Here is a 143725-nt window from a genome sequence, read left to right as displayed (position 1 = left end):
AAGTGTGTGTGGAGGTCAGAGTGCAATGGGCAGGAGTAGGCTTTCTTTCTCCACCATGAGGATCTGGGGTCGGGGGCGGGGGGAGTCAAACTCAGGTCTTCAGACTACTTGAGGAGCCTCCTTGTCTGCTGCGCCATTTCATTGGCCAGATTTGGGTGACCTTTGACACTATCTTTAAGGCATCACTAAGGAATTTTAATAAGATCACAGGGTTGTTTCCCGGAGGCTTTGGAAAGGATCGCAGCTGCTGAGGTAAAAGCCTGGATCAAAAGAGTTGCTTGGGAAGTTCAAATGTTTTCACTGCAACATTGTCTGGTTTGTGAGCGGTCCAGAAAATATTTGGGAGAGAAAGGGTCATTTTCGCAGCTCACACAGGCTCACAGTCTACAGGCAGTTCATTGCTATTTCAACGATTTCATTTGAAAATACTTTTAGATACAAGAAATAGTACACTTAGATTTCAACGGAAAGGTGAATGGCGACTGGAATGACTGGAATTCTTGGTTCTCAGCTGGTGAGAAATTTCAACAAACTTCCATAGTAAGGGTTATTTTCTTCCCATGTCCCTATAATTTCCCATTTTTCTATCATTACTCAACTATAGGTTTAATTGGCATTTATTTTATTATGAACATAACTGAGCACCATTTTAAAAATATTTATTTTTATTATTTTTACTTATGTGCATATATGAGCGTGTGCACAGGTTACCCTTGGAGGCCAGAAGAGGGCGTTGCACTCTTTGTTATATAATTGTGGAATTACAGGCAAGTAATGTGGGTGCTCAGAAACCAACTTGGATCCTCTGGAAGAACAGCCAGTGTTCTTAACCACTGAGCCATATAGAGATATGGGTCCATATAGAGATATGAAACTCCATATATACATATATATGAGCTTATTTTTATCTTTCATTTTTTTCTTTTTCTCCCTTCTTTCCTTCATTTCATTCTTTGTAGTTGAATATTACTTTGAACCTCCCCTATTTATTATTATTATTATTATTATTATTATTATTATTATTTACATGGGTCTTTTGCCTGAAGATAAGTCTGTGGACCTTGTGCATACACTGCCAAGTTGCCCAGAAGAGAGCTCTAGGTCATTCTGAGATTGGAGTTAGATGTTTTAAGCCACCATGTGGGTGCTGAGAACTGAGCCTGGGTCCTCCTTCTCTGGAAAAGCAGCCAGTGCTTTTAACCACAGAGTTTATCTCTTCCAGTTGTAACCCTTGAACTTTTGACCCCCTTTATTTCTGTGTGCCACCATGCCCAGTTTTCATGTGGCACTAGGGATTGAACCCAGGGCTTCATGCGCAGTAGGCAAGCCCTCTGACAACTGACCTACCCCCCACCCCCAAGAAATCATTCTTCCTTCCTTCCTTCCTTCCTTCCTTCCTTCCTTCCTTCCTTCCTTCATTCCTTCCTTCCTGATTGTTGGCTTGTCTTCTTCTTCCCCTTCTCCTCCTCCTCTTCCTTTTCTTCCGTTGGATTGTAGATGGTGGCTTGTCTCTCTGGTCTGCTTCCCACAGCTGTGCTCCATTTTCTTTTCTCCCAGGTTTTAAAGCCCTGCTTAGAGCCAGCAGCAGCAGTGTGTTGGACCCGGCCTGCCAGAGCACGAGGGCCACTTTTACAGTTTCAGAGACTTTGCTCCAGCTCCTGCAGCACCGGTAGAGTTGGTGTTGAGTCACAGTTGCCTGTGGTGGGACTGTTTACTCTATGGCGGTTGGAAAAAACGATAACACCCCCTACCAGGACCACACCCCTGGATGTTTAACCCCTTTTCTATAACATACATTGGAATTTTTTTCCTCCAGATTTTCCTGTCTTTTGATTTTACTTATGATGTGTTTTGCTATTAAAAAAATTATATTGTTCTGTTGGGTTTTATACTTCAAATTTCGACCATTTCCCCCATCCCTAGAAATTTTATTTCATTAGCTTTTCTTATTTATGTAATTTCATATCTTAAAAAAAAATTAAGGGGCCTCTGGAGATAGCTCAGTTAGCAAACACTATGTAAGCATGAGGAGCTGAGTTCGAATCCTAGTCCCCCCACTAGAAACCTGGGCATACCTACATGCCAGCTGTGATCCTAGGGCTGCGGCCGGTGTAGACATGAGGATTGCTAGAGCTTGCTGGGAGCCAGCCTAGCTCCAAGTACAGAATGTGACCCTTTCTCAAAGGGCTATGTATAGAGCATGACACCTAATGCCTTCTTCCTCACATGTTCCTTTGTGTGCACAAGCACCTGCACACATATTACACACACACATACACACACATATACACACACACACTGGTTTGAATATGCTTGACCCATAGGGAGTGGTAGCGTTAGGAGGTGTGGCCTTGTTGGAGGAAGTGTGTCACTGTGGGGGTGGGCTTTGGAGGTCTCCTCCTATGCGCAGGCTACACCCATTATGGAAGAGAGCTTCCTCCTAGATGCCAGAGGATGCCAGTCTTCTCCTGGCTGCCTTCCATTCAAGATGCAGAACTCTCAGCTCCTCCAGCACCGCCTCTGCCTGGACTTGCCTGGATGCTGCCATGCTCCCTTCCGTGATAATGGAGTGAACTTCTAAACCTGTAAGCCGGCCCTGACTAAATGTTGCCCAGTTTTGAGAGTTGCCTTGGTCATGGTGTTTCTTAACAGCAATGGAAACCCTAAGTAAGACAGACACACATATATACACATACTCCTACATATACACACACAGACATGCACATGCACACACATACACACACTACACCTATACATATTACCAATGCATGCACACACACACACACACACACACACACACACTACACCTATACATATTACCAATGCATGCACACACACACACACACACACACACACACACACACCAACTAAGAGAATTCTGGTGTGGAATGCTTGCCAAGTACGTGAACAACATTGGATTCAATCCCCAGCACAGCCAACAAATGAACAACACACACACACACACACACACACACACACACACATGGTCTTTGATTCACTGGAATTCATTTTATAATGGAGAATGATATAAGACTACTTCTTTATCTGGGTAGTGGCACACGCCTTTAGACCCAGCACCCAGGAGGCAGAAACAGGCAGATCTCGGAGTTCAAGGGCACCCTGGTCTACAGAGTCCAGGACTATTCAGAGAAACCCTTTCTCGAAAAACAAAACAAAACAAACTCCCCCCCTCAAAAAAAAACCCTGCTTCTTTCTGTTATTTGCCCCTTCACTTGAGGTTTATTAAGGCCTCCTCACCTCACTGGTATATTACTGCCATTATCACATATTAAATTTCTAAATTTAATTAAGTTTAACTTTTGAATTTCCTATGCCTTTATTCTTGTGTGTTGACTGTTTGTCCCGGGGGGGGGGGGGGGAACCATGACAACTTTTTTTTTTTTCAAACAGGATCTCTCTGCATAGTCCTGGCTTCCTAAAGGTGTGCGCCACCATTTAATTTTATTTTGAGACAGGCTCTTGCCATGTAGCACAAGCTGGATGCAGATTGTCCTCCATCAGCCTCTCTGTGCTAAGATTACAGGCTTTTTGGGAAGGCGATGCCAAAGCTGCTGAGCCATAGAAGCTCCGCTCTCCGGATACACTTGCTGCCTTTATGAGGGCTTCCGAACCAGTGCTCCCCATGGCCTCTTTGCTACCACCTTGCCCTTGCACCATCTGTCCTGTGCACTTTGATCTTGGATTCCCCTGCCTCCAGAGCTGTGGGCCACCCCATTATTTGAGTCACAGCAGCCCAGTTTCAGATTCTGTATGATGGAGGCACAAAATGGATGGACTAAGGTGACCAGAGGTACCACGGAGCAGACACGCACCGAGTGGAACTGGATGGTGGAGGCTGGGTTGTTTCGGTGAACACTAGGAAAAGCCTGTCCTGCTGTAATGGTTGTGATGAGACCTGAGTAGAAGAGGAGGGTGTCGGGGACTTCTACTCTTCTTGGAGATTCCTTAAATGGTTGTGACCACAGATTAAGTGGAAATACGGACAGGAGACACTGCTTGGACAAGGCGCCACACACTGAGGTATACTGTAAACTGAAGGATGTGCCAATTTTTTATCGAGTGGCAAAGAACTTAGCTGAATTGCACCTCTGTCCCAGGATCGGCCAAAAGAGTCATGTGTCATTTGGGGAGCTGTGCAACTTCTTTTAACTTCATAAGGTGAAACAGAGGAAAATAAAAGGAATTTAAATACGGAATTTATTGCTTGCTTGCTTGATTTTCAAGACAGGGTTTCTCTGCATAGCCTTAGCTGGTCCTGGAACTTACTTTCTAGATCAGGTTGACCTTAGACTCAGAGATCCCTCTGCTTCTTCCTCTTGAGTGCTGGGATTAAAGGTGTGGTCCCTGTCTCAATACAAACAAACAAACAAATAAAAATTAAAAAGGTGTGGGCTACCATCGCTGGGGGAAATTTATCTTTTAATAAGAGACAAGCCAGCCGTGGCCTGACTGTAGGATCTGTTCTAGGTGGACTGCCTTGTCTGGTCTCAGTGGGAGAGGATGCGCCTAGCCAGCCCCACAGTGACTTGATGTGCCAGGGGGAGAGGATGGGACGGGGGGAGTCCATCCTTTCAGAAGAGAAGGAGAGGAGGGAGAGGGGGAAGGATCATGTGTATGTGTGTGTGGGGGGCAGTGAGCAGAATATAAAGTGAATAAATAAAAATAATTTTAAAAAAACAGAAAAAAAAAGGAAAGAAAAGAAAAGAAAAGAAAAGAAAAGAAAAGAAAAAGAGGCAGGCCATAGAGATGTGGCAAACTACCAGCCTAGTCGAGTGAGGAATGGAAAAGTAAGCTTAAAAAAAAAAAGTGGGTCTGGGGTGAGCAAGAGCTGTGCCAGGGTTAGAAGGAAGGCAATTGCTAAGCCTCCCTGCATTGGGAGAATGACCAGTGTTCCTCCACCCCGCAACACACACAGTCGCACAGAGGTGACCAGTGCCCTGCCCGTCACAGCTTCACCAGAGCAAGCTCCTGTGGGCAGAATGGTTGGTTCCCTGCCCAAGGCAGTGCCATGACTCTGAGCTGAGTCTCCTGGATCAGCTGGGGCACAAGTAGTCCTAGCCACAACTGCAGAAATGCACATGGCAAACCTCTGTGGCCACTTGGTGCCAATCCTGCAGGCTCACAGGTTGCAAATGCTGTCAAGGCAGAGCTTCCTCACCAACATTTCAAAGGTCAGAGGACAAATTCTAAGACTCGCTTCTCTCCTTCCACCATGTGGGTCTCAGGGATTGAACCCAAGTGTTTCAATATGAGTCAGCACGAAACAGAGTCGGATTTATTAAGGCAATGGCAGTATGCACTTTAAATTTAAGTAGGAGCATTTAGAGTGAAGCATCTTAAGTATTGTATGTATATCTGGATATATGCATATGATCATCTTAAGTATGTGTTTGTGTGTATCTGAGCATATGTATATGATCTTGTGGCTTTGGAAGTGACATTGCTCAAAGGATGTAATTTACAACCAGCTTATAACCAGGTTCAAAGATTAAGAGGTATTAAAACTTAGTAAAGTTTTAAAATTAAGGTAGGAAATGAACTGGCTTCTATCCTCCTTTTATCATAAAGAATTTCCTAATTTAAATGCAATCCCGAGGAGGTTTATGGGGTGGATCTTCAGGTTTGAGGACCAGAGGGGACGCTGATAAAGTTAAACTCAAAGGTCACAGGATATTTTTGGCCGTAAGCAGCGGTGGTGCATTTATTTGTTTTTCTGAACTTTCTCATTGGAGGTCTCTCTGAGCAGAAAGCATGGCTGCCTCGGAGGCAATCCTCCTGACTTGGTCAGCCGTGTTGTGGTTCTTGACTCTTAGCCAGTGAGAAATGTAGACCAGATTTTGGAGCCAGGAGCTTTGGGCCCTTCTCATGTTCTCTGAATTCCGTCTGTCTTTCCAGCTTGCCTCAGCATCTCAGACTAGAGCCTCTGCTAGGAGAACTCATAGTGGAATTGTGAAATCAGACCTGCTCTGAGACCCCAGAACTACAGACCCACTGATAGAAAATGACTACCTAGAGAAGCCACAGTCCTGACTCCAGCCCAAGAGAGGTGTGCGGACTGTACCCAAAAGAGCCGTCCAGAGTCTCGATGTGCTGCTGTCCCATGGTGGGACAGTGAGACCTAGAGCCAAAGATTAGTTTTAGGCCTTGAGATCTCATGTGACTTGCTCTTTGGGGTTTTGGGTTTACTTGGAACCTGTTGACCCTGTCTTGTTTTCTGTGTTTCCCTTTTTGAGATGAGAATAACTCATCTCATCCCTGCCTCAGTACTGAGCTTTGAAAGCTTGTAACTTGTCTGATTTCACAGGCTCAGAGCTGGAGGGAAAGCTGAAATTGAAATGAATTGAGGCTTTTGAAGCTACTTAGGTGGGAATGAATGCGTTTTGGACCTGAGCTTTCAGAAGGGCTCAGAACACGCAGACTGCGTGCCATGGTTTGAAGGGCTCTGCCCACAGAACTCACGTTGAGATTTAATTGCCACTGTGATGGTTCGGCTGCGGGACCCCATTCTCTAGGTGAATTAAAAGTCTTAATAAAGAGTAACTGCTGTGTGGACTGCCAGTCGTTCTACCAGAGCAAGATCTAAAAGGCAGGCCCAGGCCAGATGCTGGCATCCTGCTTTTGACGCTCCCAATCTCCAGATTTGTGAGACAACAAATTTCTTTTCATTATAAATTCTCTAGTTTCAAGCAGTATGTTATAGTCACACAAAATAGGGTCAGGTGTGCCGACACTACCTTATCTTACAGAATTCCTAATGTTTTCATAACCTCTTTTCATTTTTGTATATTTTAGTAATTGCCTATATATTTTTACTTATTTATCCTTTCAGGTAAATATTAAGATAAAATTCTCTAATTTCTTGGGTTCCCCTTCTGTTGTGTTTGGGGTTTGCCTCTTCTGTTCTGCTCCCCTGCTTTGATGTATACAGTCTCTGCCCCTCCCATCCCTGGAATTCTGATTCTACATTGTATCAATTCCATCTTTAGAGAAGCCTGTCCCCAAAGAGAGCATTTTCCAATTTTCCACCTTTCATTTTAAGTGTGTGCATGTGTGTGTGTGTGTGTGTGTGTGTGTGTGTGTGTGTGTTCATGGACATGTCTGTGCAGGAACGTGATGGAAGCAGAGGACAACCTCAGGTGACTACCTTATTTTTGAGACTGGGAGCTCAGCAAGTAGCAAGTAGGCTGACTGCCCAGCAATATCCAGGGATAAACCTGCCTCCAGGACAGCCAGGGCTACGCAGAGAAACTATCTCAAAAAGGGGGGTGGGGCGGGGAGAAGATTTTAAATCTGTGCTTTGATGATGTTATAGATGTTTTACAATGAATCTCGAATGTATCTTAGAACAACTAACTCCCCTTTCCCACCTCTCCGGGCTCCTACCACTAACATGTCCCCTTCCTACTTTCATGACCCCTACAGACTCCAATTAGTACTGCCCGAAAATGCCTGGGTGTTAGGCCATTCACCAGAGGTATGGACAACAGCCTACTAGAAAGTCCCCGCCCACCTTCCACCCCATCACATGCACTCCCCCCCCCCCCATTAACTGTTAATAGTTTCTTAGCTGGGGTTGAGGCTTATGGCCCCTCCCCCAGCTCACTGTGACTGGCTTAATCTTGAGCAGGTCTTACGCAGATAAGCACAGCTGCTGTGCGTTTTGTGAGTGCAACGGTCACTTTGTGTCCAGAGGGCAGCGTTTCATAGCACTCCTCCCCGCCCTCCAGCTCTGCGACGTGCTTTCTCTCCTGTCATAATTAGAGGTGAGCACCCAACACACCTATCCTCAGCACTTTTAAGGAGTTACGCGTGTTGGCGTGGACTGCTGCTTACTGCACAAAGAAACTTCTTTGACCAATGGTGAGAGCATCACTAATCTATGAGTACAAGCGCACTTAGAAGGCAGTTTGATCGCATGTCCATTTACCAAATGAGCATCAGTAGCTTCCCCTAAGTAGGGCCTATAACCTCCTCGGCCATGGGCTTTTGACCAGATTTATAGAAGCAGGCATGAATCCCCTCCTGTAGAGTTAGTCTCAAAATCAAACATTAAATAGTTGGTTCCTCCCATAACAATTATTCCATTATTGTCTCAGGAGCACATTTTGTCTGGCACGATCCCACCATGTAGTCCTGGCTGGCCCCGAACTCACAGAGATCTGCCTGCCTCTGTTTTCCCAGGTGCTGGGATTAAAGGTGGGTAATGTCACATCTGGCTACCCAGTTCTCACGACCTGTGTGGCTGCACTCTTGCTCACATTAATACTTAAAACCATCTCGATCATTTCCTTTTATCTCGGGTCGTTTGGGAAGGGTTCATTCAGCTGGGTGGCTTTAACTAGAGGTGGCTTGTGTATTACTCTCGTTATGCGGCTGCTCCACGTGGGCTAGGCTTTCTTACATTGCTGTGTCCCAGGGTAGTCAGATGGTCTTACGCAGCTACTGCAGGTTTCCAAATTGAGTGTTGCAGCCAACAGTCAGAAAACCAGAGCTGCTTCATTCTTCAGGGCCTATCCTTACTCAGCTCGTTAGAACAGTCACAAGAGCCTACCCAGTTCAGAGGTTGAGGGAACACAACACAGACTGGCTTCTTCAGTGGGGAAGTGACGGGAACAGAACTCGGAAACAGCACTCGGGAAGATCACGGAGTCTCTAACTTGGGTGTGAGCCGCTGCCATCTTTAGACAATCCCACTTGGCCACAGCAGCTGATAAGACCCTGTGGGACATGGATGATCTCGACCTCCCATGCTCTCCGGTTATCTCCTCCCCTGTTTGCTCCAGACCCTCGACTTTCAGACCGCTTTCTCGGCATTCCTCCCCTCAGCACCTTTTCTTCGGATCTTTCCATTCTCTCTCCAGAACATTCTTCCTCCGGTTATCTGGATGGCTTGTTCTCAGCCTCAAAATGTTGACCTGTGTGACAATACCTCCTATTCTCATTTCATAACAGCAACAGCTTTATCCTAACCCCACCTCTCCTCTCCTATATTTTTTTCTGTGGCACCTCTGAACATCCGCCATTCTATGCATTTTTATGTTTGTGTCTATCTTCTTTCCCCAGCGGAATGTCAGCTCAAGCAATGCATCTCCTTTGTTTAGGTTTGTGTGCTTGTCTGTTGTGCTGCTGGGAGTCAAATCCAGGCCCTCGTCCTCACCAGATAAAGATTCTATCACCGAGCTACATCCGCAGTTCCCGTTTTAGGTTTGAAACAGCACGCTTTGGCCATCAATCACCAAGGACCTGAGACTGACGAACAGCAACATCAGGGGGCTTGGAGGTAAATCCTCTCTGGGTTGAGGTTGGAGAAGATAGTAGTTCCATCCAATACCTTTGCGGTAGCATTTTCTAAGACGGTGAGCCACAGGCACCTAGCTGAGCTGTGCTTGTGTCTGCATTCCTGATGGATGCTAACTATGGGATAATAGCTATTATTGTTTTAAGTTGCTAAGTTTTGGGATAATTGGCTAAGTTGTAATTGGTAACTAATAAAGAATCTCTAAGCTAGATTATTTTACTACTGGTTTCTTATGAAGTGTCTACACACACACACACACACACACACACTCTAGGTCATGGGACTTGCTTGGCCAATGAGGTGTCACAAAAGTCAGGAAAGAAGAGATGTAAGAAGGATTTACAAAACACACTCCCCTCCAGGAACCCAGGCGCCATAGATCTGCAGATCAGGAGACTGAAGAGCAGTTGGACAAACACCCACTTTTCCAGTCTGTTCTAACCATCCAGCCCAGTGAGTAAGTCATGGGGAACCAGTGTGAGAAGCTAAATCACGCTGTGTGTACTAAGCCAACAAAGGCTTGGGCCACTTCTACTGCAATAGGTACCAGACACGCCCTCCTCTTCCGGGTTCTTTTGTCTTTTCCCAACGCCAGTGCTAGTCAGGGCTTCCCAGACACTGACTCCAGGTAGCCTTCCTTCTCACTCCCTAGCTCATGCTGAGACAATGCGCACACACACAGATTTCTGGAACAGTATATTCATTTCCCAGGCCTTGCCATAACAAACAGCCTGGAATGTCGAGCTTAAAGGGAAGGGATGGTTTCTCTTATAGTTTGGGAAACTTTGAGCCAAATGCAAGGAATGAGCAGGGTCGGGAGTTCTCATCAGGTCTCTAAGAGAGAACAGTGCCTTGTCTTTCTCTAGGCATCTGGTGTTGTCACTGCTCTTTGGCATTCCTTGGCTTGCAGCCTTTTAGCTCCAGTCTCTGGCCTGTTACCACACACTATTGGTGTCTTCATATCACATCTGGTAAAGACGATGACTGATCACCCCAACATGATCTCCCTAACTATTCCTGGAACAGCTCTAAATAAGGTCACACACTGAGACCTAGTGCCAGCCACACCCCCACATTTTTAGGGAGACAGTTTAACCTATGCCACATACCTATAATCCCTGATCCACTCTGTCCATTCTAAGGACTTAAAATATTCTGGAGTTTAATGTGACAAAACAGTACTCCTTAGTGTCTCCTCAACAGGCATTTACTGACTGCCTACTACACACAGGGCACTCCTCTGAGCTTTCTTCAATACAAATGGACCTGTATAAACATTTGGCCATGGGTAGTTCAGGCACCCTTGCGAGATTAAAATTCAAATTAACTTTGTGTTCCACTATTATCAATAGTGTAACTTAAACAGGAAAACAAAACCTCACACAAATAAATACCTGTGTGTGTCGAAATGACTGCCCTGGGCCCAGTTGCCAAGAGACGTCCCAGTTTGGCAGCCTCTTACTCCTCTACAATCAACAGCTTTGAGCTCCCGTGGGCCTGTTAAAGTGACCACACACCCTGCTGCCTCCCACCCTAAGTCTCTAAGCACCTCAGTCTTACATACTCATGTTTGCTTCTGTCTTCTCTCCCCAGTAGAACGAACGCTAACTCCAAGAGAACAAGCAATGGATCTCTCTGTTCGGGTTTGTGTGTTTGCTTGTTGTAGTGTTGGGAGCGGGATTCTTAGCTGCTCCAAAATTGTTTGAACACCCCACCCCCATAATCGAAATTTTCAAGGCTGAAACCACAAATGTTCCCAACTGCGGAGATTGGAAATGCTTTTCTCCACCACCAGGTTTTCTGATTCTAGTGTTGCGTAACCTGCTCTTGCCCAGACCTTTCCATTCTTGCCTTCCTCCCTCCCTTCCTTCCTTTACCTCGGGGTACCCTCATGCTCTCCTCCTAATTCCACACACAGGCACGGACTGTGTAATTTACTTATTTACTAACTCCTTCTTGTGCAGCAATAACAACGGGAGAGCCACTCATTTGCTTTTTTAAGTACAGGGATGTCTGCCTCACCTTGCCACGGAGACCACGTCTTCTCTCTGAGCAAGCAAACCTACCTTGCTACCCTCTCCATCACCCCCGAAATAATTACTTGGAAACAGCAAGTAGTTCTGAACCAGTCATTTGGCAGCCTTTGAGGGGGCACACATGGTGTTTCCTTTAGAGACACTTTTCTGTTTTCCCGGTGCCCGGCACAAGGAAACCGTATCAGGCGGACAGTGGGCAACGTTTACGGAGCACTTTGTAGTTGGTCTTGTACAGGCAATCCACACACCGTTCTACTCCACACCAATCTCCTGCGTCCATTTTACAGATAAAATAAGACTCAATCGCTTCTCTTCTGCATCCGTTCGTACCTCACTCTCCCTCTCTGTACTTCAGTTTTCAGAGCCCACGCCAGGGCATCACTGCTCCCTCCCACACCTTCTGGTTAGTTGTTGTTTGGTTTTTCAAGACAGGGTTTCTCTGTGTAGCCCATGCTGTCCTGGAACTCGCTCTGTAGATCAGGCTGGCCAGGAATCCTGAGATCTGCCTGCCTCTACCTGGGTGCGGGGTTTAAAGACGTCTATCACTGCTGCCTGCTGGTTTGTTATTGTTTTTATTCACAGTACTGTTTCAAAAAGCCTTACTTCCACCCCTGGACAAACAAGCAAGAAAACAAACGGACAGCAGTAGAAACTCGGGTTTGTTCAGCATAGCATTCTCGGAGGCCTCTAAGTACAGTGGCACACAGTAGGCACTGGGTAGCTCTTCCTGAAATGAATGCATTTCTGAAGGAGCTAGTATGTTTGACCTCTGCGGAAGTTAACGGTGACAGCTACTTTTGGTTCTGAAAGTGGATTCAGGGAGATGAGACACATACTTCACTTGATGAAAGCTTCTGTGAGGAGGGTTCCAGGTCACCCCTGGAGGAGAAGGAAATGGGGTGAAAAGGCAGAGGGAAGAAGGTCAAGGGAGGATTGGTGTGAAAAGGTGGGGAACACCTGGTGAACCAGAGGGGCCGAGGGGACACAACACGGGGGCATGCTGCTTCCTGTTGGGTCTGAGCAGGACAGAACTTGGCTCTTAGAAAAGACTAAGGGTGAAAAAGGTGAACACAGAGGGGGGAAAAAAATGAAATCCAGGCACTCAGAGGTGCCAGCGGGAGACTAGAAGTAGAACGGGGTGCTCAGAGGTTGTCCACTGGGGAGAATGCAGACGGGCGCAGCCTGCAGGCTGGGACCAGGCAGCACAGGGCACGAGGGTCTGGGGATGCCAAGAGGCGCCGGGTGGAGCTCAAGGGAGTGGGGTGCAGGGGCGCGGAGGGGCGGTGCAGCAGCCGGCGGGGCGGCCCCGGTGGCCGTCGCTCACTTCCGGGAGAGCCGGGCGTCCTGGCCACCGCCCGCTTGCAGCTGCCAGCCCTCCAGGGCCGCGGAGCCTGTGAGCGCGCAGGCCAGGCCACAGACCAGCGTCTGCGCAGCTCGGACCACCGCCAGCCACCATGGGGGCGTCGGGGCGGCTGCTGCGCGCCGTGATCATGGGGGCCCCGGGCTCCGGCAAGGGCACCGTGTCGTCACGCATCACCAAACACTTCGAGCTGAAGCACCTCTCCAGCGGGGACCTGCTCCGCCAGAACATGCTGCAGGGCACAGGTGGGAGCTGAGACCGAGGGCTGGCGGCGTGCGATCGTCCCGGCGGGGCTTTGCGGGCCGGGGTCGAGGGTCCTGCGACGCGGGTGCAGCGCTCCCCGACCTCGCCTGGGGAAAGAGCCGTTGCGCCCCGAATCCTCTGGCCTCCGTGGGCAGCTTCGGGTAGATGGGGGAGGGGGAAGGAAAGGACTAGGAAGTTCAAAGACTGAAGGAAAGCCCTTGGCTTTGTTTTTAGAAGCTCATTCGACACAGCTGGCAGCTGCGGTGGGGGTCCAGCCGGGGGGAGCTGTGCCTGTCTCTCCACGTGTCCTTGTATGCAGAAGGCAGGCTTTGGCTCTGCCAGGGCTAGCTTCTTTTTTTTTTTTTTCCCTACACCCCCCCCTCCCGCCCATGGTAAGCTCCGTGGGATCTTGTAATTCTGACCTTTCTCTCTGCAAGGTCAAGTATTACTTATTTTCATTGCAGTCACAAAGTTGGCTTAGATTTTGATGCCCCCAGACATTTCTTAGTCACTAAAGTTGTCCTTGTAACAGTTACATAAACGATTGCTGTGTTTCTCCTTCCAAAGTCTTCTAACTCAGCACAAAAAATCTAGCCAACACTTTACAAAGGGTGGGTTTGTGGTAAGTTCTATTTTAAGAAAAGCATTTTTAAATTTATTTTTTGGGACAGTGTCATTCGATGTATTCAAGGATAACTTTAACTTAAGTTTGACATCCTCCTGTCTCAGCCTCCCTAGTGAGTGCTGGGATTCCAGGCGCCAGCCAACTAACAGCTGTAAACTATTTTTTAAAAGCTTGCACTAGATGTGTTTCTCCACAATAGTGTTGACCTTCAATTTCAAACTAGTGCCTATTTTGAAAATTCATTTGAAGCTTATTTACACAGAAATAATACCTGTTCAAGGTTTTAAAAAAAAGAAAGTAAAGGCCAGGGAGAGGAGGGAAGACAGAAATGTATAAAGTAAAAAGCAAAGTTTTCTCTTAGTCCCTACCTCAGCCCAGAACCTCGGAGAGAAACAGTCTATCTCCTTCTGGAAATGTCTTTGTGTAAAGCTCCTTCTTACAACCTCAGTGTATCAAGTTACCATCTACTTACTCCACATCAGTGTTTTCGCACACTGCATTCAGCCTGCCATCCCATATGGAGACGTTGTCCGGTTCCGCACTGCACTGCTTACCCTGTGTCTGCTGAATCTACCGCGATTTATTTACCTCTCCACTCCCTCCTGGCGGGTGTATAGCTAGTTTCTAGGAAAGGGTGTTTTTTGTTTGTTTAAAAGACACTGATATTCAAGTGTGTGCGTGGGGGTGGGGGTGTGTGAAAACCCACAGTTTTCAGTTTCTTTGGCTCGATCCTCTGCACCCCTCAAGCATGTTTTCGTTTTCTTCTAATGTCGACCTTAAGAAATAATAAAGGCTGCAGTTAATTAAAGTTTATCGAAAGGTTATTTGACTCTTGCTAAATGTTCTTAGTGCAACAGATTGCAATGCGAGTTACTGCAAACAGTCCCAAGTCCTGAAGACTTTGCTGCTATCCAAAGTACAGTAGAAGTCTTTAGGGGTGACCTGCATACCGACTCAGAGCTGGCCTGACTGTGGGTGGCAAAGAATGCTCATGGGTAGGAAAACACAGAACATTTGAAAAGAGTAAATGAAAGGGTATTTAAATACATTTCTGAAAAATGAAGAAACAATGTTTCTTGCTACACGTTAACCCCTGTTAAGCCTCAGGGTGCCCAGGACTGCATCTCTGAAACATGGACAGAGACTACAGAGACCAAGGAGCTGAACACACAAAGTTGTTCAGCCACCCACTCGGCAGTTTTAATGCTCAGTTCATTTTTATGACACAGAAAGACAAATACTTTCTTAATACAAACTTTGAAGATTCATTATTGGAAGTAGGTTTTTTGTTTTGTTTTGTTTTAACAGGGTCTCAGACAGTTGCTCTGGCTAGTCTTGAATTTGGAGTAATCCTCCTGACTCAGTTTCATCAGGGTTGGAATTGCGGATGCTCTGGCTCTGCTAGGAGAACTAAATAAAGTTCGTGAGAGAAGTCTTTGCAGTTCAGAGTTCAAGGTCCACACAGGCAGCTAGGTCTTTGTTCAGCTGGGAAAAGTTACAGATCTCAGAGGGAAGCCCCAGCCAGGTCCCTTGGGATGCTCACTCAGCTAGTTGATACTTGAAATCCTGCAGGTCCTGGGATGTCGGGGTCACTTGTTCTTCAAAGAAATAACAACAATCCCTTAGTAAGGGCAGAACACAAAGCTTGGGAGGCATCGTGAGATTGTTCCCACAGATGTTAATGGTTTATCAGGTAGAGTAGTCTTTACTAAGTGATGTCTGGCCGGTCCTGTGTAGGACTTTTGCAAATTTATATTGAGAATATAGCCTATATTCTCTCTATATATTGAGAATATATCCTCAATAAATATTTGTGAATGGATTAGATATTTCCCACAGAATCAAGCAAATGAGATGTAATCGTAAGCAAACCAAAACAAACCCGAAAACAAATTCTGAAAAAGTGCTTCATGTTTTCTGATACTAAATCGTAAGGAAGGAAGAAAGGAACAAAGTAACGAACGAATGAAGGAGAGAAGGGAGGAGGGATAGAGGGAAGAATACAGGAGAACTGACATCCTGCATAGACTGGCCTCACCTGGAGATCGTGGATTAACCCTTTGGTGTTCTCTTTCCCCTTTCTGTTAGTGCTTTGTATCCTCATGAGTTGTGAGCATGCTTATATATCATCTCAGATTTAATTTCACCAAGACTGAACAAGACATTTATATTTTGCCCGATATCGACTAATCCATTTTTTTCCAGTGCCAGAAACGGAATCTCAAGCTCTGTGCATGCGAATCAAGCACCGTACCTTGGATCCCTATTAGCTGGGGATTTATGTTCTTAACTGTTCTTTGCTATAATAAACAGTTCTGTGAATCCAAAGAGCTGGCAGCAACTTCGCTTATTTTCCTTTGAGTAAATTCCAGGGGTGGAATTTCTGGAAACTACCCATCATTTCGTAAGTGTTCTTTATAACCCTGACCATACCGTTTAGCATGTGTTCGGTGGCCATGGTGATAGCATCCATTCCTTCCAGCAGTAATCACGTCACTGTTTCCTACTTGGGTTTAAAATGCAAGATGTGAAACGGTGTTTGTTAAGATAAAAAGTCTATGTGAGAAACCAGTCATCTCAGAGGAGATGACAATGACTGGAAACACCAGTTGCCCTGGTGACAGCAGCTGACCCCGAGACTTTAGACCAATCAGGACGGAGCAGTCAGCCGGCTACAATCTGAGACTTAATCCTCTCATTCCTTTCATGAGAAAACTGAGTTCCACAGAGGTTGAAGAATTCCCGTAGTGATAAACAGCCTTTCTGTATTCACCTGACCCGGGCAGCACATATCCTGGAGTGGATGATACAGAGCCATTACTATGGGCCTAGACAAGGGTGCCCAAGGATTCAAATCCCTCTCATATACATAAAAACCAAAATGGAAATAAATTGCATTTTCTGAGGTACCAGGGTGGAAACCCAGGCCCCAAGAGTTAATTATGCATTTTCCCCCACAGATCAGGACTTCCAAAATTGAGGTTTATGATAGAATCTTAGGTAGTTTTTTAAAAAAAATTTATTTCAAAGTGCATTTGCAAAAAAAAAAAACCCTTATTATTTTATGAACATTTTAGCTTACTTATTTAAAAGGCGTGTTGCTTAAGGGAAACAGTAATAGAATACTTCATCTATGGCAGCCATAGTAGCCTCAGCGTGTGAGCGCAGAATCTAGTCTAGCTCCTTGGTGGGTGCTTCATCTGTAACGCCAGACTAGAGAGCCAACCCTTTAGATCTCCTTTGCTATCATCTGTATGGAGGGAGAGTCTAACTCAGTAGCTCATTGTGGGCCCCTGTGCCCAGATGGCCAAGTATTATTGTGTAGACCAGAAGTGTAAGTGTGGAGAACTAGCTCAGACTGAGGGTAAAACAGGTGATTTTTATAAAGGTAATTTGTAATAGTCAACACATTTACGTGGCTTGAATTAAAAAAAGAAAAGAAAAGAAAAGAAAAAATCTAAATGAATATTTAGCCATGAGAGCCTTGTACAATGTTTCATGCACAGGCCTGGTGGTGGCGGCGCATGCCTTTAATTCTAGCACTTGGGAGACATCGGCAGGTAGATCTCAGTAACTCTGAGGTCAGCCTGGTCTACAGAGCAAGTCCACTACAACCAAGCTGACACAGAGAGACCTCATCTTAAAATAAATAAATAAATTAATTAATTAAAAAATCATTTCATGCACACATGACTTGGTTCTAATCTGTCTTCCCTTAGTGGGATGGCTCTCAACTTATGGGTGACAAATCCAGGACAACCAAGATTACAAGAGACCTCATCTTTAAAAACCTAACTAAACAAACAAACAAACAAACAAACATTTATGCACACATGACTTGATGCTAATCTGTCTTCCTTTTAGTATGGTGGCTCTCAACCTGTGTGGGTCAAGACCCCTTGGGGGAGGTTGAGTGACCCTTTCACTGGGGGTCACTTAAGACCATCGAGAAACACAGATATTTACATTACAGTTCCTAACAGTAGCAAAATTCCAGTAATGAAGAAGCAACAAAAAGAATTGTATGGTTGGGGTCACCAGGAGGACACGAGGAACTGTATTCAGGGGTCACAGCGCTAGGAAGGCTGAGAACCACTGCCCTTGTGTTTTCTGTAAGTGGCTGCACAGGTCCGTAATGTTCAGAACCCTTGGCAGCGTGCCTTCCAGGAGTTCGCTTCATCTCACCCCAGCACTGCCTAGTTGAGATGATTCATGCAACGTTCACATTGAAAGCGTATGTAAAATCCAGCGCATAAGTATGCCGCAGAGTTGGGTAACTGTTACCACAACAGATTTTAGGACATTTTTATTACCCACAAAAGAGACCTCATACCTAAGAGACACTCCCATCTCTACCCACCCCACCCAAGCCTCTGGCAACACTGCTGTATGTTTCAATGCCCACATTCTGGATATGTTGCAGAAATGAAATGACGGTCTGAGGGTTTTCCTCCCAGGCTTTTTATCACTTAGCATAGTCATATTTACTTCTAGCATGTTCTTAGGGCTATCTGGGGAATGCTGAGGAGGGGAGTTTTGAGGCATGGCCTCTTACCTCCCTCCAAGTGTGTGTGTGTGTGTGTGTGTGTGTGTGTGTGTGTGCATACACGTGCCACACTGTATGTGGAGGTCAGAGGACAACTTGCGGGTGGGTGGATTGTCTCTTTCTACCACGTGGGTCCAGTCAGGTTGTAATGCTCAGTCATAAGAGTCTTTGACCCTAAGCTGTATCTGCTGTTTCCAGAGTGTCTCACCGTGTAACCCAGGCAGATAGGGAGTCCTGGGCTCAGGTGACCCTCCTACCTCGGCCTCCTGGGTAGCTGAAGCTTGGGGTGAACGGCACTGTTCCCAGCTTAGGCTTTTAAGGATTCTGTCATATGATAGCACTAGGACTTCATTACTTTTTATTGCATTATGTGGATATGTTAAAATGTTCAGTTGATGTCTGAATTAGCTTCTCTTTTTCCATTATTTTGTATGTAAATAATTCAGAGCGATCTTTAAAAAAAAAAAAGATTGGCTTATGATTGCTACTACAAAAAGTAAGCTTCTGCTAAATTGTTAGGGTTTTTTTTTTTTCATTTTTAGTACAGAAAACAATGTGTTTCCTTTGGTGTTTTTATGCATATGTCACTGTTCTTTGTTCTCCTTCACCCCCCCCCCACAACACATGCCTCCCCCCTTCATAGATCATTAAAAAAAAAAACACAGCACAGCTAGAACTCAGGAGAATCCTGACCCCTGTCTGTCTGTCTGTCTGTCTGATCACATATCCATCCACCCACCCAGTGATCTGTGGGTCCATTAGGTGTGCACACAGAGTGTGAGATGCCACTGAAGGTGCTCACGGTGTGGGTGGGAGTATGGGGTCAGGCAGGCATCTGGATATATTAGTCACAGTGGCTGTCAGAACAGCACATCGAACTGGAAGGCTGGAATAGCATTGGTTTTGGAGCCTGGAAGTCCAGGATCAAGGCTCTGGAAGAGCTGGTTCCTGTCGAGGCTTGCCTGTCAGGCAGGTCACCAGCCACCTTCTGACTTTCTCCTCGGGCAGCCTTTCTTCTGTCAGGCACTCCCACTGTCTCCTCGGAGTTTACAGTTCCTGTCAGATTGAGGCCCCACCTTATGACCCCATTCAACCTTAATTACTTTCTTCTTGAGGTAAATACAGTCTATGAATATAGTGAAACATTAGGCGTTAGGTTAGTGTTTCAGTATATGGATCTGGGACTGAAATATCTCAGAATATTTCAGAATGTAGACATGATGGCTTCAGAAGATGGAGAGAGGGGAGACAGAGAGAGGAGCTTGTGGCATATGGAAGCCTAAAGAACTTTTGGTTCCCTAGGAAGCTGAGGATGTCTTACCATAAGAGTCAGTGGTGGTTTGAATATGCTTGCCCCAGGGAGTAGCATTATTAGGAGGTGTTTCGTTACTAGGTGGAGGAAGTGTGTCACTGTGGGGGCGGGCTTTGAGAACATCCTTCTACCCACATGGGAGACAGTCTTTTCCTGTTGGCTTTCAGAACAAGATGTAGAACTCTCAGCTCCTCTAGCACCATGCCTATCTGGGCACTGCCATGCTTCCTGCCATGATGATAATGGACTGATCCTCTGAACCTGTGAGCCAGCCCCAATTAAATGTTGTCCTTTATAAGAGTTACCTGGGTCATAGTGTCTCTTTACAGCAATGGAAACACTAAGACAAAGTCCTTTAAAATAATGTCTGTTTTCATTGGTGTAATCAAAGACTAGACACTGAATAATTCATATATATAAAAAATGAAGGGCTGGTGAGATGGCTCAGTGGGTTAGAGCACCTGACTGCTCTTCCGAAGGTCCAGAGTTCAAATCCCAGCAACCACATGGTGGCTCACAACCATCCGTAACGAGATCTGACTCCCTCTTCTGGAGTGTCTGAAGACAGCTACAGTGTACTTACATATAATAAATAAATAAATCTTTTTAAAAAATGAAGTTTATGTAGTGCACAATCTCAGGACTGTACCTGGGTTTGTGCTGTGTTCTACCTTGCAGGCAAGTGGGTGCATGAAGAAGAGAGAAACCACAATAAGCAGTCATCTAGAAATCATCCAACATCCGTAATCTCTGTATGAGGATGGACTTAGGACCCAAACCTCTCAAAGGTTTCAACATTGTTTCTCTGGGCATCAGATTTTATGAGCTTTGGCTCATGAACGTCTGGCCACCCAACACATATCCGTGTCTTTTGATTTGTTTATTCTGGGCATGCCACATGGTTATGAATCGGATTATCTATCAAAAGAAAGAGCAAGGGAATTAATTGTGGAGAGGTTAGGAGGGTCAGATTGTGTTAGTCTCCTGGAAAGGGATATGCCTGGAGGGAAGGGGGTGGGGGCCAGGGAAGAGGTAAGATGAAGACAGAACATGTGTGTGCAAGGCAAGCATCATGCCACTGCCAGGCCTGTGGAACTGGGAGAAATTCTGTCCTGAAGCACAGAGAGGAGGAAGCAGGAGACAGATAGGTCTGGAAGAAGCCTTCCAAGCTGTGTCATCTTTGAGGGGAGAGGGCGTATAGTAGCTGGAGGGGGGAACCATGGCCCAGGGAGATTTTTGTGTTCATTATTTTTTTAATGTAATTCTCATGAAATACTCAACCCCTGGAAGTACTATAATAATTATGTAGGGTTAGGGTGAGATTTAAAGGAACATTCACGGGCCTGGAGAGATGGCTCTGTGAGTAAGAGAACTGCTGCTCTGCCAGAGGACCAGGTTTGATTCCCAGCTCCACATGGCAGCCATTGGTGACTTCAGTTCCAGGGGATCTGAGGCCCTCTTTAAAAAAAGTACTCAAAAGAGACAAATGAGGTCTACATATATTATGTACATGGACTTTTCTAAAGTCTATTTTATTTAGTTACTCTAATATTTTATTTTTATTTTTATTTTTATTTTTATTTTTATTTTTATGTGTGTGTGTGTGTGTGTGTATACATACATGTGAATGCAATTCCCTTAGAGCCCAGAAGAGGGCACTGAATCCCTGGGAGCTGGAGTTACAAGTGTTTGGGGTTTTGTTTTGTTTTTTCCACTCAGTGTGGGTGCTGTGAACTGAGTGCTCTGAATAGCAGATCCACAATTTCAGGCACCCCCCCCCCACCAGAAAAAGAGTTACTTTAATGAGTTTGGAAAACACTCTCAGACACCAGGTGCTTTCCTGGCCATTGTTTTATAAACTTGATGGTCTGCTTGTCAAATGGCAGCTGGTATTGCAATGATAAATTCTGGGTTAAAATTCATACTGTAGGCATCAGCCACCTTTTTCTTTGGGGTGGGGCCTCTCCCTGGCCTGGGGTGAGATCTCCTGCCAGGTGAGGCAGGCTCTCTGGCTAGCAACCCCGGCATCCACCTGCTCTTGCTGGCTCCCTTCTGTATCACGTGCCCAAACCACCACAGCAGCTTCCGTTTTGTGTGGATTCTGGGGACTGAACCCTCATGCCTTCCAGGCAAGCGCTCACCAACAGAGCCACCACCCTCGTTAGCCCTTCTGTAATCTTTGCCTCCCAAAAGTTTTTAGAAGCTGTAGGAAAACGAAATAATAGTTGTAGACACTATATGATGAGGAATAGCCTTGCTAGGCAGTGGTGGCGCACGTCTTTAATCCCAGCACTCGGGAGGCAGAGGCAGACGGATTTCTGAATTTGAGGCCAGCCTGGTATACAGAGTGAGTTCCAGGACAGCCAGGGCTATACAGAGAAACCCTGTCTCGGAAAATGAAAGAAAGAAAAGAAAAGCCTTTTGTAAAATAAATAAATAAATAAATAAATCTTTTTGAGCCGGGGTCCCTTGTTGCCTGAGTAGGTCCTGAGCTCTGTGGCTGAGGGTGATCTTGAACTTCTGACCCTCCTCTTTCCACTACCCTGATGCTGGGGTTACAGGCTTGTTCACCTACCACGGTCAGTCTTAAGCTGGAGAGCTACTCCAAGGCTTCGCTCATGCTAAGCTAACACTTTTAAAACTCAGCTAAATCTACACCCTTACCTCTTCCTGCTTCTTAGGGTTTTTGTTGTTATTGTTGTTGTTGTTTGTTTGTTTATGTTTATGTATTTTTGAGACATGGTCTTTCTATCTCTGACTGTCTAGAACTCACCGTGTATTTGAAGTTGGCCTCAAACTTGCAGAAATCCTCCTGCCTTGGCCTTCTGCCTGTACCACTTCCATTTTGGTTTTGTTGTAGAGCTCTGAATAGCCTGGGCCTTGAAGCACATGGGTGTTGAATGTGGGGTAATCCCACTCACTGTCTTTGGTTCTCTTTGGTTTGCTTGTTTTAAGACAGGGTCTTCTGTAGCACAAACTGGCCTCAAACGCATTTATATGCCCAGGGCTGGCTTTGAATTCATCCTCCCCCCACCCCCACCTGCTGGTACCACATGTCCATCATAGCCTCTGCTTGCAGCAAAAAAGCCACTGATTGCACACTTTCCCGTGGACCCGGGGTCCAGAAGCATCCTGTAGACATCTAATTCCTGAGACCTGAAATGGGATACAGTAAACACACTCACTGGCTTTTCCCTCTGTTGTAGAAATCGGTGTGTTGGCCAAGACTTTCATTGACCAAGGAAAGCTGATCCCAGATGACGTCATGACTCGGCTGGCCCTTCACGAGCTCAAAACCCTTACCCAGTGTAGCTGGCTGTTGGATGGTAAGTGCAGTGCTCTGAGCATCTCTGCAGCTGATGTAATGAGTGCTGGCAGGAGAACGAGCAGCTGGGACGACGGACAGCCAGTCACCTATGAGCCTGTCTTTAAAATTTAACTAGTTAACCGAACAACTTATTTTATTTTTGAGACAAGGTATGACGTATCCCATTCTGGCCTCCAATTTGCCGTGGAGCTAATGATGAACTACAACTTTTGATCCTCTGGTCTCTGCCTCCCATGTGCTGGCATCACAGGAAGGGGTGGCCAAGCTTGCTTATGTGGTGTTGTGATTCCTCGGGGCTGCCTGCATGCTAGGCAGGCATATTACCAACTGAGCTCTACCCAAACCTGTGTTTGAGCAGGAAGCTGCTTGCTTCCTTTTCTGATAGAAACTATGGATGCATAGGTCAACATTTTATTCTCGGGTTTAATGAAGCCTTGCTTCTCTGTGAGATACTGGGATTTAGAAGCGTTCCTGGCGATAGGCAGCCTATGTGGGATAGGCAGCCTATGTGGGATAGGCAGCCTGTTTAGCTGAAGGAATGCGGTGCTTGAAGGTTGAGAATAGACGCTGCCCAGCACAGGGAAGTGGCAAACTTTCCAAGAGACCAACCCATGGCCACCAAGGGAGTATATCTGGGGACTGGGCCAAAGACAGGGCACCAGGGGAAGGGCCTGGAATGTGGAATCTTTGTTTTTTATTTCTTCATTGTTGTACTGGAACAATGCCTTTTCCTTTAGAAAAACTGAAGCGGATGGAAATGTATAAGAGAAGCAGCCTGGGAGTCCTCAGTGATCACACCCTTCCCTGGCACTGCTTTGTATTGCTTCTTATTAATTCAAACAGGCATTCTCTGCAGTGATAAACACACACATGTAATATATATAAACTTCCATTCACTATTAGATATGTTTTGCTCTCCCTATGAAGTAATATCTAACATTGTTTTTCTTTATATAGTATGTTAGTTAGGTTGTTAGGTTTTTGTTGTTGTTGTTGTTGTTTTTTCTGGTGTGACAAATACTTCAGAGTGACAACTGGAAATGATTTATTTGGGCTCCTGGCTCAGAGTTTTCAGTCCATGTGGCACGCAGCCCATTGTCTCTGGGCCTTGTTGAGAGTGTGACTGAGTCAAGCCTGCTCTCTTCGTGGTGTCCAGGAAGCTCTGATGAAACAAGAAGTAGCTAGGGACAGTACAACCTTCAAAGGCACAACCCCAGTGACACCAAGCAGGTCCTACCTCTCACATTGACTGCACCTATAGATTATGTCATGAATGAAATCACAGCCATCTCTCAATGATTGGATCTGCCAACTGGGGACCAAGACTTCAACACATAAGCTTTTGGGAAGTAAAACTTATTTAAATTATAGCATACATAGAGAAAGAGAGAGAGTGACAAACTGTGATGGCTATTCTTGCATGTCAACTTGACTATATCTGGAATTAACCAAAACCCACGCAGCTGGGTTGGGCCTACAACTATATAGCTAGGCCTATAACCAGACTTAAGGCTAAGCAGACTCCTGGAGGTACAACGAAGTGTAGTCTGTGAGGAGGTACACCACACTACTGAGCAGCTTAATGAACTTGTTAGTTCATTCAAGCAGAAGGCTGGGGAATATGTATGGGAATGGATTTGAAGGATGTGGGATAATGGTGGAAAGAGCATAAACTGGATCAGGCTGAGCCTATTGGCATGGCCCTCAGAGTGAGAGATCCTAGGTTAAATATGGGAGCTTGCACAGTAGAAAAGGGTGTCAACGTTTATTTGAATGGCTGGCTGCAGCGTTTCTCAAAAGACAGCTTATTAAAAAGAAGTTAGAGGTGCCTTTGGCCTAGTGTCAATGAGTAGATTTTAAGTCTCAGGGAAATTAGACTGCTAGAGTGGGTACACTGTATAAAACCTAATCCTCCACAATGGGGAGGCCCGGAAGACAAGCCCTTCACCAATCCTGTAAGATGCAAAATGGTGAGAGGGGTGCCAGCATATCTGAAGAGGTTTGTTGTTGCCCTTTTCCTTGTGCCAGACCTTAGGGCTGGAGATGCTGTTGCTAAGTTGTATGAATTAAATGCTGTGGATTTAACTGGGACCCAAAGTAAGAGGAGTCAGGTGACAGCACTGAGTGGCCAATAGCAAGGTGGTCATAGTTATTGTGATCGGCAGCATAGGCAAAGCAATGCCCATAATGGCTGACCTATTAGGACCAGCACAGACAAAGTGACTTATGGAGGCATGACTCAGATGGATCTTTGGTGCTGGCAAATCAATCACGGGGTTTACAGGTATGAAATAGATAAGAAACCTACTGCATTTTCATTTGATCTGTATAACTGGAAAAATTCTCAAACCAATAAGAAAGGCTACACTGGATGATGGCAAAAGAGACTCTTGGACCATGAACCAGTTTTCAGACTTGAGACAGCTTGCAGACCCAGAGCCTCTTGCTCTTACCTGTAGACTGAGGAATACTATGGCTGCAAAGGGTAAATGGTAGAGTTGCCTTTCCCAGGGAAAACAGTGAATCAAAAGCAGCAACACACCCCTGGAGGAACAACAGAAACTGGTGCCACCATCAAAGGCTAGGAAGGGGCAGGGGTGGTGGCCCCATCACATTCCCGTGCCACCATCAAAGGCTAGGAAGGGGCAGGGGTGGTGGCCCCATCACATTCCCGTGCCACCATCAAAGGCTAGGAAGGGGCAGCGGTGGTGGCCCCATCACATTCCCGTGCTACCATCAAAGGCTAGGAAGGGGCAGCGGTGGTGGCCCCATCACACTCCCGTAAACTCTCCTATCTGGCCAGTGCAGAAGACAGACGGATTATGGAGAATGACTGCTATCAAAAACTAAATGAAGTAGTGACTCCATTGCAGCTGTTGTACCAGATGTGGTGTCCTTACTTAGGCAGACTGTCTTAGGATTTCTATTGCTTCCAGGAAACACCATGACCACGGAAAGGGTTTATTCAACTTACACTTCCATATCAATGTTCATCACCAAAGGCAGGTCAGGTCAGGTCAGGAACTCAAGCAGGGCAGGAACCTTGAGGCCAGAGCTGATGTGGAGGCCATGGAGGGGTGCTGCTTACCAGCCTGCTTCCCTTGCCTTGCCCAGCCTTTCTTATAGAACCAGGACCACCTGCCAGGGATGGCACCACCCACTATAGGCTGGGCCCTCCACCACTGATCACTCATTAAGAAAATGCCCTTACAGCTGGATCTCAAGAAGGCATTTCCTCATCTGTGGCTCCTTCTCTGATGAATCTTGCTTGTGTAAGGTGACACAAAACCATCCAGTACAGAATAAGACATTTCTTGGTACATGGTATGCAGCTCTTGATCTAGCAGATGTGTTTTTTTTTCTTTGCTCCCATTTGTAAGGGTCACCAGAAGAAATCTATTCTCATTTGCAAGGCTAGCCATTTATCTTTATAGTTTTACCTCAAGGATAGATGAACTCTCCAGCCATGTGTCATAACTTAGTTTGAAGGGATCCTGATTGTATGTCTCGTCCATAAAATATGACTATTGGTTCAAAACAGTTTGGTGATTAGACCAAGAGAATAGGAGGTAGCAACCACTGTAAAAATCATTCTTTTAAAAGATTTATTTATTTTATTCGCATATACTGTAGCTGTCTTCAGACATACCAGAAGAGGGCATCAGATCTCATTACAGATGGCTATGAGCCACCATGTGGTTGCTGGGAATGGAACGCAGAACCTCTGCTCTTAACCACTGAGCCATCTCTCCAGCCCATAAAAATAACTTTTATGTGCCTGATAATTGTCATCTCTAAAGGCTTACTGCCTCTGTCTGCTAACCTAGTCCTAGTTCTGGTAGTGTCTAGCCTCTGTACAATCTAATCTAGGCCTAGAATGTTTTCAGCCTCTGAGTCTTCATGCTGAATAAGCTCACCCCTTTCTTGTTCTTTTCTGATCTCTGGCTGGCTGGTTCAACTCTGGCTTCTCTGGGCTTCTTCTGAATTGCTCTGCTTGGCCTAATACTAACTTTGGCAATATGTTCTAACCTTCTGGCTCATTCTGTCTTCACCCTGTTTCTGTAAAACTCTTTGGGTAAGACTGCCTCCTCCTCTTCTTTTTTCTCTCTCTGCAATGCTCTCTTAAGCAGCTTCTCTTTCCACATTAACCCCCCCCCACCCCCCATTCCCCTCTCATTGGGCATATCCTATCTTTGACTCATTCTGTTAAATCTTTCTCTGATTCGTCACTTTTTCTGCCACTCAATTAGACATCACTTTCAAACAAGGGTGCTTCCTTCTACAAACTAATTTACCTTCATTGTTTGAGATTAGCGTATACCAAGGGTGTGTCTGTATTCCAGCCAGAAGGACTAAAGGTGTGTGCTAAGGGCTAAGCCACACTACAACTAGAAAGTTGGTTTTTTGTTTGTTTGTTTTTTGTTTTTCAGTAAATAACCATCTGAGTGTTCAGTGTGATCAAATACCCTGCAATAAACCACTTTGGACTTGTTGGTAACATATATACATATCAGAGGATGGGAAATAAATCCAACCAGTGAAACCCTTAGGAGTCCAGTGGGGTGGGCATGCAGACATATTCCTTCTAAGGTGGAAGGTAAATTATTATACCTGGCCCTTCCTACCATCAAGAAAGAAGTGCAACGTTTAGTGGGCCTATTTGGATTTTGGAGACAGTACATTCCTCTCTTGGGTGTGTTACTCTGGCCCATTTACCAAGTGACTCAGAAAATTGCTAACTTTGAATGGGACCTAGAACAGGTGAAGGCTCTTCAACAGGTCCAGGCTGCTGTGTAGGCTGCTCTACCACTTGGACTTGATGGTATTTGAGGTGTTGGTGGCAGATATGGATGCTGTTTGGAGCTTTGGCAGGCCCACTAGGTGAATCACAGAAGAGATTTTGGATTTTAGAGCAAGGCTCTACCATCATCTCAGACAACAATTCCCCCTTTGAGAAAGAGAGAGAGAGCTTTTGTGCCTTAGTGGAAACTGAACATTTGCCAGTAGGCCACCAAGTTACCATGTGACCTGAGCTGCCCATCATGAGCTGGGTGTTATCTGACTCACCAGGTCATAAAGTAGGACATGCACAGCAGCAATCCATTATCAAATGGAAGTGGTTTATATGTCATCTGGCCCAAGCAGGTCCTGAAGGCACAATCAAGTTAAATGAAGAAGTTGCCCAAATGCCTATGGTTTCTACTTCCATAACAATGTTGCCTGCTGCTAAGCATGCACCTGTTGATTCATGGGGTATGACATATGTTGGTTGACTAAGGAAGAAAAGAGTAGGGCCTAGTTTACCAATGGTTTTGCACATTATAGGGGCAGAACTGGACACATTATACACCCACAAATGGACAGCTGCAGCATTACAGCTCTTTTCTGGGACAACCCTAAAAGAAACCGGTGAAGGGAAATCTTCACGGTGGGCAGAACTTAGGGCAGTACACATGGTCATACATTTTGTTTGGAAGGTGTAGCTAAATGTGTGATTGTTTACTGATTTATGGGCTGTAGTCAACAGATTGGCTGGATGGTCATGGACTTGGAAAAAGGCATGATTGGTGAGAAAGACATCTGGGGAAGATGTGGATAGATCTCTGCAAATGGATGAAGGATGTGATGATACTGTGTCCCTTGTAAATGTTCATCAAAAGAGAGATTCAATAATCAAATGGATAAGATGACCCGTTCTGTGGGCAGTCAGCCTCTTTCCCCAGCTACCCCTGTCACTGTCCAATGGGCACATGACCAAAATGGCCGTGTTGGCAAAGATGGGGGTTATGCTTGGTTTCAACAACATGGACTTCCATTCACCAAAGCTGACCTGGCTACAGCTGCTGCTGAATGCCGGATCTGCAAACAGCAAAGACCAACACTGATCCTCAGATATGGCACCATTCCCAGGGGTGACTAGACAGCTACCTGTGGCAGACTGACTACACTGGATCACTTCCTCTGTGGAAAGGACATTTTGTTCTTATAGGAATATACTTATTCTGGTTATGGGTTTGCTTTTCCTGCATGTAATGCTTCTACCAAAACTACTATCCAAAGGCTGATAGAATCCCTTACCCACCACAATGGTATTCCAAACCGATAGCTTCTGACTAGGAGCTCACTTCACAGGCAGAGAAGTGCACTAGTGGGCTCACAATCATGGAATCCATGTTTCCCACCATCCTGAAGCAACTAGGAGGATAGAAAGATGGAATGGCCTTTTGAAGACACAACAATGTCAGTTACGTGGCAGCAGCCTAGGTGGCTGGGCTGGGTTCTCCAGAAGTCAGTATATGCTTTGAATCAGTGTCCAATATGTGGTATGGTTTCTCCCATAGCCAGGTGACCTGGTCCACGGGTCAGTCAACAGGGTCTGCAAGAGAGAGTGGGGACTGAGGGGCAAGAGACTGGAAGAATGGAGACAACACAGGCTATCTGCTCAAGTCTTGTTTATTGAAAGGCAATTATGGATATATATGCACTTGCTGGGGAGTGCAGCTGGAGACACTTAGCCACAGGTCCAGGATGTATAGGAGAAAAACAAGATGTGTTCAGCTGTGGTGGGCTTCTTGCAAAACATCATGCTAGGAAAACAAGTCTCTCATCAGGATGGAAAAGTAGCACCTGTAAGTAAATAGCCCAAGATGGCTGCAGAGATGATAGCTGCTTTCTGCTAGGAGTCTGCTCCCAATAGCCAGGATCCACAGGCTCAGGAATCAAGGGGTGGAAAAGGGGATAGTTCCACTATCACCCCAAGTGACCCACTAGGAAAATGTTTGCTTCCTGTTCCTATGATCTTAAGTTCTCCTGGCCTAGAAGATTTGGTTCCAGAAGGGGGAGTGATCCTTCCAGGCGACAAAACAAGCCTTCCATTGAACTGGAAGCTCAGACTTCCCCCTGGCCACTTTGGGTTTCTGATGTCCTTAAATCAACAGGCTAAAGAACTGTGTTAGGAGGGGTGATTGATCCAGATTACCATGGGGAAATTGTATTGCTTCTCCACAATAGAGGTAAGAAAAATGTCTGGAATGCTGGAGATCCTTCTTAGGGCTCTCTCGGTGCCATCATGTCCTGTATTTAAAGCCAAGGGGAAACTCCAACAATTTAATCCAGGCAGGATGACAAAGGGCACAACAGACCCATCAGGAATGGAGGTCCTACTGAGGTACTTACTGAGGGAGGAGATAGAATGGGTGGCAGAGGGAGGTGGTAATAAATATCTGCTAAAGCCACATGACCAGTTACAGACGTGAGGATTATAACTGACATGAGTGCTTCCATAAAATTTTACTAAGAATGTGTTTGTACAGATATTTGTTTTCTTTCCTCCATTTTATCATATAACATCAATTAAGAGATTATCACTGGTAATCACATTTAAGTTTTGAGATACTAAAATGTCCCTTAAGGGACATCTGCCACCTGTTCTAAATTTAGAATGTATTTGCAGTTGTGTAAGGAATAGTTATATTGTGTTAATTATGACCTGGTTAAATATATAGTGTGTTTGTGATTGTTTGTGAGATAGTTATGTTTAGGCATTATGACCTGGTTATTGTTTTCATTTGGAAATTAAACATGACACAAAGTTGAGAAAGGGTAGACATGCCTATTCTGGTTGTCAACTTGATGATATCTGGAATTAACTAAAACCCAAGTGGCTGGGTATACCTGCAAAGGATTTTATTTTTTTCTTTCTTGCTTCATTTGAAGTGTGAAGACCCTCTTCTAATCCAGATCTTCTGAGGTGGGCAGATCCACCTTTAATCTGGGCCATACCTTCTGCTGACAACCTATATAAAAGACAAGGGAGGAGGAAGCTTCCTCTCTCTTGCCTGCTTGCCCTGGCTCTCCCACTGGCAAGTCCTTCACTAGCATTAGAGCCTAGTTGGCATATACTGAAGAGTGAGACATCTAGCCTCATGAACTGAACAACTATTGGATTATCGGGCTTTCCTTTGGTTGACAGCCATTGTTTGACTAGCTGGAGCATAGCCTAAAAGCCCTTGTAATACGAGTGGTGTGTGTGTATTTATATTTTCCATATCTCTGTTATTGCCCGATGGGCACATGAACAAAGTGGCCATGGTGGCAGAGATTGAGTTTATGCATAGGCTCAATAACATGTACTTGAGCTCTCCAAGGCTGACCTGGCTACTGCTGGGGTGCAGCTGGGTTCTCAGTGTTTGGAATGATGATATAAAGGAATGGTTCTTCTACTGTAAAAGGGTATTTTGATTCAGGTCTTTTATCCCAATGGGTGTTTTGTTCTGAGTTATTGAAGATAAACATGAAAAAAATGTGTAGAGCACTTTGCCTGAACCTGTGTATGTATATCATGTGTGGGATGCTCTTAGAGGTTAGAAAGGGTGTCTGAGCTCCTGAAGTGGAGTTACAGGTAGTTGTGGGTGCTATGTGGGTGATGGGAACCAAGCCTGGGTCCTCTGCAAGAGCAGCAGTATGGGCATTGTAGTAAGAACTGGGTCAATAGGGAGCTATTTGTTAGGCCTTTTTCAGTGTAAGCTCCTTGGTTCCAAGTGTTTAGGCATTAGGCTAGGCAGCCAGTGTTCACATGTCACTGCCACTGCTGAAGAGCTTTAGGAGCTAAAGCCAGGCGTTTGCTGCTGCTCTGTCTCCTTCTCCTCATTTGTAAATTTGGATAGTAACAGCACCTGTCTAATGGTTATTAGGGCAGTTGAAAGAAATGCTCCCTGTAAAATATGGATTGGCATATGAGAGCATTCTGTGGATTGATAGTGTTATTCTCGTAAACCATATTAATTTTTCTCTCAGATGACTGATTTCATTACAAAACTTACAGTAGGTACTTGTTTTTTTCCCTCAACTTGGGGCTATAAAAAGTTACGGTTTGAACATCTTTTCTTTTGGAGGCAATTTTCTCTCCACCCAGGTTTCTTAATTGTTATTTTATCACCTTATAAGGCCTAAGTTGTGAACAAAGTTTCCCTGTTTACTTGTTAGCAAGATGTTTTTAGCTCCAATCAATCATTGCAAATGCATTTTAACCTTTATCACTTTTGAAAAAAATGTATTATTTCTGTCAGTGTTAGCTTTTCCATGTGTTCTGGACACAATGTCCCGAGTCATAACATTACAAAGTAAAATATTTGGGATAAGAATATTATTTCAAATTCCCCAACGTACTTGGGGATTCAGCAATCAGTTCTAGTTGCTTTTCTCTCTATTTTTGAACCACATTGTTTAAACTATTTTAGCTGCACTGGCCAATATCCTATTTCTCAAATGCCTCAGAGCACACGTTTCCTATCAGAGTTTTCATACTTTGTTTGGGCTGTGTAGACTTTACCGGCTGAACATTTCTGAACACCCTAAATCGCAAATCAGACATTTTTGTGATATCATCGAATCTAGATTTCTGGGTTAGGGATGTTCACACTGCAAGAACTGTTTTACAGGTTGCCATGTTGCCCTGTACTTTGCTGTCATATTCTGAACACAGCCTCCTGAGGTTTTGAGTGGAACTGACAGTGTCCTCCTGATTCATCCTTTTTTGTTCTTGTTGTTTTTTTAAAGCTAGGGTCTCATTGTGCAGCTCTAGTTAGCTTGGAACTCACAATGTAGACCAGGCTGGCCTCAAACTCAGAAATCAGTCTGCATCTCTACCTCCTGAGAGCTGAGATTAAAGGAGTCAGTCACCATTCCTGCCCTATTTTGTGTGTGTGTGTGTGTTTGTGCCGGCTGTTGGAGGCTAGAAGGTGTCAGATCCCTTGGACCTGGAGTTACGGGTGGTTGTGAGTCACAGGATGAGGGTACTCTGTGTTTGGCTGTTGTTTTAGAGAACCAAGCGTAGAACTCTGGCTTCCCCTGAGATGAGTCTTAACCTGAGATGCGTTTTTTGAATGTTGTGCTTGCACGTTATGCTTGTGTACCATGTGCGTTCCTGGTGCCCTCGGAGGCCAGAAGGTAAAGTCAGAACTCTCCAACTAGAGTTATGATGGCTTTGAGCTGCCATATGGGGCCAGGGGCTGAACCTGAGTCCTATGTAAGATCCGCAAGTGCCTTAAATCACTGAGCCATCTCTCTGGCTCCTTGTGTTTATTTTTGAGTCTCCTGTAGTTCAGACTGGCCCTTAACTAACCCCACTAATGTGTAGCCAAGGCTTTGACCTCTGGGACCTCTTGCCTGCACTTCCTATGTGCTGGGATTACAGGCATGCCATCAACCCAGACTGGAGTTCAGTTTGGTTGGAGATTCTAGTAAGATGGCAGGCAGACCGTCTTCCCTTACTTCTCTACTCAGGCTTGAGTAGAGAACCCTGGGAGGGCAATGTGCTGTCTATACAGAAATACTGTCACATGCACTCAGAATGTTTGCCCAAATACCTGAGTACTCTACAGCCCAGTCAAGTAGACAATAAATTTGATTTCAGTTATATTACGGCTCTGGTCAACATGCCTGGTGTCATTCCTTGGGCTCAATTTGCCTAACACTTTTTCTTTCTTGCCTGCCTGTCCCCTCTCTCCTCCTCCCCTCATATAAAGGATTTCCAAGGACACTTCCACAGGCAGAAGCCCTGGATAAAGTTTATCAGATAGACACAGTGATAAATCTCAACGTGCCCTTTGAGGTCATTAAACAGCGCCTTACTGCTCGCTGGATACATCCTGCCAGTGGTCGAGTATACAACATTGAATTCAACCCTCCCAAGACTGTGGTAAGTGACTGTAGCGAGCTGAGCTGACATCCACTCTAACAGGCATAGCTGTGAACTTCTCATCCTATCTGACCAAGACTATTGCACGGGTCCTATCTCCTGCAGCCTGGTGGTAAGAGACGTCCCCGTGCTAATAGGCTTGTTAGTCATTCAGAAGTGCTATGGTTGGAATAGGAAATGGATCCAACAGCTCAGTGTGGTGTCTGCTTAGTCTCCAGATGGTGGCATAATATTTGAGGTCCATCACAACTGGAAAAAGTGTGTCACTGGGACATCTGCAACCTATGAATGATCCTTAGCCCCTTCTCCACTCTGCTTCTTGTGCATCCTGTGATAAAACCCCACCCCACCCCCACCCCCACTCCAACCATGACTAATGAGCCCAAGCAGCCAAGATTTGGACCCTCTGAAACCATGTGCCCAAATAAACAGTTGTTCCCCCCCACCTTGTTGTGTTTCTCAGGTATTAGTTACAGCAATGAGAAACCTAACACAGAAAAAAAGCATGTATTATTATTTTTTTTACTCTGTTCCAGAGTGTGAGTGAAGGGCAGAGGCTGTGAGGATTTGCAATACTGGCTCACAGTTGGGATTTCTTCCAGTATCCCACGTCTGGGGGCCAACCCTTGAGGACTTGGGCCTGGGGGCGGGGAGGGATGGGGGAAGGAAGAGGCTTCCAAATCCAAACCATATAGTGCTATGGAAATGACTCTGGAGTCTCGTGGCAGCTGCACAGCTCTGCCTTTAGTTTGGATCCTGTTTGCTTTGAGCACAGGTTTGTGACTGGTGCTTGAATGGATTCTGTCCTGCCGAGCTGACATTCTTCTGCTTGCTGCTTAGGGCATTGATGACCTGACCGGAGAACCTCTGATTCAGCGCGAGGATGACAAACCAGAGACAGTGATCAAGAGACTAAAGGCCTATGAAGCCCAGACAGAGCCGGTCCTGCAGTATTACCAGTGAGTTCTTGCTCTTCTCAGCTTGCACAAGCAAGGTTTTGACTTTCCATACTGCACAGCTGAAATACTAAGCTACCAGAGGACCTGATCCCAGCTGGTTTAAGCATTAAGGACATTTCTAGGCTTCTGTAAAGAAAAGACGACCAGAAAGTAGGCAGGGCTTCAGTCTCCTGGGTTCGCCTGCTTTTATGTACTGACTTGGTCCTCCTCGTTCCTGCGTGGTTGCTGGTTTTGCCAGAAAGGCCATGCCATCCTCTTTCGTGAAGGGCTGAGTAGACCTTTTATTAAGTAAACAAACTTTTGCTTTGAACATCATTCTTATGAGACAGAACAGCCATGCTCAGGAAACCTCATACTTACTGTTGCAGGGCTGGGCTTCTGCCAGTTCCAACATCAGTCCTGGGGCTTGGGAGGGCCAGTACAGACTAGTCCACATCCAAGGCTTGGAGGCTCCATTTCCACCCACATTCTGTCATGGAGTGGATGGCTGGAAGCAGTGCTGGGGCACCAGTTACAGTAGTGCCCACCAAGTGTGCTGAGAGGACACTGAAGCATAGAATTTCAAATGGCAGCAAGCTTTAGGATCACGTATGTGGTCAAATGTCTTTGAAAGCTCACTCACATTTTTGTCTGCTCTACAAGGACATCTGTATCTTAGAGAATATGAGAACTATTAGAGCTGATACCTGACTCAGGCCAAGAAGCAGTTTGGTCTCCTCCACCCTTCCTTCTTCCAGGAAATGTGCTACTCTTTGCTTTCATTGTATCCCGCACGATTCAGGGGCAAAGCAGTACCTGCTGTTGCAAAACTAGCATTGATACCAGAGTCAGAAGGCCTAGGTTCAAACCCCAGCTTAGTATTTCATTAACATGGCCTTCACTTCTTGCTTAACCTCTGTCTGGTTTCTCTTTCATGAGACGTAGGTGAGGCTGGAGGCTTGAAAGTGAGTTGTCCCGGGTGCACAATACGCACTGGACATATATTAGCTGTTGTTGTGGCCATTACTGCTGCACTGGGATAAGTATGCAGGAAAATTCATAGCCAGCCTCCAAACTGTCCCAATACTTCTAATAGTTTATTTCTGGAGGGTGAAATTACAAGAGTTGCCAATTCACTTTCTACAGCAGCCATCACTTAAGTTTGTATTTGTCTATCAAGTTTGCCTCTGAAGACTGACAGCTCTATGACAAGGCTTTTCATCTCCGTGTCACCGACTCCTTACTTCAGTCAGTCGGTATATAGTATATTGCTTTAGAGAACCAGAAGAGACTTGAAGTGAGAAGCCTGGGAAAGGCTTGAGGAATCCTCGGCTACTGAATCGATGTTGGGTGCTCTGCTGGCGCTGTGCCAGGTCCTTGTCCATGCAGACAATCAGACTCAGTTCCTATGAGCCTCCAAGAATGAGAACTGGGCGAACAAGATTTATCAGCAGTGAGATATAACATGTGCTTATTATCATCAGAAACTGCTCACACTGGCTTAAACAAATGGTGTTGGGGGCGGGGGGTGGGGGGGTAGGCTCCAAATACAGCCAGCTGGCCCTGGGGCTTCAGTCACCAGCGGTTGCAGTGTCTTCTGATTTTAGCTCAGCTCCTGCCAGCTTCAGTTAACTGAACAGTAGGGACAGTCCGCCCCACCTCCCCACGGCCCAGCCAAAGTCATGGGGCTGATGGTGGTTAGCTCCAGCCACGCACTGTTGTGAGGTTTGGGAACAATCTTACTAGAACCTCATGTACCGAGTGTGGTGAGCGTGATTGTTCACAGGACACAGAACAGAGGGTGCTTTGTCTGGGCAGATAAAAAGCACCACTAAGGGACTGTGAAGAGAGGAAGTACCCGTAGGGATTAGTTCTGTCAAAATGTGGCAAGTTGAGAAAAACTATAGAAACCAGCGACTGGGGAGCCCAGGGTTGGGTGGAGGGTGTCTTTCTTTTTGGGCTCTTGCCACTTCTTCCATACAAATTCAAGCTTTTCTGCCTAAGATCCCATGCATTTACCTCTGGGCTTACAGGAAAACAGGAAGAGCCTTAAAAAGAAGCTACATAGTAGCCGGTATTGTTATCTTAAACCGCTTATTTTTAAAAAGCCCTATTCTTTCCAGCCTGGAATGTTCATCTGATCGGAGATGTGATGTTCTTACTCTTTAGAAGACTAGTTTTTTGTAGCTGGTTCCATTCCATTGCAGAGCAATTATAATTGGCAAACGTTCACGTGGTACATCTTAAGGATAGAACAGTCAGGCAACAATGCACTCCTGGCCCCATAGCTCAGGACTAAAGCATCTTGTTCAAAGCTTGCTTTCTCTGAAAGCTCTACCAGCCTGTGACTTTACATGCTAAACGGCTACAACAAATAACCCCCTTTGCATTTCTTCTCAGTAAGCAATGCTAGTTTACTTAGAAAGCAGCGGCTATTATTTAAGTTAACCACACAAATGTTACAAGGTGTCAATAAAGGGACCCCTTTGTCCAAGTGAAAGCCCAGTGAGAAAGGCGCAGAGCCATCACAGCCTGGTTTTGGAAAGTCATAAATCAAGCATTCTTTATCTGGCCCATGGATGACTTGCGAACCAGTGTGCACGCCCAAGAAACGTGTGTGGGTTAGGGGTGTTCAGAACCTTAAGGTGGTTCTGAGAAGCAAATCCCGGGATTCTGAGGGCCACTCTTCATCCGTTTCCCTATTGAGCACTGGAACAAAAATAAATATTCAACCATTGGTCCGTATAGTGATGAGCCAGACAACCCGCAAGAATAAACGGAGAACCCTGACAGAAAAAACAAGTCAGGGAGGTAGAACAGTGGAGAAAAGGGAACTCGGTCAAAGATAGGATAATGAGTGTTAGAGACTTCTGTGGACAAAGCAAGGCTAAGGTGATGTCCTGGAGGCTGATGGCCCCGTTTTGAATCCGCCAACCTGGGGACTGAGGCTGAGTACCTACCCAGAAGACAAGTGTATCTGCCAGGAGGAGGAGCATCTGGACTTTTGGCATGCTGTAAAGTGTTAGTATAGGCTTAACCAACAACAAAGTCTCAGTATGACAGCTGACAGCCTTTTAAAGAGCCCCTTTCTTTATGCCAGAAGACAAAACATGAACTGCAGTCTACAGTTTGCATTGTCCAGTCAAGTTTCTTGCCCCTGGATCAGAGACCTAAATACACATCAGGACTTCTAAACTCACATGAACTTTACAAACTGTTTGGAAAAAGCGCATTAGGACATTCAGATCTGTATAATCTACCTACCTATTTTGTTTTTCATCTTTAGGAAAAAAGGGGTGTTGGAAACATTCTCTGGAACAGAAACCAACAAGATCTGGCCCCACGTATACTCCTTCCTACAGACGAAAGTTCCAGAAACTACCCAAAAGGCCTCTGTTACTCCCTGAAGAGGGCAGCAACTGGCAGGATGAGGCAGGGCCTCCTCTCCTCTTCTTGCCTCTGTATCTCAAAGCTCTTTTCCTAAGACTTCTCTAAAAATTATGATTTATTCCTAATGGCTAAGCCAAATGAGTCAGATACTTAGCCTGATCTGTTAAAATAGCCTCACATGTTTAATCTAGGACCTGGTTGTCTTCTGTGGACGTGCAATTGGAAAACGTCAGAGATGTTGAAACAAACTAACTCGGAGAGCAACTGGTGACCATCTAACCTTCTGTTCAGTTAGTCAAAGTGGTTGATCACATTTTCATGTTTTTCTGGAAAAGTTCAAAAAAAATTTACCATTCAAGGCAGATAAATAATCTCATTCGAGGCTTTTCAATAAGCCAATGCCCACTGCAATTCAGGAAGATGTTTTCTGGCCTGAAGGGATGTGGTATTAGAAGACACTGTCTATAGATTTCAGAAAGCAAGCAACAGGCTTTACAGATGTTAAATGTAAACTCACTGCTACCTTAACAGGAAAAGCCAAGGGAACAGGCCACCATGCTGTGTGTCCTCTACTTATCCAATCTGCTGTGAAAATGCAGCCACTGGCACGTAGGGACGTGTGACTTGGATATGGACCAAGGTGTATGACTTAGGTTCTGACTGAAGTTCTAGGAGCAGCACTGGCACTGACAATGGCATTAAGTCCTAAGTTCTCCCGTGTCACTCAGGGTGAGGACCAAGTTTTAGGACCTACCCGTTTGTTTCCCTCTTTGATCCAAGCGGACTGCCTGCCTTGATGAGCAAGACAGTAAACAGAAAACTAAAGGGTGACACCACACCCATGGGAATTTGCCACTCTGCAAGTAGACGGGACATGCTGGGGACAGCCCCCCAGCAGAAAGACTGACTAATTCCACTACACAACAGGTGTAGTAATAGGATTTTGCATGGTGGGTTCAAAAGCACTGTAAGGGAGTTCCCTTAAGAACATTATACCTGTGTTGAAGTTCTAAATTAAAGATCCTCTTGTCTCGGCCTCTCTCAAGTGCTGGGATCACTGTGTGCTACCACTTCCCACCCTAATTTAAAGGGAAGCAATTCTTCTGGTACCATCTAAGCAGCCTCCTCTTCTACTTACAGCAGTGGGATCCAACCAGCCTGAGTGCTGGGCAGGCATCCTATACTGTGGTTTATCTTCAGCCCCTTCTGTTGCTGATGCTGGTGGTGGTGGCTCAGTTCTGTTGCTCTGACAGGATCTCACTGTAGTTGACTGCCCTGAACTCTGTAGTCAGGCTGGCTTCAAACTCAGAGCCATCACCTGTTTCTGCCTCCCAAGTGCTGAAGTTAAAGGTGCGCACCACCACCACACTCAGGCTGGCTTTGGATTATTATATAGTCCAAACTGGCCTCACATTCAATCCTCTTGGTTTAGTCTCCTGAGTGCTTAAATTACAGGTGTGTACCACTAAACCAACCCTAAGAATCCATTTTAAAATGTCAGTCACTTTAGATTTCTTAGTGGGGCAAGGACCTGCCCTTACATATTGTGGCCTGAAGGGACAAAATATGAGAAGTTCAATGAAAAGATAATTCCCCCTTTCAGGAAAGATGTTCTCTTATTTTACTTGGTGCTAAATCAAAGAATCAAGCCTTTGTTCAAGCCTTTGCAATTTTGGCCTATTTTATTTCAGAGAGCAAATGGTTGTTATATATTTGGGAGTGGGAAGGAATCTTTGATTTTTAAATTTCACTGTTGATCTTTCAAATAGACTAGGCCTTAGGATTACAATGAACAACTTTGTCCTTTGTCAACGTTTCTCTACTGCCTTATTTGGATGTTGATAACCACTTCCTACAACCTGTTGTGAATTACCTAAAGCTAGGACTGATCTGCAGGTGATCTCAGCACTGTGGCTGTTGCCCTTTGCCCCTGGCCCTTCACAAACCCCCATCCTGTCTGCTGCCACAATGTCTCACAGGCTTCTTTCTAATAAATGGTCTTCAAACAGTACCCGGGCTGTCTCCATGTTGATCTCCGGCTTTAGAAAGAGGCAACAGACCTTTCAGACACTGTTACAAGACATGGAGGTTAAAGAGGGTTAGAGAACATGAAGTGACACACTGTTCCCCTGTGACCAGATCAACCAAGATTTTCCATTTGGGAAACTTGTATGGCTTCTATTAAAACAAACAAAAGGAGCTTCTCTTCTGCTGCCGGATAGGCTTATGTCAGACACTGATTAAGATCCTTGTTGGGGCTGGAGAGGTGGGTCAGCAAGAAGAGCATTGGCTTCTCTACCAGAGGACCTGGGTTTGATTCCCAGCATCCACACGGCAGCTCAGAACTATCTGTAGCTCTAGTTCCAGGGAACCCAATGTGTTTGGCCTCTATGGCACCAGGCACAGACACACATGCAGGCAAAACACCCGTGCACACACAACATTTAAAAGAAAAAAAAGGATCATTATTGCATACATTCTGCTAAGCAGCAAAATGCTGTGACGGCCAGTGAGTGTTTTATTTTCATGTCCCATGGAATATGCATGGAGCTGAAGGCCCCAGGCAGAACTGTTACCTTCCCACTGACAAAATCATAACTACAGCTTGGATTCAATTTTATTTTACTTTATTTTAAACAATTAAAATCGTCTAGCTGGGTTTAAAAAGTATTAGTAAAAGCCAGTAAGGTTTTAGCATTCCCCTACAATTTTTTTGAAAAAATATTTTATTATTTATTCGCTTCTGTGCGCATGTATGGATACCTGCAGAAGCTATGGGAGGGTGTTGGAGGGAATGGGAGTTACAGGAGCTTGTCAACCATCAGCCACGGGCGCTGGACATCAAACTCTGGCCTCTGCCAGAGCAGCAAGTGCTCTTAACCAATGAGCCATCTCTCTAGCCCCTGCTGGCTTTTCCTTTTTAATAGTTCTTAAGATTTGTTTATAAATTTTATGTATGAGTGCTCTATCTGCATGTGCACCTGCACTCCAGCAGAGGGCGTCAGATCCCACTGTAGATGGCTGTGAGCCATCATGTGGTAGCTGGGAACTGAACTCAGGACCACTGGAAGAGCAGCCAGAATTTTTTAACCACTTTTAAGCACTGAGCCATCTCTCCACCCATAGCCCCACTTTTTATAGCTCCCTAAACATCATGGGGTTCTCTGTATACAGCACCAATCTATAGTCAAAATTTAATTCTCTTTGTAATTTCCCATTAAATGACACTGTAAGCCAACTAATACCAGACAGACCATTTTTTCTGGACAAGCTATGAAATCGTACAGTAACACCCATTATAGAGGGGAATCAGGATGCTGTAGGATGTAAGGATCTTCTTGCTAAAATGTGGATGCTATGCTGGAAAAAGGGAAGTAAAAACCCACCCCAGTCCAGACAAGTACCACTTCTGCTCCTCACCAACTTAAGAACTGAAATGTGTCTCCCTCTGAGAGCAGTAACTCACTTGACTCTTCTGAGAACACCTCGCTGGCATTTCCACTATAAGGAGACCACTTATTAACAGAGATGTGTGCTCTCGGGGGAAGCATGTTAATTTACTTAATACATTTTTTAAAAGTAAAGATAAAACTCGTGTGTGTGTGTGTGTATGCTCTGCACATGTATGAAGGTTGGATGAAGCGTGAGGAAGCTGGCTTTCTCTTCCCACCATTTAGGTCCCACAGATTGGCAGGCTTGGCAGCAAGCACCTTTACCAAGTGAGCCATCTCAAGCGCTCTTACTCGCTTTTACAATAATATGCATGCTAGTCTAAAAAAGGCCTAATGTTTCTGAAGAGAAATTAAAGGCTATTATAAGTTTCTTAGGCAAAAAATTTTGAAAGAACCATAGATGGTGTAATTAAAAGCGAATCTCAGAGCAATAATTCTAATCAGTATGTTCTCCACTACCATTCGATGGAACAACAGCTCTTAGGACACATGGAGTACAGCTATTTCTTTCTGTCTCTCTTCTTCTAAGACAGAGTTTCATCTAGGCAGAAGGCTGGCTGTGAAATTTGCTATGTAGCTGAGGGAAACTATGCACCTCTAACCCTCCCGTCTTCACATCCCCAGCACTAAGGCCGCAGGTATGTGCCACCGTGCCCAGTTTATGTGGTGGTGAGGATGCAATCAAGGGCTCATTGAATCTTAGGCGAGAGCTCTACCAACTGAACCATTCTAAGCCCTCAGCTATTTCATTAAAATAAAACAACAGTCTTTGGGAGCTGGAGAGATGGCTTAGCAGTCAAGAGACTGACTGCTCTTCCAGAGGTCCTGCGTTCCATTCCCAGCAACCACCTGATGGCTCACAACCATCTGTAATGAGATCCAATGCCCTCTTCTGGTGTGTTTGAAGACAACTACAGTATACTCAGATAAATAAAGTAAATTAAAAATTAAAAGAAAAAACACAATAGTCTTTGTTAAATAACTTTGATGTCAACTATTTTTCATTGATTAAGTGATTAGTTTGAATTTCTCATAGATTAGGGAAAAATTTTTCACTTGAAATATGAGTTATCTATTTGATAAGTAGTATTATTCTTTATTACTTAAGAAAAGAGAGGAGTATTCTTTCTGGAGATAGCTAGCTCAATACTAAGAGGACATTTTCAAATCAAGGAAATCGAAGGACTCCAAAAGACTGTCATTTTGTCTTGAGACAGTCTCTCTATGTAGCTCTGGCTGTCCTTGAACTCGGAAAGATAAACCAGCCTCTGCCTCCCAAGCGCTGGGATTAAAGCCATGCACGACCACACACAGCCTAATAGATCACCTTAATACTGAAGTCCTGCTAATGGTCAAGTTCCCATCCTTAAGTGCAAATTATGACATCCGTTAGTGATTCCTTTGGCAAAAAAGTTCCAGCCGAGTATTAAAAAAGTTTTCTTAATTCTTGTTTTAGATAACAAAACCAAAATAAACTTTAAAATTATATACTCACTTTGCTAATACTTTTGTTGTTGTTGTTGTTGTTGTTTTGGCCATCAAGAGCTTTAAATTATAGAAGACAAAATGAAAGCTACGGCCACTTGGGTGACCATAGACAAGTCATGGGCAGAAGTGAAGTGGAAGGTGGTCAGTCAAGAGCTACTTCTGTGAAATCAGGGATCTACTGTGTTCTATTCTGTCCACTTGGTATCAGAGGGAAACTCAGAGCATGCTCCAGACAAGAAGAAAAAGGAAGAGAGAAAAAAATAAAACAAATAACTTCAATGACTAGGTCACTGATTTAAAAGAAACTTATAAGCCAGTGAGCACTGCCATATAAATTAGTCAGACATTTTATTATAGAGTATATATATATTTATATCAAAAGCACAAAAAGACTTTTATTCTGGGAACTAGGAAGAGTGTGACATTACAGAAGTATGATTCAACAATTCCAGTCCATTTCCACAGGGTTAGGTGCCCCATCGGCTGAAAAGGACAGCTGAGGCGGAGGCCACAGCTCTGAGCCCCCATGGCCCCTTAGCATGATTTCTTAACTCAAACTGAGACCTGCATTTCCAAACCCTGGGTACCCACTTTCCAAATATTTGCTACAAATTGAAGTGGGTACTGAGCCAAAAATCACACTCAAAAATAACCAAAGCTAGCGCTCCTGTATGCTGGAAGATTAATCCTCAAATAATAAGGATATCATAATTGGCACTGTCATCTAATTCTAAATAAAAGAATCATCAAACATCCTGGTGGATCTGCAATGAATTACACAGGAAGCAGTAAAACTCAGAGGCATCCTCTAGTAACTGAGCTAGAAGCGAGTAGCAGATAGTGAGACCCGTCACCGCCTTTGAAGGGGCTGTTAGCAATCCTTAGGCATGGCTGGCAGCTCAGCTCCCACTTCTCAAGGCTTCACCACATGGAACACAGTGGCTGTGATTTAACAAGGACCTTACTCTTCCTGTTTGTTCTTACAGGCCGTTACTATTCTTTTAAAACTTACTCCCTGAGAGGTCCCGGACTATGTCAAGTAGATTAGAGTAAGCTTGCATTTTATCTTCTTGGAAAAACAGAAAACTATCATTTTCTACACTCACTGCCTGCTTAATATTTAAACAGTCATCAGGACAAAGTCAACTTCTGAACAGTTTTGAGACTACTTTAGGGATAAATGTAATGTTTTTAATATCAAATTTATACTAGCCAAGGAGTTAACTGGTGGTGCCGAAAATACAAACGTAAATGTCTTAAAATAGCAATTTGTGCCACCCAGCTTACTAATTAGTAAAGTAGGTCACCACTGCGGATTTATTGCTTTTAATGTGATGAATACCAGATTTGACAGCTGAACTTTGCAGTGGGACACAGCATACTTTTATCTTGAATTCCTTCCTCGAAGTAGGACATGTATATCCATGTAAGAAAAAGACCGTGTAGCAGACATCTCCTCAGTCAACCAGTCTTGTAAACATTGTGTTGTGCAGATTTTCATACTTTGATTCCAAAAATAAGAATAGTTAAAGGCAAATTTAGTAACTGAGGGGTGGGGGAGAGTCTGTCCAGTTTGACTTCCTGCCACATATGGTTACCACTCCTCCCTTCAGAAACAAAACAACAACAACAAAAACCCTAGCAGCACATAAAAAAAGTTGCAAAACATTTCAGTACTCTTTCCCTCCCATAAAACCAAACAAAAATAAAGTGCAGCACCCATAAAAGTGTCAAGAAAATAGCCAGGCTCTTCCTTTCTCGTAACAAACTAGTCCTTGGGCTCAGCAGTCTAGCTGAGTCACACAGTGTCCATCATTCGGTCATCATCTTCTTTGTGTACCACTGAGTCTACACTGCACAGAGGGGCAGGGGTACAACACTGAAGAGAATCTGGATTCTGGGGGAGAGAGAAAGAAAGACAGACGGGGAACAACACTTGAAAAGCAGCTTCACACCACACATGCAACTGTGCACACGGCTTCACCTTCTATTCCTCTGCAGCAGAGCATACTAGGAAAGAAAGTGGAATTGTGGAGTCCACACAGACCGAAACCTGAAGAACTAAAGATAGAATGTTATTCTTTATCCAGACCGAGTGCATATACAGGAACAGAAATGTTACAGATACCCCTCTTATCTCTTTTAACAAAACTATAATTTTAATTCTTTAACCATACAAGGTTAAACTTCCTCATAAGCATTACATTTAATAAGCATGCCTTTAGGAGGCTGGAGAGATGACACAGCAGTACGGAAGACCATGTTTAGTTCCCAGCATAGACATAGCAGCTCACAACCATCTGAAAGTCAAGTCCCAGGGGATCTGAGAGCTGCATGTGGCCTCCGTGGGCACTGTATGCACATGACACACAGATACAGAGTGAGGCAAAACACTCAAGACACATAAAACTTAAAAACTACATTTGTTAAAGTACAGGTTTTAGCCAGCAATGTATTCTTAAGATTATCATCTAATTACAAGAGTTAAGAACTATAAATGTAAAACATTTAGATGAAGGCAAAATACACTTACTGAGTAAAGAAAACTAAAGGAAAATCAGATTTTATTTTCTAAAACTAATAGATAACATAAAATATTGTCTAATTAATGCAAAATCAAATGCATTCTTTTTAAATTTTCCATGGAAAAGAGTTTAAGATTTAAAACCCATGACATTACATGGCAATGGCCTCCTTTGGAAGTGATTTTTTTTCCTACTCAGTTATTCTGAACATTTTCCAGCAACTACTTTTTTTTTTTTTTTAACTTTTACTACCTAATGTCATTTGTTTTTAATAAACATTAGTGACAAAGTTATCCAAATGAGATGGGCTTTTTCTTCTTCACCCAGGCTGGCCTGCAGTCTGAGCTCTGCTGCCTGAGCCTCCCGAGAGTGGGAAGACAAAGGTTACTGGAGATCATGTCATAAATGGCTCATCTCACAGGGAAACTGTTTTTGTCTTAATCCTAATAAAGTGCAATGCTTTCCAAGCCAAGTACAATGACTCTCTCCCATAATTCTAGCAGGCAAGAGGATCTAGCAGTTCAAGACCAACCTTGATTACAACAGTCAAACTTGCCAAAAAAAACCCAAAAACCAAAAACCAAAACAAACAAAAACTAAAGGGAGGAAACCCTACCACACTGCAGTTTCTTCAGTAAAGGGCAAAAGCTAGGTCGAATTTGATTATTCCCCAGAGTCCTTTTTACTGTGTTTTAGTGTTTCTATGTAGTATTCGTATCACTCAAGGAGGAAAGGCCAGAGAGTGAACATGAGGCAGCTGCTCCCTTCCTCCCAGGAGCCAGCGCCGAGTCTCATCCAGGCTAAGGATGGTGTGGATGGTGTATTTCACAGGCCTCTTCACTAGTAAAAAAAACTAAAATCAAGAGTGTTACCAAATTCTAAGCTTTATAAAACAATCAATACTCTTATATTAGTCTACTTCCACAAAGTAGTCCTAAGTCCTTTTTCTTGACACCCATTTTAGATTTCAGGGTCCTTCAAGATCAAACTTATAGTAACTCTGTCATGACAGAATTCTGAGTATCAAGTATTGGCTGAAGAGATTCTCCAGAGCTCATGGACCCACCAGCCATGGAGAATCAGCATCCTTGCCCTATCTGATGCTGAAAGCCTAGTGAGTGTGTGTGCCCACCAGCACTCTCAGCTTGACTGCTGCTCATGTATGACTCACAAGACTCAAGAGTGGGGAAGTGGGGAAGGAGAGTCAAAATTAGAGTATCAGCCCCATCACTTACTGTGTTGGCTTTAGGCAAAGTAATTTAACCTCATAATTTTCAATTTACTTATCTAAAAACATGGATTAATATAATCATAGCATTTTATAAGGATTAAATGATACATAACATATTATATAACTCATAAAGTGATATAAAAATGGTATACCATTATTGTAGTAATATGTAGTAATATTGTTGTTTTCAGACCTCAAAATTGTCATCTTGGTCCCTCAGGTGGCCTCTCCTAGTCCCGCTGCCTTCATCTCGTCACAATTTTATGTAACTAGAAAGACTCCTGAACAGCACACCTTCCCTGAGGCTGTCTAGGTCAGGAAGCTTATATTCTCACCCTGTAGGGAACAACTGGTCTATTATTCTTGATTCATTATGAAGATTCCCCATAATAGAAATAATGCAAATGACAAAATTCTATGACTCCAGCCTGCTCTACCACAAATGGCAATGGAGGCCTGGCCACTGGTGTCAGCTTTTAATTTACTTCTCTCAAACCAGAAGCATCTTTCTGATAATATAGGCTGCTTGTATTTTAATGTTCTCGTTTTATGTAAAGAACCAATGACATTCTATAAATCTCTTGTTCCTCTGGACGCATCAGGTGACTAATTTTAGATGTATTTATTGCTCTCAACATCATCATAAGACTCCCTTGGAAAACCTGCTTTCTCACGGGCTGCTTCAATACTGTATTTAAATAGCATTAAAGAACTGCCTGGGGGCTGGGAGACGGCGCAGCAGTTTAGAGCACTTGCTGCTCTTACAGAGGTCTAGGGTCCAATTCCTGCACCCACAGCAACTGACAACCATTTGTAAGGAGCAGGTCTAGGGGATCTAAAGCCCTCTTCCGGACTCTGTGGTACCAGGTACACATGTGGTGCACACACACACACACATGAAGGCAAAGTATTTTCATACATATAAAATAAAACACATCTTAGAAAATTAAAAATAAAGAGGAGACCTGCAGGCAGGCATTCTTTAGGGGGCTATTCCTAATGTGTCTAATTAAAAGAGAACACTAGTAATTATTTAAAGCCAGAATGTAGATATTTATATCCGTAAAAATGTTGTTGGCTGAGTTAAATGTGATCATCTGCATTCTTTACTACTTTATATACTATATTAGGTTAAAGGTTAATGTAAATTTAAGAACTGTTTTAAATACATGTTACTAAAATGGTAAAATTATAGTGACCTAAGGTCAAGAAATTGAAAAATCTCAATTTTTTTACCATTTTATGAGGCTTATAGATAAATACAGGACTCTCCTCATATTGTCTTCTGAATGACACTTTCCATGTCCCAATGTAGACAACAGAATAAACTGGCTAAAGCTGGTCTTAAAATCTTGGAGCCTGGAAATGAGAGATAACTGGGCTCTATTAAACTGCTACTTCTAAAGTCACAATGGGCAGGGTCTGTCTGAAACATCTTACAGCTCTAAAACGTTCTATCAGCTACACTAGTGGTCGGCTCCCTCTTCCTTTCAGTGGCTGTTTTTTGTTTTTTTTTCCCAATACTATGACTACCATTAACTGGATAGATAACATACAAAAAGAGCTACTTAACAAGGTATTGACTACGAAAAAGCCATGCAACAGATCCCTTTAGCTACCACTCACATGGCCAGCCTCAAGCTAAACAAACTGCCAACAGTGTTGTTTTAATGACATGTTTATGGGGAGCCACCTTGAGTTTTTAATTGAGATGACCAATAGGTCATGACACTTGACCTAAAGACTGTACAGCTTATCCTTTCCATATTTAAATGAGAGAATTTGGTGTGTCTAACAGACAGAAGAAACTAAATGCCAAAGCATGAAATAAGACTAAGGGTTATCAATCAATCAATCAACTAACTAACTAATTTTGAGACAGTCTCTCTACGTAGCCCTAGCTAGCCTGGAACTCACTACAGAGATCAAGGCTGGCCTCAAACTCAGAGATTCATCTGCCTCTGCCATGTCCAACACTTATGTTTTGAGGTGAGAAAATTTTAAGTGGTCACAAAATATTATTCAACAGTGGTCCTAAAGAACAAAATTATGTGACTGCATTTACGTAATCAATACCCCCTTTTCCAGCTTACCTGTGGTAAGGATTCTAAGGAGCCTATGCATCCAACACCAGAATGGGGGACATGATTCTGAACTGTCACAGGCTGCAAGCTTTGTGATTGAGCGTAAAGTCTTACTCTTGACTTGAAAGCTTCAAGTTCATTTTTGAATGCTTCAAAATAACCTTCTTCCTCCGCCTGGAACACAAACAGAATGAACTAAACCACACTCAACTCCGAAAAGCACCCGGCAGAGCTGGGACAGAGGCAGCAAAGAATGTTAAAATGCACGAGCCGGCAGGCTCCCTGCAGAGTAGCACACGCTGTTTCTTCTACAGGGACACTAACAACAGTTGGTCTGAGTCATGTTTCTTTCTGTTTCAGCAAAATTAACTAATAGGAAACAACACTCCATATACATACACACGAAGTAGGAGTTAGCTGGTGGTACAGTTAATAAGATCACTTACTCAGGAGTTGAGGGCAAGAGGAAAGCCAAGTTCTTGTGCTTGGCAACATAAGGCCCTCGCTCAGTCCCTAGCATTGCAAAACAACAGCACCAGCCTCAAGTTAACTCTCGGAAGTTGAGCAATATCATCATCTAGAACACCTCAGGCCGTTTTAGATTCTTGTCTTAGGGATTCTATTCCCGCACAAACATCATGACCAAGAAGCAAGTTGGGGAGGAAAGGGTTTATTCAGCTTACACTTCCAGATTGCTGTTCATGACCAAAGGAAGTCAGGACTGGAACTCAAGTAGGGCAGGAAGCAGGAGCTGATGCAGAGGCCATAGAGGGATGTTACTTATTGGCTTGCTTCCTCTGGCTTGTTCAGCTTGCTTTCTATAGAACCCAAGACTGTCAGCCCAGGGATGGCACCAACCACAATGGGCCCTTACACCTTAATCACCAACTGAGAAAATGCCCCACAGTTGGATCTCATGGAGGCACTTCCCCAACTGAGCTCCTTTCTCTGTGATAACCCCAGTCTGTGTCAAGTTGACACCCCAAACCAGCCAGTACAATTCTCTTTGTAAATGTCATAAGAAACAAACTCAGCATTCAAATTAATTATTGTATCTTCAGTGCCCTAGCTAAGCAAGTGTCTTTGTGGCATCTGGAAACAAACAAGTATGATAACTTAGACTGAGGGAAGGAAGGGATCTCTGGCATCCAGTGATGTAGGAGTCTTAAGTTCTCCATGAAAAGCCCCTCTCTACTGACAGAGGCCTCACTTTATAGACATTTCTTCTACGTGTAACTAGCAGGGTGCACGCCCTTTGCTAACAGTATGCTGGCTTTCAGTTCAGGAGCTAGAAAGACCTTGTAAAGGGAGTTTAGGTTGTACAACTTGGTTGAAATTATAGATTAGTTCTGGGTTACATAAATAATGAAAATTATGTTCTGGGATATCCTGTCTACTTGAATAACTTGCTCAGTTAGGCGTAACATCATATTCTAGTACTAGCTAGTACTCGTATAATCCATGCTACTGTGCAGTGTCCGCATCCAAAAGTAACACTGTCAAAGGCATCAGACTGCACACTCTACTGTAACCCTAAGGCCTACAGGCTTAAATCAACAGAGACATGACTGTTTAAAGAAGTAACCTACAACACAGAAGGTATAGTAAGCTAATCCGTACAAAATGCTTTAAACATTGCAGAAACACCTGCAAACATTACTGCCTAATTTTTAATATTAAAACTGTTAGGGTTAAAGACTTTAATCATTGTCAGTTGTTTTATCAAAGATAAATATTAAAGCGTAGCGTGGCAATGTCCCATTACCAAATTAAGTATCAGTTGAAACACATCCAATAAGGTATCACCAAAAGGTATACTTTTTATTGCTTCTATGAATCAAGTAAAAATTTAGTTAGCATAAGCCTAGCTAAAATTATAACTCAGTCATTTGTTCATTAAAATTCTACTGGAAACTGAAGGGTGAGATTGAAGGAAACTGTAAGATTAGACTACAACTACAAGGAGGTTATAGCATTTGAGGTAACCGTCTTTTTACATTTAAAAATAAAATTAGTTTTTTGTTTTCTGTTTCTAATAGGAAATGTTCATTGTAGAGTATCATGAAAAAAATGAAAATAATTCTATACTCAAGAATAATCAAAGGTAAACTTCTGGTATACTTCCTTTTAACTTCCAGTTGCATATGTTAAAATGTGCAAAAATATGTATATGCAGTTCTGCCTTTATAAATGCTTTATTAAACTATAAAACATTTAAAACTACCATCCTTATAAAATATATATTTAAAGTTGATGCTGGCTATACAACTAGCTTGATTCATTCATTCATTGTTTTTTCATCTATAATGATGATTAGTGACTATACCACAACTTATTCTTAGGGTTAGGCTGCGATATAAACAAATCTATAAACAGCATAGCAGTGAGTACAGAATTCTCAAGCCTCAGCTACACTCTAAATGCTCATGCGTGCAGTAATTTCTCTTTATGTGGGTTACATGGGTCAATATTTACTGTGTTGGAATTTTGAAATACAAACTTAAAAGACCCAGGATCAAGTCTACTCCACGATGCCACTAGCAGTATACTTTAATTTTACACTACTGTGTTTCCAGAGCTAAATATGACTACTTGAGACTCAGAAAGTGACCCGTAAAGTCTGAGAATGTGACAAGTCTGGGCAACAGTGACACATACTCTGCAGCATGAGGGCCTTAGTTGGGCTCCTCGGTTCCATGTAAAATCCCAGCGCAATGGCACACCTGTAAGTCTAGCACTGATCTCCCGAGTGAATGAGAATCAGGTCGCCACTAATCTCACTGCAGCGATATGGAGATGACTGTTCCTGCGGTCTCCTGACTCTCAGGGCTCCTGCGCATGCTGAGAACGTGCTGTGTTACATCCCTGGCGATGGGGTTGCTCTCCATCCAGATGCGCACTGCTCAGTCCCATAGAGTACTTCCAAAGGGCTGCTCTAATGTGCGCTGCCACTAGCAGACCTAGATCCTCACTGCTCTGCTGCTTTGCCTTTTAGGAAACTTCTAACTATTAGTGATTCAGAAAACACAAGATAGTAATCTCTCTGTACATATCTAGTTTCTTATGTTTATATGAACATGCATCTCTTGTTTTAAACTTGTAACACATTTTCTTAGATTATTATAAATGTTCCATAGATAGATATTAGCCACATATTATCCTATGAACCCCAGTGCTTTCTGAAAGTCATCCCTTGAATATGAAGTGAAGTGTTTTGGTTGTTTGCTGGCTTCCCTCTTCCTCCCTGTCCTGCCTCCTCTATGTCTCTCAGCTCTCACTACTGCAGCTCATGCGGAGCCCATTTCAGAACGCAACTCACTATCCACTCGCCTCATTACTACAGTTTTTTTTTTCATTAAAAAAAAATTGGTTTCTTTTCTTTCTTTTTCTTCTCTGCTTTTTTTGTTTTGTTTTGTGAGACAGGGTTTCTCTGTGTAGCCCTGGCTGTCCTGAAACTCCCTCTGTAAATCAGGCTGGCCTTGAACTCCGAGGTCCACCTCTTTCTGCCCCTCAATTGCTGGGATTAAAGGCGTGCACCAACGCCACTGCTGCTGCCAACACTGCTCAGCTCCAAGTTTGGTTTCTTAAAGAGTGAGTTGTACCAGTGGAGGAAGCTGTGTCTGCTTTGCTCAACCCTGCATCCTAACAATTGAAATGGCCAGGCTTTGTGGTAGTAAATACTCCTTATACAGTAACCAGGTAAAGGATGAAGTACTTAAAACAGTCACATGAATTTGAATGTGTTTCCATTTAAATATAAGGTCTGTCTCTTACCCTTTAAGTACCAATCAGCATGATAATTTCAATTCTATTGTGGTGATTTGAATAGGTATGGCCCCCACACTCAAGTGTTTGAATGCTTGGCCCATAGGGAGTGGCACTATTGGGAGATGTGGCTTTGTTGGAGGAAATGTGTCCCTATAAGAGCAGGCTTTGAGGTGTCCTATGCACAAGATACTCCAGTGTGGTACATAATCTTCTGCAGCTGCCTGCAGATCAAGATGGAGAACTCATGGCTACCCCAGAACCATGTCTGCCTGCATGATGTCATGTTTCCCAGAAGGATAATAGACAAAACTTCTGAACTGTAAGCCAGACCCAATTAAATGTCTTCCTTTATGTGGTCATGACCTCTCTTCACAGCAAAGAAAACCCTAACTAATACAACTATGTTGTATCATAAATATTTATACTATGTAATCTCTATACTGGCTTACATATAGTGTAAGTACCAACACTAGGCATTTCCTTTCACTAAAAAAGCTACAATGTTAGCAGCCTCCTGGCTAACCAGCCTCCTGATGAGCCCAGGACAAAGCTCAGCTTTGCCCAACCTTCTCATTTAACAGCACCAGGTCACTACTCACTTTGGCTTTCTGGAAAAACAAACGAAAACAGCCTCTTGGATCCACATTGCAGTTTTTGGCCATTTCCATAATAAACTGCATTACCACAGCTTGGTGTGCTATCTGTTCCATTAGAGCGCCTTTCTGAAAAACACAGGCAGGCACCAAAGTTAAAACACTTCTGCAAAGAGACAGAATTGGCTCTGATTGCAAACTTTGTGTTTTTAGAATACTTTTAATTTTATTCTCTTTACTGTTAAGTAAAATATTCTGTGAACATAAAGTGAACATCTTAATGCTATTACATGGACCAGAATAACTACCTACTTCTGGCAGAGTTCAAATTGTGACTGCTTTATGGACAATTGAAAGCATGACTTTCTAACTAGTAAACAAGAGGAGAGGAGTGCTCACAGCACACTGGAAGGATGATCAGAGGCAGCAAAGTGAGCGAGCGAGGCGAGTGAGCACAAACCCTGCACGGAGCGCGAAGGTTGGAAACAAACAATAAAACTTTCTAATTCCTTCTAAGAACCTTCCTCCTCTCATTTAAGGTAAATAATGGGAGAAAATAAAATAAAAATTAGGAGTCTATTAAGGTCTGCAGACATTCAAGGTTCATACAGTACCTGCTCAGCTTCTAGGTGGAAACACCATAAAATAAGATATTTAGCAGTCTCTTCACATACGAGGTGTGGGTGGTCAGACAAAAACCTCTGACTGTCATCCCAGCGACTCAACATACCTGTAAAAAAGAATTCAATCACAAATGTCAAATATTTCCTTTCTTTCTGTGAGGCAATACACAGATTTTAAATGTTACTCTTTAGAGACAATTCACAGTTCCAGACCAGTGTGATACATGACAGGGCAAGCCGAGAAAGCTGAACTTCTTCCTCTTCTTCCTCTTTTTTTTTTTTCTTTTTGGTTTTTCCAGTGGTGGCGCACGCCTTGAATCCCAGCCCTTGGGAGGCAGAGGCAGGCTGATTTCAGAGTTCAAGGACAGCCTGGGCTACACAGAGAAACCCTGTCTTGAAAAACCAAAAAAGAAAAAGAAAAAGAAAAAGAAAAAGAAAAAGAAAAGAAAGCTGAACTTCTTAAAAATCAATGGCCAGCACGATTTATTTCAGATAATTAGTCTGGCTTAACAAGAGTGGCCAGTTGATGTCTCCTGCTTACAGGAATACCCAAAGTTCCACATACATTGAGACACTTGATCTTCCCCTAAAGCTTGTACAACTCAGTACCATTTACTAAGAGAGCAGGATGGTTTTTATTAAAAAGATGAGTAAGAATCTCTACTATTGCCTAGCTGTGGCAAAGACTGCAAATGCAAGGGCTGTCTGGACCACAAAGGCCGGTCAAGGACAGCCGGAGCAACTTTGCAAGACTGTTTCAAAAACAAAAACAATCCAACAAACAGACTAGGGCATGGTCCAGTGATAAAGAATTTGCTTATTATGCATGAGGCTTGAGGCCTATATTATCTCTGTTTTTTAAAGTGTCCAGGATATAATAAAATTTGCCACTTCAGGAAATGTTATTGGCTGGGAAACACTAGTTGGTACTGTGATCACTGATACCCTTGTCATGTTAGTCACACTAGCCATTCACTAATGCTGTCATCTGGTCAGTTGTGTACAGTAAATAACCATTCTTTTAAAAACCAATTGGACATATTTCAAAGGCTGCCATTTTATTTCAAGATATTAAATGAATCCAAATAGTACAAGTCGTACGTCTGCATCTTCACCTAATTTAGCAAAGTCAGGATGAGTCACACGGCATCTGCAATGTGCTGTTCAGGGTTACCCTTGTATGTACTGAGTACTGCAACGCCAGAAGCTTCAAACTTTAGATTTACACGTAGCAGCAAACAGTACAGATGTTATTAAGCCATCATGGTGTTTCCCAGGACTTTCCTGAGAGTATGACAATAAAACTTCACTTTCAACACAAAATGAATTCCTACATACTAAATTTCACATGCAAACATGTCATCAAAACCAAAGACAAATATCTTACTTAAGACTACACAGCAACATATGGGAACCAATTAAAAATACACTATCTTTAGAAAAGGGTTGTAGGTAATTTCAGCTTTTTTTTTTTTTAATTAAGAAAAAAATCCCAAAGAGGACAGAGTTTCCCTATATAACTCAACAATCCCTCATTCTTTAAACTTCTTCAGCTTCTGCCCCTCAGTGCCAGGATTATAAGTGTGCACCATATTTTTCTGACAGTTGGGTCATTTAAGATTTTGGGACGCAGAATGATTATGCAAATGTATTTTAAACTATTTCCTGTGGAATGAATGAGTGCTGAAAGTCAGAGCTGATAAAAGCACAACCCTCCTTTCCTATACCTAAAGACATAAAATGACTCCATGCACAGCCTCGGCCCCCTCCCCCACACTCTCTTTTGAGAAGGTCCCAGAGAACCCAGGCTGGCTTTGTTCCCATCTCTCTCCATTTCTGGGATTATAGGACCTTAGCCACCGGGCACACCTGTCAAGCACTCTACCAAATGAGCTACATACCGAGTCCCTTTGCTGGCTTGCTCACACTTCTAGACAGGCAATCCCTTCTGTTTTTATCTCCAATAATCTATTTACCTCAACAAGGCAGCATTATAACTGAATGAACAAAACCCTTCCATTTGGATTCTGAGTTAAAGGTAATATGAAAAAGATAAGTAACGCTTGTTAACAGCCACACAGGTGAGATTACATGCCAAAGTTTTTATTTTTTTAATACCTAAGACTTTAGTACTTGAGACTGGACAAGGATTGTATCTAAGTAAATTAGATCTTGAATTAGTATGAAATCAAGAACTAGTCCATATAGGTCTTAAGAGAAATCATGTGGGATTTTATAGGAAGATATTTAAAGAGAACCCACAGTTACAGAAGTAGAACCTATCTGAAATGACCCTTACTTTAAAATCTGTAAACAAAGGAACACAGCCGAGGCTAACGGACAGGGAATCAGACTCTAGACCCAAACAGACTCGGTCTGGACCTCGGCTTCAGCTTGGGCAGGTCTCTTCACATACATCTGCATCTTCCTCCGTAGAGCAGGACTAAAGCAGTCCCAACAAGAAGGATTTTTATCACTTTTCGGCCTTTTGGCTAAGATCAAGTGAAGAAGGATTTTTATGAATTACAGACAGTGATTCATATCAATCACTAGGAACAGTGCCTCACATAGTAAACAGTTGCTAGCAGGCATTAACAAATAGTGAGCTAGGCGGCAAGGCCCGTGGGAAGCTCATGGCTAGTTTTGCTTACTGAGCCTCATTTCCCCATGTTTCCCACCACCTATCACCAGACAACATTTTTTACCTCCGTGCCGACACACAAAGTCATGTTAGTCAAAACCAAATCCATCCTTCTCTCCATCACCTTACCATGCTTCTGAGGTTTCAGGTTACCCCATTAAGTATTCTACACACTTCTCTGGCATTTCCATTTCTCAGTGGTTTTATATATATATATGTGTGTGTGTGTGTGTGTGTGTGTGTGTGTGTGTGTGTGTATGTATGTATATATGTATACGTATACATATATATGTATGTATATGTATCTATATGACATATTTTTTTAATATTAAGGCATCCCATAATTATTAGAATATGACCTTAAATATTTTTTCAGGTACTAGAAATGAAGTGTATTTGTTGTAGAGAATTTGGAAAGTTCTCAAATTTTAGAAAAAAATATGCAATTTTATCACAGAGACAAATTTAATTCCTATAATACATATAATTTTCAGTTCATTTTACTTTATATTTTATTCAAGTAGTTCATAGCTTTTTAAAAATACAGTTAAAAAACACATGGTTTGGCGGCCATCGGTGGATCGCAGCCGCCAAAATGAAGTTCAATCCCTTCGTGACTTCTGACCGAAGCAAGAACCGCAAACGGCATTTCAATGCGCCCTCTCACATTCGGAGGAAGATCATGTCTTCCCCTCTTTCCAAAGAGCTGAGACAGAAGTATAACGTTCGGTCTATGCCCATTCGGAAGGATGACAAAGTTCAGGTTGTTCGTGGACACTACAAAGGCCAGCAGATTGGCAAGGTGGTCCAAGTGTACAGGAAGAAGTACGTCATCTACATCGAACGCGTCCAGCGAGAGAAGGCTAATGGCACAACCGTCCCTGTGGGCATCCACCCCAGCAAGGTCGTTATCACCAGGCTAAAGCTGGACAAGGACCGCAAGAAGATCCTGGAGAGGAAAGCCAAGTCCCGACAAGTAGGAAAGGAGAAGGGCAAATACAAGGAAGAAACAATCGAGAAGATGCAGGAGTAGAGACATCCCATGCACGGCTTTCATTAAAGACTGCTTAAGTAAAAAAAAAAAAAAAAAAAAAAAAAACCACATGGTTTTAGAATGCAACAAAGGTATAACAAGTGAGAGAGAAAACAGCTCCTGTGCAAATGTTTACAGTGCTTGGTAAAGTGTCCAGTGACCGACCAGCCTACATAGACTCAGAGAAGTGACCCGCCTACATAGACTCAGAGAAGTGACCAGCCTGCACAGACTCAGAGAAGTGACCAGCCTGCATAGACTCAGAGAAGTGACCCGCCTGCATAGACTCAGAGAAGTGACCAGCCTACACAGACTCAGAGAAGTGACCAGCCTGCATAGACTCAGAGAAGTGACCAGCCTACACAGACTCAGAGAAGTGACCAGCCTGCATAGACTCAGAGAAGTGACCAGCCTGCATAGACTCAGAGAATTCGGAATCCAAGCTAACTCCAGCTGAAAGGGAAAATGTTGCGCTCTGAAAGATTACTGCACAATTCAAACAGCAGCTCTAGTACCACAGTGATGTTAAAGATACGCACAACTGTGGGAGCTGGTTAAAAGAAAATAAATGAGCTCTGTGTCTAGTCTAAATCAGCATTTTATATTTCCAAAGCACTAATAAATACAAATGTAAAGGAAAATCAGATTTCAATAATCCATAACACTGCAACCGTTAGTTGGTAAATTTCATTTAAGTGTAAGGGTAAAGAGCAGGAAAAAGAGCCATCACTAGAATAATGGAGAGTTGAGAAGAACACAGGCACAATTGAGACATGGGTGTGAAGTCCCGGCAGCCTACACAGACAGTCCCCATCTACCACGCCCTCTTTTTCAAGAGATGAGAACAGAATCCAAGTTTGGAAAGTCTCACTTGGAAGCTTTAGTTATAGCTGCCATTAGAGATGTTCTTTAAGGAGTTCATCAAAATATCTCATCAGTCTGGCAAATACTTCTTTCCTTTACAAATAAGTACACACTAGCAGAAATATTTGCTTTATCCAAAGTTGAATAACATCAAACTCAGACTCTTATCTCAGACCACTATCAACTGTGCTATCACTTTGTAAACGTACACTTGATACCTCATCATCCCATGTAACTGGAAATTAGTCCACTCTATGTTGATGGAACTTGGCGAGCAGAAGTAGCAGGTATCCCAGATGCCTATTTATATGATACACACATACCAGAGAGTGAGTGGAAAGTAAGATACATGAAAATTTTGGCAGCCTACTACCTTAAGAACATTTCTGTGGATCCAATGTGCTGCAGCAAGTAGGGCACCTCCTCCAAAGTGAAAAGCCAGTGTGCATTTCCACTAAGAACATCACAGTGTGAACCTGGGAGGGGCTAACGTCTGGTTGGATTTGAAGGCAGCAAGGGCCTGGTTAGTATTACAAGATGAGATGCTAGAAGCTCACAACATGCAATGGTAAAACACGTGCTTATGAATCATCTGTGGATGTCAAGGCAGCCTCTTCTGGCCATCTTATTAAACATACCATAGTTGAATAAACTAAGGGGTTATGGTGAGCATAGGTTTGAGATTATGCACAAACTCAAGAGCGTGGAGTCTTCTTATCAAGGATGTTTCGGTAGCCTAGTCCAGGAAAAAAATAAAGCTAAAACTTCAATATGGCACCATATTCTACAAATTTAATTATTCCTCCACCAAATAGCCGCTTGAGTATATTGGTATATTGGTCCAGTTTCTTCTTGGAAGGATCAATAATCCCTCACTTGAACAAGCCCATGCTCGAGCTGAAAGTGGTTCTCTCTCCTTACCTTGCTTTACCAGTAATACATTTTTTGATCTACTAGATGAATTGGTTAGTATACACTATTTTATACTTATTTTATTATCAAGATAAATGATAAATCAACTCCTGACACTCATTGGTCTTACCATGGAATGCTCAGAACCTCAGTTTCACACCGTGAGACAGGGTCTACTGCTGTAGACTCAGGCCTGGTGTCAAGGTGGATTACAGCACTTATGAAGTTGGGATGTTTTCTCACACACAATTGCCATTTAACTGAAGCACTCATTCTACAACAAAAGAACGTACTGTTTCTCACTTACTCGGTGGCATGGCTCCAAAACAACTGGCATATGGAATGCCAGGTGGGCAAAAACCAAAACCAAACCAAACTCAAAACACAAGAGCACTAGTGCCACTCTTCTACCAATGTTCTGTGTGTCTAGAAAGAAGTACGAGGGGACGGCGCATCATTCTCCCCCAGAAGAACACATGGGCTGTGGTAACAAGGACTAGGAAGGGATGGCAACTGACAACACAGGACTCATCTGCAAATTACTGCTTCAGTCCCTTCTATCCTTCCTGGTTTAAAGACTGTAAAATCTACCCAAAAGAGGCATGCCCATTCCTCTTACTTCTATGTATAAGACGACACGACATATGTAGAAATGTGAACTTGTGTGTTTAGCTCTTCAGGTACTAGTCGTTGTTGTTGTTGTTGTTTTGACTTGGCTATTTGTGACAGAGTCTCATAGTCCAGACTAACCCTGAACTTGCGATCCCCCAGCTTCAGCCTCTCCAGTGATGGGATTTCAAGCACGTGTGAACATGCCCAGCTTTTTTGGGTACTATTCTTGAGTTAAATGTACAATTTCTCCTTTTGAAACAAAATTACTTTGAGAGAACACAAATGGAAAAAGGTTTCAACATTGCTGCGCCCTCCTCGGCCGGCAAGGAAGACATAACACGGTCGGATTCTTCTCAACAGCCTTTACTGCAGGAACGCCTCGATGCTGCTATGGGGACCCCGGGCACCCAGGGAGGTCTGCTTATATGTACCCCAGCACAGGGAAAGGCTTCGTGTCCTCCTGGGATAGGCTGAACCGCTGTCACCTAATTAGCATGTACCCGCTCAGGAGGGGTTGGCGCCAGACTTACGCCTGCGCAGTGGTGGTGTTTATGACAACGGCACACAGGCGCCATCTTAGAGTTGGCTTCCTACACAACATGCCACTGATTAACAAAACATAAGCAAGAGCCATGTCTGTTCATTCACACAATATTTGAATAAAAAAGTGTGACCCTCAACTCCTCACACTTCCACGTAGCATTTTCAATCCTACAGCATCATATTGTTTAGGCCTCAGAATACACCATGCATATATTTTCTGACTCTGCACTTCTCATGCTGTTGCCTAATCTTTATGGAAAATTCTGAAAATCTGCCCCTCCTAAACAAACTCAGACATTACCTCCTCTAGGAATCCTTCACTTACACCAAGTTCACCCCGCTTCACCCATTAGAAACAGCTAGTTCTGGGACTGGAGAGATGGTTTAGCCATTATGAGTGCTTCCTGCTTTTCTAGAACCTAAGTTCAGATCCCAGCACCCACACTGGGGTGACTTACAACCACCCAGAAGTCCAGTCTCAGGGGATCTGCCACCATCTTGTGATCTCCATGGCCCTCCTATACACGTGGCATATACTTATACAGGCATAAGCACGCACATATAAAGATTTTAATAAATCTTTAAAGAGAGCAAAAGTTCTATGTTAGATTTTTGTACATTTCTGTCCTATTATCTGAGTAACATGTCAAGAACTACAAATTACACAGCATGATATGCAAATCTGGAAGAAGAAAACTGAGCATCGGAGCTGGAGCAATGGTTTGGTGGACAAAGGACCTGCTCTCCACCCGACATGATGAAAAAGAAGGACTCCAGCAAGCTGTACCCTGCCCCCCATGCATGTGCACCTGATCTCTCCCACTGCACATCAAGTAGATGAGATACATTTTTAAACGAGTGCTAACCTTTTTATGTTTAAAAAAATTTCAAAAAGAAAATCCCTGAACAGTAAAAAAATACAAAACAGTGATACCATCATTAATGAAGTACTTCTCTTCACACCCTGACACAAGAGAGGACAGAAGCAGGTCTGTGACACGACCAGAAGCATAAGCAGGTTGGCCACGAGTAGTTTGGGGGCCTCATTTTATAGGTTCATTGTTACACACATACCAATGATCTCTAACACAATAAAGAAGAAAATTTAAGTAGTGGACTTACCAAAATGTCTGATTTTTTGCTCATATTTCTGCATAAATGATTGTGATTTATCTTCCTCTTCTGTTTTTCTTTTATCTTGATTAATAAAACTCTGGAAAAATTGAGTGACTAAAATCAGTATTTTAACTAAAACTCTTCAAATATTGAATGCTTAGTAATCTTTCCTATAGACATGATGCTATAAGAATTATGGCAAAGCACCATGCATCATTAAATTAATCTGCTAAACTCATCATTAAAAATGTAAACATTCTCATTTGGTAGTTTCATTAGTTTTAAAATACAAATTTATCTAGATATCACAGAAAAACATCTGAATGAAATCTTTTTTTAACCTGATTACCCTAACAAAGACAAGAATAGAGAGATTCTTTCCATGTATAATTTACATCTGCATTATTCATTTCCAATAAATACTTGCAACTGCAGCCGATTCTTTGGGTTTTTTGATAGAAGCAAACGCAATAATCCAAGCACATAAGAGTCAAAGATAGCCGAGCAGTGGTGCCGCACGCACTCGGGAGGCAGAGGCAGGCAGATTTCTGAGTTCGAGGCCAGCCTGGTCTACAGATAGAGTTCCAGAACACCCAGGGCTATACAGAGAAACCCTGTCTCAAAAAAAGAAAAGAGAAAAAAAGAAGAAGAAAAAAAAAGAAAAAAAAGTCAAAGATATTTACTATAAATTCTTTGAGAAGAAATAAAACAAAAAATATAGCTTGATTGCATTTCTAAAAAGTTTTAATCCTCCTTAAAACTAAGTACAAACTTCTAGTAAGGAAGAATTTGCATTTGTTAAATAAGTCATAAAACAGACCAAGAAGTTTCACATCTAACCAGCAAAACTAACAGAACAGTTTTGCCAAAGTATTCTCTGATACACTTAAACACTGATATCACTGCCAAAAATGAAACGAATAAACTAGCTCCCTGCCAGCTTGCATTTCAAAACAAAAGCACCTTGTACTTTGTTACCTGCATCAATACTGTTCGAGCCACAAATACACCTTAAAATTTTCTACTAGCATTAGCAGAAGCATTAAAAAGCAGAGATACAGATGAAGTTCATAACAGATTGAACATATCATTTAAAATGGAAGAAACACACAAAAAATTAACAAAGTACTTCCCTTCTGGGGTGTTTGGTATGGAGTAATGGAATCTGGTATATATTTTACAAGATTCAGGCATGCATCCCTGGGCACAGTGCCACATGTCTTTTTGGGGGGAAGCAGAGGCAGACAGACAGATCTCTGAGTCTGAGGTCTCCCTGGGCTAAGAAACTTCCAGACGGGCCAGGGCTACATGAGATCCCGATTAAAACTTAAACTAAAACAAAACTGATTGTCTTTAAAACAACAAAAACCCTATTAATCTGGCAGAAGTACTGTACTATTTTAAGAGACTCTACTCTCTAGGTTATTAATTTAAAGGACTGATTCAATGTTTCAATACTGTTATTTAAAAGACAAGATTGGCACCCAAAACAAGACAAGGTGCCTGATTCCTTCACTCTTATTCAATATGGTGCTTGATGACTTCTGCAGCAAGACAAGAGAAGACACAAATAGGAAGGAAGAAGTGAATGTGCTCTTATTTGTAAATAATATAATTCTACAGGCCAGAGACCTCAATGGCTATACCACAAAATCTTTTATCTGATACACACTTTCAGCAAACTGATAGGATACAAAACTAACAAAGATATCAGTAGCTTATAAACTAATAACATGCTGAGAAATATATATAAAAAAATCACATTCATGATTACCTTAAATATAGACAAATAAAAACAAAAGACCTTGGAATAAACCTAACTCTAGTAAGGAAGTGAAAAACATCTATAGTAAAAACACTAAACTATAAAAAATAGGAAATACAAAGATCTCCATTGCTGATGGACAAGATTTAATATTGCAAAAATGGCTATGATACCAAAACCAATTACAGATTCAATGTGATCTCTATCAAAATCCCAATGTGTTTCTTCACAGAAACCAGGAAGAAAAAAATTCAAATGGAATCATAAAAGACCACAGACAGCTTAAACAAGCTGAGCTAAAAGAAAATACTAGAAGCATCACTGTACTTGACTTCAATTCAATTGTGTAGAAGAGAGCCACAGCTAACAAAGATGTCAAGATAAATTATTTATCAGAGAAAAGGCAGCTTCCTCAGGTGGTAGTGGCCAACTGGATAGCACACACAGAAGAATCTAGATCTTTATCTCATCCAAAAGCATCAAAGACCTTACCGTGACACCTGAAACTCCAGGATTACTAAAGGAGAAAGCACAGAAAACACTTCACGATAACAGCATAGGCAGAGACTCTGAACATCAGGACTCCAGTCACTCAAGAAAGAACATCAGCAATTAACCAGAGACTTCATGCAAAGTGTCCTCATAGCAAAACAAAAGGATGGCCTACAAAACGAGACAACATCTGTCAGTTGTACCTCTAAGGTCTAATACCTATTTAAGATCGACTGTTTTATTACATTTACTTGTTTAGTTTGCATGAGTACAGATGTGTATGTCTCGCTCTCTCTCTCTGTGCATGTGTGCATGCATGTGTGTGTGTGTGTGTGTGTGTGTGTGTGTGCACGTGTGTGAACATTTGTGTGTTAACATACCATAGAGTATGTGTGGTGGTCAGAAGATAATTTGCAAGTGCCTCTCCCTTCCCCATGTGGGTCCTCAGGATCAAACTCAGGTCATTAGGCTTGGTGGCAAACATCCTGACCTGCTGGACCATATCATTACCCTAATATCTTTTACTACAGTACACAAAGAAGCAAAATACTAAATAATAAGAAATCAAACAATCCATTCAATAAATGGGCTAATGGAGTAAGCAGACAATCCTTAAAAATTAAATACAGACGGCCAATAGATATATGGGAAAATGTCTGATATCAGCCATCCAAGAAATGCAAATCAAAACTGCACTGAGATTCCATTTTGCCACTATCAGAATAAGAGTCACCACAAAACCAAATAAAAATGCTCAAGGTTGCCGACAAGATGGCACACTTATACACTAGCAGGAATGTAAGAGAGCCTGTCTACTATGAATGTTAGTATGTACATTTCTCAAGAAACTAAAAATAGAACCACCATGTGGCCCAGCTACAAATACTACTTCTGGGTATTTACCTGGAAAACTGGCAGTCAACATATCAGAGATATTTACACATCAAAATTTGTTGCATCATCATTTTATTAGCTATGGGACTAGCATGGATGCCCAAAGTAAGATTAAATGTACATCACTACACACACACACACACACACACACACATACACGCACACACGCGCACACACGCACACACACGCACGCACGAATATTTTGTAGCCACAAAAAATATGAGATTATGTGATTTGCAGAAAAATGATTTGCACCTGGACATAATCATATTTCTATAGATGCACAAAGTCACTAAAGAACAGACTATATAGAAGCACGTGAAACTATCGAGGGACACAAAGGCAACTAACAGGAAGGGAATGGGTGAGAAAAGGGAGAATGGAAGGGCATAGGGGCTGGACGTCTCAAAGTGCACTGTATACTTGCACGAAAATGGCTTTATGCAATCCAGTATGATAAAATTTAAATTAAAAGAAAGATTCTCCTGAGTTTACTAAACCCATGCTGGTAAACTGAAGGATTGTATTTACAAATTCAGTAACTGCATGTGTTACAAAACCCACAGGAAGCCGACAGCCCGGCCACATCAGGAAGTACCCACATCTCAGCTTCAGCACACAGGCCCGTGCTACACATCACCTTGTGAGCTGGGGTCTTCCTATTCTTCCCAGCTACCCTACGCTGAAGGAAGCAAGGCTTGGAGATGCTGGCTGTTTAGCAGGACTCTGGTGCTTTGCAACAGTTACTTACAGACACTTCTGGTTCTCCTTCTTCATTTTTATCTGCAGTGCTAGGAATGGAGCCCAGGGCCTCTTGCGTGTTCTACCTTTGACCACATACCCAGCCCCTGTCCTCTTTTTTTATGGTCCAACAAAGATCATACCTTATTAAAAACATCCTTGCTAATGGCATCCATGTTCCAGAGACACATCCTCTCTCTTTGGACCAGAGCCTCTTCTTTCTGTCGCCACTCTTCTTCCCGCTGCCTCAGTTCTGACACCGCGGTCTGTGCTTTGGCGTGTTCCTGATCCAAGGACTCAGAGTTATGCAGTGCTAAGCTGCCAAGTTTCTGCTGGGCTTCAGCAAGATTCCATTTACATGCAACAGAGCTCTTCACAAATTCTTTCTGCTTTTGGCAAGCCAGCTCAATCCCGTGGCTATACATCTAAATAAGAAGTAACAACTGTATTAGTAAGGAATGAAGGCAGCAGCAATGACACAGCTCACTGTTTTCCATCAAAGGGTCTCTGTAGGACGTTTTGGTACAAGGCATAGCTGTATTCTTTGTCTACAATTGCAGTTTACATCCATCAATTCAACTCTGAGCTTCTTTGTTCATCGATGCCTCTCCTTGACAACTAACACTACAAAGGCTGGCAATTGCCAGTGATTCGCACAGAGATGACGGACAACAACAAACATCAGCTGTGTGGGCTCCAGAATCCTTCCTTCCCCAGGAGGAGGAAAGCAAAGCCACGTCCAGTGCATCAGTCATGGCTCCTCATCCTGAAAACCAGAGCTCTGACCTGTAGATCTTGCAGTGACCAGTCTTCACTTCAAAGAACCCATTTAATGGCTCCTAGTTTCTTTGTGTCATCACAATCTGTGACGATGAGAGAGTTCTTAATAAAAAATGCTACTTAAATGATTATGTCACACAGGCACACCTTACCTCAATCCTAATGGAAACAGTGACAGTGAAATCGAAAAGTGCCAACTGGTGACTCTGCTCTACTCAGGAGAAATCACTTTCAATACTTCTGTAACTGCTCATGTAAATGCAATGGGAGTTTAGTTCCTTATATTCCTTGTCTCAACAACAAAAGTGGAGGGCATTTTTTAAGGATTTCTTGGTTAAATGTACTTCATACTACTTACTAAGAATCACTGTTCTTAATCTGTTGCCAGAACTGTATCATTATTAGAGCCTTTATTCATTTACATCTCAACTGTATAAATATAATCATACCTTTTGGTCTTCATTAGCCATTCACTACTAGAATGATGCTTCAAAAAGAGGGGGCAGTCATGCTTTTTCCGAGAGTCTATTATTATAAAGCACAGACCCTTTAGTTCCCGTCAGTTTTACTTACTGGCTTATTCTTCCCACCCTCAGAACCCGATTATCCCTTTTCACTGATAACACTCTGTCCTCTATCCGATCCCTGCCCGATCCCAAGCCTGTTCTTATCCACTCTCTCCAAACCCAAGGTATACACATTGCTATACTGCTGTTTTTAACATTAATATATACTTATTTTCCCTGATTCCAAGCTTTGTAAGGAGTTAGAATTTAGTAACAAACTGTTCTGGCACAGGGAGTAAACCTGAGTTTTCTAGCACATTTGAGATTTCTACTGGCTGTCTGTGGACATTGCTCTCCTGTTTCCTTATTTAGTAGTTATTTGGGTTTCAAGCCCATATACTGCCATGTCTCTAAACGACAAGTAAAACATTTATTTTTACTTCTTGATACACTAGAAAATGAAGATGTTGGAGAGCTGGCTCAGTGGTTGAGCTCATTTGTTACTCCTGAGGAGGACCTGGGCTCCATCTCCAGCACCTATATGGTGACTCACAATTGTCTGCAACTCCAGGACATCCAACGACCTCTTTTGACCTTGGCAGGTGTCAGGAATGCATGGGATGCACACACATGCACACAAGCAAAATTCTCATATACATAAAATAATTAAATTAAAAGAAAAATTATCAATGCTGTTGCACACCTTTAATTCCGGCACTTGGGATGCAGAGGCAGGCAGATCTCTGTCAGTTCAAGGTCAGCTTCATCTACAGAGTGGATAGCTGGGCTACACAGAGAAACTTTTATGTCAAGGGGGGTGGGGGAAATGGGGAGAAAGCCAGTAAAAGGAGAAAAATGAAGCTGTAAAACAATTTGTAAAAAACAAAGTTATACCAATAAAGGCAATTATTAGAAGTGGGGTGCAGGATCTTGCCCTAATTATACAAAAGCAAATATTTCTCAAATCAAGCCAACTACCAAAATTATGTATATTTAAATTATTCCCCATAGACTATCATACCATTTGGTCATACAGTCCAACATGGACAGAGATGACTAAGTATACTATTGGGTCTTTAAGAAAAAGAAGCAACCCAGGGACGTGAACCCATGTTAGGCACGCATTCTCCACAGAGCTGCATTCTGAGCCCATATCAAGTCTTATTTTATTCTGTGATCATATAAAAGTTTAAAAGGCCATAATTTTAGTAAACAAAAACTCCGCAAAGAAACTATGATGGTTCAAGTCTACTGGAGCAGCTTCACATCAAAAGCTCTCAAACAGCAGCCACACTGGATCCCAGCACTGAGAGGGCTAAGTGGGCACAGGCCCACTCCTAACCAAGAAGCAGTGTGCAGTTGGTACCTGCTAGAAAGGGGAAATCACTGAGTTCCATCGCCCCCATTCCAGGGCGGGCAGTGCCATGCTGAGCAGTAGCTAGCCAACACAGAATGAACTCTGTGGTGTTTTTGTGGACTTTTTGCTCCATTTTAGCCTTTTTAATTATTCTAAAATTGTATTTATTTAGTCTTACTAGTCTTTTGCTTGTTTATTTTGATTTCATTTGGGTAGTTTGTTTTAAGAGAGGGAGAACATAATGTGAGATGAGGAGATTTGGGGAGGATCTGGGAGGAGTTGGGAGAGTGGAAAACAAGATGCAAATATATTGTATGAAAATTTAATTTAAAAAAAGATACAAGCGGGCTGGAGAGATGGCTCAGCAGTTAAGAACACTGACTGCTCTTCCAGAGGTCCTGAGTTGAATTCCCAGCAACCACATGGTGGCTCACAACCATCTGTAATGAGATCTGAAGCCCTCTACTGGTCTGTCTGAAGACAGCTACAGTGTACTCATATAAATAAAATAAATCTTTAAAAAAATACAACCATCTTTTTTGAAGTCCTCAAATTCTGGCTTGCCTTTTCACACATCATGTTATATTGAGATAGCTCTCTGTCTCTCATATTTGGTAAAAATTAAGCCAGTAATTTAAGATGAATTTTTAAAATCCTGTTGATTGATTAAACATTTTATTTTTTTTTAAATATTCTAATGTCCCCCCCAATTTAAGTCCTAAAGCTAGCAAAACATACAAGTAGGCTTGTAATAATTATATGTTCTTAGAAGTAATGACTGTGTAAATTTTATCACCATTTAAAAGCCTTCTCATCCAAATAAAATGCTATAGTATTTCTCTGGATAGGCAGTGCAGAAGCGTCCTGAAAAGAACACCGGACTGGGAGTCATGAGTTCTAGTGGGGACCCTGCACTGTCTAACTAAATGACCCTGGGAGATCTCCTTTAGTGAAGGCAATAGAAGCCTTCTTAAACCCCATCACCTAAACAAATGCACAGGTAAAATCGTTTTAAAATGTTGGGTTTCTTGGATTACTTCTTCGAGTCAACCACAGTGCACTGAAATTGAGGCAGTTTCCCCTTGCCTGTCCAAATTGACACCAGCAACTTTTCGTTTTCTCCCTCTGCAATACTAAGTATACACAGATGATACTAGTGATCCGTAACTAGGTGACTACTGACCCATCAATTCTCATTTTGCCTTACTTTCCCTATGACTAGTTGGCTGACCATAGTCTGTGGTTATGAAACAGCATACTGTGGGTGAGCCCAATCAACTCAGCTGACTGACTTGCGGGCAGACAATTTAAACCAGTCATCTTTAAGAAAAGCTATTATAATATTGGACCACATTTTTGCAAAAACGCCTGGAAATCAGACACCTACAATCAATTTCATTGAAAAGATTAGTGTTCAGTCTATGCTTTTGAAATCTGGTTCAAAACACACCCAGGTGAAAAGTCGGGAGAAGGTGATGTTCGCAGCATAGCACAGCACCCCTATAAAAGCCATAACTGGCATATAACACTTGACAGTTTCCGAGGCAAGAAAGCTGGGTTGAAAAACACATGTAGTATCAGAAACTTCGGGAAGAAGCCTGAAAGCCAATTCGGTGGCTGTATGTTTTCACCGGAGGCTGACGCGGAATCAAACTATGAATACAGTAAAGGACCAATGATAGAAACGGAGGTGTGTGCCAGCGTCAAAGGCAAGGCTTACAGAATTTGCTGAGATGTCAGCGCGGCAAAGAGCACGTGAGATGTTTATGTCAGGACTCGGTGTACTATTTTAGAAGTACAATCACTCTCTGTTCCTATCAACTGTGCACAAAGTAGCTGGAGCTCGTAATAAAGGCTCGGATGAAAGCACGCACCAGAGGACAAAGGGTCAATGTTATACACTTGAGCGGCCCCCAAAGCTCCACGCAGACAGCAGCAGAGAGGGGGAGGAGGAACCTCTCGCAAAGGTGAGGGGCAACCAGCCCCGGTGCAGGGACAAGTGTGCGTGGACGTGGAGGTCGGGAATGCGCGCGTGATCGCCTCCTTTTCTCGCGGAAGATGCTGCCAGAGCTGTGGCTTGGCATCAGGCTCCCCCGCGATGCCCGCAGACATTTCCCATCCCCCGCCCCCGGCAGAACGCAGGCCGCTCTCACCTGGGCGCCGCCGTCCGGTACCGGAGAGTAGTGGGACGAAGAGGGGGACACGTCTAAGTCACTCTCCTCCTCGGTTTCCCCGCCAGTCCTCGGGAAGCTCCAGGGGCCCGGTGGCGGCCACGGCTGCTCCATGTCCCACTGGTCCGGGCCCGGCAACCGCCAGCGCCAACGGCCCTGGCGTGAGTGGAACCTGCTGGGCGGAGCCAGCCGCCCGGCCGGCCACGGTCGTTACCCAGAATCCCTCTGCCCCTGGCGAAGCCGATGCACCCCCGGAGCAGGCCTGGACTGTGCCGCCGGCGGACTGCGGAAGAAGAAGTAGCCGGCCGGGACGTCATTTCCGGGGGCGTGACCGGGCGTGGCCACGTCTGGACGAAGAAGCAAAGTCTGGAGTTTAAGTCCGGGAAAGCTAACTAGGGTTTCTGCAGGTTCGGATCCGGGCGTTCAAAGGGTGTTCTGACTTGTCCCTCTTCTATTTCAAAAGCTCCTTCGTGTAGAGCAATCTAAGTCGGAGTCGAGGGGGACCGATTTAGAAAGCACAGCCAACTTTCCTTTAACTTCAAATTACCCGCGACAAGACTGTTCTCCAAACCCTGCTACAGCGGAGGAGGACACTAAAAATAAAATACTGGGGCAAGCACATTTGTAAAGAATTGAGACAAGTAGTAGACGTATCAGAGGGCTTTCCGTTCCTCGTGTCTTTTTAGAATCGTGAAGATCCGAGTACTCACTGTCCCTTTTCTTTTTGAGACAAAATGACCCACCATAGCCCGAGAACACATTTTAAGCGAAAAACTCAAAGATTGGGAATGTACCCTGGCAGTAGAGTGCTCATTTAACTAACACAGGCAAGGCCCTGATTTTAGTTTCTAGGACCAGGGAGAGGGAAACAGACACCTAGGAACTAGGAAAGTCTAACTTCACAACCCGCACGTTTAACAATTTAGCTTGTTGTCTATTCGCAATCAGATAAGACGACAGACTATCAGTCTTTCAAGCTTTGATTGATTGGCAAACTGTAGGTAGGGGTGTGTGGGGGCGTGAGGTTCACAAGGGTAGGCCAGAGGACCACATCAGTTCTCCTGCTCTGTTATTTTTCACAGCATTCCCTTGAGACAAGGTTTCTTCTCGCTGAGCTCAGAGAACTGACACCAAGCCTTCTGTCTCAGCCCATTTAGAGCTAGGATTAGAGGTGCAGGTTTGTTGGGTATTTGAACTACCGTCCTCATGCTTGCTCAGCTACCATTTTTACCTACTGAGTCATCTGCCTTAGCCCTGACTGGCAAACGCTAAAGGCTCGTTAATCCTAATGGTCGAGCGATAGATGAGAAAAATGCTGTTAAGCATGCTGTGTAACATTTAAGGAAGAGGGATGACATGAAAAGCCTATGTGCTTCAGTTCAGCTCTTTCATGATCAGGAAAATACCCAACAGTATTTTTACAGCGGAATCTAATACAAAGACAGTTTTGGGGTGGTAAAAGAAAGCTAAAAATAAGTAAGTAGAAGCAATGGAAGAGTAGATCTCAGCGTGCTGATGTGGAAATATCTCTGAAATGAACAAGTCTGTAATCCTGGGAAAGGCTGAGACATGAGGATTCTCAAGTTCACCACCAACCTGGGCTACACAGAAGGGGCACTCACTGGGTTAAAGAAACCAAATTACAGAATTAGATTATGTAAAGTGAGAAGTTATGGTTTATTTGTTTTGTTTTGCTTTGTTTTTGTTTGTTTGTTTTAAGGAGCAGGGCAGAGAAAGAGCAAGCTAGAAAATTAGAGCATATTGCCAGAGTTAGAGGCCCAGCAGAGCAAAAGAGTCAGAGGTTGAAAGAGAAGTCAAATTGAGTCAGTTAGCTTGAAGAAGTGTTTGAGCCAGAACAACTGACCTGAACCAGCCAGCCACTGCTCAGAAAGAACTAGAAAGAGTGAGCTTTCTCAGCAGCAAGTCTCAGAGGCTGAAAACATTCTCATCTTAGATTAGATTGTGTGGAGGCTAGAAGCTTCCAGGACTAGGTTTGGGTTAACAGATGGCAGTAAGCCTCAGAGATGACAATTATTCAGGAGAATAAAAGATACTTTCACAAAAATCTTGGAAGAGATAGAAGAAGTGTAATAATCACTTTGGTGGCTAAGGCCAGGAATGGAAAATTCTAAAGGTCTTAATTTCTATTTAGCCTTCCCGTATTGTGCTGATTGTTACAGGATATTTGATCATTGTTTATAGAACACCCATATTGTTATAGATACTGTTTATCAGATGCTGATGGGTGTGTCCTAATTAGATACAGTTTGATGTGCCGCTAGAAGTCTCAATAGATAAGCATGCTAAGGAATAAAAAGTTTTTGCCTACTGTAAGGCAAGTTGCTTGGGAGAGGTCTAGTGGTCTTTGCTCTGTGACCCAATCTGCTCTATGACCTGAGGTGAAGTGGGCTGGGTGACCTTGAGCTGCCCCATCATAAAGGTGGAGTGGTTCAGCCCCTACTCACTTGGCTTGGAGCCCCCACCATGATGGTGACATGGTTCAGCCTGCCAAGTTATAGGGGAGGAGCTAGAGACTTCTTTTATAGCAATTGGACCTTTGAGAGCTCTCTCTCATGGCTTGGAAGAGCCTTGCTGAAAGAAGCTCTGGGTAAGAGATAGGGATTCTCTTTTTGGACTTGGAAACCACAGAGAAGCAACGGAGAGGATGCAGGTAAAACAGTATTCTAGGAAAGAGAGCTAAGGAGCCCTCTTGCATTTGGAGGAGCTCAAGAGACAGGAAGATGAGCTCAGTAAAATGACACCGATAGAAAGAGATTTCTAAAGAGCTAGCAGGTGAGTTGTAAGATCAGGCTTGCAAATAGAGATTTTTGTTAAGAAAGTAAAGTTACATTGATGAGTTAGCAGATTTTTACCACAGCTCCCACCTTCTGTGTCTTTATGGATATAAATTATTAAGTAAATGTAAAAGGAGGAATATTACAGTTGGTAGAAGACTTTCCTACAAGTGTATAACTTTATAATCAGAAATAAAAGTTGAAAAGCTTTTCACGCAACCCTTGTTGCGGTCAGGCATTAAATGTCAAGGGGAAAGTGTAAGAGGTCAGAGAAAATGAAAACAGTTTATTTCCCCCTCTTTATTTGAAACCACAAAGTGCTTTGAGTGGTGCCTGGCTGAAAACTTAATTTTTTCAAATCCTATTTTCAATGATGGTTCTCCAATGCTTTCACTTCCTATGTAAAGCCCACCACCCTCCAGAGGTAGTGGAAAAGAAAGGATATGGGGGAAGTGGACCTGCTTAGAAAGGTTCTTTGGAGCAACTCCAGACTGTGTTGTCTGGAAATCGGCAGTTCAGTTCACAGGTTAGCAGTGGCAGCTCGATCTGCTTGCAAACATTTTACGGATACACCAGCAGTCCGGTTTGCTAGAGTTGGGATAGCAAATAAGAATCAGCAGTGGTAGCACTGCTTAACAGAAATAGCAAGGCTCCAGCTTCAGCAGGAGAAACCAGAAGGAGAAACCAGCAGGAATGCTAGAAGTTCTTAGCTGTGCCTCTTTCCAGAAAGTGAAGATCAGTGAAGACTTGAGACCCACCAGCATTGCACAGCTAGCTCTATAAGCAAGCCAAGCTCAGCCCCATCACTGTCCCTGGAGTCTTATTTATAGCCTCCAAACATCATGTGTCCTCCACGGGTCTTGCCTCAGTCCGGTGCATCTGTCTCAGCTGACTTCACTCTGCCAATCAGCCCAACTCCTCGGAAGCAGCAAGAAACTGCAGCACCACAACCAGAAGGTTTTTTTGGTGCATTTCTCTCTATGGAATCAAGACAAATGCACTTCAACTATGCAATGTAAGGCAGAGCAATACGTACACATTGTTAGCAAAGAGTCCTTCATCACGTGTGCTTTCACATGCTTTAGCAGAAAATCCTCTCTCCTGTGTCTGCTTCAGCTAAATATCCCTTCAGGAGTCTGCCTTAGTCTGCCACCTGGGGTTAGTCATGGAGGTGGCAAGACTGCCAGGACAGACAATAGCTGGCACTAGCTCGGGATGGTGCCTTTTTAAATATTTCCCGCAACAATCCAGTCTTTGTATTGTCTGTCCAATCTATGTTTTGTCTCTTTGTGATTAATCACTTGGGCTAGCCCTTTTGAAGTTGATTTGCATGCATTTTTTTTTTTTTTTTGTGGAGCTATCAGTAACTGAGACAGTCTGTGAATTATTTGGATTATTTGCTTGGTGAAGACATTCATGTCTCCAGTAATAAGAGGGATTCTTTGGTCAGATCTGATTTTTATAAGCTTTATTGGTCTGATCTCTTATGGAAAAGTATTCATATTTTTTCATTCCCTGTAGATTCATAAGCATAACCACATCCATGTTCCCATCTTGACCTAGTTCCTCAGTTTTTTGGTAACCCAATGTCTCTCAGTTGCTGTTTGTTCCCTTTTTTTTTTTTTACCAACATTAGGAAAATTGAGAGTTAACAAAGCATGATTTAGTCTGTCCCCGAGGGTTTTTATTCTCCCTTTTTGTTTAATAAGCATCTCTTTTAAGGTACGGTTGGCTCTTTCTCTAACTGCTTGTCCTATGGGATTATGTGATAGACCAATAACATGCTTATAATATGCAAAGAATTGCTTCATCTTACTGGGTACATATGCAGGATCATTGTCAGTTATAATTTGTGTAGGTGTCCCCATGATAAGTGCCATTATTTCCAACAACCATGTAATTACACAATCAGCCTTTTCAGATCTTATAGCAGTTGCCCATTGAAATCCTGAGCACATGTCAATGGTATGGTGCATATACCTTTGCGTTCCAAATTCTGCAAAATGGAAAACATCCATCTGCCAGATGTCATCCCTTTTGGTACTCTAGGGTTACCGCCAGTAGGTAGCGGAATTTGGTTGTATAAAGAGCACATAGGACTTTTTTTTTTAATTATGTCTTTGGCTTGTTGCCAAGTAATGGAAAATCTTTTTCTTTAAACCTTTTTCATTAACATGATGTTTCTCATGAAATTTTGAGGTTTCTATTGTATTGTCTACTAGTAATTGGTCAATTTTGTCATTTCCTTGAGCTAATGGACCAGGCAAACCTGTATGAGATCAAATATGAGTAATATATAATGGATAATTTCTACTTCTGATGACCTGTTGTAATTGTATAAATAGCAAAGTTAATTCCAAGCTATCATGCATAAGTTCGGAAGTCTCTATATGGAAACCGACTCTTTCTGCATATAAAGAATCAGTAATTATGTTAAGAGGTTCAGGATAATCTAATACTATTGTAAGGATATCATACAATTTTGATTTTTGAACCAATGTATACAGACTTGATCACCTTGCTTATTTTATCTGACTTAGAACCAGCCATCCTCATCTTCTTTGCATCAGTATAAAATGTTGGTGTCTCTGGAATTGCTGTTCTCTTTACTATACCTGGAAGAATCTAATTAGTTCTTTTTTACAAACTGTATATGTTTGCTTTTTGGATATTTATTATTAATTTCTCCTAAGAAATTACTACAAGCTTTTTGTCAATCCTCATTAATCACCCATAATGACATAATCTCAGCATCTGTAAGAGGTACCACAATTCCAGGTGGATCTGGTCCTGCCAGCTCATGTAGTCATGTTCTGCCTTTTATAATGCATTCAGAAATCTTTTCTATGTATGTCTTCAATTTTTTACTTTATGAGCTAAGGAAATCCATTCCATAATACTGTTTTCCTTTTGTATAATGAGTCCAGAAGGAGAATGAGTTGAAGGTAAAATGAGCAGAATACACTCAAGTTTAGGATCAATTCTACCCACACACAACCCTTGCAGACTTGGTTCTAGAAGAGTTAACTCTTTTTCTGCTTTGACTATTAGACATCTTGGACTGCCTAAATTGGAATCTCCTTCTACTATTTGAAACAAATTACTTAACTCATATATACTTAATCCATTGTAGGCCTCAGTTAATATCTCCCATTAATTTTGAAAATTTAAGTTTGCAATTGGTCCCCTATTGATCTCTACCTTTTGTGGTGAAATTTTTTGTTAACTGATTTTATAACCCAAGTAACAAAGTAAATCTCCTCTCTGTATTTCTGGAACAATCTGTAACCCCCAGCATGGCAGAATTCTTTGTGTTAACTTAAACATGTTCTTTAAAACATCTTTGTCAGAATCTGCCAACAGAATGTCATCCATATAATGATAAATGATAGATTGAGGGAATGCATACGAATTATTTCTAATGGTTATTGCACGAAATAAAGTTGTACTGTTTAACATTTCCTGTGGAAGTAACTTCCAGTAGTATCTTTTTAGTAGATGACTATTATTTGAAGTAGGTACTGAGAAAGCAAACCTTTCCCTATCTTTCTCATCTAAGCATGCAAGAGTATTGAGAAAAACAACCTTTTTTTTTTTTTTTTTGGTTTATCGAGACAGGGTTTCTCTGTGTAGCCCTGGCTGTCCTGGAACTCACTTTGTAGACCAGTGTAGACCAGGCTGTCCTTAAACTCAGAAATCTGCCTGCCTCTGCCTCCCAAGTGCTGGGATTAAAGGCGTGCACCACCACGAAAAACAACACTTCAAGTCAATTATTATTATTATAGGCCATGATTTTGGTAATAAAGATGGTAAAGGATTCATTGGTTAAATTACATTATTAACTGCTCTTAAATCCATTGTCATCTTCTATTTACATGATTTTTTTTCCCCAACAAACACAGGAGAATTCCACAAACACAGGAGAATTCCACAGGCTGGTAGACTCTTCTATATGTTGAGCCACCAGCTGCTCTTGTACCAGTTGTTCAAGTGCTTGCGATTTTTCTTTTATTATGGGCCACTGCTCTTGCCAAAGAGGCTGGTTGGATAACCACTTAAGGGGCAAGGCTCTTGGTGTGCCCTCAGTGGGTCCTGTTTTTGACCATGGGCACAGCTTGTGATTGTTCTCTATCACCTGCATCAATACCTTCCCCAAGATCTACCAAGATCACCCCTATTTCCTTCATTTGCTTTCCCTGGAATTGCAGAAATATTAATCTGAGTAACCCCATTATTGTAAAAGATCTCTTCACCATAAGTCTATGGGTATGTCAGCCACAAAAGGTATCTGCTTCCCTGTTTGCCTTTCTGGTCCCACACAGATAACCCATTGGACACTTTGTCTTATTCCTGATAACTTTACAATTCCTATAAATTGTGTGTGACCAATCTGGATTCCAAGACTTTGGGGAAAGTATACTGACATTAGCTCCTGTATCCAACCTTCTATGTCAACACCATTCATTTGTATTATTAGTTTGGGTCTCTGATCATTAACCAGTGATTTCCAGAACACACATTTTCCAGTGCTCCCAAAAGCTCCTGTCCTTTCTACTGGAGCAGCCTTGCCCTTAATGTAAAGAAACAAGAGTTGAGCAATTCTATCCCCTGGATCAATTTGCATCTCCTTTTTCACATATCCCATAATTTTTATTTTTTCCTTGCTATTCCCATCTACTACACCTGGATGCACAATAAATCCTTGGGAAGTTAATCCACTCTTTCCCAAGATTATTTCCACTGTCCCTGAAGGGAAGGGACCATACACACCAGTGGTTAATTTGTAACATTCAACTTTTGGGGAAAATGTAAAACAAAAGGTATCTGTAGTTAGATCCAAAGCTGCACTTCCTTCTGTAGCATGCATAAGATCAGAAATATCTGATTTTGATTTTCTTGCCTATTGGTACCTCCTGACTGACCAAAGGAAAACGGCTCATATTGTTTGCTGCAGGGCCTCGAGCTGACAGGCCCTTCGGTTCCTTTCCTGATGGCAAGAGGTTACCTCAGACCAGCAGTCGTTGACCAATGTTTACCCTTTCCACAGCGGCTAGAATACCCTGGAAGCCTTTGTGGCTCAAAGCCACCAGAACCTGCTTGTTCTCCACTACGATCACCAAATTCCCTAGTGTCAATGTTACTTTGAGCTCCGAATCTTTTAGCCTTACTGTTGTTGTTGTAGTTGTTGGAAATGATCAAATTCACCACAATTAAAACATCAAGCATTTTGATTCCTGATATTTCTAGCTGTGGTTCACCCTATGATATTGACAATATACTCCTGAGAACCAGCACCAATTCTCTCCCTTATCCGTTCATCTACTGGGGGCTCCTCATGCTTTCAATGGTCTGATTGCTCTCTCACATTCAGTGTTTGCATTTTCAAATGCCAAAATTTCTATCAATGACTGTCTGGTTTCTGTGGGTTGCTGTCTATATGCAGGTGAGGGCAGATACAAGATAAGGTGAGAGCCTGTGCTCGGGCAGTGGAAAAGGAAGGTGGGCTGAGAATTTTAGAGACAGAGCGAGAGGGGAGAAGATGTGAAGAAGAGGAAGAGAGAAGATGGAACCTGTAGGAAAGGAAGATGAGCCAGAGCCACACAATCCTGGAAGCCATAAGTACTGGGGATTTCTTAGATAATTAAATAATAATTAGGGTGTGTCTGCCCCCGTATAGGTGGGTAGCTTGTGTTTGTATCAATTGAGTTTTGAGTTCATTGTGTGGGCCTTTTGTGGGTTGAGAATTTACTGATATAAATCGGACTGATAAATTACAAGCCTCTAGAGTTTTGATTTTACCATGTTGCTGGGATGTGTGACCACTGACCACAGGGGGTGGATGGCTGGGAATGTGAGCAGGATCTACCGCAAGAGAACAGCAAGATAGGCAGTTGCTACATGGGGCTAACCATGGAGGCAGAGAGATCGCCAGAGAGTAGCCTGTGCCAGTGTGGGATGATGCTTTAAAAAATATTTCCTGCTACAGATTTCAATGTCTCTTATGGCTCTGTTCACAGCTAAACTCAACTTCTGTAAGAATTCTGTGACGGCTTCTCCAGAACCCTGTATTATTTTAGTAAATGAGGTAGGTCCCCCCCCCAGGTTTCTTCAACCAGATCCCAAGTTCTTAAAGCAGCAACACAACCTTGTTCAATTACACCGTCATCAGATTCGATTTGTCCTTGTGAGTCAGCATAACACCCTTCACCAAGCAGCCCCAGCAAAACGCCATCCAACCGATTTTCCAAAGAACCCTTACATTTCCACTCCACCCGGCAAAGAAACCAGCTCTCTGACAATGTGGACAGAGAGCAATGTCAACGGCTAAGATGCTCTCCTTGACTTCCTTCTCTTCTTGTTGATCTCTAATGCTATAAATCTTCAGATTTTGTGTGGGGGAGGATTTTGTCAATTACTGTAGCTTTCAACAGTGTCTGGGTATGGACATTTCCCATGTTGGAATCTAAGCCTTGACCTTAAACCCCCATGCTTCAGCCTCATACCGTGTACCTGCAGTTTGGACATCATCATTAAATATATCATGCACATTTAAAATTTGACATGTCCACATGTGAGCTCTTCTCTTAAAATTCAAATATTCCCTTCTTCCAAAAAAAGGAGGTGTGTTCTAAGACTCAAAAAGCTATAAGATTCACAGGCACAGGCTCCCAAACTGACAAAGATAGTAATCACAAGGGAAAGCCATCCATCTCAACTCTGCTTCTCATAGGTCAAATGTCATTCACCTAGAGAGCCCAGCCCAGCCACTGAGTCTAAATTAGGTTCTTACTCCCTTTCTAACCTGTGATTCCCCCATCTTACCACTTTGTGTGTGTGTGTGTGTGTGTGTGTGTGTGTGTGTAGATAGATAGATATAGAAACAGAGATAGAGATATTTCTTGCTGTTCACTGTATTATCTTTTCCGTTCTTATTTCTTCTCTCACTAGTATGTAAGTTCCACATGGTCACACGTGGAGCTTCTTATTCATACCTGCATTGCTCAGATCTGTGCCTGTTGAGTACATGTGCAGTGAATAAATGAATGGGAATGGCCAAGGATGGATGGAAACAGGACTAAATAGAGATGAATGAGGCAGGCGAGGGACATAAAGACTTATTGTTGACAGATGACTGGATTACTTTTTCATCGATGTTAGAAAATACCCAACAGAAGCAACTGAAGGGCTCAGGGGTTTATTTTGGTTCAGTTTCGGAGGCAGCAGACCATCACGTCGAACCAGCACGCGGTGGTGGTGCATGGCGCTGCCATTCCTCACATCTTGGCAGAACAGGAAGCAGATGGCTTAGACTGGAACCAGAGACACGCATAACCTTCAGAACCCTCTCCCAGGGACCCAGTTCTCTTAGCTAGGCTATATGTTCACAGGCTTCCAAAGCGGTGAAATCAAATGGTATTTCAGGGGTTTCAACGCATGTGCCTGTCAGGGGACATTTCATATTTAAAACTATAAACGATGAAGGAGTGACTGTGACAGATGAGAAGTCTCACTGTGAGCCACTGCTGACTTAAGTATAGTGATTTTTAAAATTATTATCCTCTACCTCTTCCCCTCCCCCTCCCCCTCCCTCCCTCTCTTTCTCTCTCTCTCTCTCTCTCTCTGTGTGTGTGTGTGTGTGTGTGTGTGTGTGTGTATGCCAAGATGTGCATGTGTGAAAGTCAAAGGTGAACAATGAGCTCTCTTCTTCCTCCGTTACAGAAGTGGGTTCCATTGATTGAACTCAAGTTGCTAGGTTCATGTGGCAAGTGCCTTGACCCACAGTCATCTCACGAGCCGTAACTACTTAAGAAATAATAAAACAAGTCATCACACTCCTTTATATTTGTTACAGATTGACTTATGCTGTGATTTGCCTACTAATCAGAAGGCTGCTTTTTCTGAAAGAAGTGACTTTCCAATTGCAGAGGCTATTATAGATATTGTAGCAGAATTATCCCCCAATTAATTTAAATATTAATACAACAAGAAGCCTGTGATTGGACGGGGAAAAGGGAAGCAGAGTTTAGAGTTTCAGAGATGGGGGAGAGAGAGATAGACAGGGACAGAGAGGAGAAGGAAGGAAGAACAGGACAATCCAGATGTCGGGTGGCTTTAAATAGCCACAGGTAGCTATGAATTTCATATAAGGGACAGATAATTACAGGACAATTTGTCTTATCTAGGTGGGCAATTTATATCAATATTGATTCTGAACGTATTGTGTGGACATCTTGTGAATTGAGAATTTATTGATATATAATCCTACAGTCAGATTATAAGCTTCTAGAGTTTTGATTTACCGGGTTAAGGGGATTTGAGACAGCTGACCACAGTGAGTAGATGACTGAGAAGGTAGAAGCAGCTCTTAGGCAGGTAAATCAGAGCTGGAAAGACTGCACCAGGGGCTGGTCTAGAGGCAGCGAGACTGCTGGGGCAGAGAGTAGCTGACCTTAGCGAGGGATGGTAATGAAGTTTTATAATATTCCCGAAACAGGATATTCTATAAATTCCCAGCTGCTGTGTGTGTTGTCAGTGTCAGTGTTGAGATCACAAATGCTAGGAAGTCCAGCTCAAAACCAAGCAGCACTAGTCTGCCTCACAAATGCGAATGCAGAGCTGGGCCTTTAATCCCAGCACTTGGGAGGCAGAGGCAGGCAGACTTCTGAGTTCGAGGCCAGCCTGGTCTACAGAGTGAGTTCCAGGACAGCCAGGGCTACACAAAGAACCAAAAAACAAACAAACAAACAAAAAAAGAAAGAAAACCCCCAAAACCAAAAACAAATGCAAATGCAGTTATATGAAATAGATCCCTTCTGTAGGCTCAGATTCCAAATGGCTTCAAGGTTGTTAAAAAACCTTTTGGTTTTAATTTACTCTTTCCTTGGAAGCATTCCCAAAACTGGGGCAGGGGGAAGGAGATCTGGACAACTGAGTATTCCTTTTTGTTGTTTTTGGTTTTAGTTTTTTGAGACAAGGTCTCTTTTATAGCTCTGGGTGAGAACTATGTATTCTTAAATATTCAGATTGCCAGGTTCTGCTTGGCCACTCAGGCTACTGTTCTTTGTTTCAAGTCAGGGTTTCTCTGAGGGTTTCTCTGTGTAGCCCTGGCTGTCCTGGAACTCTGTAGACCAGGCTGGCTTCGAACTCAGAGATCTGCCTGCCTCTGCCTCTTCAGTGCGGGGATTAAAAGCGTGCGCTACCATATCCCAGCTTGAGACCACTAGTTTTTTTGTAAATTTATTATCTTCTCTGACATTGTAATTGATTGCCATCCTTCATTTTGTTGAAGATTAAGATGAACTTCTAACTTTTGCCCTTTCATTAGAAACGTTTCTGAAAAATAAAGAAGATTTACAACTTAATGATTCTGCTTTCTCCTGAGCACTCTTAGGGGCACAAGGAAATATGAGTAAGGAGAGTTAATTGTATATTTTTCAGGATAGCCAAAAATCGAGGCTTAGCCCGGTGTGGTGGCACATGCCTTTAATTCCAGCACTCGGGAGGCAGAGGCAGGCAGAGTTCTGAGTTCGAGGCCAGCCTGGTCTACAAAGTGAGTTCCAGGACAGCCAGGGCTATACAGAGAAACCCTGCCTCGAAACAAACAAACAAAAAAATTGAGGCTTAATTTCACCTTTTGCTTGTGCATGTGTGTGTGTTTGTATGCACATGTGTATGCATGTGGTACTCTTCAGGCATCATACCTCCAGAGCCTTCACTTTGCTTTCTGAGACAAGATCTCATTGGTCTGGAGCTTGCCAGCTCAGTGAGCCTCGCTGGCAGGGAACCACGGGGATACTCCTGTCTTTACCTTTCAGTGGTGGGGACTTTGGTAAGCACACGCCACTGCGAACTGTGGCAGCTTCTTTATGGTTCTGGGGCTCAACTCCGATTCTCATGCCGTTTGGCAAACACCTTACTGACTGAACTGTCTCCCCAACCTTCAGAATACACTTCAATGAGGGGTAGATAAATGTGATGTTTATAGACCCAAATATCTCATAAGGCTAAAAATAATAAAATATAATGTGCTATCTATTTTTATTGAGAACACAGTTCTTACAGTGCAGGGCTGTATCCCCTTTCTATGGATTTCCTTCTGAAATAATTGCAAGGTATTAATTATACCCTGTGGTAATTATATTGTCTGCATTTGCATTGAATATATAACCATATTTCATTTTATATGAGTGAGAGATTGATATGAAAGATTTCAGACTGATTCCACCAAGAATCCCTTTAAGCTATGAGCTATGGTAGGACAGGAAGCCCATGTAAGCATGTGGTAGTGTTTCCATTTAAGCATCTTATAGATTGGAAGGTATATATATATATATATATATATATATATATATATATATATATATATATATATATTGTTTTTTGTTTGTTTTTTTGTTTTTTGTTTTTCGAGACAGGGTTTCTCTGCGTAGCCTTGGCTGTCCTGGAACTCACTTTGTAGATCAGGCTGGCCTCGAACTCAGAAATCCGCCTGCTTCTGCCTCCCAAGTGCTGGGATTAAAGGCATGCGCCACCATGTCCAGCGAAGGTATATACTTTAAACACACAAATGTTGAGCTACAGAAATTCCTAAACTCCATCACCCAAACTCAGCCATTGTGAGGATTTTGCTACACTCGCTTCCTGAAATATTTGAAAGTAAAATCTAAGCATTATGTCATTTTACCACTATGCACATATGATGATCAACCTTTATTGATCCATACTAGATGTGGGCGGCCCCATCCCAGGGACCACTGAGGAGGAACCTACAGCTTCATTTGGGCAAGGCAAGCTGGCTAGCAATGGGGTTATAGCTGCAGCCTTTCTCTTTTAGCTTCCTGACTGTGGACACAGCAAAGTGGACAGTGACGTCACTCACCTGCTGCCTCATCTTGCCCACCACTGATAGGCCTGACTCTCATACTCTGAGTCAAAAGAAACCTTTCCTGGGATTGCCTTTGGCAGGCACATACTTACACAGTAATAATACGGTAATGCAACATCTTAATATGCATCTCTAAACAAAGTTAATGTTCACCCCACACAGACAAAAAAAAGCTTCCATACCTACCAAAATTAATCAATGGCTATTATATAGTCAATCTCCAAGCATTGTAAAAATGTCCTGTAATTCTCAAACACTGAGTTGGTTTGTTAAAATCAAGGTGTAAAAATAGCTCACCTATAATATTTGGTGATTGGTATTTTTAAGATCTGTACCAGTTATTGCCAACACTTCCTTTGTTCTAACAATGCCATTGACATTGCCAATGACAACTTTTGGTTGTCATGTAGAAAGCTCAACGTCATATGTGTGACAGGATGCCTTTTTGTGGTGCCGTTAGTGTGTTTCTCAGCTGGCAGTGTAGCTCAGTGGTAGAGTACAAGGACTTAGGTCCTACCCCTGACACTGTAAAACAAAGCAAAACTTATCTCCCATAACTGCTTGAAGAGCAGTTAAGTCTAGAGCAATATTGCAACCTAAAACACTCTCTGATGACGGGAACAATCTCTGCATTGTCTGTGTAATAGTCACTAGCTATGCGTAGCTACTGAGCACTAGGAATGTGACCAGAGCAAGCGAGGAGCTAGACTTTATGTATTTATTTATTTATCTTGCTTTAGCTAACTTAGTTATATGTAGCCACTATATTAGACAATGTGACACCAGTATCCTGATTGAACTTAATGTCAATTTCTTTTTTTTTTAGTCTTAAATGCCTCCAGATCCATCTTTTGAATAATACAAGTCAGCATGTAGTACTACCATAGTGATGTAGTTAAAGTTGTTCAGTGGGTCTATATAGATAGTAGTAGCCTGATCCTTTAGGGGGAGTTTTCCAAAGGATGCAATTTTAGTCATTTTTAACATATAAATGTCATGTTTACGGTTCGTTAAAAGCAAGGGAAGAGTTCATTTATTTATTCATAGTAAAAGAAAGGTACAATTTCTTCTTGAAATATTAAACTGTGCAAAAGCTGAAAAGTTAAAGTTTTAAAGAAAGACGTTGGAAAAGGATAGACATAAGATATAGTTTTGGGTTTGTTTGTTTGTTTCTAAAGGCCGGGGGTTGTGCACAAAAATCAAACAAATTTAGTGTTCTACAAACTCATGATTGCTGAATTGGCACAAAGACCCTTCCCCGCGCTTTATGACACCAGCACTGAGTCACAGAAGCCCCGCGGCTCCTAGTTCCTGAGAAGCCCTGACCTCTTGGGCAAATTTTGCCCGCGTGGGTCTGATGGGGAAAGATGGAATTTCTTGGAACCATTCAGACAGCGAGTTACTGTGGCTCCAAGAAAGACTGTGGCTTGCAGTGGCCGCCCCCTGCTGGGCAGGACCCTGAGGTACAGGAGTGCTACCAATCCTTTCACCTGCCCCGCTGCCGCTCTGCTTGGAGACCCAGAGTCTTCTACAAGGTCGCCACCACCCAGAAAAGCCAGGAGGATAGCGCAGGCGACCAGGGGCTGTCCACAATTCTGCCCTCGCTCCACTCCCCGCACTTCAATCGTTATACCCAACGCGAATGGGACCGCTCTAATGATCTGCTGATCAGTATTGCAGAGGCATCGCGGCTCCGCGCCAGCCGGCTGACAGACGACTCCCTGCGGATCATGCAGGATAAGGAGCAGCTGACACGCCAGATGCAAGAGGGAACCTTCCGGAACCTGGGCCAGAGGCTCTCCGACATCCGCTTCTGGAAGTCCGGGTTGTGTCATGAGCGGGACATGCTGATGGCGGAGATCAACAACTTGAAAACCCTCAAGATGCGCTTGGAGTGCGCCGCTAAGGAGGTGAACTGTCCCCTGCAGGTGACCCTGGACTATCTGTACAGTAAGGAGAAAAGGATCGGGATTAACCTGGTCCATGACAACGGGGAGAAAAACCTTCTCCGGGTAGCAGATTTACTTAAATGTTGCCAAGATCAGATGAGAAAATTAGCTAAACGAATTGATTCCCAGATGCAAGATAATCGAGATGTTCAACATGCCCTAGAGCAAGACATCGCAGACAAGAGCTCTGCACAGTCTATTGAGGAGAGATGTTTAAACCTAAAAAACACATCTGAATCCATTAACTTCTTCCGTGGCATGGAGAACTTTGACGAAACGGTCTCCGTTCCTGAAACCTGGGCCAAGTTCAGCAGTAACAACATCAGACACGCTCAGACTACGCGGGCCAAGTCTGTCCAGCTGCGGGAGGAGGTAGAGCACCTGTTTGAGACCTTGACAGCCCAGGTGTGGAGGCATTTCACCAACATCAACCTGGCCTACCAGTCTGCCCAACCTGGAGTTCTACAGGGGTGTGGCAAACACCAAATAAGACCCAGCAGCTGCAGAGCAGTCTTCTAGAAAGGCAGACACCACTAGTGAACCAGCAGTTCAATCCTGAAGAAACCTCTAGCCCTTTTCTTTTCTTCTTTTTTTTTTTTTTATACTCAGTCACCTTTATTAGTTATACCTCAGGTTATTTTTTTAAATAATATTTCACACCATTAAAGCAATCACACCACATTAATTAAATTGATGCATCCCAAATTCATGCGTCTTGATCTTTACAGGTGATAAAGATTACATCTCAATAAAAAAAAAATCCTTCGATGTCTTGCTTTGATGTTCTCTTTAAAAGAATTATAATGAAGAACCAATTCTTTTCATTTTTGTTTATGGGGGAAAGAGGAGGAGATAGCATCTTGCTGTGTAGCTTAGGCTGCACTTGAAAATTCTATTCTGTCTCAGACTCTCACCGCCAAACCTCACACTTGAAGGGCTGTTTCAAAGGTTTATTCTATCTCCTTCCACAAGTCGGCATCGAAACACCCAAGTATCCTTAAAGTCCAGGGTTCCTTCGACTCCGTACTGTTTCTCCGTTATCTTGAAAACTCCCTTGGAGATGTTTTCTTGACTGGTGCCCTTCCTGGTTGATATGCTTGCAGTCAGAACTGACAGTGGCAGGAAAGAATGAGCAGAGGTCAGAAGAAAACAGCGTCGCCCTTCTCCATCGCCGCGTACACCCGGGTGTTGTTCTGCTCATAGTCTTGGATGCCATGGTACATTTTTTAACTCCTCCCTCCCACTTGAGGTAATCATGTAGCTTCAGAGTGTGTTTGTGGGTGCCTGGGAGCACAACCAGACAACTGTTTCTGTTAATGTGCACCGTGGCTGTCCAAGCACAATTTGGTCCCTGGATAGGAATGGGAAATAGTGTAGATTCTGATGCAGGCGGGGAGGTGGGGAGGGGCGGGGGGCAGGGCGTCTACTAGCCAGAATCTGAAAGTTTATCAGCATCCCATGCAGAGTCATAAAATTGGTTCCAGGAAACACCCTATATTTCAGAATCTGGGGTGAGGGCTCAGTATCTAAAGAGCTCCTCATCTTTTTGGAAATCCTGGATCTTTGTAACCACTCTCTCGCTTGGCATATAATCCTGTTTTGCAATGGTTACAGCTCTCATTACAATGACCCTGTTGGTTTCACCTCCTTTCTGCAGATTCTTTCAAACTCAGCTGAAAAACATTGAATATCATCAGATATCAGATTTTTTAAAATATTTTTTTATTACATATTTTCCTCAATTACATTTCCAATGCTCTCCCAAAAGTCCCCCATACCCTCCCCACCACTTCCCTACCCACCCATTCCCATTTTTTTGGCCCTGGTGTTCCCTTGTACTGGGGCATATAAAGTTTGTGTGTCCAATGGGCCTCTCTTTCCAGTGATGGCCGACTAGGCCATCTTTTGATACATATGCAGATATCAGATTTTTAATGACGAGAAACCCACTTTCTTCATAAAATTTTCTCTGCTCCAGGCCCAAAGTATACAATTACACATCACTGTTCATTATGGAAGGATCTCAGAGAAGAAACTCAAACAGGGCAGGAACCTGGAGGCAAGAGCTGATGCAGAGGCCATGGAAGAAGGGTGCTGCTTACTAGCTTGCTGGTTATCTATCAGGTTGTCTCATTAATTTGATTTTCTTCCTTCCTTCCTTCCTTCCTTCCTTCCTTCCTTCCTTCCTTCCTTCTTTCCTTCCTTCCTTCCTTCCTAGCAGACATTTCTCACAAATACTGATAATAGCTTTTATTATTATTATTATTATTATTATTCAGCTTTCTGCTGTTATTTATGCTTACCACAGGATAATTCACTGGCCCGGAAGACAGTGGGGCCTAACAAATCAGCCCACAGAGTCCAGACATAAAAGGATTGCAACAGTGCTTCAAGGGTCTTTCAATCAATTATTATGGCCTCCAGAGAGACATCAAGTTCTACTAAGAAGCTATCAACGTGATGGAGCAGAGAAGGCCTCTCTCCTAACACTGTCCGATGACCCAGGTGGCCTCTCTACTCCACATACTTCACACAGGAGCTGTTTGTTAGCTCTTTGAGCACTCAGCAGCGTGCAAGGCCACAGCAGTTGGAGGAGTGAGGGCTCGTGCCTTCCCCAGTTTTCGGACTTCTCTTTTCTATTCTTTTCTGATTTTTTAAAAAAATTGTTTTAATTTTTTCTCTTTTTGATTCAGTAATAGAAGTTGTGGGGGGAAATAGCATTTGACAGCATCGAACAACACTAAATGAAAAACGAGATTCCCTTCAACTACTCTATCTGAGACTTTTCAAAGGTCCACCCTCCCACCACCCCAGGAATGCTCTACACATATTTATACTCATTGTATTTTCAGTCTTTCTGAAATGGTAGTGTATTAGACATATTTTCTGTACCACACATTTATTTTCTTTTTAAAGGCTGTTTACTGTTAAAACAGCTCTGCTTCTTCTTTTTTTAAATGCTGTTTAATATCAGCTAGAATATGACTCTACCTAATGAACATTTGGTTGGTTCCCATTTTCCCCCTCCCCTTCTCCCTCTTGCTTTGGCCCCACTTGCTCTCCCTCCCCCCCCCCCCACTTGCTTGGCTCATAAGTCTTTTGGTTTTTTATTTCTTTCTCATTACGGATGGTTGTGAGCTACCATGTAGTTGTGGGATTTTAATTTTTTTTAAATGGGGGCTAGTGAGATGGCTCAGCTGTTAAGAGTACTGACTGCTCTTCCAGAGGTCCTAAGTTCAATTCCCAGCAACTACATGGTGGCTCACAACCATCTGTAATGGGATCCAATTCCCTCTTGTGTTGTGTCTGAAGATAGCTACAGTGTACTCATAGACATAACTTAAATAAATCTTTTTTTTTTAAATCTTAATGATTCAGCATATATCCTTGTGGTTTCTTTGTGAAAATATATCTTTGGGATAAATTCCTAGCAGCAGAAATACAGTGAGCCAAGTTAAAATTTTTGATAAACACTATTGAATCACTTTCTAGGGAAGTTGTATATTGTAAGCAGAATAATAGTGCCTAAAGATGTCCATAGTCTAGTCATGAAGACAGAAAGTAGGTCACCTTATATAATAAAGGAGATATTCAAATTTCAAGTGAAAATGAGGTTGTTAACTAACCAACCTTAAAATAGGGGAATTATCTTGGATCCTCTGAATAGTCCCAATGTGATCATAAAAGCCTTTAAAAATATATCTTATTTTGAAAGTATGTGTATGCATGTGTGTCTGTGTGTGGATGTATGCACGTGAGCTTGATTTACTGGCATCAGTGAGTCACTCAGCATAGGTGGTAGGAACCAAGCACGCATCCTCCGTGGGAGCAGTAACTGCCTTTAAACCTCACTCCAGCCCAATCCTAGAGATCATAAAAAGCGAAGAACAGAGTCAAAACAATGACAGTACAAGCGAGACTTGATTTGGTCTTGTTAGCTTTGAAGATGGAGGAAGGGAGCTTTGCGCCAAGGAGGACCAGCAACCTTCCCAAGCTGGAAGCACAGGAAAACCAAACAATACCAAGGGCACAGCCCTCCAGCCGCCTTCCTGGAACTCACTTTGTAGACCAGGCTGGCCTGGAACTCACAGAGACCCACCTCCTTCTGCCTCTCTAGTGCTCAGATTAAAGGTGTGCACCACCATGCTCAGCTCATAACTCTTTTTTTAAGGGCCTGAGAATACAGAGATTTGTTACAGTAGGCACAGAATTCTCATACATTGTATTTATTTCCATTTCCCACCTATCTGTGGTTCCTCATACCCATTCCTTTTGTTCCTTAAAAAATGATTTCTCTCCTCACATGACTCCTGTTTTTGTTATTTGAAAAAGCGTTTATGATGCTGGATTAATAATCCATTGTTTTAAGTTAAAAGGAACATCTCGATCATAAGGTCTGGTCGTCACATTTATTCCTGGTTAATTTACTCTTTGGAAATTCCCATTTGGGGAACGCTTTTGTTTTCTATTTTGTCGCCAGGATGTGACCGGGATGGGCGCTGCCCGTCATTTCTTCAGTGCCGAGGCTGAGGCCATCAAGTTGCTCTGCAGAAGTACTCTTGTAATCAAAGCCATTCCCCAGGATCTGTTTATTGTCACAGAGACATACTGTCTTTAGGTTTCTGTTGTTGTAATAAAAACAGCGTGAGCAAAATCAACACGGGGAGGGACGTGTTTGTTTGACTTTCAGATCACATCCTGTGACCAGGGTCAGTCAGAGCAGGAGCTCCAGGCAGAACTGAAGCAGAAGGAAGGAGCCTTGCTTACTGACTTGCTCGGTTTGGTTTTTTAAACAACTCAGGTCCACCTGCCCAGGATGGGCACATCAATTGATTGATTTTTTTTTTAATCAATCGTTAATCAAGACAATACCCTACGGGCTTGCTTGTAGGCCAGTCTTCTGAAGGCATTTTCTCAATTAAGTCTTTACCAGATAAGTCTAGGTTTGTGTCAGGTTTGTGTACAGGTACCTACACTGGAGATGAAGTCATATTGTTTTTACTTGACTTGGTGGCATTCCCATCCTTGAATGACTTCGCTTGGTTGGTCTCCAGCCAAGATGGCAACATCATTGATGAGATGAACTGCAAGACGGGCTTGAGACATTATGGATATAGCAATGCCACATCTCCGTGGCATCTGGGAGTCCAAGATGAAAAATAACCCTAAAGAGACACCTGGGTGGCATATGTAAACTTGTGGACATGTTAATTGGTATATATATTGAGTGTCACCTTAATAAAAGACAGTGAGTTAAACAAAGGGTTACAAAAATAATACTTGGCTAGGTAAAGGAGAGAAAACAAAGACAAAAAGAATGGCTAGGTAGTCCAAGGGAATTCAGAAGAATTCAGGATTCTGCTACCCTATCAAGGTGAGTGTGGTAAATCACGAGTCAGGAGAGTCTAGTCATATCAAGAGGTAGAAAGACTGAAACAGGGTATGCAGATGTGACAGTGTTTCCAGGGACCAATAATCTCTGCGTTGTGGAGGCAGGGAGGTGGCAGGGCCCTTGGACTCAGACATGACTGTTGGGATGAGTTATGTAGCCTTGGGGAAGAGGCTGTAAAATACAGGTCACACTGTCCTCGGAGAAGTGCTGTGGCAATGGAGTGACCATATGTGACACGCCCACCTCTGTGCAGATCTTCAATCAGAACTGATTCCTCCCTTCTATTTTGCCTCTAGAAGCTTGGCTACCAATTCGTTTTGTCACACTAGTATTGTCACCGGTGACCTGCCTGTGAAGATCATCACAGGTCTTGTAGCAGCTAACTGTAGTGAGGAGTCTGTGCTCCGGGTTTCCAGAGAGCCGAGAACCATCTGTATATATATCTTTGTGTACTAAGAGAGCACTAGGAACTGGGTATAGATGAAATGCTGAGTCCCTCATTACCCCAAGGTTTCCCTTACAGAGAAATAAACTATAGCTACTGAAGGGAATATCGTCAGCAGTATCTTTTGAGGGACAGCTCCCTGTAACTGTTTCAACTACAGAGATCCTCAACGTAAAGTATCAATAATAAGTCACAAGATAATCTTTAAAATTCTATTTTGAGTCAGGGTCTCATGGCGTCCAGGCGGACGCTCAAACTCGTTAGATTATTTGTGGTGGTTTGAATATGCTTGGCCCAGGGAGAAGCACTATTAGGAGAAGGGTCTCATTATCTACTCCCACAGACACATTTCCTCCAACAAGGACACACCTATTCTCAACCTCCACAATATTCCAGGCTCATTTTGAATTTCCGACTCTGTCACTTCTGCCTTCCTAGTGCTAGCAGTACAGACATGGATGAAAGACAGATTTATTCTGTTCTGATGAATAACACTAGGCAAACATTACCAACGGAACCACATGGTACCGCCCTCATTTTAAAAGAATCTTTATGTTTTTACTTATTTCATTTTTTTGAGACATAGACCTTCCAGGGAATTTTTGATTGGCTAAAAAAAACACTCGCATTCTCCTTTTGTTTGCTGTTTTGTTGTTGTTTTTTAAGTAACATATAATGGGAAAATGTCATTTCTCTTGCCAGTGAAGAAATCTTTTTCTGCCCGATCTACAGTGTAACTGCTGTTTTGGCAAATACAATAACTAGCCCCTGGGGGATGGTGCAATCCAATGCTCACTTCAAACTACCAGGAAAGCTAAACAGTGCAGGGAAGAGGAACTGACAGCTGATTTCTTGACCCGAGGTTCCCAACTTAAGTCTCTTTAGAAATGACCTATTTGTAGTTAGCACACTACTCAATGTATTGACAGCGAACATGCTTTCTGGGGCAAAGAAGGAAACAAGACATTTAATAAGCAAGGAGTCCCCTAAGGGACAGACAACTATGATAACTAGAAATGGTCACAGGAATCCCAGTGTCTGGGGCCCCTTTGCCACTAAAAATGATTACACAATGGAGCTATGATCACATTGTACTTTGGGGATGGAAACTGTTAAACATTTGAACACAATAATTGGGGCCACAGTGTGTCCAGGGAGAGACAGAAAAAAAAACTTCCAACATCCGTGGACAGGTTCCCGGACCCTTAGACAGTCACTGGGCCAGGCTACCACCAGGGAGGGTGAGAAGACGTAGGGTTCCCAGCAGAGCATAAATGCGCCTGCGTCTCAGCCTCGCAGGAGTTCCAGAGGAGAAGGTTGAGTGTTTGAGTGTCCATGGCAACCGGACGCTTCAGCCTTCTGAAAGCTCACACTCCAAAGCTTGTGAGACACCCGTCCCGGTGGGAGGGACCTGGGCTGGGAGCACTGATGGGGGAACAAAGGGGAGGGGGTGGGGGTCAGGGAAGCTTCTGGAAAGCGCTTGCCTTGATGTAAACTAAGAAATAATTGGTTCAAGGCTCAGCACAAAGGATCTTTGCGGTGCACAGGGAAGGATGCCTATGGAGGTGGTGGTGGAGCTCCAAATCCGGGCGGTAAGACACCTGCGAGCCTACCTACCGCGTCACCCCAAGTTCTCCTTTGCTTACTGCACACACATTGTTTGGGGGGGCAGATCTGTGCTTCTGTCCCTAAGATACCACATATTTATCTCCCTTGTATCTCTTAGCCTTTAAACTCAGTTCAATCTGTTCCGCCTTTCATTTTTCTTTCCCAAACCGACATGTTCCTTGGCTTCTTTAAAACAATCCTGACTTAGGTTAAAGCAGGATTTTCATTTGTGAAAGAATTTATTTTTTTAAAGTAACCAAGGAATATAACATTTTTAAAGCTCCACGTTTGATATTGTCCCCTCACGTCTAGGGATCGCTTTGGATTGCTCATTTCAACAGGGTAATCAATCTAACAATAAACACTTTGTGATAACCCACCAACTCCTCCTTAAATGAGGGGCAGGGGCACGTGACCATGACCTTGCTGTTCCCATTTAGGAGTCAGCCATTCCTCTGGTTTTGCTCTCCTGTCCTCCAAGGCTGGCATGGAGTGTGGCCTCACAGTTAAACGGGGGCTTAGGCCATAGTTAGAAGTGGATGCTAAGAGGATACAGCATGGAGATCCAGTGAGATGCTGTGTAATCAGTAAACTCTATGGTTTCACTGAGCGCGTAGAAATGAAAGGAAAAACGAGAGGGTCCTGGTTTTGGTTCCATCTTGCTGACAGTTCTCAGTTGGGCTGTATCAATTTCAAGTGTTCAGGATGAGGAAGGAGCCCCCAAGAAGCCAAGTGATCTCTCTTACATCAAAGCAGAAATTAAAGATTTCACCTCATATCATTCAACATTACCAGTTTAATTTATTTTGATTTTTTTTTAAAGGCATCCTTCATCGTACAAGTAATTAACAAAGAAATCAGTTTTTTATTCCAGAGAATTTAGGATTATTCATGAAGTCGGGTAAATTGATCTGATCTATATTTTAAAAGCCAGCAAACTCAGGCCCCAGCAAACAAAATATGGAATTTCAGAAGTGCGACTAGAAAGTAGAAGTGGGCCCTTAATTAGCAGACTTGGGGACACTATAAGAACAAACAGTCACTTTCAAGTGTCTGGCCTGAATGTTATAATGAAAAATGATCTTCAGAAATTTAAACACACCTAGACCTCTTAGAACCTCACAGCTTAGCTGATCTGATGAGGGGAGAGGTAGTCTGTGTTTAGGTTGTTGTGGGAATGTGATAACTGTTTTATTTATCGAAGGACTTGTTCCAATGGGTGTACCAGACTCCCACTCTCGAAGGTCCTACTTCCTCCTACTGAGAACTGGTTTATCATGTCCATCTTCCACAGTCCTGTCCACCCATATCTTTGAACATTAGACCATAGCCCACAGCTCACAGTCCTTTCTATTTATAAATGCCAGAACAAGTGGCCATTGAGATTATCTGATGATGCCACTTTCACCAGTGATTTAAAGACTTTCTTTCCAGACACAGCAGCATTTACAGATGTCATGAGCATACCCCTCTTTGGTCTTTCTAGGTCAGACTGTAATCAGAGTCTACCATATTATTTGGTCATCTTTGGTCTTATGATTGGGGGGGGGGGGGCGCCATGAATGAACAGCTTTCAATGTAAACAGAAATTTAAGAGTTTTACCTAATGCTCACGTAGGGCAATAGGCTCTCCTGAAAAGTTTCAAGTTGTGTCCTGTTACCTAAAATGTGCTGAACACAGCACAGTGGGACCGATAGGGAAAGGATAGCATACAGTTATCCTTGGGGTACACACAGGAACGCTATGCAGGCACACTGAAAAGAACCACATTGCTCTTCTACTTTTTACTTAATAGAGGACCATTTGCTTGATTTAGTAGAGGTGACCGACAGCAGGGCTTCATTTCCTGCCCCTGGCCATGGCCTACTTCCCGGTCTGCCTCCTTCTAAGCTCTTAGTTCCCCTGACTCTCCCCAGCAGCTCAGCTTCTTGCCCCCTGGTATGCTACTTGTCCATGGGACTAGGAAACAAAACAGTAGGCTCATACTTACATTTCTGTGGGAACCTTAGACAAGCCCACCTTTTGAATATGTCTTCTTCCATATCTTGGTTTGTTCTATGAGTGCTAAAAGATAACGTTAAATAGTAGTAGAAGTTAACTATCTAAAGATCGTTTGAGAGGTACTGGGAGCAGAAAGGAAAATACTCTGTGGAACCTCTTAACTACCAAGTCCACAAGGGTGGGAGAGCTTAAAGGAATCAGAAGAAGGAAAAAGCTCCAATTATGGCAACATATTCAGAGAGTTAAATTGGAGAAAAAAAATCTGTTTTGAACTTTAAAATTATTGTTTAAAATTTACTGCAGGTAAAGGGTGGGAATAGCACATGGTTTATCTAGCTAATGGCTCTTAAATTTTAATTTACAAGTAATAACATTGTTTTTTTGGGGGGTGAGGGGAATTACTCATTAACGTTGTCAACTTTAAGTAAATAGCAATCATACAGTCAGCCAGCTTGATTTCTTTACAGTTGTCTTGGTGATAAATAGCTGTCAAATACACAGTAGACTTTGTTTCTCAAGTATGGCCGTGTTCAGTAATAGCCAGCATGCGCTCCGGTCTAGGAACCTGTCAAGACAGTGGGATCCCAGAATTCCCAAAGTTGCCCAGAGGGGCAACTAGATGGCTCTGGCTTAGGTCAGCATCCTCGAGTGTGGAATCCTTCAGACCTCAAGGTGTCAATAATCAATGAGATGGTGTCACTGTTGATTCCACAGTACAAAAAGAACTGGAACATTGTGGGGTGACAGCCAGCAATAATCCACAATGCTGTACTGCATGTAGCCCAGAAAAAAGCCAAAAGCCACATCAGTGACGTTGTGCCGCCCGAGCATGACCCTAGAGAGACCCAAGACGAAGGCCCACAGGACCACCAGCACCCTCAGTGGAATGGCCAGTACCAGGTGGTTTAGGATAAACCGCGACACCAGGGCGGCCCTCGTGGCGTGGCCCGAGGGAAAGGAGTACCTGTCCACCGAGAGGGTGAAAAACATGTCCTTTTGATTGTGCGCGGGTCGGCGCCTGCGGACCAGCCCTTTAATCACAGCTACCAGCAGCAGGTCCAACAGCAGGGCGAAGAGCAGGTTCATCAGCACTTCGCGCCCGGCCCAGCTGTCGCTCCTAAGCAGGCAGTAGAGGGTGCCCAGCAGCCAGGGGATGCCATGCCCTGAGATCTCCAGCAGCTTCATCAGGGGCCGCACGCTGCCCCAGGCCGAGCTCTCCCCAGCACACACCCCCAGCTTCTTGGACAGCCACAGGTCGATGGCCAGCAGGGAGCGCAGGGCGATGCCCAGGAAGGACGGGTTCAAGTTCATGCGGGCGTCCTCCGGCGGCGGGGCCGGGGCTGCTTGTGCGGGGCCCGAGGCGGCCAGCGGGAAGGAGCCGCGCCGGTGCACCGGGCTGTCGGACGCGCGCAGCCGAGCGCAGGCGGGGTCCGCGCCCGCGCGGCAGTTCAGCAGCGATTGGAACTCGAACCTGCCGCCGCCGCTGCCACCGCCGTGGGCCGGGCTGCCCGGGACGCTGCTTCCGCCCGAGGAGCCCAGCGGCCGTCCCTCGATGGTCCTCCGGGGGCTCGGCATCGCGGAGGGAGGCCGGTCCCGGGGACCCGGGCAGACCGGAGACAGGCTTCCCAGCCCGTCAGCCTCTTCCGCTTCCGCACTGCCATCCCGGAGGGCGGGCCGAGGAGCCGAGCCGCAGAGCACGATTGTGACACCTGGCGGAGACGTGGGAGGGAACCGGGAGTACCAGCTTGAGGAGAGGTGGGAAGTGCAGGTGAAGGACGCAGTGATGGCGTCATTTCAGAGCTGTGGGAGGTTAGGATAAACAGCCCCTCTGCACAAAAAAAAAAAAAAAAAACAAAAAACAAAAAAAACCAATCCCTTGATTGCCCTCCTCTTCTTTTTAAGATTTCTTGCCCCGGAGTGTTCCTGCCGGACAAGGAAGCTGTGTACCTTGGAGTCTACCTTCTGAATCAGTACCTGGAGACAGACTGCTTTCCCCCTGTGTTCCCTGTTGTGATTCAACAGAGCATGAGATTTGTAAAGGTGATTTTGACTTCTCAGTGGGTTTTGCTGTCTGAAACCAGTTTAATGGTCATAAAGAATAGTGGTTTTGTACATTTATTCCCCGCCCCCCCCCCCCTTTTTTAACACAGTGTAAAAAGTACAAGCGGCCTTGAGGCAAAAACCATAGTTTGGAAGTCTTGCTTTTTGCAATGCAGGCCTGAGCCAAGTTCTGTCAATTGAGTGCTAAATACCCTGGTGGATGCTTTCTATTCTTGGAACTCCCATGGCATTTTCTAACTGGAGCAGAGAGCGTTTCTGAATGTTCTTGGAGGTGTTAGAGACAGTTGCATTGCATTTATGAAAGGGGCTATTAATAAACTGCAGATCTTAAGAAAAACTTTCTTAAGCTTGGGAAAATAACTTAAAACTATAACCAAATCAGCTGTACCTGGTAATTGAAAGCCTGTAACTAAACAAGAAAGCTGTTCATATTTTCTGAGTTTCCTTAAGTCATGTGCGTGTTATATAACAATAGTAGTAAGGGCTAGATTCCATTCCAATGAGTGCAATTGTGATTTTAAAAATTGTAAAAATCACCGGCCAGGGCTTCCCACTGCAGTATGCTGCTGACTATTCAATACTCTGCAATCACCAACAACACCCTAAGGTTCTGGTTTTAGCTTTGGAGTTGAAATTGGAGTAATCTTTAGTAAACCTAGTGGTTTTGCCCAGGGTCCCCTAAGGTGGACTTTTGGGGTGGAGGGAAGATTGTACATATCGATCCTAAAGTCTGGAAGATGTTTTCCAGAAACCTACCTATTTCTTGTAATCCAAGGATGAGAGAAAAGATGCGTTTTTAAAAACTGCAGCCTGTTCATTGGAAAAACGTCCGTGAAACTGGTTGGGTAAAAGTGATTGGATATTATCTTGGGAAATAGTCAGAACCCAGATGGTCCTACTGGCCATATGTGGGTGATAGACATGGTGTGAAGTAGGTGCTGAAAATGACCCCCACCACTTTCCCCACTCACCAGTTGCTGGCCCTGTACCAGACTTCTAAGATAGAATTGTAAGAGGTGCATAGATATGAAATTATTCTAACAGGGCATGATACATCCATCAATACCTTGGGAACTTAACTTAATCTGACCACCTCTGTTTTTAAAAAAGAGAATGCCTGAGATTCACAATTTAGATGCTTCTCCTGCTGGGTGGGAAAGCCTGAGGTTTCTAGTCAAACATACCATGGAACCATTTTTTTTTCTTTGAGTTGTTTAGGCTCATATTCTAGTTTCTTCTAGTTCCAGGTTTCTTGAGATCTGTTCCATTCTTTAGCTGAAAACTCGTGTGGCACATAGCAAAAGCATTTTCCTTCCCCACATCTCTTTGCATGGCTTAGATTTGAATAATTTAAAAGTACGTGGGTAAACAAATTCCTCATAAAAATTCACAAGCCATTGTATTTGAATAGACTAAGCTAAGTGTTTGCTTCCCAAGATCACCCTTGAGAAAAACCCTTACACGTAACGTAGGTAGATATGTTAGGTTCTTAGAGCTCACATACACAAGTAGCCCACAAGCAGCAAACTTACTTACTGTCTCACAGTCCTGGAGACTGGATGTCAAAGAATGGTGGTGTGGATCTCGCTACATCCTGAGGCATGGTGGGAGCTAGTTCTTTGGTTTATAGCAGTGGTTCTCAACCTGTGGGTTGCGACCCCTTGGGAGAGTTTGACTTTTTCACTAGGGTCACCTAAGACCAGTGGGGGGGGGGGACACAGATTATGCTGTTATGACTCATAACAGCAGCAAAATTACAGTTATGGAGTAGCAATGAAAACAATTGTATGGCTGGGGAGTCACCACTATATGAGGAACTCTTTTAATGGGTCGCAGAATTAGGAAGGCTGAGAAACATGGGTTTTATAGCACCATAACTCCAGTATGTACCATTTAACCATTTATTCTCTCTAGCACATGGAATTCAAAACATTCTGGGCATTAGCCAGAGGAACTCCAGTTCTTTAAGGCAAAGGAAGATATGTGTGAACTGTAAAACAAAAGCAGAGCCTTCACTGATCAGAAATGCCAGGTGTCCTTGCTGGGTTTGGGTCCTATGCTGGCTCTGTCCACTTTAACTGAGTAACTGCATTTGCTCTGGGTTGCACGCCAGAATAGAAAACTCTATGCCTGGTTTGTAATAGTGGCTCCTCCTGAGCATTGTGTAATAGTGGCTCCTCCTGAGCTCTGTGTAATAGTGGCTCCTCCTGAGCTCTGTGTAATAGTGGCTCCTCCTGAGCTCTGTGTAATAGTGGCTCCTCCTGAGCTCTGTGTAATAGTGGCTCCTCTGAGCTCTGTGTAATAGTGGCTCCTCTGAGCTCTGTGTAATAGTGGCTCCTCTGAGCTCTGTGTAATAGTGGCTCCTCCTGAGCTCTGTGTAATAGTGGCTCCTCTGAGCTCTGTGTAATAGTGGCTCCTCCTGAGCTCTGTGTAATAGTGGCTCCTCTGAGCTCTGTGTAATAGTGGCTCCTCTGAGCTCTGTGTAATAGTGGCTCCTCTGAGCTCTGCGTAATAGTGGCTCCTCCTGAGCTCTGTGTAATAGTGGCTCCTCCTGAGCTCTGTGTAATAGTGGCTCCTCCTGAGCATTGTGTAATAGTGGCTCCTCTGAGCTCTGTGTAATAGTGGCTCCTCTGAGCTCTGTGTAATAGTGGCTCCTCTGAGCTCTGTGTAATAGTGGCTCCTCCTGAGCTCTGTGTAATAGTGGCTCCTCTGAGCTCTGTGTGGTTCCTGAATTTTTTTCCTGCTCAAGTGTACTCATGAATTTAGTTTATTTTTAACTTTAAAAACATAAAAATGTATGCTTAAATACTCACTTAAAAAAAGGCATCAATCATGTGTTATGACCTCATTCGAAGTTTAACTAAGCGTATTTATTTATATTGATCCTATTTGGAAATAAGGTCATGTTCTGAGAGACTAGAGTTAGATGCCAACCTGTAAGTTTTGACAGGGCCACACAATCCAACTGGTAACAGTGTGAAATGGAAGGATATAATTATTGAAATAGTTTAGGAAAATAAATGCTACCCGAATTTACTTAGTAAACACAAGTAGACAAAACAGTGCCCAATTTTGCCCTCAAAGGTGACCTGGCTTTAAAACCTCAAGCAGAAATTGAACTATGCTTAACTTTAAACATTCACTACTGAAGAACAGCTGAAAACCCTTTGCTTTCAGAAGGTCCCGTTCTTTTTCAGCGCTGGCTCAGAACCTTTTATTTCAAGAACAAAACCCACAGATCTGACAATATTTAAGGTGATATAGTAATGTTTTTCCTGCATTCGATGATAGAAGTCACTCCCAACACTACTTGTCTTTGGTGATACACATGGGTGAAACCTCTGTCTTCTCGTTTAGCATAACCAATTGCATGCACAGACGAATCATCTAGTTATCACTTGATGAGTACCTACTGTATGCAGAATAGGTTTCTATGCATTCAAGACCCACGTTGATGCAAGATGTGTTTGCTTGAGGAGTAGGTTAAACTGATGGCATTTCTAAGCATGTGATAGATTCAGCTAACTCAAATTTCTTTGCACTTACCATTCCGATCATTTTAATTCATCTTTGCACTTACCATTCTGATCATTTTAATTCATCTGTGCTTCCGCCATTTGTTGTACTTTTACCACATGCTTCTTAAAAGTATTCCTTTTGAATATTAAAATATCACATGGCTTGATTTTTATAGATGCTAATCCCATGAAAGAACATGATGTATGGTTTCTAGAAATACCTTTTAGTAAACCTTTGAACATTTCTTTTCCCTGTTTTTCTCTGTAGGTATTTGAAGAGGCAATAGATCCTGGAGCTGTCGCAGAACTTTTAGAAAGTAGGTACTTAGGAGAAAAAAAAAAAGACTCCTGTGTAATTCACAGGTACAGAACTCTGCTGCTTCTGAAGTGTGACATTTGTGTTTGGTCGATATTTAAGTTTAGAGAAATTCTATGGTGAGATTGAGTTCATGTGGTTTATTTATTGTTCATGTTGCTTGGTTGATTCGTAGAGACATAATCTTGCTATGTAGTTGAGGCTGGCCTTGAACTCTCTCCTCCTGCCTTCCACTGTCAGGATAATGGGATTATAGGCAGATGTCATCACATTAACCTGTAAAAAAAGGTTAATATATAATAATAAAATAATAATAACAATAAATATTTCTTATTTCAAAATTAAAATAAATAAATAAGATGATAACAATTATCATTATGTGCCTATGAATATGGGTGTGACCGGACAATGTGTGCTTGAGACAGAGGACAATGTTGGTGAGTTGGTTCCCTCCTTCTGTTTTGAGATCTTGAGCTAGAACTCGGGTCCTTGGGCCTGTGTGACTTTACCCCTGAGTCATCTCACCACCTCTCTGAGCCACCGTTTTAAATTGTTATAAACATTCTTCGTAGTATAGATGTGAAACCACATGTAGTGGCACAGGATTCTTAGCTCCAGCTTTTAGAAGGCAAGAGGGTCAGGAGCTCAAGATTAACCTTGGTAATCTAGCAAGCTGGAGGCTAGCTTGGGCTACAAGAGACGTTGTCTTTAAAAACAAAACACAACAAAATTCTGTAGTATAGACATGATTTTTCTGGATGGCATTATTCTTCTTGGTTATTATAAACATTAACTGGGTGTTGTTGCAACAATCAAGTAGATCATTTGATTAGAACATTTTCTTTATTTTTAATTAGGCATTTTCTTCATTTACATTTCCAGTGCTATCCCAAAAGTCCCCCATACCCTCCCCCCTACTCCCCTCCCCATCGACTCCCACTTCTTGGCCATGGCATTCCCCTATACTGAGGCATATAAAGTCTGCACGACCAATGGGCCTCTCTTTCCACTGATGGCCAACTAGGCCATCTTCTGATACATATGCTAGAGACATGAGCTCTGGGGGGGTACTGGTTAGTTCATATTGTTGTTCCACCTATAGGGTTGCAGACCCCTTTAGCTCCTTGGGTACTTTCTCTAGCTCCTCCATTGGGGGCCCTGTGATCCATCCAATAGCTGACTGTGAGCATCCACTTCTGTGTTTGCTAGGCCCCGGCATAGCCTCACAAGAGACAGCTATATCAGGGTCTTTTCAACAAAATCTTGCTAGTGTATGCAATGGTGTCATCGTTTGGAGGCTGATTATTGGTACATTTACAAAATTGAGTACTATTCAGCTATTAAAAAGAATGAATTTATGAAATTCCTAGGCAAATGGATGGACCTGGAGGGCATCATCCTGAGTGAGGTAACCCAATCACAAAAGGACTCACATGATATGTACTCACTGATAAGTGGATATTAGCCCAGAAACTTAGAATACCCAAGATATAAGAAACAATTTGCGAAACGCATGAAACTCAAGAAGAACGAAGACCAAAGTGTGGACACTTTGCCCCTTCTTAGAATTGGGAACAAAACACCCATGGAAGGAGTTACGGAGACAAAGTCTGGAGCTGAGATGAAAGGATAGAACATTTTCAATACCGCAAAAGAAACTTTATACCTGTTAACAGTTACTACCTATGCCCCACTTACTGTTCTATTGAATGCAAATGCCCGTCTCTCTATCTCAGAGCCCAGGCTAGCCTTGAACTCCGTTCTCTGTCTCCTGAGCGCCGAGGTTACAGTGTGTACCACCATGCCCAGTTAGCAGAGGTGTGCTTATTTTGCATATCTGACATGAAGGAGACTACACAGTATACGGTCCTCTATGATTGGCTTCTTTCACTTAGCATAAAGTTTTAAAGTTCATTTATATTATAGAATTCGCCAATACCCCACTCTCTAACATTCCGTTATATGAATTTATCACATTTTGTCTTTCTAGTCATCAATTAATGGACACATGGGTTTCTTCTGCTCTTTAGACTATGGTGGATAATAATGTTGTAGATATTTGTGTTTTCCATATAAGTTTTTATATGGAAATGTGTTCTCAATTCTCTTGGATATACTCATGTGCACACACACACAAACACACCCACACACATATATGAGCACACAGAAACATATACAAACATTCATGTAAGTAGTACCGCTGGGTCACAGTAACTTACAATGTGCATAATGACTTTGTAAGCCTCCTGCACTACTCACCAGAGCAGCTGAGTCACTGGTCCAGCAGTGTTTGCAGGTTTCACTCTTTCCCCTGTTTCAGCCAACCCCTTTTCTATCTCTCATTTTGATTGGTTGAAACCTGCAAGCATGAAGTGCTTTCACATCATTGTTTTGCATGCCTGTGATCGCTAACAGGGTGGGGTGTACTTTGGAGAAATGCCTATTCATAGTTTCTTCTTACTTTTTAATTGGCTTGTCTGTCTCTAAAGTGGAGTTATAGGTTTTCTTTATAAAGAATCCTAAGACTTTTAAATGAAAGAAAATATCTAATATTTGTCTGGCTTTCACTTAATATGGTGATGTACAGTTACACCTATTTTCCACTGCTTATAACTCACATTTATTCTTCTTTATGTCGGTGTGGTGGTTTGAATAAGAACGGTACCATAGGCTTATATATTTGAGTGACTATTTGTCCCTATGTTAGTTGAAGCCACCTGGAAAGGATTCAGTGGCATGGCTTTGTTGATAAGATGTGTCACCGAGGGTGAGCTTTGATGTTTCAAAAGCCCATGCCATTCCCAGTGTCTCCCAATCAAGATGTGAGTTCTCAGCTTCTGTTCCAGCATGGTGCCTGCTAGCTGCATGCCTGCCTGACTGCCTGCTACCATACTCCCTGACATGATGGTCATAGACGCTGACTCTCTGCCACTGTGAGCCGCAAGTTAAACATTTTCTTTCATAAGTTGCCTTGGTCATGGTGTCTTATCACAGCAATAGAAAAGTAACCAAGACAGTACAAATAACTCTACACTGTGTGCATACAGTGTGCTTTCTTCATCTGTTGAGTATCAGCTGGACTGATTCTCTAGCTTGGCTGTGTGAATGGCGCTGCAGTAAATATGAGTATTTTGGTGTTGGTATTTTGGTACTATATTGCCTTGAGTTCTAGATACCAAAAAGTGATGATCCTTTTTAGTTTGTTGTTGTTGTTGGTCTATGGTTTTATTGGAGAGAGAGAGAGAGAGAGAGAGAGAGAGAGAGAGAGAGAGAGAGAGAGAAAGGAGGAGGAGGAGGAGGAGGAGGAGGAGGAGGAAGATAAAAGAAAGAGAAGGGCTGGCCATAGCCATGTGGAGAGAGGGAGGAAAGGAGAGAGAGGAGAAGGGCTAGAGATGAGAGTAAGAAAGGTGAGAGCTTAAGAACAGCGTTTTGTTTTGTTTTGTTTTGTTTTGTTTTGTTTTGTTTTGTTTTGTTTTGTTTTATGTGAAACCTCTATATTGACTGGACTAATTCACTTTCCCACCAGTAATGTATGATGGTCCACCTTTTCCCAGATTTTTACCAACATTTGTTCTTTTCTTGATATCTAGTTTGACTGGTGTGAGAGGGAATATTTATATAGTTTTAATCTGTATTTTCTTTATACCTAAAGATGTTGAACATTTTTCATTTTTATGAGAGTAGGTCTAATATAGGTCAGGCTGGCCTCAAACTCACTATGTAGTTGAGGATGGCCTTGACTCCTGATTTGCCTGTCTCCAGCTCTTATGTGCTGGTTACAAGGGCATGCCGTCACACCTGCCCTTTCTCATGTACTGGTTGCTAATCTGGGTTTTATCCTTTTACTTGTGTAATCCTCTCATTAGCACATTTGTTGATTGAGTTGTTTGATTTTTTGGCATTAAGCTTTGGGAGTTCTTTATCCATTTTAGATATTAGTCCTTTGCCAGATATATAGCTGGCGCAGACTTCTCTTCGGTTCTTTAGCTCTTTTCTATTTCCCTTGCTATGCAGAAGACTTGATTTCAGGCAATCAAGTCAGTTCTTGGTATCACTTCTTGAGCTGTTGGCATTGTTTCCAGAAACTTTCCCCTTTCCCTATATCTTAAGGTGTTTCCCCTTACAGTCTCACTTTCATGTTAAGATCTTTGGTCTCTTTCTAATTGTTTTTTGGGTTTTTGTTTTTGTATAGACAAGAGGTAAGGATAGAGCCCCATTCTCAATCAGAGGTTTTCTAGTTTCTCCAGCATAATTTGCATTCTCTAGTATATATTCTGGTTCCTGGACACTCAGTTCTACTGTATTGTTCGACATGATCCTTTCTGATGGTACCATGGTCTTGTTGCTGAAGCTCTGTGGTATGACTTGAATCAGGCATTGTGATATTTCCAGCAGTGTGCTTTTTGCTCGGGATTGCTTGAGCTGTCCTGTGTGTGTGTGTGTGTGTGTGTGTGTGTGTGTGTGAGTGGTTATCTCTTGCTTGTGTGGGTTCTGAAGATTTCATTCACATCATCGGGCTTGAGTGACACGTGCCTTATCTTGCTGAGTCATCTATCCCTCCTGGCTAAGATTTAGGTTTTAGTCTTGTCTTTATGGATGTTTTAGACATCATCTTTAAACATATTTTAATCTCAAGGAGCATGGTAATATATATTTATGTCACATTTGTAGAGTCAAATAGCATGCTTTTTAGGCAAGCTAAACTTTGTGTTGGTGAGTAGCCCTTGGGTTTCAAGCTTTAAAATAAGAAGTATATTACTATTATAGTACTTTGTGCATATACATAATTTTATTTATGTGTGTCTTATGCCATGTGTTTGCATAGGTGCCCACAAAGGCTAGAGAAGGAATCAGATTCTCTGGGTCTGGAGTTACAGGCACCCTTTAGCTGCCTGACATGGGAGCTAAGAAGAGAACTTGTTTCCCCTGCAAGAGGAATGTGCTTGCTTGACACGGCCATCTCTCCAGCCCCTAACATACTTTTAAGAGACAAAATATTACATAAAATGCAAATGTTGTAGCTCACTCTTCCTTGCTCCACCCCCTCACTTTATCAAAACCCGCTTCATTGTTGCTATGGCACTTATTTTAAATTATACTTGTTCTGTGGTGTCCTTGAGAAAATGGTTCCAGGACCTCTGCACATACCAAATACATAGGTGTTCAAGGACTATAAGTAAAATGATATAGAATTTGCTTATAACCTATGTGCGAATGTATGTCTCTCTCTGTGTGTGTCCCAAATAATTTGGATTATCTCTATATTATATACTGTAAGTTTTGTATGAAGTAGTTGTTCTGCCTTGTCTAGAGAATAATGATAAAGGAATATATATGTTAGTACAGATGCAATTACTTTTTAAATGTTTTCTGTCTGTAGGTAGTTTAAAGATCATTGTAGAATCTCCATTTAGGGAACTTGTGAATACAGAGGGCCAACTAAACTGTTATTACCAGTAGTCTTAACAAGATATGGTGGTTTTAATGTAACATTTAAGTCTCTGAAATATTAAAATTAAATATTAAAATCTCATTTTCTTCTTTCTTAGGCTTCCTAACCAGGTTTGAATTAGTACAGCTAGTGTCTCCAGGTAATATGCCAACAAACACAGTTCTGAACTAACACTTTCATCTTGAAAGAATGAATGGGGACAGAACTTAAGTTTTCCTTATGACTGAACCATTTCCAGTGGTATACTGCCTCAGCAGGCAGAGTAGAGCGTGCTTGTTTCTCCTGTTTTTGGCTAAGTAGGACATTATCATTTGAATTTATGACTTTTGGGTTGTATATTAATTTGTTTAGAAATGTTTTATCACATTAAGACCCCTTATATTTAGATATGATGCATCAAAAGTTTCAATTTTTCCTATATTATGATTTGTTTCTGTTTTTATTTTCCTTCTGGTTATGGTCATTGGTTTTTTTGTTTGTTTGTTTTAGTTAAGACCGGGTTTCTCAGTATAGCCCTGGCTGTCCTGGAACTCACTCTGTAGACCAGGCTGGCCTTGAACTCAGATCCGTCTATAATTGGATATTCCTGGGGTAGGCCAGGGGCCCAGGAGAGGGGTGCAGAGCTAGGCATTTGCTTCTTGTATTTTTGTTTGTTTGTTTGTTTGTTTTTTGTTTTGTTTTGTTTTGGTTTTGCAAAGGTAGCCCTGGAAATAGATGAGAACTCTACACTCTTAAGAATATAGGTGTGAGCTCTTGAATTATTGCATGTGACTCTAGCAACAGACACTTGGATATTACAGTGTGAATTAGGAATAGGCACTTGCCTATTATGGACTGAATCTATACATAGGTGCTCGAGTATTGTGGTCTGAATCGATACATAGATGCTCGAATATTGTGGTGTGAGTGTTGGGATAATTGCTGTAAACATGTACACAGATGTTTTAGTTTGAACCTAGGTGCAGCCATTCAGACACGACAGTGTGAATCCAGAGATGAGTCCTTGCATGAGTGGGATGAATATGGGAACACACGGGCGTGGAAGTGTTAGTCTGTGAATCTGGGTGTCCCTAGCTTTAAACAATTTTAGTGTTACGGTGTCAACCTAGGGCTAAACAGGCACTTAGATACCAGTATCTACAAATTATGGTGTGAACCTAGAGCTAGGTACTTGAATAAAACACTATGAGGCTATCTGTTCAAAAATTACTTGTTTTGGTAGACAGTCCAGAGCACTGCCTCCTGCCTGCTATTCAGAAATGCTCACTGAATGGGAAAAAAAAAAAAAAAGGACAGACTAAAAACCAGGCCATTGAGTTTTTTTCCATAACTTTTTTCTTGTTTGACCCAATTTTATGTTTAAACATATAACCCTGTGAATTGGCAAGTTACATTTTATGTTAATAGAATAGGGTCATGTTTATTTTAGTATTACTTAATTTTGTACTAATTAAAAATACACAATATCTATATATTGAAAAAATTTCCAACTAACAAATGATTATATAGACTAAAAGTAAGTAGAACCCACTCATTAACAATTCCTGATAGATACCTATGACAGTTTACTGTGTGTTTTTTCAGACTTTTAAAAACACACTTAGTATATCATGTTTTGGCACATATACCTAGTGTTAAGGTAACACAGATGGCCCCTAAATAAATTATCTATACTATTCATAGGATATTACATGTACTTACTTTCTAGAATTTTATATGTTTTGAAACATATGTTACATTTTTTTAGTCAAGCCTCAGCTGGCTTTGAACCCATGCTCCTCCTGTCTGACCCTGTTGAATGCTGGGATTGTATGTGTTTTTCTTGTGGCACAGATATCTACCTGTGAGGTTATAAGAGTGGTTGTTTGAATAGTCGAGCCAACAGCATGAATATCGTTTATAACACACGAGTTAGTTCCATGTAGGATGGGAGTCTTATTGCACTTGCGTTATGTTCACAGCCCTCCAGTTTCAGACTGGGAGAGTAGTGGCACTCAGTTTAAATTGCCGAAAATAACAGTTTCACTCAGCATCAGATGCTGTGTAGATAAATCAGTTAATTACACGGACATGGCATGTGGCAGCAGCGGTGGTCTTTGGTATTAACTGAGTAAATGTAGTTTGCATAAAGTCAAGCATAGGGTCATATGGACCATGCTGGTTCTCGGAGACTGGTCCTTTACCAGCTGGCCATTACCTCTTTGTTTTGCTGTAGATAGTATATTCTTGTTTGACAGTTTTCACAGCATCTTCAGACACTTGTAGGTTAGGAATACAGTAGCCATGCTTAGCTCTGCGTGGAGCTTACTGTAGTGAAGAATTAGAGTCAGTGACCTTGCTCCCAGAAAATGAAGACCCCTCTAGTTGTTCAGTTTATAAAGGTGTGAAGAAGTGACAGACACAGGGAGCAGTGTGACACTATGTGACTGTGAGCTCGATGCTATCTTTTTATTAATCTCCTCAGGCGTAAGCTTTAATACTCTCACTTTAGCAAGTTCAGAGCAGTTTTCCTCCGCAGTTAGTTAGTAATGGTCACTAGAAGGCAGTAAGACCTCAGGCAGACCTAGCTTTGAATGCCTGCTTTGCCACGTGGCATCACGACGGGTGTGTTAAACTCTCAGTCTCAAGGAGAAGCAATGAGCTACTCTACCCAGAAGCATGGTGATAACTGTCATGCATGCTAGAAATGCAAGGTAGCCCTCAAACTGGTATTGTTACTAGAATTTTCTTTTCTTATAGTCCTTTTTTTTTTAATGAGTGGGGATAATGTGTTCACTGAATTCCCCGATGATGCCATTGTCTATGCCTTCAGCTGATTGAGAATTCTGAGTGCTTTCAGCCACTTTACATGGCCTATGAGATCAGGCAGACTGAGCGTGCTCATTATTTAATTACCCAGGCACTGTCACATCTCATCATGTGCTGACATTTCCACATTGACTGCTGTTTGGGTTACTGAAAAAAAAAAAATAATCAAACTTGGAAGACAGCTTTAAGACACTTTGGAGCCTTCTGATTTTCTAATCGATTAAACTAGTTCCCATTTCAATATTATGGTAGTTACTTTTCTGTGATAAAAATCTCTAACAAAAGCAACCCAGGAAGGAATGGTTCATTGGGGCTTATAATTTAAGCTTATAGTCTAACACTGAGGGGAAGCCACAGGGTTGGCTGGTCACATTGCATCTATAGTCAAGAAACAGAGTAATAAGTGCTTATAGCCAATGTGCTTTCTCCTTTTTACATAGACCAGGATCCTATTCCAGAGAGTGGTGCCAACCACAGTCTGTAAATCTTACTACTCAGTTAACCTAAAGAAGACAGTAACCTCTCTGGCATGCCCAGATGCCAGTCTCCCAGATAATCCTATCTCGTTAAGTTGACAATAAAGATTAACCATCACAACTCCACTCTCGTCAACTTACTATCCAAACACTCTTGAAAAAGGTTTGTTTGTATATTGTATGATTATGAGTGTTTTATCTGCAGGCATGCCTGTATAACAGAAGAGGGCATCGGACCTCATTATAGATGGTTGAGAGCCATCATGTGATTGCTGGGAATTGAACTCAGGACCTCTGGAAGAGAAGAGCAACCAGCACTCTTAACTACAGAGCTATCTCTCCAGTCCTTCAAACACATCACTTTTAAAAGTTTATTATTTTAATTTACATATGTGCATGTATCTGTGTGAACATAAGCTATGGATGTGTGGGTGCCTGTGAAGGCCAGTAGATGCTCCTATCCTTTTTGAGCTGGGGTGGTGCGCAGTTGTGAGACTCCTGACAAGTGCTGGAAACTAATATGGAGTCCTCTAGAAAGTAGGAAGCTTTCTTAACCACAGAATCTCTCCAAACGCACCCCAACATGTTGCTTTGAATCATAATCTCCCATCCCTTCTCTCCAAAGCCTCAAGTTCATCTCACAATGCAAAACACAATCTGCCTTCCAACGTTCCTTTTGTCTTTAATAGTCCAAATACTGTCTGAGACTCAAGGCAATCTCCTAACTATGAGTCCCTATAAAATAGAAAACAAGCTGTGCAGTTCCAACATAGGATGGCCCCAATTATCATCCCCATTTTAAAAGTAGAGGGATCAGAGTATGGGAAGGAATGATCAAGCAGAGACCAACCAGCATGGCAGCTCCATGTCCAGCATCAGGGCTCATGATGAAATTGACTGTGCTCCACAGGGCTTAGATAGCCCCATCCCTCCAGATGGGCAACCTGTGTTACATACACTTTTTCTGTTTATTTTATTCTACTCCATGCCCACAATGACCCTTGGTTTAATAGATGCCTTACAGTCATGGCTGCTCCAGCACCTTGGGCTTTGCGTTAGAACCTAGTCTTCACATTTTACAGCGTCACCTCCAGAGCTTGACACAGTCCTTGCAAGGGACTCTGACCCAGTCACACCTTTACTGGTCTCAGCTGTTCCCCGAAAGTGTGGAGTAGGATTTCATGACACCTTCAGTCTTGCATCTGTCACTACTCAAGAACCAGTAGCATGCAGATGACATTTCCAAGTATCATTGCCAGCTCAAGGTGAAGCGTGCCTCCCTTGGACTATAGCTCTGTCAACTTAAATGTCACCACCTGGGAAGCACTTCCCTAGTCAGGTGCCTTCAAGGAGAAGGGGACCTTTTTCACTTCCAGCTTTCTCCCTTCAATTACATTTGAACCTTTATAGGACAAATCTTCCAGGGGGTGGACTTTTGAGCTTAAGGCACCCTGCCTGTTGTCCCAATGCAGTGCAGAAGGTTCCTGCAATGCAGTGACAGTCATTCCTTTAGGGATTATGAGTGCTTTCTTACCAACCACCCGAATCTTCTCCTGTCTTGACATTTCCTCTACAAAATTAGTCTACTACCTTTAAATTAAAATTCACCCAAGTTCTCAGGGTAAGTGTGGAATGAAAGAAGAGTCTTGCTTAAATTACCACATGGATGGTCATCTTCCAGTTCCTGATCAAGGCCTTGTTGCTGTCTGGAACTTCATGGGTTGGGCCTCCACTCTTTGCCTTTCTTTCAGCACTTTTGGCTTCAAAGCTTTCACTAGAATGGTCCTATAGGCTATGCTTATAGTACCAAAGAGGTTCCAGTCCAAAGTTCCAAACTCTTCTACATTTATCCTTCAAACTAGTTTTATAACCCCAAGAATCACATAATCAAGTTTATGGTAGCAACCATCCCACTCCTGGTAGCAATATTCTGTCTTCGTTGCTTTTCTTGTTTCTTTGACAAAATATTCTGACATAAGCAACCTCAGGAATGAAGGGTTTATTTGGGCTCATAGTTTGAGAGTACAGCCTATCATAGCATGATCTCAAGGTATTTTCTCAATGGAGGGTCCCTCCTCCGAGGTGACTATAGATTGTGTCAAGTTGATAGAAGCTAGCTAGCACACCATCTGAGCATCTGTTTTCTTAAACTCGAGAGGTGTAGAAGACATTTACTCATGCCCTCTATCCTTTCGTTCTAGCATGGGAAGAGTTGGCCTACTATGAAAAAAACACCCGAGATTTCCTGTTCCCTGAGCCCAGGCTGGCGTCCTCACACCTTGGCATGCAGAGGGAGGTGCTCATGAAGACAGCTATTTGGTTTCCAGTGAGTGACCCTCCCACAGGGGCTTCTACAGGAAGAAAAGTTCTTGGAGAGTGAACATTTCATTCCTGACAGGGTTGGCCTTGGGCAGGTAGCTTTTCTTGCTTAGTTTCCTCCGTTCTATTTCTGCCCATGGTCAGATGCCCAGATCATGATGCCAAGCCATACTGATTTCTATGATTGATCTAAGAGCTGAGAGTTTTATTATCTAACTAAGCTGTATCATTCACCTAACCAGTTGTCACATGATGTCCTAGAACGCTCCTCTTATTTATTGCAGATTGACAGGAAGATTCGTTTGGTCATAGCTGTTATCGGTAATTAGAGTAACAACAGCAATAATATTATCTTACATTTGTTTTATGCCTTCAACATTCCACAGTTTTTAAGAATGTGTAGCCTTGGCTATTCTGGAGCTAGCTCTGTAGACCAGGCTGGCCCCAAACTCACAGAGATCCACTTACCTGCACCTCCCAAGCACTGGGATTAAAAATGTGTGCCATCACCTCCAGGTAACCTACATTTTTAATCACTCTCTTCCTAACAATTTTCAAATTAGACAAAGCTGATACTCTGTTCTTTTATTGGAGGAGAACTGTTAGAGGCTGGAATCACTGGGGAACCAGGCATGGGGCAGCATATAGTCAACTGATAATCTGTTTGGAGGCATTTATTCGATCTCAAATTCAACACAGTCATTTTGATTTTATGGTCTATGATTTCTATCTTTGAAACAACCACTTCTTTTTAAGTGGAATTTTATGCTCTTGGATGACATCCACTTAAAGAGCCACATCTTTGGGGATTATAAAAAGTACAATTACTACTTAAGCTTTCCACTTCTGCACTATGCTTTCCTACTGTGATCATGTGGTGAGGGGTCCCTGTCCCACTCTATCCCTGGGCTGTTCAGACTATGATCAGAAGAACCTCAATGCCTGCAATTGCTTCTGGAGACTGATACTCCAAACATAGGCATCAAACCTTGTCCTAATCAGAATTCCAAATGCCTGTAACTTTAAGCCCTCCCTGTTATCTTTCAGGGTTTGGCAAATAGTCAGGAAATGACTTTTTTCTTTCTCCAGCGTCATCTTCATGTGTCACTTAAGCCAGGGGTTCCTATGATATGCTCGCCTTTATTGCTTCAAGTTATTGGCATGCTGCCCTTCAGAATGTCACAGGGAATAAAAGTTCAGGAGAGCCAGCCTGAGGAAACCCTTGGACTAATTTTGTCTTCCTCAAATTCCCAGTTAAATAAAAGCCACCTTCAGACAAGGGGAAACACTTATTTTTGTCCCCAAGTGTCATGTGGTGAGTGCTCTGGGCATGAATAGAAAGACTAACCTGTAAGAAATTGCATTTGTAGTTATTTATAAATGGAGGTGCTGGCTTTAACATGCATCAGAGAACCCTCATGCAGCAGATGAAAAAATATCAGTTCCTGTAATTGGCTTCATCAAACTCCATCAACAATTTGTTACAAAAAAAAAAAAAAAAAGATAGAGAGATCCAGTTCCTCTGAAACATTTCACAAATCAAAGTCAAAGCCATTGCCAAAGCTCCAGGAACAGTTGATGCTCATGCCTGGTGCATGCCGAGCTCACGGCATGGCATATCTTGTTCTGTCACCTGTCATCCAGGAAGGGACAGCTGTTTCCCCCTCCAGTGGAGGGGGGTGTGCTGTACTTCAGGAATGTTCCCTGGGCTCACGGAGCTGGTGGGTGGCAGAGCAGGAATTCTTGTGCATCGGCTTTATGTTCTTAGCTGTAAACATCTCTTAGATATTTTTCAGTGTACTGCTTCTGGTTTTTATTACTACTGTAGAAAATGAAATGAGGGTGAATGAATTGTATAGCCAGGCAAACCCTTCACCTGCCTACTCTCTCTTCTCAGTTCAGTAACAATTAGGTTTTTCTCTTCCTTTCTTTTTTTCTCTTTCTTCCTTTCTTTTTTTTTCTTTTTCTTTTTGGTTTTTAGCAACAGGGTTTCCCTGTGTAGTCTTGGCTGTCCTAGAATTTGCTCTGTACCCAGGTGCCTCTTGAAGTCACAGATGCGCCTGCCTCTGTCTCCCAAGTGCCGGGATTAAAGGCATGCACAACCTCCACCCAGCTTTTTTTTTTTCTTTCCTCTGTATTTCTATACATTGTTGTTTTATCTCATTTTAAATCTCATCAGTCATCGAGATGATAAAGCACCACACCAAAATAGACATCTAGTAGCTAAGAATAGGTCTGATGAATATAAATGCTTTATATAAGCTTGCCAAGGCCAGCAGATAGGGAAGAAGACCCTCTTTTAGCTAGAGTAGCTAATAGCATAGACACTGCTACCCAGATGTCCTCAATGACCAGCTCTGCCACTGCTAGCCCATGTCCAGGATCACTCTCGCCCAAGTGAACATTGTATTAGAACCCACTTCACAGGCCTGTGTTAGGAGTATGTTCCGTTGACTTAAACCTCCGCTCAGTATAGAGTATACGTTATATAGGTGTTTAGCCCAGTGGTTCCCAACTCTCCTATTATTTCATTGTTCCTTCATAACAGCAACTTTGCTACTGTTATGAATCACTCTGTAAATATCTGATATGCGACACCTTAACCCACAGGCCAAGAACTGCTGGTTTAGCTTTTGATTTATTTTCTTCTTCTTTTTTTTTTTTTTAAATGTATTCAGAGTATGCTGACTACAGGACACTTGGGTTCTTGGCAGCTTTCCGGTGGAGATGAGATGGGCAAGCGAATTGTTTCCAGTAATTTTATTTGCTTCTCTTTATGCTGCCTTATTTTTAGGGCATTGCTCCCAAAATAGAGTTTTCTACAAGGACAGCCATCCTAGAATGTGTGTTCCCGTGTAAAAACAGATTCATTTGTGTAAGTATAATAAAGAGGGCTATGATAGAAATGACAGGAGCCCACCCCACTCCGCTGTAGCCCCACCCCAATTTAAAGGCTGTTAATCTGAAGTCAGCTAAATTTAAATGGAACTGAACATACAATAACCTGGGTAGTTTGTGCTCAGTTTGTTTTCTGTGATCAGACCATTTGCTTAGGCCGTCACATTAGTGTATGTTTGCTGTGTGTTCAGAATGGTGATGTTCAAGTGGAGGCTGATGGTTAAGTGACAATGTCAAAACCAGAATATGAGACTACTAGTACCCCCCCCCCACTCCCCACCTCCCACATCACAGACACACCAGACAGAACGGCTGGGAGAATAAAAAGGAGCCTAACAGAGTCCTTGATCTGGGTTAAGGTGGGGTTTCAATGCAGGTGCTTGCTGATTCACCATGACAGCTAGCTTTAATTTTTGAAACCATTTTAAGCCAGTCAGGGTGACACATACCTATGATCCTAGCACTTGGGAAGCCAAGGTGGAAACTTGCTTACAGGTTGAAGGGCAAGTCTGGGCTACATGGTGAGACCCTGACTCTAAACAGCTATTAGAAATGCTTTCATTGCTGTATGCACAGCAATGCTTGATTGCTTTTAAGTGAAATGAATGGATCCATGTATATGCATGCGCCTCCCACATTTCTCCGGGTCTATTGTCTGCCTGTGCTTGGGGGATGTTGGTTTCTATCTGCCTTTTTCAAAAATTTCCCTAATACAAATAAACTTCCCTGTTATTATTTAAAACATTTGATTTTAGACAGTTACCCGTACTAATTAAGTTAAGCTAAATGGTAGATTAATAGAGAAATACCCTTCTTTAAAGGTTTGTTTTATAAATTTGGAGCAGTCTTCTATCTTAGTTTTTATTTTTTAATAGATTTATTTATTTTATTTATATGAATATATTGTAGCTGTCTTCAGACACAGCAGAAGAGGTCATCAGATCCCATTACAGATGGCTGTGAGTCACCATGTAGTTGCTGGGAATTGAACTCAGGACCTCTGGAAGAACAGTCAGTGCTCTTAAACTCTGAGCCATCTCTCCAGGCCCCCTTAGTTTTTAAATGTTCAACTAATGACAGTTATAGTCCTGACTGAATTTTCTTTGTTTTTTAATCAAAAGGATATTTTTGACTGGAGGTATAGCTCCTAGGTAGAGTGCCTTCCCCCCTTCCCAAAAGCCTTAGGCTTGATTCCCAACACTGGGAAACAAAACGAAGCAGAACAGCAAATCTTTCTTTGTTTGTTATTTGTTTGTTTGCTTTCTGCTCTCAGGAAGAAAGGTGTAGATTGGAAAGATCTGTCTCAAAATCTCACGGACAGAGAGTCCAGGCAACTAACAGGAAAAAGAAGCCAAAGGAAAAAGATTCTGACCAACTCCCCAAAGGGACACAGTCCCGGTTACCCTCCCCTCAACGTCTTCATCTCCATCGGCCGACTCAACGCAACCATGGGAAAAGCTTCAAGTTCCCGGGAGAAAGGAAACCTCCATTTGTGGTTAGACATGTGAGCTTAAAGTAAATTTAATTTTTGTCAGAGTAACTTCCTGCATGAGGATGTGGAGAGGAGTGGGAGAAAGAATTGTTGAGCCGTGCAAACAAGTGGGCAGTAGTAACTGAAGAGAGAGAAGTCAAATGAATAATAACTGCCATTAAATTATGTTCATTTTCCAGTGTTGTTGTTAGGAAGTGCCTGTGAAGGCATTTCAGAGAGAACTTGCTCAGTAAATGTCAATCAGCCCATTTTTAAATTTTGAACATTATTAATAGAGTATGACGAATGTAGATGATAGCTCAGCAGTACTCAGAAGAGTGGGAGCTGCCGGGAACTGAAGATGTCAGCCCAAGGCTGGCTGATACAGTACATCCATTGAAACTGAAGCTCCATCCAGTTATAAGAAACACTTTTCACTTTCTCAATGAGATGGGTGCTCAGTAGCCAAATGTTGAACAGGGACAGGATTTCAGCATGGGAGGTGTGAAGGAAGCAGTGACTGGCCTCAGAAACTCTGAGCCTCAGTCACCAGTAACAGTGGCTATCACTAGTCACTGTAATCTTCGTTGTCTTAAAAGATTGCTTTTGATTACTGTATTATAAAATAGAGACATCCAAGATGAGTTTACACATTGGCTCATCAATGTAATAAAAAGAAAATCTAAAGTCAGGTGTGGTGATGTGCCCTTCTGATCTCTGCACTTTGGAGGCTGAGGCAGGAGAACCACCATGAGTTTGAAGCTATAGCTTGGGCTACATAGTATGTCTAGGAAAATTTGAGCTACTGAGTTTCATACACACACACACACACACACACACACACACACACACACACACACACACAAACATACACACAGACATAACATACTCACAAACATACACACACACACAAACACCAGCCACAGATCATTAATTTGATTCCTTTTCTTCAGTTTTTGTATACATAGCCTTTGTTTTCCACAAAGCTATAATTATACTGTTATATAGATACATTCGAGTTAATATTTTTTGTTATTCTTGGTGATCTCCATCACAAATTGCAATTATTATCTTCAGAATATTTGCAATTGATAAAATGCTAAATGAACATCTTGACTTAAAATTTCTAGGAAGGATGACTGTCCATCTGATAGAGGCTGTGAGTTAGGGTTTGTCTCAGCCAAGGTGCTGATGAGATGTTGAATGTAGCTTGCTTGTAGGTAGATTGAGCTTTCTGGCTAGAAAATATGGACCGGCTAATTTACAAATAAGGACTCTTCATAAACACAGAATTATTGTATGGCTGGTTTCTTTATGGTGGCCTTGGTAAGGATGTAGCAACCTGCCATTAAACATGGCCCCATAGAAGTGCTAATAGCTTGCATCTTTTTTGACAATGTAGCTTATTCTATTCCATATAAATGGCTATAAAATGCAGTCCCCAACACTGTGGATAAATTAATCTTCAAAAAATTGGCTAGATGTCTTAGGGAATGAAAACTTGACATTTTCATGATATGTTTACTTGTTTACAGGTCATTTTGTATACTTGATTACTTAGATTTCCTGGTCATATGTGAGACATTAAAGCTTAAGAACTTGGGTCTGAAGAGGTGGCTCAGCAGTTAAGAGCATTGACTGTTGGTCCTGAGGACCCAGATTCTATTCCCGGCATCCGCAGAGCAGCTCCTGTTTATAACTCCCGTTCCAGGGCATCTGATATCTTCTTCTGGCTTCTTTGGGCACCAATACACATGTGGTACATAGACATACATGCAAACAAAACACTCATACACGTTTAAAAACTTTAAATTAGAAAATTTCAGTCTATTTCTTGACATAACAATAAAAATTAGCATTGTAGACTGCCTCACCAATAAAATAAACAAAACCTTCAAAGTCTAGCTTTATGCCGCAGAGGAATCTCCTTTTGAAGTATTTTGATCTGCTTTCGCAGATTGTGTTTACCAATTTTGTTTTAGGAAAATGTGGTCTGTCACTTTAAGTAAGAGAGTAGTTAGTGCTATTGTGTTTTAAAAGAATCTAGACAGCAGACTGGAAGGGAATCTAGCCAATCTCTTGATTTCTGGAATACTCTGTCCAGTTCAAAGGACTCCAGGCTGGATTGGTGGCTCACACCTGTAGTCACAGCATGCAGGAGGCAGAAACTTTGGGCACTGTCTTTTCATCATTACCAGTTCTGAGAACGTGTCTTGTGTCTAGCTTCAGTTCTCTTTGCTCACCGTTGACACGCCCTCATATCTAGCCTCCGTGGAGATGGTGGACAGTTTCTTCTGTGGAGTAAATGTAACATACGTGGAGACTGCGAATTAGATTATTTTTCAAGACTCTCTTTGACCGAGGTGGAAAGGCATCATGGGTAATAAGACAGTGATCCAAGAGACTGTAGGTGATGAAACTTGGTGCTTCCTTCACTTTCAGGTGGACAGTGGGAACCCATTTGGTGAAAATAATTTGGAGCACTGTTCGAAGAAGTCCAGAAGAAAACCTAAGTTAATAAACTTTGATCTTTCGAAGAAAAGAGGTATTTGAGTTTCTTGTTACTCACATTCCCCAGTGAGCACCATTGCATTCCACTAAGCCTCTTTCCCTCTGAGGAACTCCAGGTCACTCTGGAAGCTGTGGGCTTGATTCTCAAGGTCTTTCTAGCTATGGCATTCATGTGGGGCAGAAGAACTAAGAAGCAGTTTGTTTTCAAGTTGTCCCTGGATACTTGAAGGGGACAGAGCTGGAGGGTGTGACTAACCACATGTGGCTACAGCCCCTGGCTAGGCTGGCAAAGCAGACCGCAGCTTGCCCTCCTGTAAACTCTACACAGGCAGCTCTAACAGTTAGCGAATATATTTGTTTTGCTGTTTCTTTCTGAGGGGAAGGAACAAGAGACTCACGACACTCGCTGACCAGATTCTGTGTTAGTGAGGGGGGAGCCAGCTCTCTGAAGCAGTTAGACTAAGGTAGCTAACTGTCTTTAGTGCTGTGGATTTCAGGATCTTATGCATTTGTAAATGATACTGGGGACTTTAAAAGAGCTTCGGTTGGTGTGGATGATGGCTATCGACATTTAGCATGTTTGAAATTGGAGTTGAGTAATTACAAGATGTAGTACACCAGCAGAGAAGTTACTAACCATTAGACCAGTTATGTTATGATGTGTTGTGGTGGCTTTTTGTTAGACTATGGGAGGATAAGACTGAGAGGAATAAATCATGTCTTAGTGTAATTATGAATGCAAGCTTTAATTGGGAGGTTTTGTAAAAGGTCTTGAAGGGACCCCTGTCCCCCACTGAGGTCTCTAGACTACACACTGATAGACAGTGATTGGAATGTGTGATTCTGTCCCTAGTAAAGGGCATAGCAGCTTGCCCGGAGTTCTAAGTCTCGACAGGGCTAGTGATGGTCCCCTCTGTTACCTCCTGGTAGGACTGATTTGCCATGTTCTCACACTGGCATTCCCTGTGTTAGGCTTAATGGTTTGTGCCTTTAAGGGACTGTAGAGGGTTTTATGCTAACTCAGGCCAGTGTTCTGAGTGCAGAGTGACAGATCCCAGCTGAGCACTGACAGAGTGTGGGGCTGAGAGGGGAAGTGCTTCCTCCCATCTGAGAGTTAATTTAAGCCCTGCCACTGAAGGTCACTGGTGCAGCCTGTAAAAGCGGTGCCATCCTTCCTGTTACACTGAATGCAAGCAGCGGCAAATGTCCTTTCCTAGAAGAGAGGGTCGAGCTTGATGCTGACTTGCATCTGATGGCGCCCATTCGCCATGCTTGTCCTGGTCTTTGCCTGGCAGGAGAGGGGTTTGCAGAGGTTACCATGTCAGTGCAAGTCACACATCAAGCCCTCAGCAGAGCTACAACCTGCATACAGTCAGATCTCTGGAATTAGATTCTGGAATCCCTGTGGCTTGCCAAGCTATCTGCGTTTGGGTCATCTCCAGGCCTGTGGGAGAAGAAAGCCATGCCTCCAAACTGCAGCTCTTGATTCTGTGTTGATGTGAGGCCTCTGAGTCCTTTTCTCACAAGCTTCTGGCTGGTCCTCACACTGTTGGGTTATGGCTTGCCCTTTGAGAAACAGAGGTCAAAAGCCGACCAGATGTTGATGAGTTCTAAGCTCACCATGCAGGGGAGTCCCCAAGGAGTTCCTACGCCTCAGGCTAGTTTTGTACCTTTAGCTGCAAGGGACTTTGCTGATTCCTAGCCCAGCTTAGGGTGGAGGGTTTCCGGGGCTGTGTGCATACACAGAGATGCGAGTGCTCAGGCAGAAAACACGTCAGGCTTTAAAAATCTCTTCTTATTTCTTTCTTATTACTATTGCTGCTATAGGGTGAACCAGGAGTTCAAAGAATGTCGTTAAACCTGGGGGGAGGAGGGAAATCTACTTGCTTTTTGTTTTTCTCCATGTGTGTTTATTATTTTTAGAATAATAAAATATTTAGTACTGCAATATTTGGCTTTGTTTTGGAACTAGGGTCTCATACAGGTTAGGCTTTATTACCTTATTTATTACTTTATTTTCTAATCATTCTTGCCGCTCACGAGTGTGAGGTCTGCTTATCTCTCATACTTTTAGGGTAATGGCAGTGATTTGTGGTTTAGGTACATTGTGCTTCATATGTATCCATTGGCTCGACTTTATATTCACCTTTACCTTGGACAAGAATCCTCAAGAGCCAGAAACCAGCAAGGACTGATGAGGCAGAGCACAGGAACTTTATATCAGACTCATATTGCCTTCTTCAAAGCTCTGCACATCTGGGCAAATATGTTTTCTTTCTTTAAGGCTGTGTAAGACTCTTGAACTTCTGATCCATGGCTTGTTTGTCCCTTAACCCCTTTCCAGCTGTACTGTCGCTGAAAATAACAGCTAGACTGTGGACCCCAGGAAGACAGAAAGGCCCTATAGAAGTGCAGGGGAGACTCGGTTGTATCTCGGAACTTACAAGGGAGCACTTTAGTTCTTTTGCTGTCCAATTATGGTCTAAACTCTTGTTTCTGCTATGGGATGAATGTGTCAGCAGTTTTAGAGCTAGCTGATGATAATGAGTTCCTCACCCTATTCCTCTTTCTTCTAGCATCTTCTCTTGACAGCCTGGAGGCGAACATAAAGGTACGTGTATCAGCAGCATCTGTAGATGTTTTATTTCCAGCATCTGTGTCAGGCCCCACACAGTTAGTGGGGAGGATTCGTCTGTAGCTGCGGTGTTCACGTCAGGGCAGCATAGCGGACGTAGGGTTTATACAGACTGGTCCTCAGGCTCCACTGCCTGCTCCACTGTGGGGTTCACTGGCTTGCTCCCCTTCTTCCATTTGTGTCACCCACTACCGGGGTTTATATAGGGTGATTCTTACTTTACCGCCAGCGACTCATGTTGCTTTTCTCCAACCAGATACCTCTGTACAGTGAGGTGGTAAATGTGGCCCCAGGCTTAATCCATTTGCTAAGCTGTGAGCTTGTGTGCTAAAAGCTGAAAGGGGTGTATGAAGAAGACATTAAGTATATGCTGCATTGAATATGTACAGTACAGATACACTTTGTTTAAAAATCAGATCTTTCCCGGAACCACAGTCCGTGTCCTCAGAAATCAAAGTTCCAAGTGCAAGTTCAGGTTTTCCTTGTTAACATTCCCTTTGGCTGGGTACCCCTGGCCTGGACTCCTGACCCTCTGGATGGACCATTGCCCCCTTTTATTTACAGGAGGTCCCTGGCCACGTATTGTTATCTTACCTCAGTTTCTCTCTTGTTCTAGCCTGCCCCCAGCAATTATTAGGCAAATCAAAACCCAAACTACAAGTGAAAAATAATGATGCATATTGTCACTCAGGTTATCCGAGAGCCAGATGAGCGGATTGTCTTAAAGAGCCAGCCACCACCACCTGTAGATTCAAGTGAGTCCAGAAAGCCCTCGCTCAGTCACCAAGGAGATGCCAGTTTGCACACAGAAACTTCAGTTACCACCTCACAACTCTCCAGACCTCCCAGCCCTCTGAATCAACCTCTTCTCCAAGAAAGGTCAGCAGTCAGTATCTATTCCCTTGCCCGAAGAGTCTCAGGCTCTGTCAGGAAGAAAGCCTGAATACTCCCTCAGTTAGTTTTGCTGTAATATTCAGTTAGTGAATGTGACTATCCCTTTTCAAACCTGCACACAGCATACATACCATTAGCCTCTACTCTTTCCTTGGGAAAAAGTGTTTGAGGATACCCGGTGTAGGCTTAGTGGTATAGCTCAGGGATAAGAGTATTTATCTAGCATTCATGGGACTCTAGATTCAGTCCCCAGTGCTATCAAAAAGAAAAGTCAAACTGAACTGGCATTGCCAACAACAGCAACAGCAACAACATCAGAAAGAAAAGAAAAGAAAAGAAAAACAGGCTAGAGAGATGGCCCAGTGGATAAAAGTGCACATTTGCTGCACAAGTTTGAGGTCCTGAGTTCAGAACCCTAGCACCAATAGAAAAAATGTCAGATGTGGTCTCACTGGTGGTGGGTTGGGTTGAAGGCAGAGACTAGCCCACTAAACAAACAAGTAAATGAAGATGAACTTCAGATTCAGTGAGAGAACCTGTCTCAAAGGGAATAAGGTAGAGCGTGATAGAGGACACCCAACATCATCTTTCCTTTGCTGCATGTGCACGCACACACACGCACACTCGCGCATGCACATACACCCCAAACACAAAACAAAATCGGATGCTTGGTATAAACAGTTCGCAAAAAACTAACAATATTTATCTACTCTGTCATAGTTTTTTAGAACTGAAGTTTTTAGTTTTACAATATCAGAATGTTTGCTAGACATTTTAGAAGCCATACACCAACAGAAAGGAGTGGGGAAATCATTTGTGTTCCACTAGTCAATAATAAACACCATTAATGTGCATATTTAATTTGCATAGGGTTAGCTTCTTGGTTTGTTTACATGACTGCAAGTAGTAAAAACATTTGCATAGGAGTCTGTCTAGAGAGCTGAAGCGGAGATCTATGTTTGCCAGTCAGCATCTCAAATATGATGACTACATATTTAGCTTGCCCGAGTCTGCCAGGATGAGCCAAAGCCCTATGTTTTGGGTAGATTGGCACTCGGGCAGAGCAGCACAGAGGGGTCAGTTACCTTCACTCCATGGAAGGGGCCCTGAAAAAAATCAGACAGCTGCTTTGAAAGAAGCTTATGCAGGTCAGCTCTTCTCTGCATTGTTAGTGATGGGCATTAGACATTCCCTTCCCCAGAAACACAATTGCTGCACACAGAGGGGCCCACATTAAACAGTCTCCGAATGGCCCTTGAAATTTAATAGGAATTATACTTGAGTTTAAGGTAGTATAAGAAAATAACAATCAATTTTTTAGGTTTTTTTTCCAGAAATGATAGCACAACTATATTAAAATGTTAAACTATGTAAGGAAACTATATCAAACATTTTAATAAGCTAATAATGTATGGTTAATTATTCACTGTATTAGAAAGTGGTACAGCAGATTGGAAAACACCAGGTTTGCCAGGCTCAGATGGTCAGAGAGTCACAGTTATCCTGTCCAGGGTCTAGTCTCTTCCCCTTCTGATTTGTGCTTTTCCAAGGGTGACAGTGAGGGGCATTGTTCAGCATGCAGAGACCTAGAGCATGGGAACTGGTGGTGACCTCCGGATGTGGCCTTAAGTGACGAGTGCTCTCAGCAGTGTTCCTGCTTTAAATCGGGAAGATGACTTTGATGATCAAAGGCCCACCTGCCTCCAGTCACTGCTCCTCTGCTGCCAGAACTAGGATAGCCAAGGCTCTGTCTGTGTGCTCTGTTAAGATATACCTTCCTAACTACCAGAATTAGTACAACAGGATTTTCTGACACTAAAATACTTATGAACTTCTTGGGCAGCTATTTGCAATGATCACGACACAGCTCTACTTTCTAGGGGCTCACAAACTGTGGGTCATTGGGCTATACAGTCTAGTCTCCAGTCAAGCTGAGGTCTGAACTCCGGAGAAACTCAATGGTGATAATTCACCTACATGGGATGGAAGGAGTTCCCTCATGTCTCCTGGACTCAAGGCTCCTGTCGAAGTTACCGCCCCGAAAGCCCCCACAGCCCCCACAGGAGAAGCATGGCTTGTAGTCACATAGACAATGTCCCAAGTCTGTGTATAGCCCAATACCCCACAACAAACTAGACAGGAAGGTTGACGTAACCCCATCCTGCTTAACATGACCCGGATCATGGTATGCTCTCAACAGTAGACCAATGCAGGAGGTGAATAGAGCAGATAGAAGTTAAGTCCCACAGAGAGCAGAGGGACCCTGCTGCTTCTGAACATGTCAGATGGCATCTGCATTCATGTATCCATTCAGGTCCCCTCTGATGAGCATCTTCATGTAGCCAGCCAGCTGATCCTCAGTTTTGGCTGATGTACGAATTGCCTCATGTTTACTGAGTCAAACAGAATGAATGGAGGAGATTGGATATTGAGTGTGTGAGAGAGTGTTAGGATTGATAACCTGCTCGCCACACCTGGAATGGAGACTAACTTAACACCTAACACATTTCTCCTATTCTTCTGACAACTTGCAACATAGCACAGAATAAAAATACATGTGCATATTCATGCACACACACACACACACACATGCATGCACACACAGAGTGATTTTGACAAGGCAGAAATTTACAGATAAGTTTGGAGAATAAACGAGAATGGCTTCTTCATGTGGGCCCTGAACAAGACTGGTTCATGGTTGAGTTAGTGGAGGACGGGGGATGGGAGATAAGAAGAGAGGGGGCTTTGTCAGCCTTCATCAATATGATGAGTTTGTGGGAAACTGCTGAGTCCCAGTGTCCAGGATATGAGGATAACTGTGGCAGTACCGTGGAGACTAAAAAGGCAGAAGAGAGTTCCAGGAATGTTCAGTCAGTGGAGGCATGGCAGGCAACATGGGCAGGTGAGAGGGTATTCAGCCATTTCAGATGAGGCAGCAAATTCAGTGTGCCCAGTCATTCTAAACAGGTGACTTTGGACCTAACTGGACTACGCTTATTTAAGTCATGCCATAATCCACAATGACAAAGAATTGTGACCACAGAAAGGCCATCATCCAGTTGGCTTATGGCTGTCTTGGCTTTAGTCCCCAAGGTCCTGCATTGTGGGAAAGCCTTACGCTGAGTCAGTTGGTCACCTTTCCACTAGAGGAGTGGCCTTAAATGCTATCTTTTCAAGGAAGCTGTTTTCACATAACAACATATGCTGGCAAGGACATGGGGTAGGGAGGAGCCCTGCATTCGCTGATGGCTGTGCTTTCATGTGCTTGGGGGAGCTTCCACACACACACACACACCCCTTGACAAGTTTAGCTGATCACAGAGACAGATGTCTGGAACCTTGGTGGCTATAGTCCCTTGTCCTTTCTTTTTTGGCTGCTCGTTCACAGCAGCCAGCAGGACCAGCCCCTCACAGGGGTGCATGAGAACCATCTCGTGAGACTCTGTTAGCTTAACACTGGAGGCAGTCAGTGCTCGGCTTGCAGGGATGAGGGGCCCAAGGGCCCTTTAAGGTTTTTAAGATAACAAAGTAATGGATCTCATTATGACATCTTCATATATATTTTGTTCTTCTCATGCCAGACTCTCCCCCCACCCCATCCCTCTAGCTCCCTGCCGTTCCCCTTCCTTACCCTGCGACCCTTGTGCTCTCTTGTCACATGTCCCCCACTCCCCTCCTCCCAGCAGCTGCCCCGAGCTATCTTTTTACATGATGTCTATCTTGGTTAGTGTTATCATTGCTGGATGAAACACCATGACCAAAGCAACTTGAGGAGAGAAGGGTTTATTTGGCTTACACTTCCACATCACTGCTCATCAGTGAAAGATGTCAGGACAGGAACTCAAACAAGTCAGGAACCTGGAGGCAGGAGATAATACAGAGGCCATGGAGAGGTGCTGCTTACTGGCTTGCTCCCCATGACTTGCTCAGCCTGCCTGCTTGGTTGCTTGGTTCCTTCCTTCCTTCCTTCCTTCCTTCCTTCCTTCCTTCCTTCCTTCCTTCCTTCCTACCTACCTACCTACCTACCTACCTACCTACCTTTTCTCTCTCTCTCCCTTCCTTCCTCTCTCTCTCTCTCTCTCTTTCTTTCTTTAAATAGAATTGAGGTTCATCAGACCAGGGATGGCATCACCCACAATGGGCTGGGCCCTCCCCCATCCATCACTAATTAAGAAAATATCCTACAGGCTTGTTTGCAGCCTAATCTTATGAAGGCATTTTTTAAATTGAGGTTATCTCCTCTCGGGTGACTTTGGTCTGTGTCTAGTCCACATAAAACTAGCCAGTAGAATTTCCTTTCTAGTTTTATGACCTACATGATAAAAAAAACAAAAAAACAAAAAAACCCATGTCTTTGTGAATCTGACTTTGTTTGATTGACATGATTATTTTCAATTCCATTTCAAATGTCTGGATTTTCTTTTCTTTCTTTCTTTTCTTTCTTTCTTTCTTTCTTTCTTTCTTTCTTTCTCTTTCTTTCTCTCTCTCTCTCTCTCTCTCTCTCTCTCTCTCTCTTTCTTTCTTTCTTGGGTGTTTTTGTTTTGTTTGGTTTGGGGGAGGGTTTTTTTTTTTTTTCTTGAAACAGGGTTTCTCTGTGTAGCCTTGGCTGTCCTGGAACTCACTCTGTAGACCAGGCTGGCCTTAAACTTACAGAGACACACACGTTTCTGCCTTCCAAGTGCTGGGATTAAAGGCATATGACACCACCACCCATTTTAGGATTTTATTTTCTTTGTGGCAGAATAAACCCCATTGTGAATGTTTTTCACATTTGTATTGGCACACACATACCACACGCACACCACACACACACCACACACACACCACACACACACCACACATACACCACACACACACACCACACACACACCACACACACACCACACACACACCACACATGTATCCATTCGTCTGTTGATGGGCACAGAGGCTGGTTCTAGTTCCTAGCTTTCGTAGATACCACAGCAACGAACATGGGTGTGCAGATATCCCCGTGGTATGCTGACTTAGAAAACTCCGAGGAGTGGAGCAGTTGTGTCTCATAGCAGTCCTACTTTTTGTGTTTGGAGAGACTGCCCACTGATTTCCATGGTGGCTGCACCAGTTCCCGCTCCCACACGGGTGAGTGAGTGAAAGGCTCCTTCTCCCACGGCCTTGCCTGTGTTCTCATTTGTTTCCTTGCTGATAGCTGCTGGTGTTGAATGGTAGGATTGACTCTCAAAGCTGCTCATTGGCCTTCCCTGATGACTAAGAGTGCTGATCTTTTCCTCCATCATTTACTGTCCATTTGGATTTCTTTGAGAACCGTATTCAGTTTACCAGCCCATTTATTAACTGGATCCTTTTTTTGATTTCTTTTTTTTTAGTTTTTTATGTATTCTAGATGTTCATCTCTTGTCTGAGTATTGGTAGTAAAATTTTTCTCTCATTCTGTAGTCAGCCCAATGGTTTAAAAGTTAACTTTTTATCTTCTCAATATAATTCACTTTCTCCTTTCCCTTTCTTCCTTAAACCCCTCCCATCTCTTTCCACTCTCAAATTGATGCCTTTTTTTTTTTCTGTTACACATTCATGTGCACTCTCTTCTGATGTGTCCTCTGGTCCATAGATATAGGATATGTATCTTCTGGGGCCGGGCTCCCCACCATCCACTGATCTTTTCACTGAGTCCAGTTGTGGTTTTCTGTGAAGGTACCTATTTTCTGTAGGGAGAAGCCTCTTTGATGAGGGATGATAGCTACACTTACCTGTGGTTAAGGATACAATTTGTAATGCAGTTAAAGAAATATGCTGGTTTAGCAAAGAGGCAATAGTAGATTCTCTTCTAATATTCATAACCTCATTCATTACCCAAGCTAGGTTTCTAGGATTAGCCGTGATTGCCCTTCTGTTGAGTAGATTTTAAGTCCACCTGGACAGCTGTTGGTTACTGCCAACATGTGAGTGCCACTAATACACTCTTGTGGATATCTTGCTATGCTGGTCATTGTGTTTTATAGGTATCATACCTGGGTAGGACCAGTAATTGCTCCTCTCCCTTGGGGGCTTTTGTGGGCCTTTATGATACTATATAATCTAGACTGCATGGAGGATGCTTTCAGATCAGTTCAAATAATCCAAGTCCTGTATCCTAAGTGGTTAATATCTTCAGGAATAGGGTATTACCATCAACCTCTGAGGGGCATCTCAGGGCAACATTAATGGCCTATATTGTTTTGGGAGTCATTTGGACTGTACTGACCAACCACTCAAAAGGAAGTTTCTCATGCCTGGTACAGTTGGTTAGAATACTGTTCTTGTAAGGAATATTGTCAGCTCAAATGTCACAACTTCATTTAAGCTCTCTCTCCCCTCTCTCTGTCACTGTCTCTGTTTGCCACTGTCTCTGTCTGTCTGCCCCCCCCGCACACATACACACATGCATGCATACATATTGTGTATAATTATTTTAGGTTAATATAAAACAATATTGAGGCTTTGTCTTAATCAGGGTTTGTATTCCTGCACAAAACATCATGACCAAGAAGCAAGTTGGGGAGGAAAGGGTTTATTCAGCTTACACTTCCATACTGCTGTTCATCACCAAAGGAAGTCAGGACTAGAACTCACACAGGGCAGGAACTTGGAGGCAGGAGCTGATGTAAAGGCCATGGAGGGATGTTGCTTACTGGCTTGCTTCCCCTGGCTTGCTCAGCTTGCTTTCTTATAGAACCCAAGACTACCAGCCGAGGGATGGCACCACCCACAATGGGCCCTATCTCCTTGAGCACTAGTTGAAAAGGTGCCTTACAGCTGGATCTCATGGAGGCATTTCCTCAAGGAAGGCTCCATTCTCTGTGATAACTCCAGTTTGTGTCAAGTTGACACACAAAACCGGCCCGTATGGGCTTCATCAGACAACCTTGGTGCTATTTATCCCTCCTTCTTCCTTCTCTTTCTGTATTGGCCTTCCCCGCCTTTCCCAGTGAGAGCTCCTTCCCACTTTCCCCATTCCCCCTTCATATCCCCTGTATACTATTCCTCTGTTACTCACGCTACACAACTCACATCTGGAGATTGGGAGCTAGGAGCCTCTGACAAGAGAGAACCTCCGTGAAATGTTTGTCTTTCTGAGTCTGGATTACCTCGCTCAATATCATCTTTTCCAGTGCCATCCACTTACCTGAAAATTCCATGATTTCATTGTTTTTCATTCCAGTTGAATAGTGTATGTGTACCACGTTTCCCTTATTCCTTCATCTCTTGCTACCGTGCATGGGCTGGAAATACACCTTGCTGAGCAAGTGTCTGTGGCGTAGGATGTCGAGACCTTTGAGCCTATGCCAAGGAGTGTTATTTCTGGGTCATATGATAGACTGAATTGTAGGTTTTCCAGATTTTAGTGGGAGATGTACAAAGCCTTTTGAATACCAGAGTGAAGAATGTAGTCTCAAAGGAAAGGGAGACAGCCCTCCTTCCCGTCTCCCTCTCTGCAGCATGTCACCTGCCTTCACAACTCTTCTTGTCTGTGATGAGGAGAATCACAGAGACGGCGTGTGGCACAGCTCTATTCCTTGTATGCGACCACAGTATTTTCAAGGCCTATGTGTCTAGCAGGTGGCTGTTTTTAAAGATTTGCTGTATTTCTCATAAGATTCTTAGAGTGAGCAGAAATTATGGCTATAACGTTTTCTGAAATGCAGCCGTGCCTTGAGGGTGCAGGCCCTTGCTGCTCAGTGTTTTCCCTGGTCAGTAGGAGATGTGTGGACTCAGTCCTACTCAGCCTCATGTTCTTAGGGACTACTGAGCATGCTTGTTCCAGAGAAGGGTGTGAAGGGAGAATGATGAGAGTGAACTACACACAGGTGGAGATGCCTGGGGTCATTAGCACAGTGGTCCCATCAATTACTCCAGGCTTCCAGAGTCTGCTGATGGACAGCTCTCTCTCTGTTCTCAATTGTCCCAAGCTATCGTTCTTGCCGGCAAGTACACACTCGGACAACCGGATTCTTCTGCAGCAAGCTTTATTGCTTCTTAAGGAGGGAAGACCCAGACCCCGGAAAATGGTGCTGCTTATATAGCCCTCAGCGTAGTGTTTCAGCACCTGGTGTGGCGTGTCAGCTCCTGATTTGTTGCTCGCCCATCACCTCATTACTACGCCCTGAGATGGGCAGTAACTAGGCGTGAGTTCACTCTAGCACTTGCGCACAAGGCTTGTTTACTAGTTAGGCACAGCGGAAGCCAGTGCCATCTTATAATGGTGATTGCTCACAGCACCGCTCTCCACACTCAATGTCCTTGTAAACATCATAAATTCTCATGGCATTCTAGTGCTTCTCACGCATTCACAGAGAGAAGGATTTTACCCAAATTGTTAAAATTCTTTGAAAGCTTTTAAGGAAATCGCATCTGCACTTTTCATCATCAAATTTCTGTGTGCGCCTTTAGCTTCGTGATCTCAGAATTTAGGATTTGATACCCAACCAGTATGAATGAATTCACTACTCAAATAATATAATTTCTTAGAGATTTGTTTTATGGGCCCGAGTATGTGTCTGTGCATCATGTGAGGGCAGGTTCCTGTGGAGGGCGGAAGTGGATCTTCTGGCACTGGAATTGAAGGTGTGGGTGCTGGGACCTGAACCTAGGTCCTCAGGAAGAGCAGTGAATGCTCTTAACTACTGAGTCACTCCTCCAGAGTCTCAAACAATGCTCTTTAAACCCCACGGTGGTATTCAGTACCTACTGTGAGCTGAAATGAGTATTATTGTTGTCCTTTTCTGAGATTGGGTTCTGCTGTATAGCCCAGGCTAGCCTCAAACTCACAATCCTCCCACTTCAGTCTCCTTAGTGTTGGCATTACACACTGAAGTTGAGATAAGATAACCAGAGTCTCAGCCTGGGTTTCAGTCTAGGGGACACATTAACCAGCAGGGGACACATTAACCAGCAGGGGACACATTAACCAGCAGGGGACACATTAACCAGCAGGGGCCAGTGTCCACTATCAGAGGTGTTGTGAAATGAACAACACATAGGTCAGCTGGCCTCTATAGGGGTGGGCTCAGCTCCAGAAGGACTCCTGGAGACATCAGCACTGAAGTTCATTCAAGGTAAGTGGTTGGGAGTTAAGAGTGGGGACTTGGGTGGGAAGGTAGCAGTATCCTGCACAGAGGAATCCAGGAATCTGTGGAAGGGAGAAAAAGCACAGCGTGTAAGAAGCTGGAAGACCTTTTCAAGTTCATGCTTATGTTTGGGCTCTGAGTGGCCAAATGGTGACGAGATGTAAAACAAAGCCTTTGTGGCAGAAGACAATTGAGAGTAAGTCTTTAAATTACAATTTGAGGGTAAAGAAGCAGAGTTTGCTCATTAGTGAATTCCCTAAAAATGAATGAAGTCCAAAGAAGAGCTGGTTATAGGCAGGCACTGGGCACAGCACGTTGTTGCTGGCACTGCCACTTCCCTCGGGTGTAGGTGTGATGCCAGCATTAAAATGATAGGTGTGCTGTTTCTGGTTAAGTTTCAACCATATTTTTTAAGTATGTTAGGTCAGCATCCTTTTTCGTAGCTGCATAATGTTCTACTCTATTTACTCTGTTGGGCAGGTTCCAGCCTTTTTCTCAGTCCACGTGGCAGAAGATCCCCGAGGGTGTACGAAGCCTTCTGACATCCCACCGAGCTCACCCAAAGGTTAGGTGTTCTGGAGAAACTAAATCCTTGCTGATAAATGTAGGAAGTGGAATTTGAAGTGTGGTGAGGGAAGTAGATATTAGTAAAATAATGTGAGACTTTGGCCCTCGCCCAGGAGAGAACATAATAGCATGAGCCCTGACCAGGTGTGTATCTGTGTGGTTGGGAGTCCGAGCAGGCTCCCAGAGGAAGGGACAGAGGAAGGTGAGCACAGCACTCAGTCGGCAGAGGTCCTGGGAGGCATCCAACAGACCATGCATGCTCTCATCCTCTGTCCCAGCACACAGAGGGAAGCACTGCATGAGAGCTAAGGAGGGCCATGATCTGGGAGAGATGACATCTAGAGTTGAATATGGTGTTTGGGGCTATTGATGTTTTCTGTGACCTTAGGGAGCATTTCTGATCTATGGTAGGTGTGCCCAGGACTTGAAGTTTCCTGCAGACACACAGTTTGGTGATCTTGAGCAGAATTTAAAGGTGTTCCAGTGAAGTATCAAAGGGGCCTCAGCTGCTAGAACTTATACCTGACTGGCAGGGTGACACTTGTTAGTGGAATTGGTCATGATACCCATGGGAGTAGTCAGGTTTTTTAATTCCTCTCTGAGAGCTCTGGCTTAATCATATTTTCCAACCTAAAGAAAATTCATCTCCTTAAGATGGAAAGAGGGAAGGATGGACACACACACACACACACACACACACACACACACTCAACCTCATTTGTAGGGCACATAGAAGTTGTTACCTATCTTTATTACATCTTGGGTAATGAAATTGTTGGATATGTTTTGCCATAGGACAGCTTTATCTCTGAAACAAATTCTATCCATGAAAGACCAAGCTACCCTCTGAAGAAACACTTACTGCGTGCACAGAGATATTTTTAACTCCTATCTCACGTAAGTAAGCAGCTTAAGTACTGTTTGCTACTGTAGTTTGCTAAAAGCAGTTTCCATCTCCTGCTGTCACTGAAGTAACTAGGAAGTGTGGAGGAGGTGGGGAGGAGCTCTGAGAACGCCCCCACCCCCAGCCCCTGCTCAGTGGAACACTGATAAGCGGTGACTTGCCAGTTCTCATGTTCTTTGTCCCACACCTCCCTCCCTCTTTATGTAGGAGACCCTTGGGCTCCTTGACCTCAGCCTCTGTCTTGCCTTGAGTTTCCACATGCCACCTGAACTACCACTTCTGGATTCAAATTGAGTCCCTTCAATTTGTCCTTAGTTTTGTGACTCTCTCTCTCTCTCTGCTATTGTAACAAACACATTTTAGCACTCTGCATGTTTCTTTATGAAGTAGACATAATGTACTAAAATTGGTCTTTTATAGGAGAAGGAAACCCAGTATTTAGCTCAGTATAGGGAAAGCCAATCACACACTGGACTTTGGTCCTGAGCAAGGCCCTGCCTTCCCATGCTAACCCTGCTACTGTCCTTACTTCTGTTGACCCTACAGAGTAGTCGTTACCAAGTGTACTTGTATGTGAATGTTGAAGGAGGTGCTAAGGCAAGTCTAGAATGCTGAAGTGTGGTATGGTATGTGGCCATAGGCTGGTGCTCATCATTTCTTACTTATTCTCTTAGTTTTCCTTCTTAATCCATGCCCTGAATAATAACTGTTTTCTTCAAGAGTGGCATGCTTGCCTGTGAGTTTCAAGTTGGATTTCTGTGGATGGGACTGAGGCCTGGGTGCTTGAGTTCTGCTATTATGTTGACAGCTCTCCACTCTTCCTTTTGTGTTTCTGACATAGGGTCAAGAGCTGGCCAAGTGAATCCCATGAACTAAATGAATCACTGTTTAATTCTGACAGCAACCCATGAGGGATGGTGCTTTTACTAAGTTCTGCTTTTGAACGTAGCGAGACCAGATACCTTGCTCAAAGCTACATGGCTAGTCAGTGGTGTAGCCAATGACAGGGACAAGATTATGATTCATAGGATTCCTTAGTGCACAGTAGACCCGAGGTCATGCTCTGAGTCACCATGTTCTTTTGCCTTTCCAAGGCTAGAGTATGACAGAAGAATGCAGAGGAGTGGGTGTACGCGTAAATGGCAGCCCTTTGGCACCCAGGCAGTAGGTGGCTCCTGCTTTTAAATGTTTCCTCCTAGGAGTGACAGTGCTATATCTTATGGCCATCAGAAAGGAGTAGGCCTTTTTAAACAATGAAGGAGGATGAGATGACCTGCTAGATTTTGCCCCAAAATTAGGCTCCTAAAAGTCTGGCTTGAGCTTCATGTATGCTTCAGGACACAAACAGCCTTGCCCTGGGGCTGGCGAGGATCTCTGCCTTCAGTACAGAGGAGGAGAACATCTTGATAATTGCCCATCCTGTAGGCTTTACTTTAGAACGTTCTGCTTGGAAGATTAAAGGGTGGATTCTAGGCCACTTAATCTCTTGTTGTAAGACTCTCTATGCTTTTATTAAGTTGTTACACGGTACATAGCACACGTAATCACCAAACGCCAAATTACATCGAGTCTCTACATGGGTAAAATCAAGTTACATAAAGCTGATAGCTGGAAGTGATATGAGGTGGTGATATGAAGAAGTATAGTAGACTCCCCCCCTTCTTATCCCCATCCCACCCCATTGCCAAGTCCACTTTGGAAAATGGGTTCTTTTCATAACAGGAGTCCCCACACAGGTTTGGTAGATGCTCCTAGACCTTTCCCAGAAGTGCCTGTCCTTCCCTTGATTACTGTTGCTTCTTGGATCCTAGATCCCTGGTGAGTCGAGGATCTCAAAGGACAGAACTAGGGGAGGGTCTCCAGTGCACAGCAGAGCACTGGGTGACTCGGAAGCAAACTGGGCATTTATTATGAATGACCCACGAAACCTGAGGGGAAACCTGGGGGATGGGCAAGGTTAAGGAAGTGTGAGGGGAGAGCTGGAGCTGTTTCCATAGCCTGGGAAGAAAGAACCCAGAGGGTACTCGTGGGCACACAGAAGAGCATCCTCAGTCCCTCCTGTGTGCCCTGGTCCACTTTCCTGAGGATTCCCATGACAGACTCAGCCCTCACTCCTCTGCTGGTCCACATCTGCTTCTCTATTGTGGTCAGCTTACCCTGTCCAGGCTTCCCTGTGGTCCGTTTCCCAGACAAAAAAAAAAAAAAGAAGTGGAAAAAGATCCCTAGTCACAAAAATACCAAGCAATTTTGAACCCAAAGCAGGGATTCCCGCTGACTGTTCAGGCAGAGATAGAGTTGGAGAGGAGGCAGGTAGAAGGAGTTATAAGATGTTGATATCTTTATCTGATGCATTGGGACAATGGGGCTTGAGGCATGGGTGGTAACTTTAAAATGAGAAAAATTTCTACCAAATAAATACAGCCCCTTGAACAAAGAGAAGAATCTTCATAATGTCCCCAAATCTCTCAGGTAACCCAGGTTCCTGTGCTTTGTCCTTAGTAAGCTGATGACCACATCTAGTGTCATGTATGACAGTCCTCTGTGGAAGTGGGCTCCAAAGACTGTCTCTGATGGTCCCAGTTCCCCAGGCAGTGCCAGGCCCTCCTTCTCTGCATGAGGGTGCGAGTACATGTGTGTATGTGTATCAGGTGACCACATATTACATACATCAGTTCCAGTCCACTGAATGCCTGTGGTTTCTTCATCTGCTCTCAGATTTCATCTGGAGGTGACCCTCAGTGGGAGGGAACAAGAGACAGCCTCACTGTCAGGCTTCTAAATAGATGGGGGTCAAGGACCTCAAGTCAGAATTTCCTCAGACGGGAAAATTGTAACCTCCTGCTCTTTGCAAAACTCAAGCACAATACAAGGAAGGGACAGTGGTGGTGCACGCCTTTAATCCCAGCACTTGGGAGGCAGAGGCAGGTGGATTTCTGAGTTCGTGGTCAGCCTGGTCTACAGAGTGAGTTCCAGGACAGCTACACAGAGAAACCCTGTCCAAAAAAAAAGGAAAGAAAGAAAGGAAGGAAGGAAGAAAGACTAAGTTGAGTTGAAGTGCTGGTTTCTGGTCCTGGCATAGCCCAGAGTCCTAGCTCCCAAGACAGCAGTGGCCATGGGGTTTAATCTCACCTACCCTAGAGAATCCTTTATACCCATTATCATCACAGCTGAAAGCAAGCCAACCCAATCCGACTGAGCCCAAGCTTCATCAGTTGGCATCTTCCATCTAGATTTAGGCTCCAGCATCTGAGGGAGCTGTCATTTGATGGTTTGTTGGGGGGACTGATGTGTGGATGGGGGGATGATGATAGAATGATACATGGTCTGTCTTCCTCCCATAAGCCCATGTCAGCATCCAACAGGCCACACAGGTTGGTGACTATGCACAGCAGCAAATGCCCAGGCTACAGGCCTCAAAGAGCCTTAGGATTACCTGAGGACTCTGAGAAGGCACTGATACCTATGGCTCTGTTCGGCCCCAGTTTAACCCTAGTGGTGGCCAGCACTGAGAATGCAGCAGAAACTTGTTCTTCAGGAGATTATGTGCACTTCTAAGACGGACATCTCTATAGTAGACTTGAGTTTTGTGAGGAATCATGGGGAATTAACAGAAGAGTGAGTGTGTCTGACACTCGCACTTAATGGCATCCAACAGGTTTGGGCACATTTGCTGTGAATGGAGGACTTCATTCACTGTACCCATAGCATGGGGAGGGAGATGCTCTCAGTGCAGGCTCTGCTATTATACCAAGAGGGCAAATGCTTTCCCTTATTCTGAACCTGAGACACAGGGGAAGGGGCTCGGAAAACAGGCGATGCCAGGGCTGAGCTGGCAGATGCCAGGGCTGAGCTGGAGCTAAGCTTAGGATAGTTTGTTTCTCTCCCTGGCTGCGCCAACTACTCGATGCCACACGCAGATGTGCTCTTTCAATTTCACAGGGGAACACGGATGACGGATGAAGAGTTCACTCAGCAAGACACTGACATTCGAACACCATCCCCTGTTATCTGGGTTGACTTCCTGGTGCCTAGCCCTTGTTAATTCAAACCTTATACTCGGTCTTTTGTGCCCAAGGTAAGAATTGTTGATTAAATTCTGTCTGGGGCTCTCATTCACTTGTCACCTGGAGAATTTGTGTCTTCCCTTGTATTTATTTTGAGCATGAAAAATAGAAAAAAAACATAATTAGAAGTAATTCATGACCGGGGGCTTTTCCATTTGCAAATCATTTTTTAAAATTGTAACAAACACATTTAAAAAATTGTAGCAAATATGTCTTACGTGAGACAGGGCATTGATTATTTTGGGAGATACCCTGATAAGTCAACTGGGAAAAGACCATCAACTTGGTTTTCTCTTTCTGATAAATGTGAATTTTGTGTTTCATTTTCTCATGTTAGGCTCAAATGACATCAAGTCCCTTATTAAAGCCCAAGAAAAACAGTATTAACATCTGAGATCTCATTTTAACACTTAATTTTCTAAGATGAATTTGCAGGAGAGATTAATTTCTGTAGTTTAAACTGTTTCCTCTTCCTATCTCCCCTTGAAAAAAATCCTTAATAAACATAGATCGGAAACAGAGTCTTTTGCAAACATTTTTTTAAAAGAGAACTGCTTTAAGTAAATAGATTCCCTGGAGAGTGCCACCCTGGCAGGCTTCCTGTTCATCTGCAGGAGCCTTTATGAAACACCTGTGCAATCTGAGGGAGCAAGAAGAGGAAGGAAGAATCCTGCTGGGAGGGGCTATGGGCAAGCTGCCTCCCTTCCATTCCATCATGACTTCTGCATCCTCCTCTGCCTCGATTGCCGAGGTTTGAATGTTTGTGTCTCCTTGAATTCCTAATTTGAATGGTGACACCCTTAGATGGAGCTTGGTTGGGGTGTGTATGATTGAGGAGAGTGAGTCATAAGGATAGAGCCCCGAGGGTGAGGCTGGGAGCTCTGTCCCTCCTAACACACGAGGACACACAGTGAGGGGAGCAAGCAAAGGCCTTTACCAGATTCCAGATTTGCCAGCACCTTAACTCTGGACTTCCCGGCCTTCAGACCTGTGAGAGAGAGAGACTAATTTCTTTTGTTTATAAGTTTACCTAGTTTACGGGGTTTTTATAAGATGCAACGATTTTTTTGTTTTCTCCTGTAGAAATTGGTTTTCAAAAGTAAATTGAGGGGCTGGAGAGATGGCTCAGTGGTTAAGAGCACTGACTGCTCTTACAGAGGTCCTGAGTTCAAATCCCAGCAACCACATGGTGGCTTACAACCATCTGTAATAAGATCTGATGCCCTCTTCTGGTATGTCTGAAGACAGCTACAGTGTACTCATATTAAATAAATAAATAAATAAATAAATAAATAAATAAATCTTTTTTTAAAAAGTAAATTGAGAAATAGATACATATTAAAACAAACAAACAAAAATAATCCTGAAACAAAACAAAAGTTATTTACTCGTCTCTTAGAATTTCAGCCAAATAAAGGTGCATTCCGCCTTTGGAAGCAGAGTATAAGGCTAGCTTACATGTACTTTTAAATGCCCACAGTGGATTTTAAATGTTCACAGTTTGTTATTTGATGTGAATTTTAAGTAGCCATCAAAAATAAAAGCTAATACCATGGTGGTACTGTTCTCAGAAGAGGGCCACCTACATGAGCAAGGGGAGCAGGCCAGCCCTAATGAGTCTGCCTCTAATTTCAGTTGTTAAAACAAAAACAAAACAAACCAAACAAACAAACAGGCAGAGACATTCAGTGTTGATTTCCAAAAACATATTTTCCTTTTTCCTAATTGTGTATCTATGTGTGTCTGTGTGCACATGACGGCAGGTACCTGCAGAGGTCACAGGTTTCTATGCCCCTGTAGCTAGATTACCTAACGGTTGTGAGCTGCTGAACATGGGTGCTAGGAATTGAACCTGGGTCTTCTGCAAAACCATCATGGGCTCTTAACTGCTCTTCCATCTCTCCAGCCTCTGGTGCTCCTTCTTTGGGAGGTAAAGGGGGAAGGTTTTGAGCATGAATTCTTAATTTAATCAGAGGTTTTTTTTTGTTTGTTTGTTTTTTGTTTTTGTTTTTTGGTTTTGGTTTTGGTTTTTCGAGACAGGGTTTCTCTGTATAGCCCTGGCTGTCCTGGAACTCACTCTGTAGACTAGGCTGGCCTCGAACTCAGAAATCTGCCTGCCTCTGCCTCCCGAGTGCTGGGATTAAAGGCATGTGCCACCACGCCCGGCTCAGAGTATTATTTTTATATGAAGCTCATTTTTATGTGGAGCTTTTTTTTTTTGTTTTTTTGTTTTTGTCAAACAATTATTTTCCTTTCTCATCTCACCTGTTAATTTCATTATTTACATTATTGTATTTCTCAAGGAATTCTTTAAGTTTTGAGGCTCACTACAGAGGCGAGGATTGATGCACAGGTATCTTGATTTTGGAGTAGCACATATCATTTTGTGATGGTTTGGGGTTTGGTTTGCTATAAAGAGAGCCATGTCATTGTGTTGGTTTGAATAAGAATGGCTCCATAGGCTGGTATAGTTGAATGTTCAGTCACCAGGGAGTGGTGCTATTTGAGAAGACTAGAAGGATTAGTAGATGTGGCCTCGTTGGACAAAGTGTGTCACTTGGGAGTGGGTTTTGAGGTTTCTTTTTTTAAATATTTATTTATTATTATATGTAAATACACTGTAGCTGTCTTCAGACACTTTTCTTCTCTCTCTGGCCCAAAGATTTATTTATTTCTTATGTAAGTACACTGTAGCTGTCTTCAGACACACCAGAAGAGGGCATCAGAGCTCATTACAGATGGTTGTGAGCCATCATGTGGTTGCTGGGATTTGAACTCAGGACCTTCAGAAGAACAGTCAGTGCTCTTAACCACTCAGCCATCTCTCCCGCCCGGGTTTTGAGGTTTCAAAAGCCCATGCTAAGTCCAGTGTTTCTCTCTTGGCCCGTGAATCAGATTGTGGCTCTCAGCTACTGCTCCAGCTCATGGTGTACTGACGATCCCCACCGTTATGAGAATGGGCTAAACCTCTAAAACTGTAAGCAAGCCTCTAACTAAATACTTTTATAAGAGTTGCCTTGGTCATGGTGTCTCTTCACAGCAATAGAAAATGACCAGGACAGTCATTAAATATAATGAATTTCTACCTGTCATGTTGGTTTATAATGCCTTTCTTGACTTGGACAGTGGCAGATCTGACAAATCCAGGACTATATTTTACAAGTGCATTTCACATTGTTTGAGTTTTCCTAGGCTCCTGGAACAAGCATCCTTTTTGAACCTGGGCCTTCTAAGCCTCTACACGGCAGCACCATCTCTCTCTGTTCATCTATAGGCTTTGAATTCTAACAGAGATTTTAAAAAGGCGGTCATGAAGGATAATGTCTGACCTAAAGTGGCTTTAGGTGCTAACTTGAGAATCTTGATGTGTTACCTTTGTGAGGTCAGCCTAGTCTGGATGTTGAGGCCCTTCTCAGTGTGTCTACGTCCCAACCCAAGCTCCTTTAAAGGGACTTGCTGTGGTCCAAACAGGGCTTGCCTTCTGTCTGTGCTCTTTCCCACTTATCTGCTAGCCCTGCCAGATGAAACCATTCTCCTTCTTGATTAGGGCATCCACTACAGCACCACTTGCAGGTTTCAGGTCTTGTAAGGGACCTATTCTCCTTCCTTTTTGTCCCGCTAACAATGAGAATTATGAATTCTGCTCCCTTGGTCTGGACCCTTCTTCCCTCCACATTGGGTCTGGATATCCCAAATTATGGTGGCCAAGTTACTTTGTCAGAGTGAAAAGACTGTGCTTGGTCTCACCTTCAGAAGTAGGGAATTGGGACCAAACAAGGTCATAGGTAGGCCAAGGACAGAGCCTCTTCAGCAGAGTGAGTGGTTCAAGTCCTAGAGATTTACACCTGGAGATGCTGGAGAACCTGGTGGCTAGGTCCACTTTGTCTGGATTTGAGACCTAACACCACACCATTTCCCTATCCTTTGTCTTTATTTTTAAAATGCTCTACAGCTCATAGTCAAAAGCACCCGTTCTTATAGACACAGAAGACTCCATGCTAGGGCAGTCATACTCTGTGACTCTGTGGTTACCACAGCCTTGCCCTCTCTTTTTAAGGCTGGCCCAGCCATAATACAGTACAACATATGTACTGTCTGGTTTGTGTTACGTGACTGGAGAGTTGGGGGTGGAGGGCTTGTTTCTTCTCATCATCTGCTCAGTATGACAGCACCGAGGGTTCCCATGGATGTTCCAGAAAGAGTGATCAGGATTCCAGAGCTTGTTGGCTCCAAGACACATGTAGGTTAGGACTTTCAGAAAAAGAGCAGGATGTATCTCAGTGCCAAAGCACCTGCCTAACACGCTCAAGACTTGAGTTCTAAGCCCAGCACTGTGCTTGAAGAGAGGGAAGAGAGACCTCTGGCAATTGCTCTAGGGGAGAGAGCTGAAATATAATCTGTAGAGTAGCAGGGTGAGTGGTTTTTAGGCCTTTGGTTGTGAATAATTGAGGGTATTTTTGAGCCAGGTGGGGTGTGTTATTGTATGGAGTAGCCTGGGTAGATGTGGAAAGGGCCAGAATAAGGACAACTTTGGGGTCATTTGGAAAACCATGTCTTCCAGGTACCTTATTATCTGCCATATGGTAGTGGGTGGGACATGACCACCATTAAGGTAGGAGATGAAGGTTCTGTGTGTTTCACTTTGTAGGCCCCTCATCTATTCTCATGCGTTCCTTTGCCTAGCCTCTCAGTTTGCCCTGAGCCTGTGTCCAGAGCGTCTCATGACTATATCAACCCAGCTGTGAAGACAGAGCCCCTGGTTTTTGATCCAGGTTCTGCCATCGAAGGCTCATGTCTTAGACATAATTTAACCTTGTCACGACTCAGTGACAGAGATGGAGGCCCTGATACTATCCTCCTCATAATGTTGAAGTGCAGATGTCTCATTTTAAAAGCATGTTAAATCAGTGCCCGGCACAAAAGCAGAACCTATCGAGTATTAGCCACTATTATTTCCATCTCTTATAATCATTTAAGGAAAACATCATTTCCCTTCATTTTTCTTGCTAAGGACACAGAGGCTCAGAAAACCAAATGTCAGAACCTGCTTTCAAACTCTGGTCGGTCTTGTCTCCAAACTACAAGGCTTATCTGTTGTTTTCGTACTTCTTCGTTGGTTGTCACATGAGCCTTATTGACCCCAAGGATTCCAGGAGATTCATCTGAGGGCTAAACTCATTTATCTCTAGTGACAGGGAAACTCAGGTCCACACCAGTCTTAAGAATGAGGTTAGCCACCTCTTGTGTCAACAAGAGGCACTCTCTGTTATTTCCTGGCCTTGAAATGTTGTGTTTGTAAATAGCATTTTTTAGGAAGTTCTCTCCCCCGCCCCCCTCAGCAAAATAAGCCCCCCTGTTCCTTTTCCTCCAGGAACTTACACTTGGATCCATGTTTTGAGCTGAGATAAAGATCACACCTGTTTTAGTGGAGTGACTTCCAGGAACAGAATGTGAGCGGTTGGGTGCCATGGGTGGAAGTGCTTGACTCATTGTGGAAACTCATGTAAGATCATCTGACTTTGCGTAAGGGAAGTTCAACCCCGGACATATGATGACATCCTGTGTGTGCTGGGTCGTGGACTGCTCTACCCCTGACCAACCCCCTTCCATAGCCTTTCGTGGGGATCCACCACTTTCCAGTTACTGTGTGTCATCAAGTTCCAACTCTGCTCAGTGGAGGACTGGATCCTGTAAGAGGGAGTGGTTGTGTTAGGGTACAAGATATGTCCTGTTCCCTATTGGAGTTTCTATCCTTACTAGTAAAGATGTTCTAAGTGGTTCTCAGGTGGCATTGCTAGCTAAGACTCGGTGGATGGATCTATAATCGTCAACCACAGTGAGGTTTGAGATAGCGGTGGCTGGGAATTGGAGAGAGATGGACCATGCATGTAACCTTCTCCAGTCTCATATGAGATGTTCAGATTCCCCAAACCCAAAACTGAAACTGCAGAAGTCTCCATGGCTATATAGAGCTGGGCTTAGTAGTATAAAATAATGATATGGATTTAAGTGAAACCTATAGAACTCCATTTCAGTTTTTTTTTTTTTTTTTTTTTGCCAAGTCTCGTATTAATAAAACAAGGCAATACCTAACCATGTGATAAAATACTTTTATTTCTCTGTGGCCCTGGAATCTTTCCTGGGAAGGGAGCCAGTGATTTCCTTGGATGTTAAAGAATAGGAAGATCAAATTGGACAGTAATTTGGGAGAAGTGAGGCATTTGGACTACATTGGGCTATGTAGGGAAAAGGATTATCTCCTGGGGCATCTTCTAAAGTGTCTTTGATATTAGCCCCGGGGCTTACAACTTTGTGCCATGGACACTGAAGTTTACGGGTGAGAAAGAGAGGACTTTCTGAAGATGGTGCTACCAAATATGGAAGTGGCTGGTCAAGCATGGAGATGGGAGGAAATCACAGGGCAACTTGTCTTAATGGTGCTTCAAAGAGTATGCATGTGTGGTGAGGGCCAGGATCCCATCCCTCTAAGGAGGCATCAGGGCCCGTGGCCTTGGCTGAGCTGCAAGGCAAATATGAAATATGTAATAAGAGAAAAGCATTGGCCAAGAGGACAATCACCTTGAGGCTAGAACTCAAGACATGAGCACCTTCATATTCAGTGTCTGTGACTTTTGTGAATCAAGATGAACTCAGAGGCCAGGTC

The 143725-nt window shown here is 43.2% G+C and overlaps 4 protein-coding genes, 1 long non-coding RNA gene and 3 pseudogenes across 26 annotated transcripts; 4 read left to right on the top strand and 4 right to left on the bottom strand.

The window, feature by feature from the left end:
• Positions 1–11909: 11909 nt before the first annotated feature.
• Positions 11910–13156, bottom strand: 1700018L02Rik (RIKEN cDNA 1700018L02 gene). Its single transcript, NR_028360.1, has one exon. It is a non-coding gene; the product is annotated as an RIKEN cDNA 1700018L02 gene (long non-coding RNA).
• On the top strand, positions 12559–65586 carry Ak3 (adenylate kinase 3). Of its 3 annotated transcripts, none has more exons than XM_006527222.4 (5): positions 12559–12960; positions 22648–22767; positions 33296–33468; positions 34309–34427; positions 64999–65586. In XM_006527222.4, the coding sequence occupies exons 1-5, from the start codon at positions 12810–12812 to the stop codon at positions 65225–65227; spliced, it is 792 nt and encodes a 263-aa protein (XP_006527285.1). In that variant the 5' UTR covers positions 12559–12809; the 3' UTR covers positions 65228–65586. The 3 variants fall into 3 exon arrangements, with proteins under 3 accessions (XP_006527285.1, NP_001352000.1, NP_067274.1); NM_001365071.1 differs by lacking the exon at positions 64999–65586 and adding an exon at positions 37693–39807 and having other exon boundaries at positions 12678–12960; positions 33296–33465; NM_021299.2 differs by lacking the exon at positions 64999–65586 and adding an exon at positions 37693–39807 and having other exon boundaries at positions 12678–12960.
• Positions 33975–70302, bottom strand: Cdc37l1 (cell division cycle 37-like 1). Of its 9 annotated transcripts, NR_165054.1 has the most exons (8): positions 69970–70272; positions 65317–65598; positions 61288–61378; positions 53552–53667; positions 52944–53066; positions 48586–48750; positions 47729–47851; positions 40402–44633 (listed from the first exon to the last, which is right to left on the bottom strand). NR_165054.1 is itself a non-coding variant. In NM_001302380.2 (7 exons), the coding sequence occupies exons 1-7, from the start codon at positions 70099–70101 to the stop codon at positions 35806–35808; spliced, it is 939 nt and encodes a 312-aa protein (NP_001289309.1). In that variant the 5' UTR covers positions 70102–70272; the 3' UTR covers positions 33975–35805. The 9 variants fall into 9 exon arrangements, 5 of the variants coding, with proteins under 5 accessions (NP_001289309.1, NP_001363976.1, NP_001289372.1 ...); NM_001302380.2 differs by lacking the exons at positions 40402–44633; positions 47729–47851 and adding an exon at positions 33975–35835; NM_001377047.1 differs by lacking the exons at positions 40402–44633; positions 47729–47851 and adding an exon at positions 36796–37115.
• Positions 56764–57296, top strand: Gm10136 (predicted pseudogene 10136; annotated as a pseudogene).
• Gm4844 (predicted gene 4844) lies at positions 84999–86089 on the top strand (annotated as a pseudogene).
• Gm3621 (predicted gene 3621) lies at positions 86562–87332 on the bottom strand (annotated as a pseudogene).
• 4430402I18Rik (RIKEN cDNA 4430402I18 gene) lies at positions 92807–143001 on the top strand. 12 transcript variants are annotated; one of them, NM_001374140.1, is made up of 14 exons: positions 92807–92836; positions 92970–93045; positions 96966–97103; positions 100911–100959; positions 106508–106549; positions 111896–112020; positions 114808–114888; positions 116185–116415; positions 118825–118927; positions 121470–121504; positions 122220–122407; positions 132007–132091; positions 132889–132990; positions 136937–137582. In NM_001374140.1, exons 2-13 carry the CDS (start codon positions 93007–93009, stop codon positions 132976–132978), a joined length of 1206 nt encoding a protein of 401 aa, NP_001361069.1. In that variant the 5' UTR covers positions 92807–92836; positions 92970–93006; the 3' UTR covers positions 132979–132990; positions 136937–137582. The 12 variants fall into 12 exon arrangements, 8 of the variants coding, with proteins under 8 accessions (NP_001361069.1, NP_001361082.1, XP_011245574.3 ...); XR_877681.3 differs by lacking the exons at positions 92807–92836; positions 92970–93045 and adding exons at positions 93263–96831; positions 142433–143001 and having other exon boundaries at positions 136937–137072; XR_001782595.2 differs by lacking the exons at positions 92807–92836; positions 92970–93045 and adding exons at positions 93263–96831; positions 137676–138208 and having other exon boundaries at positions 136937–137072.
• On the bottom strand, positions 93838–96719 carry Plpp6 (phospholipid phosphatase 6). The gene has a single exon (NM_028922.3). The coding sequence runs from the start codon at positions 96636–96638 to the stop codon at positions 95760–95762; it is 879 nt and encodes a 292-aa protein (NP_083198.1). The 5' UTR covers positions 96639–96719; the 3' UTR covers positions 93838–95759.
• Positions 143002–143725: the final 724 nt, after the last annotated feature.

This window comes from Mus musculus, chromosome 19, assembly GCF_000001635.26.
Source record: "Mus musculus strain C57BL/6J chromosome 19, GRCm38.p6 C57BL/6J".
Classification (NCBI taxonomy): Eukaryota; Metazoa; Chordata; class Mammalia; order Rodentia; family Muridae; genus Mus; species Mus musculus.
Note: the sequence above shows the minus strand (reverse complement) of the source record. Positions and strands in the feature narration are given on the sequence as shown.

Excerpts from the sequence above, each read along its gene's own strand:
- Ak3 (XM_006527222.4), top strand. The coding sequence starts at position 12,810 with ATGGGGGCGTCGGGGCGGCTGCTGCGCGCCGTGATCATGGGGGCCCCG. Across the intron at positions 33,469-34,308 it reads TCAACCCTCCCAAGACTGTG|GGCATTGATGACCTGACCGG; the intron begins GTAAGTGACTGT and ends CTTGCTGCTTAG. Across the intron at positions 34,428-64,998 it reads CCGGTCCTGCAGTATTACCA|GAAGCCGACAGCCCGGCCAC; the intron begins GTGAGTTCTTGC and ends CAAAACCCACAG.
- Plpp6 (NM_028922.3), bottom strand. The coding sequence starts at position 96,638 with ATGCCGAGCCCCCGGAGGACCATCGAGGGACGGCCGCTGGGCTCCTCG.
- Cdc37l1 (NM_025950.4), bottom strand. The coding sequence starts at position 70,101 with ATGGAGCAGCCGTGGCCGCCACCGGGCCCCTGGAGCTTCCCGAGGACT. Across the intron at positions 61,379-65,316 it reads GCAAGGATGTTTTTAATAAG|AGTTTTATTAATCAAGATAA; the intron begins GTATGATCTTTG and ends CAATTTTTCCAG. Across the intron at positions 44,634-48,585 it reads CCTTAGAATCCTTACCACAG|AATCCAGATTCTCTTCAGTG; the intron begins GTAAGCTGGAAA and ends TCTCTCCCCCAG.
- 4430402I18Rik (XM_011247272.3), top strand. The coding sequence starts at position 96,217 with ATGCCATGCCCTGAGATCTCCAGCAGCTTCATCAGGGGCCGCACGCTG. Across the intron at positions 114,889-116,184 it reads GTAAAAACAGATTCATTTGT|GAAGAAAGGTGTAGATTGGA; the intron begins GTAAGTATAATA and ends TTCTGCTCTCAG. Across the intron at positions 118,928-121,469 it reads TGATCTTTCGAAGAAAAGAG|CATCTTCTCTTGACAGCCTG; the intron begins GTATTTGAGTTT and ends TCTTTCTTCTAG.